This window comes from Asterias amurensis, chromosome 11, assembly GCF_032118995.1.
Source record: "Asterias amurensis chromosome 11, ASM3211899v1".
NCBI lineage: Eukaryota > Metazoa > Echinodermata > Asteroidea > Forcipulatida > Asteriidae > Asterias > Asterias amurensis.
In genome coordinates, this window is record NC_092658.1 from 4,849,405 (window position 1) to 4,978,099 (window position 128,695).

General features: G+C 38.3%; 4 protein-coding genes across 6 annotated transcripts; 1 reads left to right on the plus strand and 3 right to left on the minus strand.

Annotated features, from left to right (window-relative positions):
• The first annotated feature begins 7,576 nt into the window (after nucleotides 1-7,576).
• LOC139944136 (uncharacterized) lies at nucleotides 7,577-9,003 on the plus strand. Its single transcript, XM_071941099.1, has 2 exons — nucleotides 7,577-7,687; nucleotides 8,087-9,003. The coding sequence occupies exons 1-2, from the start codon at nucleotides 7,577-7,579 to the stop codon at nucleotides 8,636-8,638; spliced, it is 663 nt and encodes a 220-aa protein (XP_071797200.1). The 3' UTR covers nucleotides 8,639-9,003.
• Nucleotides 9,004-11,022: 2,019 nt separating this feature from the next.
• LOC139943773 (2-oxoglutarate and iron-dependent oxygenase domain-containing protein 3-like) lies at nucleotides 11,023-22,295 on the minus strand. Its single transcript, XM_071940565.1, has 9 exons — nucleotides 22,140-22,295; nucleotides 21,077-21,282; nucleotides 20,135-20,210; nucleotides 19,466-19,508; nucleotides 18,410-18,474; nucleotides 18,061-18,120; nucleotides 17,391-17,544; nucleotides 16,575-16,698; nucleotides 11,023-15,869 (listed from the first exon to the last, which is right to left on the minus strand). The coding sequence occupies exons 1-9, from the start codon at nucleotides 22,226-22,228 to the stop codon at nucleotides 15,727-15,729; spliced, it is 960 nt and encodes a 319-aa protein (XP_071796666.1). The 5' UTR covers nucleotides 22,229-22,295; the 3' UTR covers nucleotides 11,023-15,726.
• Nucleotides 22,296-23,899: 1,604 nt separating this feature from the next.
• Nucleotides 23,900-65,592, minus strand: LOC139943772 (rho GTPase-activating protein 17-like). 3 transcript variants are annotated; one of them, XM_071940564.1, is made up of 16 exons: nucleotides 65,154-65,592; nucleotides 59,387-59,426; nucleotides 57,649-57,750; nucleotides 50,457-50,533; nucleotides 49,214-49,325; nucleotides 48,396-48,472; nucleotides 47,671-47,776; nucleotides 44,753-44,821; nucleotides 43,708-43,965; nucleotides 42,566-42,626; nucleotides 40,336-40,417; nucleotides 38,122-38,319; nucleotides 37,125-37,204; nucleotides 35,125-35,380; nucleotides 33,400-33,508; nucleotides 28,688-28,856 (listed from the first exon to the last, which is right to left on the minus strand). In XM_071940564.1, the coding sequence occupies exons 1-16, from the start codon at nucleotides 65,207-65,209 to the stop codon at nucleotides 28,821-28,823; spliced, it is 1,719 nt and encodes a 572-aa protein (XP_071796665.1). In that variant the 5' UTR covers nucleotides 65,210-65,592; the 3' UTR covers nucleotides 28,688-28,820. The 3 variants fall into 3 exon arrangements, with proteins under 3 accessions (XP_071796663.1, XP_071796665.1, XP_071796664.1); XM_071940563.1 differs by having other exon boundaries at nucleotides 28,751-28,856; nucleotides 33,321-33,508; XM_071940562.1 differs by lacking the exon at nucleotides 33,400-33,508 and having other exon boundaries at nucleotides 23,900-28,856.
• Nucleotides 65,593-67,155: 1,563 nt separating this feature from the next.
• LOC139944409 (centrosomal protein of 112 kDa-like) lies at nucleotides 67,156-96,184 on the minus strand. Its single transcript, XM_071941422.1, has 26 exons — nucleotides 96,055-96,184; nucleotides 95,522-95,627; nucleotides 94,015-94,081; nucleotides 92,706-92,823; nucleotides 91,424-91,632; nucleotides 89,788-89,869; nucleotides 88,463-88,573; nucleotides 86,813-86,876; nucleotides 86,260-86,393; nucleotides 85,457-85,556; nucleotides 84,796-84,914; nucleotides 83,736-83,879; nucleotides 82,492-82,646; nucleotides 80,859-80,988; nucleotides 80,483-80,575; nucleotides 79,573-79,712; nucleotides 78,417-78,660; nucleotides 77,365-77,547; nucleotides 76,096-76,239; nucleotides 75,290-75,376; nucleotides 74,627-74,689; nucleotides 73,633-73,685; nucleotides 72,756-72,852; nucleotides 71,449-71,538; nucleotides 70,738-70,803; nucleotides 67,156-70,320 (listed from the first exon to the last, which is right to left on the minus strand). The coding sequence occupies exons 2-26, from the start codon at nucleotides 95,622-95,624 to the stop codon at nucleotides 70,189-70,191; spliced, it is 2,928 nt and encodes a 975-aa protein (XP_071797523.1). The 5' UTR covers nucleotides 95,625-95,627; nucleotides 96,055-96,184; the 3' UTR covers nucleotides 67,156-70,188.
• Between the last annotated feature and the right edge of the window lie 32,511 nt (nucleotides 96,185-128,695).

Below are 128,695 nucleotides of genomic sequence, written 5' to 3' on the forward strand. Positions count from 1 at the left end.
GCTGAAATCACATAAAATCACATAAAAGTCACTTCTTTTTTTTAATTTGGCTGAAATTTGATAAAAATCATAAGTGGTAAGCCTTGCATTTTGGCGAAATTTTGCTGAAATCGGATAAAATCACAAGGGGTACATGTACATGTACATGTATGCCCTGTATTTATGGTGAAATTTGGCTGAAATTTGTTAAAATTACAAGGGGTATTGGTTGGTAAAAGAAGTAATTTTACACCTTTTTATATAAGCCAGATGCCTAGTGCACATCACTATGGTGTTTGCCAATCAATAGTGTTTATGATACACATGCAGTGTTCTCCCTTAACAATGGTCCGCTGGCCAAATGCCAGTTCTAAACAGCCAAAGGACCAGTCAGAATTCTGTCCAGCGTAAGTCTTGTTTATTGCTGAAGCCCCATTACTATGTAAGCCACTTTTACCAGTTCAAACAACAAATCCCATGCCAATGGGAATGTTGAAAACCAGTAAATAAACCTGGCGGACCAGTCAAATGACAAGCTTACTGGTCCTACTGCTGGCTATACATGTAGTCACAGGAAAATTTAAGGGCAGCGCAAACCCTGACATGTGTGAATGTATTCAAATGTTTCATGCGAAGGCCTAATTTGCATCTTAGAAATAGGGGAAGGGCTCTTGTAAAAGCAAAACATTTTAAAATACCATTAGCAATTTCTCCTACAAAAGCCCTCTCTGCTACACACACCAATGAGATATTGACTACATATAGAATGCATTCTCGATATCTTAATATCTTCTTTTATTCAGTTACTATCAATATTACATACACATGTAAATTATTCGTCAACAATAATTGATAGCTAAAATAGTAATAAAAATCATAACACAGAATACGACAAAAATACAATCACCTGGGCCAAGTTACATGGCTCTGATTACAGCCGAATTTTGCACATACGATCACCATCATGACCATTCTCTGATTGTACAACATGTTGTAGGGCAAGCGCCAAATTTCTGCGCTGGATTCTGAACACGCACAAGCCAAATTTCCCAGCCAACAACTGAAATACACTTGCGTAAGTGCATAATTTCCTGCTTCGGAAAGTGATGATTCTTTGCTGACGGTAAGCAGAGCCATGAAATTGGGCACAGACCACAGCCAAATGTGAGCCAAATGACCTTGCCATGAAGGTTATGGCACTTTTGAAAAAGAAAAAAAAACTTGCCAAATCAAAGCTGTGGTGTAAATAATATAGCTACACACATTACAGTACATAGTGAGAAATCATCTTAAGTGTGAATAACTAAAATAGACAAAAATAGAAAATTGCCTGACATTCCAACCCTCAAAGAGTCTTTCTTTGCTAGGGTGAAATGTCAGACCAGTAACTACATGTATTTTGTTTTTATTTACACCATACATATAGGTCCTTTTGGTTGGTAAGCAGTTTGCAACAGCAAGTATTATTTTTGGAATAACACATGTATGGGTTTTAGTGTGAATAACAACGATAAACACTTATACATTTAGGGCTTGAACATTACATAGTAAGAAATAATCTAGTGAAGTTTGTGGTAAAACTCTGTATGAAACAAAGGGTGGTGAAACAAACTCAACGATCAGTATGTGGGCAGATTACTTTAAGGATCAACCATTTATAGGGTTCTTACGGCCAAAACAAAAATACCATAACGCTGCGCTAAGGACTTCAAGCTCAGACACACATAAGGATACCGTTGTACCTGTTATTCTCAAGACCCCCAAAAAAGAGACTTGCCAAAGACGTTAAATGTCTAAGGAAGCAAATCTCAATTCAACGATTTTCATATGCCACAATGAGAGAGCATAAAGATTATGAAAAACGTTTTACTGACCTTAACCCTATAGCCTTTACAGCTCTTCATGCTTTGTGTAAAAGATTTGAGATCACATATTCAAGGAAGCAAATCTCAATACAACGATTTTCATGTGCCACATTGAGAGAGCATAAAGATTATGAAAAACTTGTCAACCTTTTACTGGTCTCAATCCTGTTGCCTTTATGACTCTTCATGGTTTGTGTAAAAGATTTGAGATCACATATTCCTATGGTTGGAATGTTGTTGCCATCTCAAGAGAAGACCAGTTGTTTCTAACTTTAATGAAACTAAGGCTTCGATGGTTGATTTCGAGACCTCAATATCTAAACTTGAGGTCTCGAAATCAAATTCATGGAAAATTACTTCTTTCTCGAAAACTACGCTACTTCAGAGGGAGCCGTTTCTCACAATGTTTTATACCATCAACCTCTCCCCATTACTCGTCACCAAGAAAGGTTTTATGCCAATAATTATTTTAAGTAATTACCAATAGTATCCACTGCCTTTCAATAAAGGGTGGTGATACAACCAACTTGTACATGGAACCCAACCTAAACTACAACAAGTGTTTTTCCCAGATGGGAAAAAAGGAAAACAACGGCTAAAGCAACTTGACAGATCTCTTGCCAACTATGTTGGAGATCCAATAAAGTCCATCTTGACTTTACCGAAAGCGCCATGTAATTTCACAGTGGGTACTTACTGTGAGTACTGCAAAACCCGAAGGAAAAGAATTTACCTTTTGACAAAGGACATCATCAGTAAGTCCAGTGAGTATAAGATTTGAAATCATACAACACATGTCATCCACATTGTCAATTTTTTATCCACATTGAAACTTTGTTATCAACATTGTCACTTTGCTAACAGTTACAAAACACAATCTCTTTTAACTATTTTTTTTAAATGTCACTTCCACCTTTCTGCAGCCTTTGTTCATTATCAGTTGGTACAAACTTCACTTTATCCTGTACTATTTGTGCCCCGGTGATGTTTTCCAAATGTTTCCCAAGTTTATGCATTGTCTTATAAAAAATAATGGGTCGGCAAAACTCATTATCAGGAAATCAATTCAATTATTTAAGCATTGGCAAATTATACGGCAAGTGGAACTGAATAATATCACATACTTGTCAACCTTTTACTGGCCTTAACCTTGTTGCCTTTATGACTCTTCATGCTTGTTGTAAAAGATTTGAGATCACATATTCAAGGAAGCAAATATCAATGCAACGATTTTCAAATGCCACATTGAGAGAGCGAAAAGATTATGAAAAAAGTGTCAACCTTTTACTGGCCTTAATGACTCTTTTGCTTTGTGTAAAAAAGGTTTGATATCACACACTATTATGGTTGGAATAATGTTGCCATCTCAAGAACAGACCAGTTGTTTCTAACTTTAATGAAACTAAGGCTTCATCTTTCTCTAATTGATTTACGAATTAGATTTAATGTAAGTGAACACACCCTCTCTGACATTGTATACACCATGTACAATGAGGTCCTGAGGCATGGTACATGTAGGAATTTGCAAAGACCAATTCTGAACCAAACACCCGATTTTGAATCTTAGACGATGGCCGATTAATGTCAAGTTTGTGACGAGGCATGTGGAGAAGAGATGGCCAACTTCAACATTCTTGCTGGATGGGAGATGTATTAACTTTGTAAGATTTTATGAGTGTTTTGTGTCTGTATTTTTATATGTAGTTGCTGATTTTTGTATTTTTGTTTACCGCTCTGAGGCCCTCAATAAGGAGCTATATAAATGATTCTGTATTATTATTTTATATTAACAATGAATGGTAGCTGCGATTATTTTTTATTTTTTTAACTAACTCATCAGAAGGAGTGTACAAAAAATAATAAATTCTCCATGAGAAACGCTTTCAAGAGGTATTCCATTCCAGAGAATCAACAAGGAGCGTTCCTACTGGACTACCTTCGGGGAGTGCCAAAAGCAGAAGTAAAGCGTTGCTTTCCGAAGAGGAGAAAGCAACAATTAACATTCTGTCCCATCTGCTAAAATTGTACATGGGAAACCCTGGCGCTAGGAGAATTGAAGAGAATGTTTCTCGAGAGGTGACAGAAGCCAGGGGAGATGATAAGGGACTAGACGGGTGACCTGGAAAAGAGATATCTCCATCTGATCCAGATGAAAATGATGGACTGCAAGCTGTACGCCAAACCTTGCTCATCACTGGTGGAGCAAGTCATGAGTGTTCTTCATTAAATTTAACTTTATCAAAAGACCAATGCAAAGAAGAAGTAGAGACAAGCCGCCCCTTCACGTGCAGAAGTTTTAAGTTTTTTGAGAGTTCGCTGCTCGAGTTGTTTGAGAAGTGCCGGTGGTGTTACTCGGCCAGAGTTGGAGTTGTCAAAGAGAGCTGTAGGCTCTTTTCTGAAAAGTGAGCATCTATGCCCAAAAAGCCAACGGCACTACCATTGGGATGTTTAACACAATGCCAGCAGGTAATGCTCTGCTATCTGCTGCTATCCTGTTTGCTGGTGCAAGCCCAGCCTAAACACTGCAAGTAATGACCAGTATGGGCATTTCAACACATTCAATTCGCATTTGCCAAGAGGAAGAGCAAGGGTGAGAGTCATTACTAATGAAAAAGTCTGAAACTTGGATACAAATTTAAAGGTTTGTTGAAATGATGCCATTTCTACTGTTTGGTAACCCCTGGGGTTATAGATTGGGGTTATTAGGTTCCAAGGAGCCTTTTGAAACAGTATCCAAAGCACCAGCAAAGTAGACAAATGAGCAGGATTTCTTTATTTGTGGAAAAAAATATTGTCTGATTTTCTTCACCAGGCCGACATAAAAAGACTGAATTCAGCCAAAAGTCTGAACAATCTCATCCCTGGAAGAGAAGAAGTTCAAGGAAATTGATAGAACGCATGACACAGGTATTTGCTTGACGACCCATCCTTTTTTTTAAGCTGTTTGTATGAACACCGCTGTTTTACAAACAGCATATTTACAATATCGCCAACAATATCATGCTCCAGTTGGTGATTTGGCGAGGTAAAACACAATGTTCTTAATTTATTTCGGGCAACAAAGGCTAAGCCCTTACCCAATGATGCAGTAATCATAAGCCCACTCCCTGGTCATGATTACCCATTACTTGTGGATTACTTTTTTCTTAACAATCTACAGCCAATATCGTCATGATGTGTCCTATCGTCAAGTACATGTAGTTCGTTGGTGCTGGGGATACCTCAGCCCTCACAACCGGGTACCGCTACCATCATGTGTGATGCTAAAAATAAGATCCATCCATCCAGATGTTAACAACACTTACAAAAGTTTTAGATTTCCTCCCTTGGATGATTATTAGATAATAAAATATATTATGGCAGAATGTCGTAGTATAAATGTGCTTACTTTTTGTGAAACATTTTCACCGGGTCAGAAGCACAATTTGGAAGGTAAGTGTACACTTTCTCGGTATGATCAATACTTGAACCTTATTAGCGTTAGAAATTGTTAAATATTTTGCGTGTTGGGTTGTTGGGGTGTTTGTCTACTTGTTTGTTTGTTCGTTTTATTGTTGGGGTGTTAGTGTGTTTGTTACAATAGTGTGACGAGATTGTGTGGACCGACACAAGTCTAATCTGCCTTATTTGGTAAGGGTCATGAACTTGTGTTGTATAAGATGGTCGGAGAGGTCAGCAACGGGAGTGGCAGGTCTTGGTGACCACTCGGGTGGCAGCGGGCTTGTCGCTGGGCAGAGACACGCAGGCCGTGGCCAATCACGGGGTGGTTGGGCGGGGTCTGAGTGTCCATGCGGGGCGAGCGTGCACGCTCGGCGGCATGGTTTTCCCGGGCTGCTGCCTGGAAATCCATCAGAGTGTTTTTGGCAAGCGATCTAGCAACAAGTGTTTTGGGGGTTTAGCGTTGAAATAGTGTCTTTTGGAAACAGAATAAGAAAATTCGTCTTTTTGGCAGGTGAAATACGGGATTGGTTTTGGGCTGAGAATTTATTTGATCTTTGTGTTTGGACGCTATTTCCAGCCAGAATTTGGGTGAGTTACTTGCTATTTTTATCCAGCCAAACTCTCATTGCGTGCTGTCTCCGATCTTATGTCTGGGTTCCGTTATTAATTTATTGTGTAACTTCTTGAGTGCATTGTTCCGTTACGGTCCAGTATATCGTGTCGGTATTGATTTTACTGCTGCGTGAATTGTTTGCTTACGATTGTGTTGCTGAGATTGAGTATCCTTTTCAGAATAGTTGTGACGAAGTGGCAGCTGGTAGTTGAGTTCGCAGAGAACTTGGATGGCCCAGCGTCGATCACAGAGATTGACCGTGAGTTGACCCTCTGGGTTGACGAGTAGCCGTTCATTACGGGTTGAGTAGTCTTAGCTAATTTGGAGACTTGATTAGAGACTCAGCAAAATAGTCGGCGTGCTTGCGCGTGCATTTTTATTGCTGCATTTGCGATTGCATTTTGGATGGACTAGCGAGGAAGGCACTCGGGAAAACCTGATTTGTTTATAAGAGATAAAAGGCCTCGTTTATAAAGGTAGAACGAAAAGAACTGTATTTCCAATATTTAATTATGAGAAAGTGATTTGCCCAGGAGGCATTAAAGAAGATTGCCCAGAGGCAATGTAAGAGTTCAGAACTGTGTTATAGTCACATTATTATTATGTTCTCCCACCCCCAGTAGAAATATATCCAACCCTGTCCCAGTGCGACAGACAAACAGTAACCGATCGGGCGGTAGATTTCCACCCAAACGAGCCTGCATCCTTAGCCCGAGACTGCTCGAAGTATTCCCCGGGTCTTAGGTACAATTTGGATTCGGGATAAGGGGAATTTTCGGCCAAGAGGTTGGACTTCTCCCTGGACTCCTAAATTTAAATTAGTCTCGCGGGAAACCCGCCACAATAGCATCTAAGTCATCTTCGTATTATCAACACATCAACATTTGTCCAGTAGATACAGATGTACACATCCTAGCCATATGGGCTTTAACGCTGCTGTTGCCTTGCATCACGCTTCACATGACTGCAGGTGGGAATGCCAAGTTCATCAATACAATGGAGATTGGCCAACACCTAAGAGAGATGAAAGCTCAAGCACTGTTGGGCCTCCATGCACTTAATGGCTGTGACACCATCAGCTGCTTTAAATGAAAGGGCAATTCAGGCAAAACCACTGAAGATAATGATGAAGTCCCTTCTAGTACCAGACATGCCAGACAGCCTTCAGTGAATTAGGAGTATCATGGGCACTCGATGACAAACAATATAAAGAACTTGAAAAGTTAGGATGTGAACTGAATGGATGGAAAGAATCAGATCTCAATCCAGTCCAATACAACTGCTTCCGATTTGATCATTTGACAGACACTACTATGCCTCCTAACAAAGACAGCTTGAAACTTCATACAATGAGAGCGAACTACCACCGTGCTTGTGGAATGCGCTACTAACAAGTCTGAGAGAAGCTGCGTCATTGGCTGCGTTTAAACATGACATTTGCAACATTTCATACGGTCCGTCGACGTCAACACCCCTGTAAACATCACAACGAACCACCAAGTTGTTGCGTTGGGAACTTTGCAAAAAGGTTGCTGTCCAAAGTATTGTTTCTGGGCGTTGAGTGAACGAAACATTTCACAATGAATGGAAGAATTTTCATATAAAAAAACAGAAAGAGTCAGATATAAATCCAGTCCAATACAACTGCTTCCGGTTTGATCATTTGACTGACACTACCATGCCTCCTAACAAAGAAAGCTTGAAACTTCAGTGTGCGCAAACTACCAGGCAAGAATCTACAGATGTGCTTTGCAACAGCACATCGGTGCTCCTCTGTATTAAAGACAAAGTATGAAAAGGTCACAGGGACAGAGATAGACATGAAGTGGAATGCAATGTCAATTGCTACGGATGCTGTTCAGAAATATGTTCACTGCAAACTATAAGAAAACAACCTGCAACAGCAACCTGTGCTCTTGTAAGAAAATCTGGCATCAGTTGTACAGGTTTTTAATGTTGTAATCAATTTGAGGACAAAACTTTGTGCTTCAAATATTTTATTACCGCTAGACAGTCAGGCAGGCTTGTCGCGGGACCTGTGTGCTCAATCTGTCACCGGTCTGGCCCGGGCATTTGGTTTACTGCCTCGCCTTTCGTCCAATTGACCCCCTTGGACGGTGCCTTGCATTCCTTGATAGCCGGTCTGTGCTGGCTTGATCACTTTTGTCTGAGCAGCCTTTGAGTTGAGTTGACAAGTTATCGGTCATCAATTTTCGAAGCACAGCTCTTTAGAGCGGCATTTCTGTTCGCTTTCTTTGGGTTTTTACGTGTTGGCGAATTCACTGCCAAGTCTAAGCAGGTGGTTTCTGCCCTGAGGCATTCAGATGTTTCCTTGCAGGTTGCGCCCACTGGGCGGGTAGTGGTGCTGAATGTTAGGTTTTCAAAAACCGATCAGTGTGGTCGGGGTTGCTTCATTACGATTCCTGAGTGTTCACGGGGCGATTTTGCGCTTTGCCCTGTTCGAGCTGCGGCGCAGTTTTTGAGCGTTCTGCGTCCGCATTGCTCAAGCTTCTTTTCACACTTCAATGGAGACCCAGTCACACGCTCCCAATTCACTGCGGTTCTTCAGCGTTCTCTGGGTTTTGGTGACATGCGTTTTTCTTCATATTCATTTCGTATTGGGGCAGTCACCTCTGCAGCAATGTCAGGTATTCCCGAGGCGGATATTCAAGCTATGGGGCGTTGGAAGTCCAACGCCTATAGCCGCTACATTCGTATTGACCCCGGCTTTATTTTGTAAAAAGCCTGCCCCTGCTCAGTTTTTTTTTTATAATTTTGTTAATGCTTTTATGTGGATTTGATTATACAAACCCGTTTTAATTTGTTTTCTTTCATTCTGTTTCCTTTATGAGCAACCCCACACCACGGTGAGCCTGTGGTGTGGGTTATTGGTGACTCTTTTGTACATTGGGCATCGCGCATAGCTGTGAGGGATGCTTCACTCATACCCGGCTTGAAGGTGCATAGGTTCGGGAGGCGGGCTCCAAATTGTACAGTTTGGAGATTTTCTACAACACACGTGGTCTCGCGAAAACTCCAATCCAGACGCCATCATTCTTCATGTGGAATCAAAAGACCTCGGCAAGGTGCCAAAGAAATGCATGTTGCATGACATTCATCGGTTACTGTCGGGCACCAGAGAACTTTTGCCGCACGCCATAATTTTCTGGTCTGAAATTTTACCACGAGTTGCCTAAACTGGGACGGTCACACAAAACAAGGGTGAGCGGGCGAGACGGGCCATCAATCGTAATGTGGGTGGTCTGTTTAGGTCCTCGCCCGGTGGGTTGATTAACCACCCCCAAATAGTGTGGTAAAATCGTGAATTATTTATCCATGACGGCATCCACCTTTCTAACACAGCTTGTCATTTCTTGCTTTCTAATTTTAATGATGCACTTCGCACCCTATTTCCATAACAGTCATACCCAACTGAATTAATCTTCTAAGGAAGCGCCCAAAAACCCTGAGGGACAGACTCTTGTCTATTATGATAGTCAATGGCTGAAAGAGGTTTTCTACCATCCAATAACTGTAGACCATAACTGCTGCATTTTGAAAGCAGATTGTGTCCCTTCACACAGTGTGCGGACCATTCCCCACAAAGTGTGGGTTGCAGTGGAAAAGAAGACTGGAGAAATTCGTAGCGCCTACTGTACATGGTTTACTTATTGCATTTCAATCTCAAATCAACTTAACTCTGTCTAACATTACAAATCTTCTCGTACCTTACATCCCCTCTCGCACTCTTCGTTCTTCTGCTAAGTCCCTTTTAACTATTTAGCATTCCTAGAACTTCCTCATCGTATGGCGATCGTGCCTTTTCCACTTGTGCTCCTAAACTTTGGAACGCTTACCTAATAACATCATGCTGTAGTTCTCTTCCATTGTTTAAAAACTTGCTGAAAACTCATTTATATAAATCCTCATACACTTAGCTCGTTACATGTCTTGACAGTAGATAATTCATTGTATAATTTTTTATTGTATTCTATATTTCTTTTTATGTTGTTTCTGTTTTGGTTTTTTTTCTACGCCTCGGAATAGGGTCTTGTACACTAGATAGATGGCGCATTATAAATGCATTACTATTATTTCTATTTTATTATTATTACTATAAAAACAATCATGGCGTTTTGTTCATGCTTTGTTTGTACAACGAAAAAGAGCTAAAGATTTCACAAAATAGCGATGTATATTTCACTGTGTTTTTCAATCAAATATGATCGCAAAGATACTGAAGATAAACGATTGTATGCAACATGTGAGAAAACCTTCCACCACCGTGTTTCGTCGAAAGGTAAAGTAGGCTTTGAAGGGCACCGGAAAATCCAGGGGAAATGGCAACTTCATCACGTGATCCAGGACATTGAATTTGAGTACGAATGTGGGTTGTTCTTCAATAAACACTACAAAGCCACTCGCAGCTTCTTCAGGGTGACGGATGTTGCAGATGTTGTCCGACGTATGGCGACCGAAACCAGAGAGGTAGGGGAACTTCACCAACCGTCAAATATCGACCCAAGGTAGGCTATTACTTAGTATTAGTTTTATTATTTACAACAAATGATGTTATTCATTGAGCAAGTGCATTAATTCAGTTTGAAATTTTGGCTTTTAGTACAAATATCTTGTTTTACAAAGAATTCAAAAAGAGTGTCACCAGCAAGGCGAGGCTTTCATTGGCGCTATACTAGGAGAGTAACGAAGGCAAATCACAATATTTAAATTGTGTATAACCAGTAACCCAATAACTTGCGGGTAGGGTAACATTTTGGATTGTGTGAGCACAACACCACCTAACATAAGCTTAGGTTTGGGAAAACAAATAAAAGATATTGGGAAAAACAGGTAGCTGAGCTGGATGCACAAGTCAGGGATTCTGGGGTTGTCTTCTGTGACAAAGTGATCGATCTTTTTTCAAGGAAAGAGGCTCTGGGGTGGATTTCACAAAGGTAGTCCTAACTTAGGACTAGTCCTAGGCAATGCTAAGAGATAGGACTAGTCCTAAGTAAGGATGAGTTACTGGTCCTAACTTAGGACCAGTCCTATCTCTTAGCATTGCTTAGGACTAGTCCTAAGTTAGGACTACCTTTGTGAAATTGACCCCTGGACATGCTGGAAGAGGACAAAAATAGGTTGCACAAGCAAAAGCATGTTCAGTGGGAAGAAAAGCAGCCGCGAGACAATAGAAGCAGTCACAGAAGGTAACCTAGATCACTCAAAGCGAGTTAATGGTAGGTTTGTTTGTAAGACCCCCTGGGCAAGGGACTCGAGAAAACAAGTTGCCGAACTTCAGAAGAATATAAAGGAAATAGAGTTTAGACTTAAAAGTACTGGGAAGGAAGTTGCCGCTATCGATAAACTGCAACTTGAAATACAAGAAGCAACGACACATAAGGTGAAGGGACCATTCAAACAGCGGTTTGATGCAGTCATAGATGAACTGACGCACAAAAGAGTTGCATACTGCATCGGGCATTTGCGGGATCAGACATCAACAAGGTCTTTAAACTTTACCAGAAATTAAAAAAAAAAAATCGCATTTTCAAGCCACTAACTACTCTTGGTATATCTGTCAGCTCATGTAAGTTGAGGGTTATATGGCCATTTTGTATACCTCTTTTGTTAGTTCACTTAATATAATTGTCTATTTCATCCATGCACTTCTGTATTTTCGTCTTTCTGTGATATGGAACCAAATGTTGTATGAATTAATGAATTGTGATTGTGGGGTCGGAGTCTGTAACGAGCTATAGCTCACATACTTTGCATGAGAACCATGAGAACAATGATTCTGCACTGTGCGTGTGCAAGCAACACATCACAGTCAATCCACCAGAATGCAGATAATCCATTCCCATGAACTCGGCCATCGGCTTCAATCTTCGACTGTTCATGACTACGTGCCAATGCAACAACGATTACAACACAACTGCTGGAAGAATTACAAGTTGCAGTCATTGGAAATCAATAATCTGATTCCTCGGAGGTAAAAAGTATAACACATTAGTTGGAAGAGCTGCAAGTCTTAGTCCCTGCCTTAGTGGAATTCATCCATGAAAAGGTTAATTTGTTTACAGTGGAACAAACGGTTTTGAAGCAACAGCTGGGAGAATTGCAAACTGCAGTCTAGACAGCGCTGTAAGAATTGCAAATTGCAGTCTTTGCTGATAATCAAGAATCCGTTATCCTCTGAGGTAAAAAGTATAACACGACAGTTGGAAGAAAGTTCATAGTGATTGAATCTCAACTGATGAACTTGTTTGACAGATGTATTTCCTGTGGTGGTTGTTTAGTGACGATGAAGAGCTCCAGGAAAGGAGGGTTGTTAAGGGTTCAGCAAAGGAGAGAAACATCATAGTGTTTGAATCTCAACTGATAAAGTTGTTTGACAGATGTATTTCCTGTGGTGGTTGTTTAGTGACGATAAAGAGCTCCAGGAAAGGAGGGTTAATCAGGGTTCGGCAGTCCTGTGAGATGTGCGACGACACTACCACCTGGGATAGCCAGCCCTGGTTAAACAAGACACCGGCTGGGAACATCCTTCTCTCAGCATCCATCTTGTTTGCAGGTGGAACAGTAGCACAGACTTTTCGTGTGCTTCGACATATGGGGGTTGCTACCATGACGCAAAGAAACTTCTTCAAACATCAGAAGCAGTTCCTGCTTCCAGCTGTGAATGCAGTAATTGTCAGTAAGCAGACGAGACTGATTGTGGAAATCGCAGCATAGGGGGACAATAACATTATACTGAATCATTGTGCACAACATTACGTGACGTTTGCATCGGTTTCTTGGTAAAAAAGGTTAAAAAACGGCGATGTATGATCGCTGTCTGATGTACTAAAATTTACACACAACACATATACAATGCATGACGCCTTATCTCATGTTTATGTTACCATGGTTACAGTACACAGTCAGTACTGTCTAATACACTATATACAGCAACAATCGCGAACAATCGCTTAGACATGAGGATATCAAAACGTTTCCTTCCCAGCCGAGCTACCATCACTGCCGACAAAATAACAAAATTGTCCGATACAATGTATTCTGTGGAAAGCGAGAGTGATGATCAAGTGACCTATGATGTTGACCCCACACTGAATGTGTTCTTGCTTCATGGGTAAAACAGGAGAGCCATGCAAGCATCAGTTTGCAGTTGTCAAGCACTGTCACATAGATTCTTATAACTTTGTTCCCGTGCAATCTCCTGCACTTCGCCAAGAAATTTTTGAACTTGCAACAGGCTGTACACAAGTTCCAGGTGGATTCGATTGAAGAAAAAAAGTTAAGGGAAACCCCTGAACCACCTATTCACCAAGAGCAAACTGATGGAAATGTTGAGTTCTTACCACAACCGAAGAGAGGTTCATAAACATGGTTGCACCACAAACTTTCCAGACTTATAGCTACATGAATTACAATGTGCAATCCCAAAGGTTTGAAGAACCTTAACCTTAGTACAGTGGTCTTGTGATAAGTAAATGAGGTTCTAATGTTGACTTTGAGTCTAGTTAATGTCTGACAATTGTGAGAAAATACAAGTTGTTATTGCAAACTGCTTACAAACCACAAGGACATAAATAAGCCCTTGAGAAAGACTCTGCTAGGTTTGAAATGTCTGCGGCCGATTTCACGAAACACTGGGATTATAAATCCTAACTTGAGTTAGGACGAGCAACCCGTCCTATTTATGTCCTAACTTAGAATGGGTTCAATTCGTCCTACGTACTTGGATACGGAACAGAACCCGTCCTAATTCCTAAGATTAATCCTAAGTTAGGAAGAGTTTGGTGAAATCAACGGCTGGCCACTTACTTTCAATTGTGTTGAGTACTTGAAGCAAACATGTGCGTATCAAAGTACACCAAATGACCCCGCACTCACTATAGACCTTTATCATGGTGTGGTCATCATTATTTTACTCCATTCCAACTCATTGTAACCAAACTGAGGCTGGACGAAATAATAGTCTGGTGCCATGTTTGCGCAATGAATGTTAGCATTCATTACTGCTATGGAAACAGGGAACATGACCAAGATGGTGACAGGTGAAAGGTCTATAGCTATTATGGACAAGCTTAAAGGCACTGTACTTGTTTGGTAATTGTCAAAGACCAGTGTTCTCATTTGGTGTATCCCATCATAAGCATAAAATAACAAGCCTGTGGAAATTTGGGCTGAATCGGTAATCGTAGTTGCGAGAAAATTTTGAAAGAATAAACACCATTTTTAGAAGAATTTGTGTGCTTTCAGAAAAGAATAAAAGACTGCTAGCTAGAAGTCTTTTATTATTTTAGTGAGAAATTACCTCTTTCTACGTTACTTCAGAGGGAGTCGTTTCCCACAATGTTTTATACGATCAACCACTCTCCAATGCTCGTTACCAAGTCAGTTTTTAAGTTAACATTTGTTTTGAGTAATTACCAAACGTGTACTTTACCTTTAAATATACAAACAACAATGACCTCATTACAAAATATACCATTACTCTTTCTTCGAACAAGTGAATCGATACAAAGTCTGCTAAAAATAAACTATGAACTTTACCATATATACAAAAACAAATATCCTCGATTTCAGAGAATTTAAATCTTATGCCATCAACACAGTGATTAGATCAGTGCAATGAATTAACATATTGCACAAATAGTGTACATGAATATTCATAAGGTTTATCGCGTTTCAGAACCGCAATACATTGTGGGTAGGCAGAGGAGTCAATTTGACATGTTCGACGACCGCGATGTATGATGTGATGCTATATCTTTGTGTGGGTTCAACAGCGCCCTCTCTTGATTCTTTACTATACACGATAAACCTTATAAATCAAGATACACAATACCTCATTACTTCAGGCATGATTTTTTGTCCTTGACAAAAATTAGGAATATTTTATCAAGTGCAAGGGTTGACCTACATGAACACATGGTGTAGGCTTTATTGTATTTTTCAGGCTATTTTTCACAATTTTTCTGAAGTGAAAGGGCCAAAAATTTGAAAATCATAATCAAGTAGGAAGAATGTCAAGCCTGTTACTTTTTACAAAAACATATGAAGGTACATCATTAATCATCATGTATTTACAGCATTGGCTCCACGACTATCACCCAGGCTTCAAAATAACCCACAGCTATTGCTGTGGTGCTCTGTGCTTTTGCTGTGGTACCCTGTGTAACGTTCCAGTAGAAATTTACATTTTCCTCACAGAATCAGACATGTGAGACTTCCTTGTTTCAGCTGATTTCCTCTTTTTGGATTTTGATTTTCCTCTTTTTCCTTAAAGCCATTGGACACTTTCGGTAAACAGTATTGTCCAATGCCCACACTTAGTGTATCACAACTTATATATAAAATAACAAACCTGTGAAAATTTAGGCTCAATTGGTCATCGGAGTTGGGAGAAAATAACAGAAAAACCCACCCTTGTTTCCGCACGTTACGCTGTGTCATGACATGTGTTTAAAATAAATCTGTAATTCTCGATTACGAGAATTGATATTGTTTTAATGTTTTCTCAAAAAGTAAAGCATTGCATGGAATAATATTTCAAGAGAAGTCTCTCACCATTACCTTCTGTAAACCCTGTAAGTTATTTGTAAATATGTGAACTTTTAATTTTGTTTTCTGTTCCAAAAGTGTCCAATGGCTTTAACTTATTGTGTACAAAAGTATTAGGAAAATTGTCTTTTCCTCTTTTTTCATGGCTAGTTACTCACATGCCTGTAGAATAGAGATGCCCCTTACCGTAGGGGAAATTGCTGTGCCCCTTCAAGAGGGAAGTTCAAGGTCTAATCACCCATTGGGCCTCTCCATCCTTCATGATTTCTGTTGAGTAGGATCCTTAATTGCCTTGGTCTTGTCACATGTGAATGATACAGTAATAGCATACCTTGTTCCTTTGCTGATTTTCTCTACAAAGTGTGTATTCTCGGAACCTGAGGTGAAGAATGATAGTCTACCTGTAAAGAGAATAGATCAAACATTGAGTACAGACATTCAATTCAACAGCTTGTACTACACTGTAAGAGAAGAAACAGACCCACAGTGTAGGCCCCAGTTGCATTAGCCTTCATCCATGGCTGATGTCAAACAATGGAAACAAGCACGCGTGTATGCACTGCCCACAACTCTCAGCCAATCAAAGGTCCCCATTGACCTTTAAGTGAGGGCGCTGTTTTGGACTTCTCACACATACGTATGCAAGGGGTCTATTGTCAGATGTTGTCGTAAGTGTCATGCAATAAGTAAACAGTAACAATCCATTGTGAAAAAAAATGTATTTTTTTGATGTTTGAAGCTCTACATGATGTAGGCAGAGCTGACTTTTAAAAATCAGGGCAATTAAGTACAACAATCAGGGAGCTACAATGTACTTAGATCTACATTCAACATTATTGATAAAAAAGTCCGCAATTTGAACCAACGACATCCAGATTAGTATGACGCGCTTTACCGACTGAGCTATCTAGCCCTATGTTGTCGGTCTCCATCTTCTGCCAATATCTTTGTTCAGTGGAGCCAGTCACAAAGCCATACAACCCTGAACGCCATGAAGCCCAGGGATCACACGCAAGTTTATGACACGACCTGGGAAGCAGCCTCAGGGGATCACCCAACTGCAGCTTCCCAGGTTGTTTTGTATGACATTTGTTGATTGTACGTACCTAGCTTAGGTTCCACCGTCATGTTAGTACTCTTATCAGTGAAGATAAAGCGCCCTCCTTCAAAGTCCGTCCCATAGTCAGCCAGGTACAGTAGTGAAGTGTAGTCAAACGTCTCGTATGTTTCCTACGTTTATCAAGCAAAGAAATTTACATTTTGTAAGTATAGTTAAGTTACTTAAAGGCAGTGGACACTATTGGTAATTACTCAAAATAATTAAAACCTTACTTGGTAACGAGTAATGGGGAGCTGTTGATAGTATAAAACATTCTGAGAAACAGCTCCCTCTAAAGTCACATACTTTTCCAGAACAAAGTAATTTTCCACAAATTTGATTTCGAGAGACCTCAGAATTAGATTTTGAGGTCTCAAAATCAAGCATCTGAAAGCACACAACTTTGTGTGACAAGAATGTTATTATCTTGCAACTTTGTTGACCGATGAGCTCAAATTTTCACAGGTTTGTTATTTTATGCATATGTTGAGAAACACCAAGTGAGAAAACTGGTCTTTGACATTTACCAATAGTGTTATTCTTTTATTCTCATTTTATTAAAAACCTCTTTTTTATCATTATGAGGATTGAATAAAGAATAGAGCTTATATTTAATAGTAAGCCCCCTCCCCTAGCGTAGGGTGTGTGTGCTAGTGAACACGTTGAACCTACACTCACATAACATAAATTCAATTATTTTAATCATAGGTGTAGATTTTTCCCTTTTAGCCAAACCCCTATTCTTTGATCATTGACTTACCAAAGGTTTTACCAGAAATTTTGTTAAATTGAAAAAAGTGTAGATCATGGTAAAAACTGGTACCTTGTCAACATGTGCATGCCAATATTCATCGTGCACTGTCTTAGCTGGTTTACTGGTCATCCGTGAAAAGAATGTCGGATGGGTTAAATACAGCTTGCTTGGTTGGATGCTAAACTCTCTTGCGATGGCTTGCTTGATTTTTTTAGCTACTGAACTGTGGAAAGAAAATATAATCATTAGACACTAAACAAGATACACATCTGATGAGCAGTGTCTGTGACAAATATTTCAATTTGTACCGTCTATTAAAAATGTGGCCAGAAGTTTCAGCAGTTATATTTAAGCCCTTTTAACATGATTAATTTAACAGCCATTACTTTTTCAGCAATGATAGATTTAAACTATGATTGTTAGTCTGTATCATAAAACACCGAGGGTGACGTGGCCGAGCGGTCTAGTCCACCTGCTGGGTGATTAATGAAGCATGCTGATAACTTACTATTTAATTAATACACTATTTAATTAATACACAAAATACTTAATGTCTGATGTTTCGACCCTAGCAGAGTCTTACTTAAAGGCTCTGCTAGGATCGATACGTCAGACCATTAACTATTTTTTGCATTTATGCCATCGGTCCATTTGGTTGGTAAGTTGTTTGCAACAGCTAATACTATTTTCTTATGAAATTAAAGTCAACCAAAGATAAGTGCAAATTCAGTTGGTGTACCTGTAGAGTTTGAAGTCATTATCGTAGAAGATGCTGCCCAAACCCTCTGTTTCTAAATACCTGTTCAAGGAAGAAGCCAATGAGAATTTTGAATTATACAACACTCATTAGCATACCATTCTACCAGAAGTTATAAAAACAGTTTGGAAATACGTTAAACTGCAAATGAAAAAAAAAAGGAAAAAAATAGTTGACGTTAACAATGTAGGAAAGCTTACCTTAGAAAGTTAACAATCATTTTCAGTTTGAATTGTGATCAGAATGATAATTTAAATTACCAACAGACCAATTCTTTACCAAGCTTGTTTACACTAAAAAACCTTTAGTTATAAGTTACTATTTTACTCACTTATAAATATTGATGAAAGAGTCGCCTTTAGAAAGTGCACCCGAGTGCAGATCGAGAATAGACGCCTGAAAATAATCACAAGAAAATAGCATTAGCTGTTGGGAACTGCTCATACCAACCAAAATAGTTACTGCTCAGACATTTTTACCCTAGCAGAGTTGTTCTCCAAGGTTAAATGAGAGAAAAACTCTGCTAGGGTCTGTTAGCTCTTTTTCGCTCATTTAGCTTCATACTGCATACCACCAAACTCTGCGCTTAAGGTCACTGTCTCCGCTCACCATAATGGCCTCCATACTGTATTGGCCTCAAGGCCTTTCATCTTTTGCCAAAAAGAGACTTTTCAAATCTAGTCGGCATCAGACTTTACCACGTAAATTTTCAGTTGTTTACATAGATCTGGGCATGCGCACATAACCAAGAACAATTTTATATTGTCGGTAGATGTTGCCTTTCTTAATACTTCGCTGACCCGTCTTTGTTTGTCTTTGTTTGTCTTTGTTTGTTTTGTCCATTATTCGTTGTTACAGGTAACTACTTTCATTGTTAGCAGCTTGTGCATTGAGCCTTTTTGAGTACACCTGTCCTTTCCGGGACATGTTTCCTACCTGGAGGGGTATCTTCTTCCACAATACATCAATTTAAATAATTATCAGCTCAATGCACAAGCTTGCTCAGGGAACCATACCTTTACAAGCCTTGCTTCTGTATGGGTCCCCCACAGTTTCACGAATGTCAATGCTTATTATTCATTTAATTAATCTTATCAAACAACTATTTATTTCTTTATTTCCAACTAATACATTGCCTATGATTTGATACTGATTGTGATTTTGAAACTGTGGAAATAAACTAAACTAAACTAATAAACTAAACTAATGAATTTACCAGGTAGATCTGCTGCCACCAAGAGTCCCTTAAGACCCCCTCCCATCTGTTGGTCTGTGGGTGGATCGATGATCGGCCATTACATAGTGAACTTTGCATCGAAAAACATGACCAGTTTTAAGAAAACCATAGGCAATGATATGTACAGTGTACACTATGGCTACTACTTACCCCACCATTTGAGCCTCCTAATTTCAGTCCATTTATTGCAACTCTGAAAAGAAAAAGTAGATCAAAACAAATGCAATTTTAGTTCACTTTACTCCATAGCGTGATTTTCATGGGGTCCTCATGGTAACTAAAACTGTTGGACTCTGAATATGGTGGTAAGGCAAAAAAAAAGAATTTTGGTTCTGGTTACCCGACCAACCCTTATTTAATGCTGCAACACTGAGTTTTTTGTTTAGCTTAAATAACAAAACCAAACCAAAACGAGAACATCTCTAGTCCACAACAACACAGACATGGTGCATACTGTACATTCCTTGAGTTACTGCAAACCTTTCGTATTTAAAATTCTTGGGTGAAAAATGGACTCTTTCTCTTAAGCTAGTTCTTCACGAGGGGGTAATTTCTTACAGTGTTTGATAATATCAATTTTATTTCATAATACATCAACATGCCATGTGAGCTGGGGCTGATTTCACAAAGAGTTTAGATTGATCATAACTGCCATTTAATCATAGTTGCTTAGTAAAGTGTGATGTCACAATGTAAATCACTATGGTGATGTATTATGCTGGATTTTGTTGCTTTGTGAAATTGAATGACCCCTGTAGCCATTCTAACACACAAAGAATGGAAATATCTACACGATAGAGATGTTAGCTTTATACTTACTGTCTTAGTTGTCTTGCTTCAGTCTTTGATATAAGTCCATCCATGACAACTCTGCCACATTGCGTTGGTGCACAACCTGCAAATATTGATGGGAATAAAGAGAGGACCATTCTTGATTTGAGAGTAACTGTATCTGTGTTAAAGGCAGTGGACACTATTGGTAATTACTCAAAATAATTGTTAGCATTAAAACTTACTTGGTGACAAGCAATGGAGAGCTGTTGATAGTATAACACATTGTGAGTAACGGCTCCCTCTGTAGTATTAGTAACGTACTGTTCGAGAAAGTAATTTTCCACTATAATAGTTGATATTGATTTTGAGCCTCAGAATTAGAATTTGAGGTCCTGAAATCAAGCATCTGTAGGCACACAACTTCATGTGACGAGGGTTCAAATTGTCACCGGTTTGTTATTTAGAGCATGTTGAGATACACCAAATGAGAAGACTGGTCTTTGGCAATTACCAAAGGTGTCCAGTCTCTACTATTGAGTAAAACAACTGTGTGAGATCATGTAGGTGATATGGTGAGACTGAACTATAAAGTGTGTGCCCACACCACCACACACCAAGCAATGCAAGGTCATTTTAACTAAAAGAATGTGCATGTGGTGTACATGTGGTGTGAAAGTGGGACCTTGACATAATTGCAAACAGGAGACTTGCTGAGAGCATGGCTAGAAGGTGTTAGAAAACAGTTGCAAAAATAAAGATAAATTGTCCAATATAACGAATGCAAGAAACAACAGTAATTCAAGTAAATCAACAATTCATCACAACATGTGGATCAAACTTTCTTATAGTTTGTGATATTTTCCAAAGGAGATGCCCCTTGTGGCCAAATATGAAATTCTAGGCCTCAACAAAATAATAGACATTATTATGGTACATAAAACAAATATTGTTTTATTTTAAAAAGTTTAAAGAAAATTTAAAAATTACCTTTAAATTTCTTTAAGTCGTTTTTAAAATCTGAGGAGCAAGTGACATTGAAACGACGTAGAGGAATGGAATCTAACTGTTTAGCAAATTCCGTGAAATCTTCTTTCTTGGAATACCAACTGACGACACCCATGAAGAGGAAGATTGCGATCATACGAATGGCCAACGATTTGAAGGTTACTCTATGACTGGGCAGATTCTCACTCCTGTGATAAATATACAAGAGCAGGACAAGAAAGATACATTCAATCAGTAGCAGTGGAGAGCAGTAATATTTTGTTAAAGACAGTGGACACTATTGGTAATTTTCAAAGACTAGTCTTCACAGTTGGTGTATCTCAACAATGCATAAGATCAAACCTGTGAAAATTTGAGCTCAATTGGTCGTCGAATTTGTGAGATAATAAGGAAAGAAAAAAAACCCTTGTCGCACGAAGTTGTGTGCTTTTAGATGCTTAATTTAGAGACCTCAAATTTTAAATCTGAGGTCTCAAAATCAAATTCGTTGAAAATTACTTCTATCTCGAAAACTACGTCACTTCAGAGGGAGTTTTTTCGTACAATGTTTTATACTATCAACCTCTCCCCATTTCTCATAAATTTAAGAAAGGTTTTATGATAGTAATTATTTTGAGTAGTTACCAGTAGTGTCCACTGCCTTTAGTCTCTGGTAATTTGTTACATAAGTATTTTTCTGCAAAAGAATGTTCTTTCATTTTAGACGAACTAAAATAAGAGTGTAAATGGGGAAAGAATATAGGCCTAGCTAGTATTAGTAAATTAGTAGGCCTATTATTTATTAAGAATCTGAAAAATGTTATAATAAGATTTAATTAAATAATTATTAAACAAAATAAACCACAGAAAATTGTTCAGACCTTGCCACCAACAAAATCGAAAAGGAGGCTAGGTGAGGGAGACCAGCCATTGCTTGATTACTGGCACAGTCAGACAATAGTTATGATTAGTGCGGGTCTGTTCTGTGTAGACTTTTGAATAAATTGGAATCGGTCAACGAATTCCCCAACCAACAGCCATTACTTATTTAAAAAAATACACTTACAATTCTTGCTTCCCTTCCTTGTTACCGTTGCCAGACTCAGCAGTTTTACTTGCCTCCGAAGGAACAGGTTTTCTCTTACGAGGTGCCATTGCATTTAATGTAACTTTTGAACAATGCACACCATAGATTCTTGAATTTAGCCTTGAGAATTGGATCGGAGACACATCTAGTGAGGGTGGTGAGATGCCAAAATAACAGCTATCTACCACACGAATACCACAGCACTTTGCAAACACACACACGCCGCCCAAAGTTACCAGTAATAGCCCCCTCTGTTGGCTGCACTCGACCTCGGTGCATCGTCTTGGTTTTGCAGAAAAGAATCATGTAGGAAGACATTTTCTTCCTTCATGGTTGAATAGTCTGAAAAAGGGTAGAGCTTGTCATCAACCAGAAGCTGATTATAATAAATTCCTGGAACCATTTTCTTCATCTTCTTTTTTAGATATTTGTTCATCTGGAATGAGATTAAAGCAGCGCTATGATCTAGATGGAATGGTGCTATCCTGGATATTACTATTATTTTTTTTTATTAGGGTCAAAACTTTTGGAGGCACAAGTGGTGTCCAATTTTGTTTCTACATGGTGCACTTTATTGTTGCCTTTTTAAAAAAAACAGTGCCATTTGACTTCGGCCTTTCTTTCTCAGATACAATTTTTTTTAAGGTGTAAATAATTACCTCCGTCTCTAACAATGTTCAATAATTATTATCAACAAATAGCCCCCCCCCCCCCCCCCCCAGTGCTCTTCATCCAATCCAAGTGATTTTTATGGTCATTATCTTGTGGAGTACACTCTGCCTTTGAAATGAACAATTTGAACATTTGTTAGGAGTTGAAATCGGAGTTGAAATTCGAGTTGGAGTCAGAGTTTAAATCGGAGTTGGAGTTGAATTGAGGCAGAATGCCAGACCGGAGATTAATTTGATTAACTTTTGATTGACTTAATTTGGAGACATTTAATTGACTATGGAGTAGTGGTGTTAGTAAGACGCAAAAAGCAAAGAGTGCAAAAGTAAGAGACGGATAGTTGTTAAAGCGCCTTTTTCTTTGTATGAACAATATCGATAATAGTCTAGACTCACCCTTTAGTTTCTAGTGTTGTCATCCGAACTTGAATGGATTCATAAACACACATGTGACATTGTTGATTTGAAGATGAGCTTTATTTGACAAGATTGAGACGAAGTGTTTTGAGTTTATTATTATTAATTTCAGAAGAATTATTCAGTGTACAGATTCCAGAAATGGGGCAGTTTCCCCAGTTGTTGTAAATAAATGTAAAGTAATTTTAAGTCTTGTCGAAGAGACTTTCATTCTAGAGTTGGTAAATTGTCCTTCAAGTCACGATTTCACAGGGTTAACTGTGACAATAACTCAAAATAATTGTTACCATAAAAACTCACTTGGTAATGAGCGGCTGTTGATAGTATAAAACATTGTGAGAAACAGCTTCATCTGAAGTAACGTCGTTTTTGAGAAAGTGGTAATTTCTTACTCAAATAATAAAAGGCTTCAGGCTTGAATCTTTCATTATGTTTTTAGGCATCTGAAAGTACACAAATTTGTGCAACAATGGGTTTTTTTTTATTTGTTAGTCTCTTGCAACTTGGATGACCAGTTATTATTGGTCTTATGTACCAATTGAGAGTACTGATCATTGACAATATTATCAGAGGTGAATAGTGCTTTTTAAAATGACAACCCTAGCCTTTCCACACTTTCAATAAAGAGCTCGATTTCCATTCTGCCAGCCTTAGTGATATAAAAGTGAGCATAGCCATTTATTGTTGATAATTATCAGAATTTCAGTATCCATAGTTACTCATTAATAACTAAAAATCAGTTATTATTGATTGTCCCTCAGACAATTAATCATCTTCATTGGAGATATGCCAATATCATTAATCTTTAACATTTTACACAAACTTATAAGGCCGTTTGTGTACAATTTGCATTGTTTATACATACACATTTAGAGGAGGAACAAAATCACATAAATGTGGTCTGTTTTGTTGGGAATGCGAAACAGCAATTTAAGATTAAAGCCAGGAAATCATTATGCTGATCCAATCAAACAGCTGAACCAAATCTGATAATGGAATATAATATACTTATTAATATCATTAAAAACTCAAGTACAATTCAAACTGATGTTCATACTTTGTGTAACTATTAACAACAGATATTTTTTTAAAACAACTTTTGGCAGATACCTCCCAAAAATACAACAAATTTTATATTTTAAGCAATTTAGAACAACTACTTTCGGTGTTGTTTTAGGGGTGGGTTTCACAAAGGGTAAGGACTATAAGCCTAACTTAAGACTAGTCCTAAGAGATATTGAAAACTTAAGGGTACATGTAGTCCCGAGTTACATGTAGGACAAGTAACTTATCCTAACTCGAGATAAGACATAGTCTTAACTCTTTGTGAAATCCACCTCAGGTTCATATCTACTCCAGTCAACTAATTGTCTTTGTTTACCAAAAAATTGCATCGACTTTAACAAATCAGGTTTTCTTGCAGTTTATTGTACTTGAAATTTGTCATCATATACAACATCCATGTGCAAATGATTTTGCAGTTGGCCGACCAGTTAAATAATAATATATATAATTTAGTTACTAACTAACTACAAGCCAAGAGAGAAATATATATAACATAAAATGCCAAGATTGTGTTCCCTGCATAATAAGATAAAATACTGTTGAAACCATATCTAGAATTGAATACATTATTTTAAGCCTCTCATGTACATATAAATTGATCACATGAAACTGTGATATAAACTTGGTCATTGGGTTTACAAATGGCCATGTGAAGTTTATGTTGCATGTACAAACACACAAACCATAAATTGTTTTGGTGGAACTCAGTGGCATGTGTACCATTGATATAGGAATATTTTGTTATATGCCCGTTTCTAAATTAAACTTACTGTATTTTCTGTTAGAAGAAGTGCCACTTCATTTTCAATTCAACTTTCTTACTTGGTCTTTTTTGCTGATGACAAATTACAGTTTTATGTAACCCGTCACAACCAGCATGACAAGGGCGAAAGTTCTTACAAACTGTATAAGGCAATTTATAGGTTTTGTTTTTTAATCGTTTAGTTGTTTTAATCCCATGTAAATTCTCTGTGAAAATTTTGTTTTAAAAGGTTGTAGCATTTTAGAGATATCACCAAAAAATCTGGAAGAAAAACGCGATTTCTGGAAGAAAAAAACGTTTATCTCTAATTAAGTTTTGTTTAAATCCCTTTCTCTATAACCCAGTTTCTTTGCTTCTTACAAAGTTTTGATGGTCATTTGTTTTTAAGGTAATTGCAAAAGGTATACCCTCCCTTTAACCAAAGAACTAATCATTGTTCATATATGACCCCGAAAAAATTGCGCATGCAAAAGTGCGTTACTTTAATAAAAAATGAAGATTTGACAGTACGTGTGGGCGTCCACACTGGGTTTGCATGGCTGTATCAATCATCTGCTTACAAGTTAGCATGCCAAGATTAACTCTGTTAAGCAGATAATATCTGCTTACAGTTTTTGTGAAACTGGGCTCAGGGACCAGTTTCTTAGAGCTGCTTATATAAAGCACAGAAACTAGCTAAGCACATGATGCTTACTAGAATAAGGTTACCAGCCAAAATGCCATTTGACATGTACTATCTGTGACTGATATCCATGCTCATTTCTGCTTAGCAGACTCAGTGCTTAAAGATGCTATGTCAGATTTTTGGCCCCAAACATTCAAAAATAGATTTTTTTGAGTGAATGGTATTTCAAAGAGTATCACCCGCTCTAACGAAAAATAAATTTAACTTTCACTTTTAACGGTCAGGAACCATTACAAAAATTTCAAACGTTTCTTATAAAACACATAAGAATTGGTCACATGATATATTGTGGGGATCCCGACAAAAACTAATTTTGAGCACTTTATTTCACTGCTACTAATAATTGGCGGACTTTTTTCGAGCAATGGCTCAAAACAACAAAGCTTGTAAATTTTGGGGTCAAATCGGCCAAAAATCTGACATAGCATCTTTAAGTAGCTCTATGAAATTGGGCCTAGGTTATCAATATAAAACTTTATTCAATGTAACATTTGTACAATACATATATATCCTTATCATTCCAACAAAGAATTTACAGTTCCACTGAAAGTGAAACTTCAGAGGGACAAAAGCAAAAAAACCCAAATCAGAATGGAAACCAAACAGATCCATCAATCGCTTAGCAATATTTAACTTACAATGACCTGCTAAATGTCCCCATGTTGTTGACAGGAAACTATGTTTTGATGCAGACCGTTTAAAAACACGATTAGACTTGCAAAATGTTCATGCATTATTGAGATTTTAGGGTGTCATCTAGAGTGACAATTGTGTTGGCCTCAATTGATGTAAACATAAAAAAAACTATACAAGAAAACTTAATATAAATTTGAAAACAATCTCTTTTCAATATATCAGAATAAATTGGTTATAACTTAACTTTGAAATGATCGTGAAGCTGCATTCTCTACAGTGCAACAGTGAGGTTAAATATTGTGTACTTGTAAAAAGTAAAATTAACGTAATTCCATAAATGACTTACCCCCCTTTTTTTTTTATCAATCAGTCTTTTATTTACTTACACAAATTATATCGAAACATATGCAATCTTTAACATTTATCCATCCAAAAGAAATAAATCATCACAAAAAATATGTTGTATGCATGCATATTGCATAGGTTTACAAACATAAGCTTCCGAAGCTTCTTACACCGAAGCCGTTTTACACCGTTTACAATTGGTCAAATGAACCCAACAAAGACAACAAAATTCAAATTTTTGGCAAATTTCAACGGCAGATGCAGTGTCTTAATGGTTTGTAAACTTGTCTCATATTGATGGATTGTACATGCAAGAAACAGAGCTGGCATCCAGACGGAATGAGGCGGGTCGCAATACTACATTGGTTCTTGTTTTGATTACCCACATTAATTTTGTGAATAAAGTCATCGTTATCGCAACTTAGAGAGATGTCATGGCTGAGTGGTTTAGAGCATCAAATTGAAGTTCTGGTGGTAAAGTCATCAGAGTGTGGGTTCGAATCCCTGTCATGCCACCTGTGTCCCTGAGCAAGGTACTTTACTATAATTGGGGTATAAGTAGACACCTGCGAGGGTAGAGGTTGATATGTATATGAAGAAAAAAAAGCCACTGGAGCACAATGACAGCTCATCAGGGCTGTAGACTTCCAAGGGAGCTGAGAAAGATTAAAGGAATGTTATTGGCCCAATGACCCGGGCACTAATGTAAAGTACATTGATGAGAACGGCTGTAAAGTTACTCAAATGCTCCTATGATCAGCTTCAAACAAAGGAAGACATTTATCACAATTTAATACATACATGTACCAAGGTGTCACTTAAAACTCTTTGCTTATTTATCGCTAGTATGTTTTGTCCATAACCAAATCATTACTTTCAAAGCTAATACAAAAATATGCCAATAAAAGATTTACAAAGGGTGACTGATATAAAGCCACGATAAAAACATCGGCCTATGTACACAAATCTAGGGCATAATACAGTACAAATTACAAGTTAAAGCCATTGGACACTTTCGGAACAGAAACAAAAATAAAAGTTCACAGATTTACAAATAACTTACAGGGTTTACAGAAGGAAATGGTGAAAGACTTCTCTTGAAATATTATTCCATGAAATGCTTCACTTTTCGAAGAAAACATTAAAACAACTATCAATTCTCGTTGTCGAGAATTACGGATTTATTTTAAACACATGTCATGACACGGCGAAACGTGCGGAAACGAGTGGGTTTTCCCCGTTATTTTCTCCCGACTCTGATGACCAATTGAGCCTAAATTTTCACAGGTTTGTTATTTTTTGTATCAGTTGTGATACACAAAGTGTGGGCCTTTGGACAATACTATTTACCGAAAGTGTCCAATGGCTTTGAAGTCCCACAGCCAAATTAAGAATTCAACAAACATGTGACCTAAGTACATCAAAGGCTGATACTCAAAAAAACAGTTATTAATGATGGATTATTCTATACCTCTCCAACAAAAAAGATTTATTGCAAAAAATTTGTTGTTTCCATTTTTTAGTGAATCATATTTTCCTTTCATTGGCTTACTTTAACAATTTTGCCCTCTACAATAAATCTATATGTGCCAAATCAGCAAAGTAACACATTTTGTAGCATGTAACGGTTGTTTTAAAGTTGTGTATTTTCATCTGTTGTATCGTTACTATCTAAACTTAGTGATGGCTTTGGACTTTTTTGTGTTGGTGGGGGTGGTGGGGGTGAGATGGTTGGGCGGGACAGATTCGTGGATTTAGGTCTCAGAGTCGGCGACGGTGGGACATTCTCAACGGGAGTCACAGGAGGGGGAGGTGGTGAACTCGACTCTCTAGTTTGACTAGTCTTTTTGGCAGGCAATGGCGGGCGTGCTGGTTTCTCTAACACGGGTGGCTTCTCTCCTTTTGAGGATCTTGTCGGTTTCTCGACTTTGGCTGGTTTTTCTGGAGTGTTTTTCTCTGCTACGTTGGAAGGAGTGGTACCGTTGAGATTCGACGGTGATGGTATAGGAGTGTTTCTACTCAGAGACGAGTTTGGAGACGGAGTGGGCGACATTGCTGGTACCGGAGGAGCCGGATTCTTCTTAACTGATCGTTTCGGAAGAGAGGCTGACCTCATCCTACAACAAGACATTCAGGAATCTATTTATCAACAATTTCAAAACAAAGATTCAAGAGTTTCATAGATTTGCCAATTTGAGAGATTCATATTTGTGGCATGGTGACAAAGACTTTAATATCAAGTATCAACATTCTTAACAATTTTGTACAGAATCTTATGACCACTAGATATCTTGTTGAATTGATTATGAAAATGAACCCATCAATTTTCCACTGGTCTTTTCTCCAAAAGTTTGAAAGCGAAAGTGTTTTTTTGACAAGAATAATATTAAAGTTTGTTCTGATACTGAAACTGTGTATCTTCCCATGGTAATGTACATGGTGTACAATGAACATCATTAGAAAAACAGTCCACCTGCATTGGCTGCCATCCCTGATGAAACGTGCAAGAGTAAAAAGCTGTCACTGCAAGTCGTGTGCAGCGCGTACACGTTTCCACTGTTTTTCATCAAAGATGGCGGTCAATGATGTCATGTCTATATTTTAACAAGTAGAACTGATGAGGTTAGTTTCCACTGTCCCATGAACAAGCTACTGTGATGGTGTCTCAAAAATAACTATACGCTTTTGAAATGGCTGCCGAATAAAAAAATATGATTCTGGGGAAAAAGGTTTAGATGTATGGATAGCTTATGGGCTCAACTTTTATATGAAAAAAAAAAAAATCATTATTGAGTGAGCACTGCTTACTTTTGTAAAGGGTATGAAAATTAGGTCGCACAGAAATTAACCTTCCAATCTGTGAGAGTTAAGTACTTTGGAGCTTACAAAATTACTTCCAAGATGTCGGGTACTTATTCTTCAGTGCTCACCCAAGTATGAGTTATTTTGGTACCTTTGGTGTCATATGAAAGTTGAGTCCATAAGCTATCCTTATAAATCTTTTCCCCAAGAATCAAATATTTTTTACTCAGCAGACATTTCAAAAGTGTATAGTTTTGTTTTTTTGAGACAAACGGTATTTAGAAGGAACTTCCCACGTACAGGGTTAAAAGATTAGGTAATCCTAGTGTAATTGGTTGCTATGAAAGGACCAACACCAAACACAAATGAAAACCCACTACCAATAGATCCATTGCAAATGGTGTCACAAGCGCAACACAACACCATCACCAAGGTCAAAGGAAGACTTCTCATTGGCTGAGGGCTCCGCGCGGCACAAACATGCGTGAGCAATTCCATGGTTCAACCTCAGTGATAGCGGTCAACGCAAGGGGTCTATATACAATGTACTTGCATTGATAGTGTTACAACCACTATGTGTTTCTTTCGGATACCAAAACTCAAAAACAAAAAAAACAAAAAAAAAGGCGAATGAGGTCTCATAAGTCAGAATAGACATTATGCCCACCGGAGTGTTCCTCTGGAAATAAAGAGCGATCTAGTCGAGCAAATGCGTTTACTTAGTACATGTAGATCACCAGTGTGTACCCAAAGCAATCCTGTGGGAACATGCAAAGCATTCAATGTTTCCTACAGAAAATTCCTACAGGAATGTTCTCATTCAGTAATAGCACACAAACAAAACTAGGACTTTGTGTTGACTCCCAATACCTGAATAGTGCTGTGGGGTTGCGGTGTGTGTAGGTGCAAGGGTGTAAAGAGTCAGAGATACAGGTACAGGGTTTGTGGTAAGACGTAGACAATGTTAAAAATGGGGTTAAAGCCATTGGACACTTTCGGTACAGAAAACAAATTTAAAGTTCACAGATTTACAAATAACTTACAGGGTGTACAGAAGATAATGGTGAAAGACTTCTCTTGAAATATTATTCCATTAAATGCTTTACTTTTTGAGAAAACATTAAAACAATATCAATTCCGGATTTACGGATTTACATGTATATTAAACACATGTCATGACACGGCGAAACGTGCGGAAACAAGGGTGGGTTTTCCCGTTATTTTCTCCCGACTCCGATGACCGATTGAGCCTAAATTTTCAAAGGTTTGTTATTTTATAGAAGTTGTGATACACGAAGTGTGGGCCTTGGGCAATACTGTTTACCGAAAGGGTCCAATGGCTTTAAGGTGTACGTAAGAGGTTGCGGGAAAGGGTAAAGAATAAAGAGAAAAGGTAAGGGTTAGAAGATACAGGGGTTTTATTGGAAGGTCTATTTCTTCTTATTATTTTTTTTTGCAGGGCTCCGTTTCAGAGAGCTGCTCAAACAGAAGAAACTAACTATTTAGTGCTTAGAAGGAATGAGCAAAATACCAGTTTAAAAAAAAAACACACATCCGGTTTTAAGTCCTCACAGGTGATGGGTGACCGAGGATGTGTTGCTTAACACGCCATTAGTCATTATTATTAGTAAATGGAATTACTGTTAAGTGCAAAATCATGAAGTGTGGGAAAAACTGCAATTTACATCACTTTGAGTTAGCTCAGTTAATACCAATGAGTTTGTGAATTGACTAAACACACAACAAAAGAAAAGCATCATCAGCATGAGAGCCAGTAACAGTTTATACAGCTTTCTGCTAACTAGTTACGCACTAACACTAGTTAGGCACTACAAAATACCAGTTATGCACAAACACATGCACTGGCTCTACAGTGTAGTTATGCACTAATACTAGCATGTGTGTACTAACACTGCAAATGCCATAACACTGCATATGCACAAACATTAGTTATGCACTGACATTGCTGATGTACAGTGTACATGTATTAACACTAGTCATGCACTAACATTAGTTATGCACTAAACACTTCTAATGCTCTAACACTGTTAATGCACAAACACTAGTTATACACTAACACTAGTTATGAACTAACACTGCAATTGCATTAACACATCTGCACGACACTGCTAACTAAAGCCCAGTTCATACTTTTATACAAAGCAGGTTTTGGCGAATGTAACAATCATTACGCATTCACCTTCCAATAGACCTTATGCATTGACGTCATCCAGCGGCCATCTTAGTGGAAAAACGGTGACGAAACAATCGAAATGCACAGATTTGTATGCGCGGCGCACAGGATTGGCAAATGAACAACCTCCTTTTGACCTCTAGGTGAGGGCGCCCTACTGAAATGACGTCATGTGCATAAAGTCTATTGAGACGCTTTGCACGAAGCATTCGCAGGAAGTACTGTATGAACCAGGCTTTTTACCAGCTACAATGTATGTGTTTCTAATGCACTAACACTAGCAATGCTTCTAAGGCTGAGTCTGAACTATTGGCAGTCGTTGGCGCTTTATCAATATTTCAGGCATACATGTAGGATGCCGATAGCATCAGTCAAAGCTGTTGCCGAAGCCGCCCAATCATACATAAAGTGTATGGTGAAACACTGAAGACAAACTCTTCCTATATGTCGGATTACAACATGGCAGACCAGCAAGTGAGTTTTAACAATGCCATTTACAGGCAGTCAAAATAATTATTAGCATAAAACCTTACTTGGTAACGAGTGTGGGGAGATCTAGGTTGATAGTGTAAAACATTGTGAAAAACGGCTCCCTCTGAAGTGACATAGTTTTCGAGAAAGAAGTAATTTTCCATGAATTTGATTTCGAAACCTCCTATTTAGAATTTGAGGTCTCAAAATCAAGATCTGAAAGCACACAACTTCATGTAACAAGGGTGTTTTTTCTTTCATTGCTATCTTGCAACTCCAAAAACTAAAAGAGCTCAAATTTTGGTTTGTTATTTCATGTTGAGGAACACCAAGTGAGAAGACTGGAGTGTATCTCAAAATATGCATGAACTACACTTGTCATCAAAGTTGCAAGAGAATAATGAAAGAAAAAACACTCTTGTTGTAAAATTAATTTGTGTGCTTTCAGATGCCTAATAAAAGGCGTCAGGCCTGAGGTCTTTTATTATTTGCGTGAGAATTTACCTCTTTCTCAAAAACTATGTTACATTTACTTCAGAGGGAGCCATTTCTCACAATGTTTTATACTTTCAACAGCTGTCCATTACACGCTACCAAATAAGCTTTCAAGCTAACAGTTATTTTGAGTAACTACCAATAGTGTCCAGAGCCTTTAATGAGTTTTTAGTGTTTGACACATGCACACTACATGTACGTGTGTTAGTTCAATGTACACTGACATACACGATCATGGGGAAATGTAAAACGTTTAATGGTGTAATCCAATATGATTTCAATTGGTTGAAACTGCATAGGATATAATGATAGTGATACAACCAAGTCTTTTCATGTCACTAGGCTTTGCCTTATGATATGAATCAATGTCAATAATATTCAGGAAATCAATTTTTCAATTTCACTTTTTAGATATAAAGTGTTTGCTTACCATATGTAAATAAATTAGTGATTGATTTTTTTTTTAATTTCCTATGAACTTTTTTATCCATCAAAGTTAGGCATTGTTTTACAGTTAATCTTAGCAGTGAAGCACACCATTTCAGGCATTTGCAGCTCTCACCCAAGCAGGCAAAGCAAGGTATAAGAAAACTGGATCAAACATGGGCTGATAAACTACCTTGTCATGCATCATGCTTATGAACATAGTTACTATGCACCCTCCGAAGACTAGTTTTAGGGGGGAGTTTTGGAGGTACCTTAAGCCCCCTTTCCAGAGATCTGGACCTTTCTAGGCCCTCTACTGTCGAGCCTTGAGGCGGAGCAGGGGCTCTCCGTTTCGTATGCTTCTGGCCAGAGGGCGATTCACTACAGGAAATACCATAACATTAAACATTCACCCAAAATCTTCTTCAATGCAATGGGTCTCGATTAACCTAAAGTTTCTTTCATCGTAAAAATTGAAGTGCATCAATAGACACAATCTGTGAACGGAGTCACGTGGCTCGTAGTAGGTATACAATGAAACCAAACAAAGCAAGTGACGCGCAGTGGAAATGGAAAAAGATGGCAGCTTCTAAGTGAGTCTGCCTTGAAGGCGTTCCCCACTTAGGGAGAAAACAAAGAGCGTTGGTCTCAAATGTTCTATATTAGACAGATTTGAGTGCCCGATAAAAGGGGTGAAGTGTCAAACTATTGCCAAATTGTGACCTGGGGGTTGTTGACTTTCAACTTGGAGTATTTTGGATGACAGATGCCCTTTAAGAATTGTCCTATTTGCCCAGAGGTGTAGGGACATTTTTCAAGATTGATGCTTGGACATTCAAAAAAATACACTGGTGTAGGGATGTTTCGACTTGGAAGGGGAATAACTCGACAGGCCTTGTGACTCTCCATATCAAATTGAGCAGAGGATAAATATTCACGAGTCAATGGATATTTTTTCCTTTACTGCAAAAAGCTGTGAGCCTTTTAAGGATTTTTCTTATTTTTAGCATTTTGCGCTATGGGGGTTTATTTAGTGGGGTGCAACCAGTAAGGCGGGAAGCAGCCATGTTTTTCCCTGCGCACTGCAAATCACCTGTTGGTTTGTTAACATGTTAACATGTTATATCCGCCATAAGTCAAGTGATTCCGATCACTGATTGTGTTCTTTATACTGCTAAAACAAAAGTGGTTAAATGAAATAAACTTACTAAGTCATCATTTTATCATGTGAGAGCTATATCGTAATGGGTTTGTACAAGGGGTTAAAAACATTTGTATAATTTCGCTTTACCTGAACTGTTTTTTCTTAGGGAGGTGAATTTTATCAAATATTATTGCAGCTTTAACATTTGCTCATAACAGGGAAAAGTTTGGATTTTGTGCTCCAAAAAATTGGTGTATCTTTGTGACCATACTTCCTCATCAGACCACCTGAAACTAAAAACAAAAACTAAGAACCTATGAATAAAATCAACTTTGAAGTTTTGTGTTCCCCCAAAAGGTGAACATTCTGTAATTTTTATCCTCAGTTGATGTGAATTTCCGGGGGTCTGTTTTTTAAATCAATGACAAAGTAAATTTTGTCAACCATGTCAGGAGTTACAAGTACCAATTGCATAGATATGTTTAAGTGGCAGGCTCAAATGGCTGGGGTGGCATGTGAAAAGGCGTTTTTAATAATCAAATGCGTAAGCAGCAAAGCTGCATTTTGTTAATTACCAATTCAGGCACATTAATTCTTCAGCGAACTTCCTTAAAGAAATGTTAAACTCCATAAAACAAAGTTTCCCCATGCAAAAGTGGAACAAAACAATCATGCAAAAGTTAGTTAAAAAAAACAACAACAATAGTGTATACATGCTTCAAGATTCTACAAGTTTAAACCATAGTTTAGGGGTGGGTGTGGACGGTGAACAGAACAAAGCTTTTCCCAACCAACCAATGTGCTAAAGTTTTTTTTCTAACAGAAACTCTAAGCTAATAGTAAAATTACTAACTTGTCACTCAAAAGACTCTGCTGCAATGGTGAGATGCTGGTATCGAGCTGTGGTGAAGTTGCTGTTAGACCCGGGGGATGATGGGCTACTGGCGTAGAGTGAGCCGAGCTTACAGCCACAGCCGGACTGTGATGAGTGTCTCCGTGGGAAGCGGGACTTGACGTGACAGTTGGGGCTGCACTGTCCGTCCCATCTACACCTTGAGTTGTTTCCGAGAACGAGTTACACTTTGGTCTTGTGATTGAGAAATTTATTTCTAGAGACACAGAGAAACGAGAGTGTTGATACCTCATACCTGTGATGGTTAATACAGGAGTGCTGAAAACACTACGTGAACTAACGGTGATTCCAATTTAGGGGGGAAACCCTTTCCCTACAAATCTATATAAGTTTCCGAGAACGAGTTACCCTTTGGTCTTGTGATTGAGAAACTTATTTCTAGAGACACAGAGAAAAGAGAATGTTGATACCTCATACCTGGGAAGGTTATAAAGGAGTGCTGAAAACACTACGTGAAAAAGCGGTGATTCCAATTCATTTTTTGTATATATATTTTTTTATTTTCTTTTATTTTATACAAATCTATTTAAGCCAATCCAGAAATGTCAGTCAACAACATGCATCTCAAAATAACAATGACTGACTCTTCAGGGTAAACACACTTAGGTCTTCATAGACAAAGTAGAAAGAGAATTAATTACCATGTGTACCGAATGGGAGAAATGTAATTTAGAAAGGTATTTCCAAAGGCCCAAAACAATTCAAATTAAGCAATGAATGTAAAATTGCATGCTAAGAGGTCTTGTCAACATTTTGTCCACCACACCAGTGCCCAATCTCAAAATACTTTAGATAAAAAACTACTGCTTAGCAAATTTTCTCCTCTAAGCAAAAATGAATGGGGCACCAGTAGCAAGTGTAAATTTGATGGAATTTTGGCTCAAAAAGGCCAAAGTTTGAATGTGCTCAGCAAGTTTTATGCTTACAGGCTTCATGAAAGTGGGTCCTATATAATTTGCATAAATTGTGTGCAAAGTGCAATTATTTTGCAATATGAAATTCGCTGATTTGAAATGACAGATCAAGCTTGACTCATTACAAGTAAGATGGGAAGGGGGCTGATAATCTAGTGTAATATTTACATGCTTTGTGGCATTAAGAAAACAACTTTTGTTCATACTTGTTAACAATTTTATAGAAACACTTGACAGGGAATGTTTTAAACGATTGAAATGAAATTAACTTTTGGCGTTCCTCCTCAGATTTCTCCATTTTTAGTGTCCTCCCGTTATGAAATGCCTTTATGAATGTTACTTTCCTATGTATGCTAAGTGAAAGCTAATGGCCAATGGCTTAAAAATGACAATGCTGAAGTTTAAGCCTTCTCAACAACCAGGGCCCAATTTCATAGAGCTGTTTAAGCAAAAATAGCTGAACAATCCTCTGTTAAGCAGGATAGCAGTATACATGTAACAGTCACAAAAGCTACATATGACGTGGTATTTTGGCCCGAAACCTTATACTGGTTAGCAAATTTCTACTTTTTGCGCTTAAAGCCATTGGACCCTTTCGGTACAGAAAAAAAAAAAAAAGTTCACAGATTTACAAATAATTTACAGGGTTTACAGAAGGTAATGGTGAAAGACTTCTCTTGAAATATTAGTCCATGAAATGCTTTACTTTTTGAGAAAACGGTAAAACAATATAAATTCTCGTTAACGAGAATTACGGAGTTGTTATAAACACATGTCATGACACGGCGAAACGCGCGAAAACAGGAGTGGGTTTTCCCGTTACTTTCTCCCGACTCCAATGTCCGATTGAGCCTAAATTTCCACAGGATTGTTATTTTATATATAAGTTGTGATACACGAAGTGTGGGACTTGGACAATACTGTTTACCGAAAGTGTATAATGGCTTTAAGTAGTTCTATGAACATGGGCCCTGGCCAGAGCAAGTGGTGAGTCCATAGCCACCTCTCATTAATATTGACGCTTACCATCAGGAAAGAACCAATCTGCATATGAAATGAAAGACTCAATGACTGTGGCAGATACACCAGTACTTGTGACAGACATCCTGTTGGAGTAAACAATCATTTACATGTAAGGTAACCATCAATAAAGAAAATCATTAAATCCACAGGAGACATACAAGTATCATCATACTCCCTGAGAATGCAAATGTGGTGCGAATTTTAACCTCACAAATTGTTTACTCTAAGATTCGTTTAAAATTTGTTCCATTTGAACATGGAAATATGATACTGTTTTCTGTACTAAAGGCAGTGTGAAACATACAACTCTATGCAACAAGGGTGTTTTTTTGCAACTTCAATGACCACATTACAGATGGAAGCCAAGCCCAAACTGTGGTTTCAAACTGACTTATAACACTATTCATTAATACTTCAGACAATTTCGCTATTCCTATTGGTAGAGAGCGCGTCACGTGGGTGTGTATAAACCTTTGTTTATGACCGGTAAAAAGTGTTAATTCATGGGCGTGACACATGACCTTGCACCTGTTCTTATAAGACAGTTTCTTCATTCCTATTGGTCGAGAGCAACGGCTGAAACAAATGTGCCACATCACGCGATACGCGCGACGTGCACAGCATTCCTTTATAAGGAATCTTAAAGACACTGGACACTATTGGTAATTGTCAAAGACCAGTCTTCTCACTTGGTATATCTCAACATATGCAAAAAACAACACACGATTGGTCGTCGTGTTGCGATATAACTATGAAAGAAAGAAAAAAACCTTATCACACAAAGTTGTGTGAATTCAGATGCTTGATTTTGAGACCTCAAATTCTAAACTTGAGGTCTCCAAATCAAATTCGTGGAAAATTACTTCTTTCTCGGAAAACTACATCACTTCAGAGGGAGCCGTTTCTCACAAAGTTTTATACTATCAACCTCTCCCCATTACTCATTACCAAGTGAGATTTTATGCTAATAATCACTTTGCCTTTAAGTTTACTGACTTACCCTCCATCTCCCTCTGACCAGAGGCAATTAGGACCCACTACCAGAGACAAGTTAGATGCATTCATCTTATTCTGATCGCTCCTACCGGCAACTTTACTAAGGAACTTGATGAGGTACTTGAAGTTGGCGTAGTTTGCTTTAGGGAGATTGTTGACTATCGTCCAAAGTGCCTGTAACTTCTGGTCTTTGTCTTTCAATCTGAAGCGACGCACAATGGAATTATAATAAGACACAATCATGCTCAGTGTACATTAATAACAACAATAGTAATAACTTTTATAGTGCATTTCACAACCGAGCGGTTAAGAGCACCGGATTCAAGCTTTGGTGTTTGATCAGCAGAGTGTGGGTTTGAATACCACTCGTGACACTTGCTACGTCAAATTGGGGAGGTAGTGCTGTCTGCTCTACCGGCCAGAATTCGGACTGATGATACCCAAGCCTGCATCCGTATGGACTGTAAAAGGAGTAACCCTGTTTTAGCCCAAGGAGTAGGTGGTAACAGCCTCTGGAAAAAAATAATTGTAGCCCACACCTTGAAGTGGCCTTCAGGCCTTGTGTGTCTGGCGACTTGCATTAAAGCCATTGGACGATTTCGGTAAACAGTACTGTCCAAGGCCCACACTTTGTGTATCACAACTTACATATAAAATAACAAACCTGTGAAAATTTAGGCTCAATCAGTCATCGCAGTCGGGAGAAAATTATGGGAAAACCCACCCTTGTTTCCCCATGTTTCGCCGTGTCATGACACGTGTTTAAAATAAATCCGTAATTCTCGCTGTCAAGAATTAATTTTGTTTTAATGTTTTCTCAAAAAGTAAAGCATTCCATGGACCAATATTTCAAGAGAAGTCTTTCACCATTACCTTCTGTAAACCCCATAAATTATTTGTAAATCTGTGAACTTATAATTTTTTTTCTGTACCGAAAGTGTGTAATGGCTTTAAAAAAAATTGTTAAAGTGCCATTATTACAAAATTATTAAAAGCACTCATTATAAGAGTTTTTTTTATTTTATATTGTCTTGGGTATTGGGAAGTATAAACAATTTCATAAAAAAAATAATCTAGTAATGTTTGTGGTAAAACCGTGTACATGAATTTCTTTTATGAGTTGTGGTGGTTCTGCAAGTGAGTAGTGAATTAAATAATCTATAAAGAGTCAATAATAACAAGCTGAATATACATTTCCTGTATGTCTCAGGGTAATTTTGAAATAGCTGAACTGAAAATACAAGTGCACTTAAGTGGGTTTTCCTTCATAAGAGGCCATTCATAATGGTCAATGTAAAAAACATTCGGGTGTTCTTTTTTAAAGCCATTGGACCCTTTCGGTACAGAAAAAAAAAAAGTTCACAGATTTACAAATAATTTATAGGGTTTACAGAAAGGCAATGGTGAAAGACTTCTCTTAAAATATTAGTCCATGAAATGCTTTACTTTTTGAGAAAACGGTAAAACAATATAAATTCTTGTTAGCGAGAATAACGGATTTGTTACAAACACATGACATAACACGGCGAAACGCGCGAAAACAGGAGTGGGTTGTCCCGCTATTTTCTCCCAACTCCGATGTCCGATTGAGCCTAATTTTCCACAGGATTGTTGTTTTATATATAAGTTGTGATACACGAAATGTGGGACTTGGACAATACTGTTTACCGAAAGTGTATAATGGCTTTAAGTTGGATTGAAAAACCACCCCCCAAATTTTAATTTTTAAATTTTATAAGGCTTCATTACATATTATACACTGGAAAACAAAGCAATGCCTCAAATGAACCAGATACTTGAGATCAATAGTCGCCAACATCCGTAGTTTTCAATGGCTTTTCCCAGCTTAAATTGATGATGTTGGCCTGCTTGTTTTTTCTTCCTTTTCTGTTTGTATGTATATGGATTTGTTCTCAAATAAAAAACTGAATATTTTTGTTATGCTTCTGTCCCACCCACAATTTTTGAGGGGAACAAAATTTAAATTTGTTAACATCGACACCAGGGAACGATTTCTTCCACCAATTTTGCGTATCAAAATTTGACTGTGAAATTGTGTGAACATCGATTGCTAATATTGAGAAGCAATTTATGACATTTTTTTAGTTGCGACTGATTTTGTGTAGCATTTTGCTCCGCTAAACAAGATAAATCGTTTGCTTGGCTGTTGTTAATGTCGCCTTAGAAAAATAAAACATGGAGACAGACAGAAACTTACGCCAATGTCCCGATGAACTCTTGGTACAAGTTAAATGTGAGCAAAGGTTCTGGAAGCTCTCTCAGATACTGCTTCAAGACACCTGTGGAAATGTACAACAAAATGGCAGAGTTCAATTTGGATTAAATAGGTAAGGTTAAAATAAGCAAAAGAGATAGAAGAACGCTGGATACAATTTACCAGGCCCCGTCTGGTCATCAAGATATGCTCGCCAGCCAAATCCTCGTCTGAGACCCAGGCTTGGAATCACACAGAGGCAATGGCCCCCGTTGCCCCTGGTCTTGGCTAAATTCGTGGAAAATTACTTCTTTCTTGAAAACTATGTCACTTCAGAGGGAGCCGTTTCTCACAATGTTTTATACTATCAACCTCTCCCCATTACTCGTCACCAAGTAAGGTTTTATGCTAATAATTATTTTAAGTATCTTACCAATAGTGTCCACTGCCTTTAATTTAAAACTAAGTTTATTTAACTTCTTTTCTTATTTTGAGGTTTTTTATATCTTGTTAGTCAAGCTTTTATTGGGGCTAGTCTCCAAATATTTAGAATTACATAAACATATCAATAAATAAGTAAATAAATAAATAAAATCTGTCCCATGCTTATTCGAGATGATTTGAAGGAAACATCAAAGGGCGGTTTGAAACATCAGGTCACAACTGCCTTTGTTTCTAATCAAGTCATTATCTGTAAATGATAAATTCGAAACCAACTCTACAGGTAGTGCACATTGTAGTGGAACTGTTATCAGGTACTTGGCAATGGAGATATACATGTAGAGGATTATCTTATGTATTGGGATATTACACCTAATGATTACACAAGTGTTATCACTACAATCATTGGAATAGCTCGAGGGGTACAAAAGTGATGTATTCCCTGAGATTAGATCAGTTAATATTTGTTATTCCACTCATCATTAAGTGAATTGTACATACCGTTCACAACTACTGGGTTTCATTTACAGTCAAGAGCTAGTTGGCTTATCATCATTAAGCTATGTTCAGCAATTTTTTTTTTATATTCCCATTTGTATAGAAAACTATAAAGTCTCTCAGAATGTGTGAGGTTACGGCTGCTGAATGTAGGATTCAAATTTTCACAAAATTTTCCAAAACGACAACAAAAGCAAAACCAATAGACCGATCCATTACGCCCCGCCTCCTTACCAGTTGACTAATCACAGCCGCGAAACCCGATCACTATTAGTGCAAAGATCACCAAACGGTTCAAATGGTGATCGGATTGCGCGGTTGTGATTGGTCAATGATAATTGGGCCTGGCTTAATGGATCGGTGTATTGATGACCATTACAGCCATATTTTCTTTCTCTAAATCTGCACACTTTCAAAGGGGGCTATTTATAACAATGTTTTATAGCATCACCAGCTCTTCATTCCTATTTACAAAGTACATTGTTTTTTTGTAAGTTGTTACTGTCATTATTTTTTGAAGTAATTTCTAAAGGTACATCCTTTCTTTAAAGGCACTGGATACTACTGTAATTAGTCAAAATAATTGTTAGCATAAAAATTTAATTGGTAACGAACATTGTGAGAAACGGCGACCACTGAAGCATCGTTGTTGTTGAGAAAGAGGTAATTTCTCATTCAAACATTAAAAGACTTCAGGCCTGAAGCCTGTTTAGGCATCTGAAAGCACACAAATTGTGCAACAATGGTGTTTTTTCTTTCATTAAAGGAACACGTTGCCTTGGATCGGACGGGTTGGTCAAAACAAAAGCGTTTGTAACCGTTTTTTATATAATGCATATGGTTGGAAAGATGTTTTAAAAGTAGCATACAATGATCCACACAAGTTTGCCTCGAAATTGCGTGGTTTTCCTTCTACTGTGCGAACTATCACCGTCGGCCATTTATGAGAGTCAAAATTTTGACCCCCATAAATGGCCGACGTGTTAGTCGCTGAGGTAAAAGGAAAACCACGCAATTTCGAGGCATATTTGTGTGGATCATTGTATTCTACTTTTACAACATCTTTCTACCCATATGCATTTTATAAAAAACGGTTATAAACGTTTTTCAAAGACCAACTCGACCGATCCAAGGCAACGTGTTCTTTTAATCTCTTCGATGGCCAATTGAGTCCAAATTTTCACAGATTTGTTATGTGGGATACACCTAGTGAGCATACCAGTTTGTGACAATTACCAAACGTGTCTAGAGCCTACGAGCAATGAGAAGATAACTAACTAACTGGTTGACTTACCTGCTAATGCATGTTCCATTCCGAGGTCTACATCAATCTCTACATTGGCATCTAAAGCCGCCTGTCAATCAATAAACAAAATAATGACAAACATAGTTTACAACAAGTATTTCAACTCGTGGTGTGACAGTTGCTAAAAGTAAACGAATAACCTACTCTTTGTTTTCGGAACCATTCAGCCGATCTCATCCCATACAATGGACATATACAAACATGAATAGTACAGTTCAAAAGGTAGTAGTGTATTTGAGCTTTCAATGAAAATCTTGAACGATTATGTTTATACAGGAAGATTAATCTATAGTTGTGTACACAAACTGAAAAGAATTTCATGCAGAAATCTCTAACACCTCATTCCTCAGAAGGGAATCGTTTCTCAAAATGTTAAACATTATCAACAGCAGCAGCGCTTCTCACCAAGCGAGTTTTTATAGTCATTAATTTTTGGAGTATTTACCAAAGGTACATGTAACCCTCGCTTTAAAGGGAAGGTACCCGTTTGTTAATTACTCAAAACAATTATTAAATTAAAAACTGACTGGTAACGAGCATTGGAGAGCTGTTGATAGTGTAAAACATTGTGAGAAACGGCTCCCTCTGAAGTAGCATAGATAGAAAGAGGTCATTTCTCACTAAAATAACAAAAGACTTCTAGCTAGAAGTCTTTTATTCCTATCTGAAAGCTCACAAATTCGTCCAACAACAGAACAAGGGTGTTTCTTCTCTCATTATTTTCTCGCAACTTCGACGACCAATTGAGCTCAAACTTTCACAGGTTTGTTATTTTATGCATATGTTGAGATACACCAGGGGCCAATTTCATAGAGCTGCTTTTAAAAGCAAAAAATTTGCTTAAGAACGAAAATAGCTCGCTTATTTTACACATGTTACTGGCCAAAATTTCATGCCATATACATTGCTTATGACTAGTATTTAGCTGTTGTTTGCTTAGCATAACAATTGAGTGGAGTCTTGGCCGGTAATCTGATTTTACTAAGCAATGAATTTTTTGCTTGAGCAAAATTCTGTGCTTAAGCAGCTCTATGAAATTGGACCCAGGTGAGAAGACTGGTCTTTGACAATTACCACTAGTGTACAGTGTCTTCAACTTGCAAAAAAGACTGAATTGTGACATTACATACCCTAATCATTTTCATCCTTGACGCACTACCAGCAATTCTGAACAGTCCCTCTTCATCGATACCAAGCTCCATGATCCAGAAGATACAGGTCTCTAACGGTGATGCGATCTCTCTACCCTGTAGTCTTAGATGATCCTCCAAGGCGAGACCGAACACTCCTTGGGTCGGTGCTTCGGTCAGGTCCTCATTCAGCTGAGGGATCAGTTTCTCCAGCCGAGCTAAGACATTCCGGTGGTACTGTGCTTGAGACTTTACCATCTGTTATCCCCCCCAAAAAAATATCAAACCAAGCCAACAACAATTCAACAAACTTCAGATGACTTTTAAGGCACTGGAAATTATTGGTACATGTAATTACTCAAAATAATTGTTTGCATAAAAAACTTTCTCGGTAGTAATGGAGAGTTGTTGGTAGTATAAAACACTGTGAGAAACAACACCCTCTGAAATAAAGTAGTGTTGAGAAAGAGGTAACGTCTCACTCAAATATTAAATGACTTCAGGCCTGAAGCCTTTTATTTTGCATCTGAAAGCACACATAGGGGAACAAAGGCGTTTTTTTCTTCTTTTGATATTCTCTTGCAACTCCAATGTGCTTGAAGGAACACGTTGCCTTGGATTGGTCGAGTTGGTCTATAACAAGCGTTTTTAACCGTTTGTTATAAAATACATATGGTTAGAAAGATGTTTTAAAAGTAGAATACAATGATCCATACAAATTTGCCTCGAAATTGCATGGTTTTCCTTTTATCTTGCGAACTAACACGGTCGGCCATTTATGGAAGTAAAAAAATTTACCCCCATAAATGTCCGACCGCGTTAGTCGCCGAGGTAAAAGGGAAAAAGAGTAATACTTGTGTTGATCATTATACATGTATGCTACTTTTGAAATTTCTTTCTCATTATATATGCACTCATATACATATATAAAAAACAGTTACAAATGCTTTTCAAAGACCAACTCGTCCGATCCAAGGCAACGTATTCCTTAAGCAGCTCCCTGAAATCAGCCCCTGATTGATAAGAAATACAAAGAGAGACTTACATCAACCAAACATCTAGCAAGCATTCCATCCTTGGCCACTAGACTCATCATCTCGGTTGCCAGACTCTCCTAAACATAAGAAACAGACAGTCTTTAACAATGAACATTTCACCTTCAGCACAGTCCATTTTAACTTACTTAAGTACAAGTTGGTTTGGTATGAAGTTTGTTGGTCAAGTCTTTGGACTTTCTCTAAAGAAGAATCTCTCTAAAAAAATTAATGAAGTTTGACAAAATACTGAATGATCACTATTTTGTACAGGTCCTTTTTTATAGGTTCATGTGTGAATATTACATGAATATATTTGAATGTGTAATATCAAAAAGTAAAGTTCGACTGTCTCTAAAGTACATAAGTCAAAATGATATCAATGGACTTTTCCATTGTCCAACTCAAAACAAGGCACCACTTCATTACAACTTTCTGTTTCTATTGTCTGTTTCACAGGGCATTGGATCGTTTTCCGGTGATCAGTTTCAATAGTTTTGGTAACTATTTTATTGAGTTTTATTGCAAACTTAAATGATATAATTCAACGTATTTGGTTTTCAATTATATTGCTATGTTCTTTGTGGTGTACTGTGGCCAAGTTGTCTAGCGTACATCACACTCGGGCCAAGTCATTTTAAGTGTGCATTCAAATCCTTGTCATGACATTCGTGTTCTTGAGCAAGAAACTTAACCATAATTGTTTCTCTTAACCCAGGTCTAAGAGGGGAACCGGCGAAGGAACTAAGATGGTACTTGTAGAATGAACCCTTTTAGGGCTAACATAGGCAGCTTGAGGTTGTTTCAGGGAGTAGATGTAAATCAAGGAGTACATGCAGCTAAGCTTGGGCGATACCACGATATTATCGAATATCGCGATACTAATTTGGAAAAGATTTCAATATCGGACAGATTTGGTTTTAATTGAAATATCGATATATCGCGATAGTGATTAAGTATCGCGATTTTGATTAAGTATTGAGATATTGATTAAGTATCGCGATATCGATTAAGTATCGCAATATCGTGATGTATTTCCTAGCCGAGACATCTTGCACCCCATATGTTTTGAGTAAAACCAGAGAAGTAGGTCATTAGAACACCTCTCTTATGCTATGACTGTCTCTTCTACAATTTTCACTGGGAGTTTGAAAACTGTTGATGTCAAATTTAACTAACTGCGACTATATCGAATATCGCGATATGTTGTAAATGATATATCGTGAATAAAATAAATCGATATCGCCCAAGCATACATTACAGCAAATGCTGGATATACATGTACAGGTATACTAAAGTTTGCAAGCGCCTTGATCTTGCTGCTAGGATATATCCACTACATAAGCACTGCATCGTTTAATTATGCGCTGTCGAGCCTTAGCCAAAATAAGAGCAGATTAAAGGATAGATTTCTATGCCATACAGACTTATCTCATTTCCACAACAGAATATCTTACGGCCGTCCTGGTTTCTTTTTTTTCCCTTCCTATATTCATGCCAAATATGAATACAATGCTATCTTGTTTTGTGAAATGTATCAACTTGTCGTTGATAGAGATAGCGGAATATATAACTTAAATTTGGTCACTTTAAAATCATATGTTATCAACCCAGATTTTACTTTTTGTTTTCACTTCTGCCAAACATCCCTTTCCATGATTGTTAAGAAAATATCTACATGTATGCCTTTGAAACAGAATATCTTATGGCCGTCCAGGTTTTTTTTTTTTTTTCTTTCCTATAAGTTTCAATCCAAATACCACTACAATGCTATCTTGTTTTTTGTGAAATGTATGAACTCGCTATGGATGAGTGTATAAAGTTCATGAGTTTAAGATCATCCATTTCCTTATTGTGAAATTGCTGAACCATTTGAACTTTCTGATATTCATGAGATGCAGTGTGTACAACTAGTGTAGCTCTTGACAAGGGGTACTGGTTTATGGAAAAAACCTGCAAATCAAACCTCCCTAGGTAACACTGTCTCATGGTTTGTCTAGTATGAATTCACATCAACATTATTCTTCCTTTTTTTTTCAATTCAATTGAATTCAAGTCAAAGCAACATTTATTTCCACTGAAAAAAAGTATTTTTTATAAAATAAAATGTATCTTTGTGTTGCCTTGGAAGATTCTTAAGTCAATAGCACTTAGAAACTTATTTTTAGTATAAAGCGCTATATAAATGAGATAATTATTATTATAATAGCATTCCTTGAGCGATAATGCCCTCTTGTGATAACATGCATATTATGGATCGTATGTACAGTTGATGACACTTTATAAAAAAGTAAATAAAAAAGGCTGTACATGTACGACCATAATAATAATAATAATAATTGGGGGGGGGGGGTAATCATCCTTATCTCGCAGCTAAGAGCTGAATTGTGAAGAACGCGGCTACAACGTGTTCGAGAAGCAGGCATGCAAGGGCGCCTTTGGCTGCCAGCCACATCAACCCATTACGACCACGGAGCACAGCCAAGATCAAAAGTGTTTGATTTTTCCTGAGGGAGGAAAACCGGATAGTCTGGGAAACCCTCGTGGCACTGCAGAGAACCAACGCACAACTCAACTCACATATGGCCCTGGCCGGGAATCGAACCGGGGTCACCTTGGTGAGAGGCGAGCGCTTTACCCACACGCCAACCATGGCATTAAAAGAGTTAACATCCTATTAGAGAATACAATGTCTTAGCTAATGCGGAGGCATGTTTTGAAAAAGCAGGGTTTGACAAGGAACAGCCTTTCAACATTTTAAAAAACTAACACAAAAAAACTAGACAAAGGCGAGAAGATAATGTCCATGCATTTTGCACACACGTAATAGGTTAGAATACAAAGCATTAAAACTTGATATTCTTACTTGTCAGACGCTTAGGTTAAGACAGTTGAGAACTGAGAATTAACAATGGTGTATTTCGATTACCTTGCAAGCGTCTACCTTCCACTGGCATTGTTCCATTTCCTCTTTAATGGCGTCTAACTTGGCTAAATGTTCTTTGTCGATACCCTTGCTTGATGCTGTCTGATATCTGAATAATCAAAATGAATGTATACAATTACAAAAAGAAAGCCATTTCAAGTAAATTTCAGTGCTGGTAATGTGCATGCAAATGATAAATAGTTTATAAACCACAATAGGGTGTCTTGATCGAGCAGTTTAGAGTGCAAAATTCAAGTTTTGGTGGTTGAGTAAATCAGAGTGTGGGTTCGAATCCCAGTCATGACACTTGTGTCCTTTACTATAATTCCTACTCTTCACCCAGGGGTATAAATCGCTTCCTGCAAGGCTAGAGGTTGATATTGTGTTTGAAAAAGTCTTTAAAGCCCCATGACAGCCCAGGGCTGAGATCTGATACTTGTCGTTCTCGATACTTGTCTTAAAAAGAACTCATACACAGAAATTACTCAGCCAATCACCAGCAATTGGTACTCGGCTTAAAAGTACTATGACTACAACACCCCAGCTAGATGCCCTACAACATACTCAACTGTCATTCCGAAGGAACTCAGACTGCTACTCAGTTAAAAAGTACTCATACTCAAAGTTTGCAGTATATACTTGTCTCAAATAGGACTCATACTTGAGGACAAGTCGGCCTACTGTATGCCATTGACTTCAATGTGGTAATAGAAAATTAAAGTCCTTACCTTCCTTTAACGGAATCTAAATCCAATGTTAGCCGGTTTAGTTTCCTCTTCATCGACATTATACTTGGGATCTCATTCTAGAAAGAAATAGTACAACAAGTCCATGTACTTTAACAAAACGGGTTTTTGGAGTGGAATGGTGGTTTGTTAACAATTAAAAGTCTTCACACCATCCTCCGTTCGTCAACATGAGAGCAGTATGGGAAGTAGTAATTTGATGTACAGTATATTGGGTTTTTTTTTTATTGTAAACTTTGTAGCAAGTTAGCCCCTGGGCTACAATAATAAGGGAATCAATGTGTGGTGAAGAGGTTTTCAACTAGTGGTATAAACCCAACGAGGCCTGGTTCTTGATAATTTTTACCGAGACAAAGTCAAGGTAAATTATCAAGAACCAGGCCTCGACGGGTTCAAACCACTAGTTGAAAACTGATTCAACACACTTTGATTCCCATTTATAAATACTTTTTCGTTCAAAAAACATCAATGATAATTGTTCAATGATTTCTTTCAACACAACACCCCTCCAGCTATGAAATGGTAAGGCCCTCGGGTAAACAACTCCTTATAAGGAGATTGCTGTGCGCATCGCGCGTATCGCGTGATGTGGCACAACTGTTCCAGTCGTTGCTCTCGACCAATAGGAATGAAGAAACTGTCCCACTCACAATCGGTTATAAACACTGGTCATTATCAAAGGTTTAAACACCCCCACGTGACGCGCTCTCCACCAATAGGAATAGCGAAACTTTCTGAGGTATTTATGAATTCTTTTTAAATAAACCAGAAATAATATTATCTACAATGACTATACTTACATCCAGAAGGAGACTGAAAGGTGTAATAACAAGGTTTTCTAGTCCCATCTCGTGGCTAGTAAGCTCCTGGCCGATGTTGGTCCACACCTCGGCTGATTTACCAAGAGTCAACCTGTGTATCAAATAAGAAACAATAAGTTTTAATAGTAATAATGACCATTTGTAACGTGCCATACCTGTCAACTTGACACTCCTGGTGCAGGTTATGAGAAAATGATGTTGGTACGACCATGGAGGAATTACAGTCTTGACAAAAATTTAAAAAAACGATTGTATGTTAATAGTTTTGCATCGGAGATAAAAAATAATAATGATATAATAATAGTACAAGACGATTAAATGGTACATAATGCAGGAGCCTCTATGAGCAAAACAAAAGATGAAAACACCAATATACATGTACAACTGTATATTACAAGCAATTGTTTCAAACGAAAGATTCAAACTAATGAGTCTTTAAAAGTCCCTTGAAAATCTGAAGAGAGGCAGCTTGGCAAATATGAAGAGGTATGTTGTTCCATAACGAAGGTGCAACGAAGTGGAAAGCTCTTTTGACCATAGAATTTAGTGGAAAAGGTAGTTTGAGTAAGTAAAGAGTTTTTACCCATAAACTGTCAATGTGTATTGTAAAAGCACTGTATACTTTCCAAAGTTCTTAATTACAAAACTGCCTCTAGACGCCTGGCTAGCTCGGTGGACTAATGGTTAGAGATCAGGGCCCAATTTCATCGGCGCTTACAAAAGCAGCGAATTCTGTGCTTACGACAAGCATTTTTCACAGGTTTTGGCTTCTGCTCCTGTGTACTCTACGTTACTAGGCATTCTCTGCTAACAAGGCTAGCGCAGAAATTCGGAGCATGCAGGTAAGCAGGGAATCGTGATTGTAAGCACAGAATTCGGCGGTAAGCAGAGCCATTAAATTGGACCCTGCTCTAGACCTGCAAAGGTCATGGGTTCGAATCCCAACCAAGTGATTTGCCTACGTTTTTCACAGAACTTCGGAAAGTACTGAACTGAGTATACAGTGCTTTTAATAAACTTGGTGCAAGGGAAAAAAACACAATATAAAGAAATCAAATGTTTTAACAACACTCTATTGTCAAGTCTTCCTTATTCTTCTTGTTTTTTGTTTTGTTTTCATTTACGACTTCTCCATACCCAATCATTCGGTTTTATCTCACTCAGAAGAAGACATAGCTCAACGTTTGTTTTCAACAATGTCCCTGATCTAAATCTTGCTTACCCAAAGACGGAAGTTTCCCCCAACGCTTGGCTTGAATCCATCATACTCTGTCCCAACATGGTATGAGGAAGCTTCCTCTGTAACATGATCAAAAAAAAAGAACAATATTATTCTCCATTACTTTACAATGCTCAATAGACCCTTAACGCGAAACGCTAAACTGATGTGCATGTTTTCACGCACAAAGAATAGCTACAGTACCGTCCAATCATTTGCCTCCTTTGACCCCAGTGAGGGCGCTTTTTGACCCCAGTGAGGGCACTTTTAGACCCCAGTGAGGGCGCTTTTTGACCCCAGTGAGGGCGCTTTTAGACCCCAGTGAGGGCGCTTTTAGACCCCAGTGAGGGCACTTTTGGACCCCAGTGAGGGCGCTTTTTGACCCCAGTGAGGGCGCTTTTTGAGCGTGTGAATCACATGCATGGGGTCTACATCATAAAAATAACAACACACAGTTTGTAGCCCTTTCTGAACCTGAAGGACATCTGATCAATGTGCCCAATATTTGTTTTTACAGGTACATAAATGCAAAGCTATATTTTGAATAATAAGACCCATTTAATCATAGAGTACATGTAATTGTGACGCACTACATGTACGGAACAGCATAGAGCAAGCTATCCCACCTACTTATGGGGCTACATGTAAAAACAGTGTTTCACCTTAACCAGGTTAACAGTCCGTAAGGATGTACATGTAGGTATGGAAATCATCCACTAGGAATTAGCAGAATGCACCTTTCCAGCTTTTTAAGAAGCAATTATGGTAAAGTGGCTTGCTCAAGGCCAAATGACTGGGTATCGTACCCACACTCTGCTGGTGAGATCGCCAGATCTTGGATTCGTTGAATTAGACCGCTTAGCCACAACACACCAAAAATGTTTTATTTGTGCATTAATGAGTGTTCACATTCCCTCAATGGCTGCATGTACATTATAGAATTCTACATGATTTCTGCATCTGCATTTGTAATTATATTGACTGAGTGTACTTTGGTGTCAACCATAGAACTCAATTTCCTCAATTATTATATTTCCTTTAAAACTGCTGGCGGCAACTCAAAAAACAAGTGTTTCTGTAAATATTTTTGTGATTTCTCTTCTCAAAACAAGAAGTTACATGTACTTCTATGCTATCATCCTTGTTGGTTTCACACTTTTTTCTCTGTAAAGCGCCTTTTGAGCGTCTTTTTGTGTATTCCAACTATGAGTGATTCTTCCTACATTAGCGCTACCACCTTTCGAAATGAAATGTCCACATGTAAGTTAGAAATATTAAGGGAATAAAAGGGTAGCGACCAGTACTTTAATTAAGGGAATGACAGGGTAGCGACGAGTTCTTACACGGCCGTTTAGAGCCGGCAGGTTCGAATTGCCGTATGATAAAGGCCAGAGCCGAAGGTGAGGGCCTTTAGCGCACGGCAACGAACCTGCAAGGTTTTAAACAGACGTTTCAGAACGAGTCACTACTATTTTATTCCAATTCATAAAGGCCCTTTTGTTAAAAAACTTTTAAAAAATACAATTACAGACACTTTGACAATTGAAAATTTGAGCTTAGAAATAGAGTATACGCGCTCGCTTAAAAATAGATTACGCGCGCGCGCTTAAAAATAGATTATGCGCTGTTAATAAAAGCTATGAATTGCGTTCCGCGTTATAATCTTGCGCACCTGACACGTGGAAGCCGGTCAGTCATAAACACTGGTTTCAAAACTTTGTGAAGAATCTGTTTGATGCGCGTGGGTTGTGAGTACGCGCGTGCGCTTAGATTACGCGCTGTTACTAATAGCTATGAATTGCGTTCCGCATGATAATATTGGCATTTGCGCCCGACATGCGGAAGCCAGCCGGTTACAAACAGCTCCAGCTGGTCATTATTAACCATTTAAACACCCCGCGTTCTCCACCAATAGGAGTAGCAAAACTGTCTGGAGTATTTATGAATGTCGTTTAAAACTATCCAATTGTTCCAAAAAGCAAAGTATCCGTTCCCTTTAAATGCAGCAGGTTATTAAAGTTCAATTCTGACACACAGCCCCTGTGGATTTGTTCTCCGCTGCATACACACTAATCCCAAAGCAAGGAAAACACAATGCTGCTAACATAGTTAATCATTTTGAACTTTACTGTGTTCTTGTAAGTAATACATTGTACACATACCGCAAACCATAATACATGTAGACTGTGTAAACTGCAGAATCTCTCATTAATTTACAGAGAGCTATATACATGTACAAACAATGAGGTCAATTCAATTAGTCTACCCTTTTATCAAAGCATGTCAGGTTGCAATATTATGTTCTTTAAAATATTTCCTAAATTGTAATGTGTATCCAATATATGACAATGTGTGAACCATTTATTCTTGTGAGGTCAAGGCAGTTTTTCCTTTTTAAAGAGCACGTCTATGAGGAACATGTAAATAGTATTGGAATATTTCAAGGGTCGGAACAGGGGCATAGAAAAATTGCCTATGGTGCCCCTCTACAAGAATGTACAGAACCCTTGCATTGCCTCCTTTGGCGATGAATCATGCAAGGTGGAAGGCTATCATTGGCTGAGAGCCATACGCAATGCGCACACTTTTCCAGTGTTTGTTATCCAAGATGGTTGTCAATGACATGCAATAGTTTAAATGCATGCTACATGAGAACAACACATTCACTGTTTACGAGTGGCTATAATGTAAAATATAGCAGCATATATACAACCTACATGCTTAATAAGCTTTGCTTCTTAGTGAGCTCCCCCTACAGTATCATAAAAGTGTATTATTTCCTCCTTGCTTTACTGTTTTATTTGGAACATGTATATTATTGGCTATTTAACAACGTTACTTTGGAAAACAATAAACCCAAACCAAACCAAACACAAATAAACACTGAATGACCCAATACCACAGGGTATGAAAACACTGACATTGGATGAAACTTTCATTCATTGTTAATTGTATAGAAAATGTATAGAAATATGTGTAGCAGCCTACGACGCTATGTGTAGGCTATTAAACTGCAAAGCTCATCCAGCAAACTTGACTCTCAGATACAATAGACCTTTCTGTTGATGATAAACAAACCATACAGTTGGCAAGGACAGCCAAACATTTAACTATGTCATCAGGTTTTGTGAGGAAATTCAATATTTCTGCAAACTTTTTAGTAAAAAAATACATCTCATGATTTGTGGCTTTCTTTTTTAACAAATCGAACACTGTGATTGAATGTTTGTGTAAATTGTTACAAAACCTACAGTGATCTGTTTTGTTTGGTAAACAAACTTTTTGGCTTTGCCGTTGCAATAAAAAGGTTATTACTGATCTTAGAGCTACTGGGCCTGAAATTCATCTTTGAGAGGGCAAGGCCATTTTCATTTTGCACCAAGGAGCACCAAAGTTTTTGTTTAATTCTGCAAGACTTGCAGAATTAAATCAACATTTGAATAAAAAAAGTGTAAATTATAGTCAATATACGAAGTGAATTGCACCATAAACTACTCGAAACTTACAATCATACTTTTTAAGCATACATGCAAATAGTTCCTTGAACTCTCGATTTCTTTCAACCCAAACTTTCTGTACATAGAACTAAATGTACATGTAAATGTACGTGTATGTACGTATGTACAGCCCAGTGGTTGTTTATTTTAAAAAAATGATCTGTGTTATTTCCTTGTCATTATCTGGCAGTCCTTTTCCTTGTAACCTGAACTAAAATTCCAGACCGTTTTGGTTTCATAGTAGAACAGGAAGATATTCCAAGAGTACAAAATACATTTTTCGTCAATTAAAATACTAATGTGAACCCATGCATTGCCAGTCTGCCACGGGCTCTGTACACAGCTCTTTAGCAACTTCTTACATAATGTACCTTGATGGTTTAGTGCGCAAGATGTGTGCGACCTTGAACCAGACCTGCGTCACAACATCGCGCACGGGAAACAATTCCCAGAGCTGGCAATTGACTTACAATAGACCCTTCCCATGAAATATGTAAATTGCACACAGCGCGTGCGCACTAACATTTTGGTTGGCAAAATGAGGGAAAATCGCGCTGTTTTGTACATGGCTAATGGCTGCGTGACGCAGACGCGATTGCGCGTCTGCTTAGTGCACAACTCTACGGCGTTTGCCAACCAATAGGGTCTGTACGCATGCGTAAATGTAATTAGCATATTTCATGTGAAGGGTCCATTATGAAGTCTTACAGTTTTTTACTATATGTAGTTACAGCGCCCTCTCATGATGTGAACCGTGGACAGCAACTAAAAACCCGAATCCGGGGAAATTGAATGCGTTCCTTTTATTGTTGAAACGCTTTTGAATTGCCTTTGTGTTAATTGTTGAATTAAAACAGCTTATTACACCCCTAAAAAGTTTTCTTTTCTCATTTCTTATAATAGACAAAGATGCGTTATAAAACACATATGGACTGGCATAAACTCGGTCTCTAGTGCTGTGCAGGCACCTCCTCGAGTTTGTGAGTAACCAGGCTTTGGCCTTGGGAAATAGGTCCCTCTTTTGGTCACCCAAAGTCCCTTAGGGATGACGTGCACTTTTGACCTCATTGTCAGTCAATAATGTAATCATAATATGTCTAAGTAGCACTTCTTATCATTCAAATGTCTTTTGAAAATTAAGCTTAATTGATCTGTTCGAATTAAGCAATTATTTGTTTGTCCTTGTGTGAACGACTATCATTTTGTGTCTTTTTAATATTTGGGGGTTTTTTTTTATTAGGAAAAACAAAATTGAAATAGGAACAAACTGTAATATCTTGTCAATTGAAGAGTTGTTAGTTTAATAACGATATTTAAAAAATGTATAATAGTAAAAGAGTTAAAGGAACACGTTGCCTTGGATCGGACGAGTTGGTCAAAACAAAAGCGTTTGTAACCGTTTTTTATAAAATGCATATGGTTGGAAAGATGTTTTAAAAGTAGAATACAATGATCCACACAAGTTTGCCTCGAAATTGCGTGGTTTTCCTTCTACTGTGCGAACTAACATGGTCGGCCATTTATGGAGTCAATATTTTGACCCCCATAAATGGCCGACGTGTTAGTCGACGAGGTAAAAGGAAAACCACGCAATTTCGAGGCATGTTTGTGTGGATCATTGTATTCTACTTTTACAACATCTTTCTACCATATGCATTTTATAAAAAACGGTTACAAACGCTTTCAAAGACCAACTCGACCGATCCAAGGCAACGTGTTCCTTTAATATAGACAAAGTGTTGTGGTATTTTGTTTGTATACAGTACATCATATCGTACAGTACACATTACATCATGCTGTACACATTCAATTTTTACATTCCCTGTGGAGACATCTTTTGTTCTTTCTCTTTTTCATCATAGTTTGGAATCTCCCATAGACTTTGGTACACCAAGTTCCTTGTGGGGCACATTTGCCTTTAGAATTCACCTAGATGGAGACCATTTGTTTCCTTTTAGGTTTTGTTCTTGGTCACTATAAGGAAGTGAATTCATGAAGTCAAAGTAGGCCTCGCGGAGCAAATGCAGAATTTACCCATGTACATGTGTTAATCAGGAATGGAACTGACTGACTAAAGTTTAAAATGTCAACAAAAAAGAACGTTCCAGGCGAGACTCTGTAAGTTGTTTCTTAAACTTTCAACGGCACAGCTGAGCAACTGACAAGCAAATCGGCATAAATTGCATGCCTGATTGCCTGGTTAATCCTCAAAGAATAACTTGTAAAGTTCTGCATGAGTAAATCAGGATCTAGCGGCAGAAAACTACGTGTAGCTGTATGTAGTGCCCAATAGAGAATGAATGCATTCAATTAATTCAATTTTTTATTGGTCCTACCATGGAGGAAATTCATTTTGAACACATGCAATACAGACAAAAATTAATAATAAGGCACAATCATAAATAAACTACTGGAAATACATAATATGCGAAACCATAGATAAAAGGTTAAACCCACACATTTGACACAAATTAAGTACAGCGTCCATGAATATCTGTGTCTACTTTACAAACATGACAAAGAATAAACTTCAAATCGATGGAGCCTGACCTTACATGTACACTGTACAAGTAGGGGCAATGGAGGATGTGGGATTCTTCTTCTTCAAAAAATAAAAACAGCGCAACCGCAAAAACCCATCCTCTTTCCATTTGGGTGTACTATGCACGCAATGACTTCGGTTCTTTGAACCACTTTCAGTTTTACATTGTATGACCAGTGTAACAAAGTTGGTTCAAGTTACACAATACACAAGGTGTGACAGTGAGATAGTTTCTTGAGTTACAAAGTTAGGGTTTATTCTGGGTATTTACAGGGTTGTGTTAGATAGTGTCACACAAAATAAAATGACAGTCACATGGCTCTCTGCAATTTAAAACAAAGAACCAGTAATTGAATTCATTGAAATTACACTAGTAAGTATCTACACTAACATCCTACAATAAGTTCAAGTTGCCTTAAAGGCAGTGGACACTATTGGTAGTTACTCAAAATAATTATTGGCATAAAACCTTACTTGGTAACGAGTAATGGGGAGAGGTTGCTAGTATAAAACATTGTGAGAAACGGCTCCCCCTGAAGTGCCATGGTTTTCGAGAAAGAAGTAATTTTCCACGAATTTGGTTTCGAGACCTCAGATTTAGAACTTGAGGTTTCAAAATCAACCATCTAAAAGCACACAACTTCATGTGACCACGGTTATTTTTCTTTCATTAATATCTCGCAACTTCGCAACTTCAAAGACTAGTCTTCACAGTTGGTGTATCTCAACATATGCATATAAAATAACAAACCTGTGAAAATTTGAGCTCAATCGGTTGTCGAAGTTGTGAGATATTAATGAAAGAAAAAAAAACCCTTGTCGCACCATGGTCACACAAAGTTGTGTGCTTTCAGATGCTTGATTTCGAGACCTCAAATTCTAAAATCCGAGGTCTTGAAATCAAATTCATGGAAAATTACTTCTTTCTCAAAAACTACGTCACTTCAGAGGGAGCTGTTTCTCACAATGTTTTATACCATCAACCTCTCCCCATTACTCATTACCAAGTAAGGTTTTTATGATTATTTTCAGTAGTTACCAATAGTGTCCACTGTCTTTAAAGCATGTAGACAAGATTGAGCATCCATGGTAAAAATTTTTCACAAGCTTGAATTTGTAATTAATCCCAAGTCTGAAAGAAAGCATTAATTGTTACCGTTCTCTTCTCTACATCTTGACCTGCTCCTTGAAGACACTTTTTTAGCTCCTTCACTGTTTTCGTACAAGAGTCTTTGATAATGTCGACTTTTTTCTCACACTAACAACAAAAAAGACCAACAGAAAAGAATACAGTCAACTACAATGACCAAAACTTGTTAAAAATATATCTCTGCATACTATCAATTTGCTATAGAAAAAAGAGATAAATTACGGAAAAGTTAACACACCTACGTACTGTGTATAAAATATGCAACCCTACCATGATGTAATACTGTGGTTAAATCATTTTGCAAAAAATTATTTAATTTTTGTTGCTTTTAACCACCACAAATTGGTTTTGGACAGACTTAAGGCAGACTTTTTATTAAATGCCCAGAACAATTTAGGATTGTCCTCAGTGTTTCGCCAACAGCTGTTTGGCTGACAATTTTTTTTTTTCACCCAGACTTCCTATAGTGTGCAGTGTGTTGTAGCAAGCACCTCAACGTAATGCTTTGTTTCACCGACTACAAAGAGGCCCCGGAAAATATGCCTTGTACAATCTCTTCCCGGGGGTTATTGTGACGACAGACCTTTGTCCCATTGTCGTACAAATGTGGCAAACAAGAATGGACAGGCTGCCACCATTGTTAATCATTACACGTTCGACTCAATGGGAAGTAAGTCCGAGTTTCGAGATTCCAGCTGACCATGGCAGATTTTGGGATGTGGCTCACAAGCCGAGGTTCTGCGAATCATGCTAAGAGACTACTCAATTTTTTTATACATTTGACATCATCAGAACCAGAATTAATAACAGGCCTGTACACTTCCTTTTTTAAAAAGGGCAAGGGCACCAAGGCGTTTTTTTCTCTTTGGTGAAGGGCACATAAGGAAATTGTAAATTGATACTGGGCATGGAGGCAATCACCTTTGCCGCCTCCGTAAAGTATTCAGGTCCGTTTTATGAAAACCTTTATGGTCTTTTCTTTGTCGGGTCAGGGTTTCAATGTGGCAATGATATTTTCACAAGAAAACGATTCTTCAAGAAGCTCCAACTTGGGTGGCACTAAAATGTTTAACAAACATCAACGTGAAGGAGTTTAAAACAGTCAATGATGTCAAAAAAACACATGCACACTTGTCAATACACACTTAATGCACTAAATACTAATGACAATTGCTTTTTTTTGTTCTGACATTGGTTCAGTGTGTATGTATCCATATCTTATGTGTATACATCCCATAGTGTATCCAGTTAAGTGCATATTGTACAGTGTATCCATATACATGTATGTGCATACTGTACACAAATCTTAGATAAAATCATTGGATTTAAGCTTCCTGGTTACAAACCAGAAGTGTAACAGTCACTCTCATTGTTTATACACTGTAGACATGATAGCAGTAACAACAACAAACCTGGGCCCAATTCCATAGAGCTGCTAAGCACACAAATTTGCTTAGCATGAAATCTTTGTCTTCATAAATACAGGATTCCCAACCAAATTTCCATGTGGTTTTCAGGAAAAGCAAACAACAGCCGAGTACCAGTTACAGGCAATATACGCATCTCAAATGAATTTTGCTGGTAATCCTGGTACTATCAAGGAAGAAATTTCATGCTAAGCAAATTTTTGTGCTTAGCAGCTCTATAATATTGGGCCCAGTGCAAAGAGAGGATATGTACAATGTATAAATCACATTGTAAAAATCGCCAATTCACAAGTGTAACATGAATTTCATAAGCCTACCTGTTGCAGATCATCATTCAATACTTCAGTCTTTTCAGCTCTGTAAACAAAACACACAAAAAAACAAGATTTACACATCAGACTTTTGTCAGGTAGCATGAAAGCTATTTTTGTTTAGCACATGTTTATTCCCCCTTTTTTATTGAAGTTAATACCAACATCATTTAATCACGGGGGAAATTTGGGCAAGTTTAACAGACCTTTATCATGGTGCAGCCATCTTGAATTTTCCCCATTTATATCAATGTAACCAAACCGAGGCTGGAAGAAGAAAATAGTCTGGTTCCTTTTTGCAAAATGATTATTAGTATTCAAGATGGAGGCAGCATGATAAAGATCTATTCAATTCAGGGTTAATCAAGAAAACATTAGTAGAACGAGATTCCCGCCAGGGCTCCAGCATCTGAGTAACATGTCTAGCCAAACAATATCATCGCAGTGTGTAATTTGTCTTGTTCACCCATGAAAATATGTAATAACAATATTGAGATAAAATCCAAGCACTTCACATTGTAGGGCCTACCAAAGCGCTTGGGCCTTAGGCCTTATAATCATTCGTGAAATCATCTCATCTTAAGAGGAATATGCAGCACCAGTAGCCAAGTTGGCACACAGATTGCTAATCAACTTCACTCATTCATTCAAACTTATATTTATTTTTATAACATTCTGCCTTTTCATTGGTTAGCACGTCACATGATATGTCTTAGTTTTACTAAAAACGGCGACCGTGTGATACATATACATGTAGTGCATCGTTTGCCATGTGATAGTCCGACAACTATCACACGGTGTGCAGTACCCATGGGACGTCTTTTTACCCACCTCGACCCAATCAGTTGTTCAATCTGATATTATTAAAACAAATATTGACTGCTTTTACTCCGACTCCCTCAGTGAACCCCGGGAGTCTTAAACCATAGCACTCAAAACAGTCTATATTTGTATCCATTCTTTACAATCTTTACCCATGCAGGAACTCAATACTATTGGTGATGAAAAATCAATTAGTTAGTTTGTTTTATCTCGCTCAAAAATTGTCACAACCGGGATTCAAACCAACACTCAGATGACATACCCTATACATTGTAGCTAACAATACTTGAGTTTGATGCTCTAGACCACTTAACCACAATCACTGTTTTTGTAAGACCCTCAATTTAATTTTTTTTAATCACTTCTTAAAGCCATTGGACCCTTTCGGTAAACAGTGTTGTCCAAGGCCGACACTTTGTGTACCACATCTTCTATATCAAATCACAAACCTGTGAAAATTTAGGCTCAATCGGTCATCGGAGTCGGGAGAAAACAACGGAAAAACCCACCCTTGTTTCCGCGCTTTACCGTAGAATGACATGTGTTTAAAATAAATCCGTAATTCTCGTTAACGAGAATTTATATTGTTTTGCTGGTTTCTCAAAAAGCACAGCGTTTCATGGAATAGTATTTCAAGAGAAGTCTTTCACCATTGCCTTCTGTAAACCCTGTAAATTATTTGTAAATCTGTGAACTTTTATTTTTTTTCTGAACCGAAAGGGTCCAATGGCTTTAAAGGGAAGGTACATGTTTGGTAAATGCCAAAGACCAGTCTTCTCACTTGGTGTATCACATCACAACCATCAAATAACAAGCCTGTGAAAATTTGGGCTCAATTAGTCATCAAAGTTAAGAGAAGATGATGAAAGAAAAAACACCCGAATTGGACAAATTTGTGTGCTTTCAGATATTAAGAATAAAAGACTTCTAGCTAGAAGTCTTTTATTATTTTAGTGAGAAATTACCTCTTTCTCAAAAACTACGTCACTTCAGAGGGAATCGTTTCCCACAATGTTTTATACTATCAACAGCTCTCTAATGCTTGTTACCAAGTCAGTTTTTAAGTTAATATTTGTTTTGAGTAATTACCAAACGTGTATACCTTCCCTTTAACCCATTGGTAGAAATAAAGTGGCCTGCTAGATAAGATGTTAAAGTTTGCACTGTCGGTTCAGAAGTTAACCAAAACAAAAACTATAGGCTACATGTAAACCTATGACCATTACTCCAAAAAGAGAATTCACATTGGGCCTTATTCACATGGTATCATTGCAAACAAATTGTTCGTCCTTATTGCAACTAAAAGCATGTCATTGGGGGTTCTAGGCTGTGACCTCTACGTACTCTACGTGCTCTAGGTACACACTTGCCCAAGGACTACAACAACACATAATCAGACACAGTGTGACATCATCTATAATGTAGTTGGGGGGCATAGGCCCACCACATGGTTAAGTACACTTGGCTATTTTTGCTTTCTGAGAAAAAGTATTTAATAATTGACTTGGGATTTTTGTTACTTGTGAATTTGGGTAACGTACCCTACATGTATAGAAGTTTGTCATTCATGTGATTTCCAGTGCTTCTATAGAGAGTTCACTCAGGCATCAAAGGTATGCACTTTTTCCCTCCTGGGTGTGGGGTCTTTTATACAGGGTTGGCATTGACAAAGAAATATAAATTTTCCAATAGCCTAAGAATAGGGTCAGTCTCAAATAGGAGTATATAGGCCCTAAACCTGATTTTAAGCGCTCAACACTTTACACAATCCTGCTTAGCAGAAAGCCAAGGTCATAAGCCAAGAGGCCTAATGCCTTTGTTAACCTACACCCACTCATGTTTTGCTATTATGATGGGTCCATTGGAACAGTTACAGTGTAAAATCAAACTGATTTTCAGCAAAGAGCAGTACAGGCTGCCTGAAATCAACCCCCCTTTTAAAAAACAAAACAAACATAGGCCTATGGGCTGGTTTTAAAAAAACACCAAGTGACCTTAACATGAACTTTGTGAAAGTTCAAAACTGTCATCAAAACAAAGTTTAGGAAGTTAGCTTTGTGATCTTGTTATGCCTTTGACTTGACTTGACTGTCACAGTCATTGTTTCTAGAATTCCTTTTTTTGTGAAATTGTTTACTATATATTGTTACAGAATGCATGGAGTTACACAACAAAATCAGATAATGAAAATAGGCCTTTAGTGTACTGCTATACATTACAGACCTTTTCGCAAATACCCATTGCGCAAGCGCCAACCGTTGAATGAGGTGCATTGTGGTCTAGCTTTAAATAAAATTTGATCCCCAGCTAGACCACAATGCATCTAACGCGGCTTAAGTACTTGCGATATTATAAGGTTTATGGGCACTGCATATGAATTTAATAAGAAAATACCAGTTGCAATTATTGATATTTGACAACAATATAATACTTGAGTTTATATAGCGCTTTTTCACTCCCGAACGGGTGTCTCAAAGCGCTTCAATTATTATCCCTGGTCACTGGGCCTTAATTCACTCCTTAAACCATCTCAGCTCCCTGGGGAGTATACAGCCTCGTGCAACAAATGCGCTACTCGGCTAAATCAATCACAAGAACCATCTCTGCCCTCACAGGTCCCCATTTAACCCTGGGTGGAGAGAAGCAATAATAGCAAAGTTTCTCGCTCAGGGATCACGGCCAGGATTTGAACCCACACTCTGCTGAACAGAATCAGCAGAGCTTGAATTCGGTGCTCTTAACCGCTCGGCCACGACACCCCATGATATTTACATGGGGTTACCTGAGTCTATAAAGACTCAAGTTTCACTTCTGTAAACATTACACAATACAGTGGCCTGTACATGTACCTGGACTCGACAAACTTAGCCAACTTATCACAATATTATCACTGCCAAACATCATGCACATAAAGAACAAACACTGATATCAGGATTCAGTGTGATTTCAACAATTCCTAAAAGTCAAGGGTTCAAATCAAAAAAGGTCATACTTAGAGCAAATATTAAAGATTTCATACTTACAGTACATGTACTGTAAGTAATGAAATCTTTATTCATAAATACCTAAGACAGTTTATCCATTCTGATTGGTCGAGAGGGCATCACGTGGGGGTGTTATAACAGATGATATAAGTATAACACCAGTAAAAAGTGTTGAGACACGGGCATGACACGCGAGCTTGCACCTGTGCTTATAAGACAGTTTCTTCATTTCTATTGGTCGAGAGCAACGGCTGGAGCAGTTGTGCCACATCAAGCAATACGCGCGAGGCGTACAGAAATCTCCTTTTAATAAGGAGATGTTTACCCGAGGGCCTTACCATTTCATAGCTGGAGGGGTGTTGTGTTGAAAGAAATAATTTTTGACCAAAAAGTGTTGATGTTTTTGCACTGAAAAGGTTTTTATGAATGGGAATCAAAGTGTGTTGAATCGGTTTTCAACTAGTGGTTTAAACCCGCCAAGGCCTGGTTCTTGATAAATTACCGTCTCGGTAAAATTATCAAGAACCAGGACCAGGCCTCGGCGGGTTTAAACCACTAGTTGAAAACCTCTTTACCACACATTGACTCCCTTAATATTTGCTTTATGTAAGGTAGTTCAAACATTGAAAGTGCAACCACCACAGCAATGGTTGGAAAAGAAAGAATCTTTTTTTTTTATGAAACTGAAAGTTTAGATTCTGAATGTTCTCCTGTGTACAAATGAGCTGATTCTGTGAGAGTTGCTATGATCAACCAAATTCATGAAAACATCATTCATAGAAATAACACTCCGTTGGGACAACGTCAAAATAATAATAAAATACAGTATCATGGCCTCAAGAAGCCCAGGATTTGAGTGCGTTAGTTCCTCTTATACTTTTTTTTATTCCCCAAAGCCTAATTCGATTTAAAAGATTTTACATGTCAAAGATATAATGAACACTTAGAAATCTACCCTGAAAAATATGCATGGAAACTAAGGTATGAGTAAAAAAAAAAAAAAAAAACAGATGGTTTACATTCACTGCAGAACTTCATGCAGACCTTATAGGTAGCCAAGAATATTACTTTGCAACAACGACACATAAAAATAAACCTTGGAGTTGCAAGCACGACAATGAATGAATCTGCCATGGGTTGGGACTGTATGTAGAATACCTACAAGAAATTTCTAGACTTGATTTTAAAATCAACCTCTGCTGTTAATTGCAATAATCATTACCCTCAATCACCCCGACCATCGTTGACTTTCCTATGTACTTGTCTACTTGTGACCAAGAGCACTAGATTATTGAACTCCATTTTAGAGTGATAACATATATTTGGATCTCACTCTGTAAACAACATAATAATTGAGTAAAAAGAGGTGTATTTGGTACTGAAGTGTAGAAATGATGAAAAATAAGCAATTTCCTCAAAATAGCCCTAACAACTGAACAAGACCGGGTCTCAAAAAAGCGGAAGCCTAATTATTTTCCTCCATCAATCGTAAGGAAGTAAGTAAGATGTAAAAACAAATTATAATAATTTTAGTCAGTCAGAAAGATTGGTGTATGTAAGCAATGGTTTTTCTCCCACTGGAATCAAATAGTATATTACATGCAGGTTACCGATATTATCAGGGAAAATTACGTAGTATTTATGAGCATTATTAAGAGTGAAAAAAATTAGTCTGTGTTGGCCTTTTTTCACACTTTTAAGTCTACCAAATAAGATTGTATGGGGCCTGACTATCTTTGACCACAATCATTTTGCTTTCTCCAGAAGACGATCAGAGCATACTGATCGAAACGTCGAGTTGAAACCAATGGTTCTTTTCAGAACCACCCCAACTCATTAGAGATATAGTCAATACATGGAGTTACCCCAACCTTTCTATTTCGATTTTCACCATGCAAAGTTTCAAATCCTACTCACAATCATTTTCATATAGCATAGGCCCTCTTGTAAAATTCATGTTTACTTACCTGAGAATTTTTTGTTTACCAAGTTGTTTCATACGATTATACTGTTTGCCCATCATCTTGAAGTCTTGGTTGTTATGTCTAACATCAGTCACCAAATCTTTATATAATCACTGAATAAATGGCAGCAAAGGATGCTCCAAATTGAGCTTCAAAACAATGCAACTAGGCCAGCTATTGTCCTACACCTGGCTAGCTCATCAGCTGGCCAACACTTTTCCTGCAAATTGAAAAGTGCAGTTTTGGTTTAGTTGTTGCAGACCAACAACCACGCTGAAAATATCCTGGATCCTACTTTCTAGTGCACCATAAACATAATAACTACATTAGAATTAGCTGAACCCATCGAATGAAGGAAGTCCTTGTGGTTTTTAACCAAACACAGTCCAAAGAAAACGGAATCAAACGCCGATAAATTCGGTATGCGAGGCTACCTCCCACACTCGACAATCAACAAGGAAGTTAGCGCAGTTGGCCGGCTATAGTCTGACACCTATTCACTGTGTGGTAAGAATAACATGGGTTGCGAAAGGGATCGAGACAGCGTAAAGGGTCGATGATTTTGATCCGACAACGCCCCCTTGCGATAAAATTCTTCCTCTGTTTTAAAACTGTACGCGCGGCCGGCCCCGGGCCCCGTGTTTGAATTCTGCAAATAAAAATAAGCGCAAAGAGAGTATATCGTATTAGATCCCACCTCATCAATTATAAGCAATAACAAAAGTTATGGCCCATTTTGTCAATTTCTTTGACACATCGAGTTCATAGCAATTTTCATGAAAAACCAGCGGATTGAATTTGTTTGTCAATGTTGCTTCTGGCTTTTTAATATTTTGTGGTTATTTTTTTTCCGTTTTTGCAACCTTGTCAAAACAATTATTAAATTTTGGATGAACGCATTTTTTCATGTCCGGGAAAATTGAAATTGACGTCAATTAATAATAATTCGTTTAACTGTCTAGTAGAGTCTTCCTCAACTCAGTCTTCCTTAATAACGCCCGGGGAACGTGCAAAATCCCGCTCTGTACAATTTGTTGCGCCTGTCAAACTGGAATCCTGAGGTCTATTTTGATGACATGTCATTGGAAGTCGTTATAGCAAACATTTTTCTATACTTTTAATCTGTAATATTTAACTAACCGTTCAAAGATCTGTCTAGATCAGAATCTCAAACACAGTACCAGCTTAATACCTCGACCACAGAATCTTTAAAAACCGTGAACTTAGCATTTCGGTATAATAAGCAAAACTGCTGCATCACGTAACTTTTCCATAAGTTTTGTCTTTCATTTTGGCTAAAGGTAGGGGCCTACTGTGTGGTCGAATGATTTTAGGTTATTCGATCTTTTTGTGAAAGCCTAAAATTAATTCCTGGCCCAAGTAAAATCAAACAAAACGACAAACAAAAGACAGCATTTCATTAGAATCTGGCGGGAGATTATTAAACAGACGCGTGCCCCAGAGTGTGCCAAAAAGTAATCGACTTATTGAACGTGATCCGTGTTATCACTAACTTCCATTTTGTTAGAACAATGCCGTCAATAAACAGTACAGAAATACTATTCCGGGGTTTCGTTTTATGAACTTCTCACGGTTAATGTACTTTCTCCCGAGAGGGTCAGCGGCCGAGCGGGGGACTTTCTGTTTGAGGCCGAGTTGTTGAACTCAGCTCGAACAAAACCGACTACAACCAAAACTATGGAGGAAGAAAACTAACATAAACAAGTGACCTTTCTTTATCTGATTTAAGGACCAGAGCGAAAAACTAGACTGAAGGGCCCAAAGTTTCATGAAAATCTCTTTAACTGGCCGACACGATTGCAACAAACGGCACCCAACCTTGGGCTGGTAATCACGGCTTGCAAAGCTTGACTTAATACTCAATTGCAATCCTTACTTTCCATTGGTGATTTTTGCTAAAAACCATGTAAGACTTTGCAATAAACATCACTGAGACAACAAACTTAAAACAAACATCAATAAGATCTGAATGTACATTCTTCGCATAATTTATTATTAAAACAAATATACAATTCGAGCAAAAAGTCTTTGTTTTTATAACTAACCCGACTTCAAACAGGAAGAAATGTGTGAGCCTCAGAAAAAGGGACAGCATACACAGTGACTATGAATTTTCAGTTGCTATCCAAAAAGTAATTCCCACATTTTAAGCGTGTCTATGTGTGCACCCCCACTAAATAAACTCACATAGCATACAGTGCAGAAACAATACCTAGAAGTCTCACAGAAGTTTACAGCAAAGGGAAACTTATGGGAAGTTATTCTCCCTCCGAACAAAAACACCCCTACATCGGTGTAAGTTTCCAAACTTCCGAGAATTAATCTTGAAAAAAGGTCCCTGCACATCCGGGCAAACAGGACCCTTAATAAAGGACTCTGTCATCCAAATTACCTCAAGTTGGATGTGAACAACCCAGCACACACAACTGGGCATAATTTTACACTGTACCCTTTTATTGTGCTCTCAAATCTGTCTGTAGTAAGATTTTGAGGACCAACAAAAATATCACTGAGGAAGACACTCTGTTTCCTCCCTACTAAGTAGTCTAGTCCTTGCTTTATGGTTGGGTGTACCCATATAGCCCTTTTTCAAAAACCACATAATTATTAGGCGTTGGCTCTATATTGAAGTCCCAAGAGCTCAAGCCAGAGCCAATAATAATTTGGGGGCTTATCATCCTTACTCGCAGCTAAGAGCTGAATTGTGAAGGACGCGGCTACAACGTGTTCGGGAAGCAGGCATGCAAAGGCGCATTCAGCTGCCAGCCACATCAACCCATTATGACCACGGAGCACAGCCAAGATCGAAAGTGTTTGATTTTTTCCTGAGGGAGGAAAACCGGATAGTCTGGAAAACCCTCGTGGCACAGCAGAGAACCAACGCACAACTCAACTCACATATGGCCCCGACCGGGAATCGAACCGGGGTCACCTTGGTGAGAGGCGAGCGCTTTAAGCACAAGCCAACCGTGCCACCCCAATGATGAGCCTAAGTCGGAGCCTAAGCCATAGCCTAAGTAGAAGCCATTGTGCCTAAAAGGGAGTGTGTGGGTAGGTATCCACATTCAAACCAGGGACCTATAACAAAAGGGACAATAGGTCCACGGTTGCTATCACAAAGGAAATCATTGTGGTCCCTGGTTGCTATCACAAAGAGTTGAAAAAAGGAGGGTCCACGACTGTAGGTGTTTACACACGCAGCTGTGTTTATGGTGTAAACCGAGGACTTCTCTTTTTTCTCCCATTGTTTGGACATAGTTTATTTTTCAGACGTCCCCATTGGTTTTGTACACGAAATCGAATTGAGGACGTCCTCGGTGTGACTTTTCCCGGATCCCCTTTTGTTAAAGTCCTCGGTTTGAATGCGTAGACATGCCCAAGTGCGTGCGTGTGTGTGTATGTGAGTGATTGAGTAGGGACGTGAGAGTGTTGTAAACTGAATGCACTGAGAAATCCTAAATAAACAGTGGCGACCCCTTAATAAAGATATTGACAAAATAGGGAGACTTAATAAAAAAACGAAAACCACATAAAACAACTTAAGTTAATAGAAATTTCAGAAAATAAAATATATCTACAAATGGTATGTACATTTTAAAAAGAGAATATCAATATAAATTATGAACTTAATTAATCAATTGTGTCGGTCTTAGTTCATTGTGGATGCTTAAAAGACTGTGAAAGTCTAATGCACATTTTTACTATCCAGAAACATTTGTACATGAGTAAAAGGAAGAATTAATTTGACCCATATTTGGACCTCTACTGTTAACAAGAGGTAGCTCCAAAGAATTAATTTCAGAAGACAAGGGTCTTGTACCACAAATATTATTGAATGCATTTTGTTGATGCACTGACACAGAATACAGTTAACGGTACTGACCACCTTTGGTATTTTGACTCGGTGTATCCCATCCCAACATATACATAAAATAAAAAATCTGTGAACATTTTACTACATTAAATTATCACCGAAGTTACACTAGAGAAAAATAAAAGAAAAAACAACCTTTATTAAAAGGCTTCAGACCTGAAGTATTTCAATATTTGTGTGAGAAAATACATCTTTCTAAAAAAACTATGTTGCTTCAGAGGAAGTCGTTTCTCACAATGTTTTATATTATCAACAGCTCTTCATTGCTCGCTACCAAGTAATGTTGGTATTGTTATAAATGACTGTTACCAAGTAAGTTTTTATGCTAACAATTATCTTGAGTAATTACCAATAGTGTCTCATGCCTTTAACAACGAGGTGAAATCTGAATTTTCCATTTCACTTGGCTTTGTCTCATGAGTCAGAAAAGCCTAGATTTCACTTTAAGGTTGTACTCTGCGACAATCCACAACCGAAGTGCATTCAATAATCGTTATATATATCATAAACAGCCAATGTTTGTATAAATATTAACCTGCAAATAAAAGCTAATAGCCTGATGTTTTGACCCAAGCAGAGTGCCTTTGAAAAAGACTTTGCTAGGGTCAAAAACTCAGGCCTCTAACTATTTAGTTGCGTATACCATAGGTCATTTTGGTTAATGAGCAGGGCCCAATGTCAGGCCCTGCTAACTGTAAGCAAAGAATCTGCGCTTGCGGAAGCAGAGAATTATGCGCTTATATCAAGCGTATTTCACAGGTAAGCAGGGAATAGGCTTGAGTGCACCCCACATTTCAAGGCATTCTGAGCTTACGCAGCTACATGTGCAGCGCAGCAATTTGGTACTTGCACGTAAGCAGAGAATGGTGATCGTAAGCGCAGAATTCGACAGTAAGCAGAACCATGAAATTGGGTCCAGTTTGCAACAGCTAATTCTATTTTCTTATAGACATGAACCTGTAACCTGACACACGAGTTAGTTCCTAGATGGAGAGTGTATAGTAGATGTGAATTTTCTTCCCCATCTCTAAGTTAGTTCCTAGATGGAGAGCGTACAGTAGATGTGAATTTTCTTCCCCATCTCTAAGTTAGTTCCTAGATGGAGAGTGTACAGTAGATGTGAATTTTCATCCCATCTCTAAGTTAGTTCCTAGATGGAGAGCGTACAGTAGATGTGAATTTTCTTCCCATCTCTATTTCCTCTTGTAGTATGATGCTTTTCTGCTGGAGGGCGTTCACTTGGGTTTTCAATGACTCTATTGTCTCCTCTAATTCCTGGGGGGTTAATTGATGAAATGAACAAAGCTTGTTTAGTTGTATGCATAGCTAGACTCAAGAATACATTATTGTTTCATAAAAAAAAAACGAAAAAGAAAAACGAAAGATGTATATATTTTTATTATTTGTATTTGATAATTGGAATAAAAAGTGCAAAAATCTGTTTTTTAAATTTGTTTTCTCGGAAACCAGGCTAAAGCCAAGTCACACTGCAGCGATAACGAAAACGACAAGGATAACGACGCAAAGAGAAGGCATTCTATTGGTTGAATTGCTCCACGCAGAACACGCCCACGCTCATTCAACCAATTGAGGGCGTGCATTTTCATTGTTCTCATTTTCATTCTCGTTAGCGAGGCCTTACAGTAGGAAGAATTTCATGCCTGACATAAACTGCTGTAGTAGTTGTCTTACCTGTCTTACACTGATTGGCATCATTCCTTTGAATCTACTCTCAAATTCTTGCTTCAGATGAGTCATCTAATCACACACATTAAATATCAATCATTAATATGGTATAGATGTTAAATTGGCAAATTTTTTGACTCCACAAAATATCTGATCGTGTTAGTTTCGCAAAATAAACGGAAATCCAACAATTTTGAGGCTTGTGTGGAACATTATATTCTACTTTTAAACCATCTTTCTAACCACATGCAATTCATAATAAACGGTTTCATACACTTTTCATAGACCAACTTGCCTGATCAAAGCGACATGTCACTTTAAGGACACAAGTGTCACGACTGGGACTCAAACTCCACTCTGCTGATCAGATACAGCAGAGCTTGAGTTCGGTGTTGTTAACCGCTCAGCCACTTCCTACGTTACTTATCACTTGGCCACGTCACACCGCATACAAAGCATAGTGTTAGCCAGAGGGGTGTCTGGGTGTCTTTTGGACACCCTGTTTTTAATTTGGACACCCTGTTTCATCTGTCATTTACATGTAAATTTATTGTAAGTGAACAATTTGGACACCCAGTTTTAAAATTTCCAGCAAATTTGGACACCCTTTTACCAAATCCTGGCTAAAACCTTGATACAAAGTAAGTCTCATTATCTCCCCACGTTGATTTTCCCGTGAATGGTTGCAATCTGATTGGTAAATATGGAGTTACTTACTTGATCTTGATGCTGGAAGTCTATCTGTTGTAACTGTCGATCTAACTGCCTTGATTGATTCCTCTGCTTATCAAGATCTTCATGTAAAGTCTAAATAAAATCACACAATCACATACAGTCAACTCTTGCACATGTTATTTTCATATGTTGGGACATGTTAAAGTAATTTAGTTTTGTCCTCATATTAAAGGCAGTGGACACTATTGGTAATAACTCAAAATATTTATTAGCATAAAACCTTACTTGGTAACGAGTAATGGGGAGAGGTTGATAGTATAAAACATTTTGAGAAACGGTTCCCCCTGAAGTGATGTATTTTTCAAGAAAGAAGTAATTTTCCACGGATTTGACTTAGAGACCTCAGATTTAGAATTTGAGGTCTCGAAATCAAGCAACTGAAAGCACACAACTTCGTGTGACAACAGTGTTTTTTCCTTCCATTATTATCTCGCAACTTCGACGACCAATTGAGCTCAAATTTTCACAGGTTTGTTAATTTTATGCATGTTGAGATACACCAAATGAAAAGACTGGTCTTTAACAATAACTAATAGTGTCCAGTGTCTTTAAAGCAATATTGATTAAGTTTGGGTAATAATAATAATAATAATAATAGTAAAAATTTATATAGCGCCATATCCATCGAAAACAATGCTCCATGGCGGTAATTCACAATACAATGTCCTCTCCACATTATACTCAAATAAAAAAGGCAGTTTGGGGCATTGAAATTACTGAAACAAATGTGAAAAACGTTCACCCGTCTTACAAAAGAACTTTTTATGCTGTAAACATAGCTGCTTTACCTGTATGCAAATCCCACAAAATGCCAATAAACATAAAACACTTTTCAATTGTTTTCCTGTGATCCTCAAAACTACCTTCACCTACATATTGTTAAACTGGGAGAGATATTTAAATTATTCAATCAATGTAAGAAACTACTGTAACTATTGCAGATCAGTTTGTGTCTTAACGGAGTGTAGTGAAGAGCAGTGTTGTAAGCACGACTCCTGGAAGTCTGAGATCAAGAGCTTGATCTGAGACCATGACCGAGACCAACCCATCTAAGACTGTGACGAGCCCTTCCGAGACCCACACCTTTGCAGACCAAAACCAAGACCCCACTAAAAGGGCCCAAGACAGAACACTTACACAAGGTCTCAAGACCAACAACACTGGTGAAGAGCTTGCATTTCTTACACAAGTCTATACAAAGGTTCATGTACAGGTTGTACATGTGCATGTAATAGCACTTTGAAAATTAATACCACAAAACAAAGACTTTTCCAGAAGGTTCTTTTTACCTTGATATATGCATTATGCTGTTTCTTGAGGAGCTGTTTCTCATCTTCCAGTTTAGATATGACATCAGTCATCTCTTGCTGTAGTTGACTTTTACGACTAAAGATAAAAGAATCCAAGAATAATCAGTGGATATCATTAAAAATAGATATGTTAAAACACTACTACCTACTGTAGTTGACTTTTACGACTAAAGATAAAAGAATCCAAGAATAATCAGTGGATATCATTAAAAATAGATATGTTAAAACACTACTACCTACAGCACTCTGTAAACATCAGGGACCTAATTTGCATATTTATAAAAATTTTCAAAGGCACAACGCAAGTGCGGAGCGAGGCAGCCGAAACGCCACGGGACATGATACCCACAATGGTACCCTAGAAAATGTTGAGGTTTATTATGCTCTTAGGTGCATTGTTAGCATGTACTAGGCTTATTTTACATGTAGACTGTTGTTGCCGGGCATATATTAAGCTAAAAAAAATAAATCTGAAAAACAAAACAAAAACGCGGAATTCCGCGGAAACGCGGATGAGTTGCATGCCTGCTATAATGTGCCTAAGTTGAAACCTTTGCCTACACTGGTTGACCAATTTTATGTTTTTCGGTGGTGGAAGTCTGATTTGAAGGTCATATAATTCAATTTGTAAATACCCGGTCACATAGGCCCCAATAACAAGAACGAAAACGAAAACAATATAAATGCACGCCTTCAGATTGGTTGAAATGCTCCAAGCAGAATACAACCACGCTCATTCAACCAATCGAGGGAATGCATTTTTATCGTTCTCGTTTTCGATCTCGTTATCCCGGCCTGTGTGACCGGGCCTTAACACCAAAATAACACCATAATGAATAAGTAACGCCAAACAAACCTGCTTGAGTCAAGTTTTAGTGTCTCAATTGTATTCTGCAGTTCCTTTGTGTTCTGAAAAAGAGTAAAATAATACATTGACATTACCAACCAAAAGGACCAATGGTAATGCAAAAAATAGTTTAATGGCCTGACGTTTTGAAATAATATGTTGTGAAGATTGACATCGGTAGTTAGCAAAGAGAGGGCGCCATGTTCCAAAGTCTTTGTACACCTCTGCCTACACTGTCCGTGTGGCTTTGAAGTTTAATCCATAATGGAAATAAAAGTTGTACAGGAAACTTAAAAATATGGACCAGTGAAAAAGACTGAAGAGACTGTTGAAGTGACAAGCGAACTGGTATGCTGGCAGTCACACAACTACCAACATAGCAAAGTCAGAAAAAGGGACAAGGGGCTAGATCTGTGTCAAGGCTTCCACACCTATACAGTCTAAGGGTATGTGCAGAAAGACACAAATGGGCATGTAACAACGTATTTCAATAGATTCAGGCATTTGTAAGACAAATAAAATTAATATCACAGTCGTAAGTTACTATGAAGGACAGCTTCATTACCAAAATCATATCTTATTTTTCAGTTGAATTTAGTGTAACAACTCTTTCAGAATTAGGGACTTTCTTTATTTTTTATTGACATAGGGATTCTCCAAAGCAGGGACAGTACCTAGAAAATAGGGCCAATTGGAAGATGTGCAGTCACTACATGTAGGAAAGTTAAAGGGAAAACCCTGGGCCCAATTTCATAGAGCTGCTAAGCACAAAAATTTGCTTAGCATGAAATTTCTTCCTTGGTAAAAACAGGATTACCAACCAAATTTCCATGTTTTGCATATTGCTTGTTACTGGTATTCAGCTGTGGTTTGCTTATTCTGAAAATCATGTGAAAATTTGGTTGGTAATCCTGTTTTGATCAAGGCGAAAATTTCATGCTAAGCAAATTTTAGTGCTTAGCAGCTTTATATGAAATTGGGTCCTGGTGTTGTTTTCACTTACCTCAGCTGATGCAGCTAACCGATCGGTATAATCTCTCTCAATGTCTTTCAGTGTTTTGTTGGTCTGTAAAAAAAAAAAGGAAAACACAAGTGATTTAACATACACATGTTTTTGTAGATGTACGACCACATTACAAATGGAGAGGTCGCTCAAAGAAACAAGCTTGCCGCCATTGACCACCTTACCTAGGCTATCATCGCAGACAGGTTCTTTTCGGACCGATGCCTGCCTTAATAAAAATAATAATAGTTAGTTTTTATATCCCAAAGCATTATTCCCCCCCCCCTCCCCCGGTCACTGGACCTTAAATCAATCATAAGAACCAATGACAACACCCCAGCAAAGAAGGCATTAAAAATGGCCGTAAAGTACTGAGGCAGAATCCCAACAGAACCTGGTTGGTCAAAACCTAGAGGCCGCCCGAAGACATCTTGGATTGAGCAACTGGGCCCACCAAGTAAGGTTGACAGCGCGACGGACCCCAGCTGTCTTTGCAGTAGAGTGAGTGATGGAGTAGATGATGTACCTTTCAATATCAAACGCAGAACCTGCTTAGGCAGGAGATTCTTTCGCAATGCTTTGTACTCTTTCACTTTTCTAATTGCTGTCCATGGATGGCAACTGATACTCGTAGAACTGAGTGTTAACAGGTTAAAAACATACCTTTTCCAACATTTGTTCCAACTCTGCACTATGGTCCCTCTGTTGTCGTAATCGTTGCTGCTCCATTTCTGACTTCAGTTTAGAAACCTTATCAAGAAAAATTGTGTGAGCATTTTAATGCAAGTATTTAAGTATTTAAATAATATCACGTTTTTGTGTCAAAGCTTCAATAAAAGGCAAAGTATACCTTTGGTTTTTGGAGCGGTTTGATTGTTTTAAACCCATTATTTAGTAGATAAATACAAATGTAACCTGTGCACATAATTAACTTCGAAAAGTGGTAGTGTTGTTGAGATATATAATTAAGCCGAGGCTTGACATAACATAAACAGGAACAAGAACGTACGGACAGACAGGTAGAATAAAGACAGATATGATGAAGATAACAATGATGATAATAACAGTACCAATAATAATAATAAATAAGTTATGTAGGTAATGACAAAGCATTTGCTGACTACTAAGCAATTAAACAAACTATGCCAAATTCTCATGGATGTGATAGGCGCATGAGAACAAAACTCTGAGCCCAAAGCATGAGAACTCGAAAACTTGCGAGCATGAAGCCTGATATTAGAATTTATCTTAAAAGCCCTTCTCTGCAATCTAGGGCATTGAATATGTTTTTATCTTCATTTTTTTTATGAATTTGATCTAAAAAAAAACAAAAAAAAAACCACTCCCAAAAAACAAAACCCTGGAATTTCTTTTTTTTAAGGCAACCCCCCCCCCCGACAGATTTCCGGTTAAAAAACGAAGAAACCACATCCCTGAATACTGGGCGAGGGAGAGTAAAGATGACTTACTGTTGCTTCACATTCCCACATGACTTTCTGTTTCTCATCTTCTCTGAGTAGACCCAACTCAATGAGTTGTTGTTTCCGCAGTGAGTTACTTTCCATGTTAGCCTCTCTCAGTTCGCTCACTTGCTGCTCTAGCTCAGCTATCAACTAAAAACAAACAAGAAATCATTCTATTGAAGTTAGCCTCAAAATAACTCAAGGAACACACAGCAATGGACCCTTTTCATGAAATATGCTAATTACATTCACGCATGCGTACAGACCCTGTTGGTTGGCAAACGCCATAGAGTTGTGCACTAAGCAGACGCGCAATCACATCTGCATCACGCAGCCATTAGCCGTGTACAAAACAGCGCGATGTTCCCTCATTTTGCCAACCAAAATGTCAGTGCGCACGCGCTATGTGCAATTTACATATCACATGAAAAGGGCCCATTGCCGTGGTGCCCTGTGATTCTGCTGTGGTGCCCTTTGCAATGTTCCAATACAATTTTACATTTTCCCTCATATAAGTGCCCCTTACCAGAGGGAAATCCCTACGCCCTTTCAAGAGACAAGTTCAAGGCCTGTTATAGTAAGCCCTTAGTATTAATTCACACTTGTTCACTTTTTGTGTATATTATTTATCCAGTTTGCTTCCGGGATGACATCCATGCAGATTTCTTTAAATAGTCAAACGGCTGTCTTTTCTGGCCAATAATAAATTGTTACTTCATTGAAAGTTAGTTTGGTCCATAAGCAAGAAGTTTAACCATGATTGCTGCGTCCTTTTTGATGGGATGTAAATCTGTAGTTTTGGTGTATTGTGTAATGCACGCAAAAGACCCAGTGCACGTTTTTGAAAAGAGAAGGGGTTCGCCCCGGTGTTCCTGGTTTGGTTAGCTGCATATTGCACCACAGCACCTTGTAAACCATTACATGGTGCTATGTAAAGGAAGAGGTCTCATACTTCAAGCTTCACAATACCTTACAGGAAAATCCTGACTGTTAAAGCGCCATAACGTCACTCAACGGATAGGCCCCCTATGAGCGCTACATGTATATAAAAAGCCACGATTATTGTTATTTTTATTAGATAATAGATGGATTGCACATGACGTCCTTGACCCACATCTTTGATGGAATGTGCCATGCAAGGCTATCATTGGCTGAGATTTGTGCACAGCAAGTAACCTGCAGGCACTTTTCCATTGTGTATCTTCAAATATGGCGGTCAATGACGCTATGTCCAATCCATTTATAGACTCTACGCTGAACAACCCATAATATCACCTGTGAGTCTTTGTCCCTCTGGTTCATATTTTGTTTGTGTTCATCTTCCAGTCTAGTTTGCAGTCGCTGTGTAGTAACTGCTAACACATGTTCATGTTCTTGTTGCATAGCTTCATGGTCCGATTGATGCTGGTGTAGTAACTGGGTGTACTTTTGATTAAGAGCAGTCTCTTGATCTGTAAGCTAAAAAGGCAGTCAATGAAATACAAATTAACAACATGAAAGAGGGGCTCTGATGAGGTATGCACGATTTCTTTCAAACTAGAGGCCATATGAAAAAAGAAAAAGTCTAAAAAATCACAATAAAAAGGTAACATTATTTTGATACTCTCTAAAAATGCAAATTGAAACGTAATGACATGGTATTTTCAATTCAATTCAATTCAATAACACTTAATTCCAAACTCCTCAATCAATATAAATACAGTGTAAGAGAATTTTAAGAATTGGGGGCACAGCCAAGTAAGCAGAGCTTGCGTCGGTAGGGAGTACCCATACAAAACCAATCATCAATAAACTGGTTCTGAGCAATCTACACCAGAATGTTTAAAGGCAGTGGACACTATTGGTAATTGTCAAAGACTTGCCTTCACAGTTGGTGTATCTCAACATATGGATAAAATAACAACCCTGTGAAAATTTGAGCTCAATCGGTCGTCAAAGTTGCGAGATAATAATGAAAGAAAAAACAACCCTTGTCACTCGAAGTTGTGTGCTTTCAGATGCTAGATTTCGAGACCTCAAATTTTAAACCTGAGGTCTCGAAATCGAATTCGTGGAAAATTACTTCTTTTTTGAAAACTACTCCACTTCAGAGGGAGCCGTTTCTCACAATGTTTTATACTACCAACCTCTCCCCATTACTCGTTACCTAGTAAGGTTTTATGCTAATATTTTGAGTAATTACCAATAGTGTCCACTGTCTTTTCACTCTAAAAGTAAAATTCAAAAGGGTTTTGCTGTAACTGTCTACGACAGTGTTCCTAGAGCAAAATTCAGACTATTACAAAAAGTTGTTATGTAATGACTGATCATGGACATTATTCTTCTACCTGTTTATGGAAGTGTTTACGCTCTTGTTCCGTCTGTTTGGTGAATTCTTTACTTTGTTTTTGCCTGAGTTCCTTGGACTGTGCAAGATCTTCTTCTACTTTCTTCATTTGTTGTTTCATATCGTCAAACATCCGGCCCGAATTTCGCTCCACCTGTGACTTGAACTCTTCTAGTGCTTTCTCGGCACTCTGCGATTGCAACTTCTTGGAGTCTTGAAGCTTCTGTATTTGTTCATCTTTCTCTCTGTATCAAAATGTCACAAGATTTTAATTTCATTTAGGTTTGAACAAAGAAAACTTGATCAGAGCGAGATTTGAACCAATGACTTCTGGATTAATGTAAAAGCGCTCTACAAACTGAGCACTATCTAGCCCTATGTTGGCGGTCTCCCTCTATTGTTAACATCTTTGGTCCAGGGGTTCAACAAAGACAAATTGACTGGAGCAGGGTTTGAACAAACAACTTTTGGATCACCATGCCAGTGCTCTATCAACTGAGCTATCTAGCACTACATTGTATATGCCAGTCTCTATATTTTATTAATATCTTTGTTCGGGTGCCAGTCAGAAGCCATACATTCGTTAACTGTTGAGTACAGCCAGGGATCACACCCAGGTTTACGAAACAACCTTGGCAGCGGCAGCCTGGGGTTAACCTTAAGGGAATGTGAATTTTTTTTTTTTAAGATTTCAAATAACAATCCTTGAGGGAAACTGATTGGGTAAATTTGAAATGAGTTAGGGATGAACAGAGAAAATTGGCTACAGCGGGATATGAATCAAAAACCTCTGTGCTAATGTGCCAGCGCTCTTCCAGGTGAGCTTTCTAGCCCTATGTTGCCGATCTCACTATTTTATCAATATCTTTATTCAGGGGTGCCAGTCACAAGTCATACAACTGTTAGCTGCCGTGTAGCCGGGATCACAACCTAGGAAGCGGCAGTCATCAGGGGAAGTGACTTTTTTTTCAGATATCAAATAATAAACAAGGGAAACTGACTTAGTAAATTTTAAGTGATCTGGGGTCGAAAAAGGAAATTTGCTAGAGCGGGAAATGAACCAACAACCTCCGAATTATCATGCAAGCACTTTTCAACTGAGCTGTTTATTAGCCCTATGTGTCTGGTTGACTGGAGTAATGCTGAATGTACTGTACCTGATTGTCTGTTGTAGTTTGTGTAGATTTCTTTGGTTTTCTTGTCTAGTTTGTTCTAGTTCTGTCTTGATGCTAGTAATCTGCTTTGTATGTAGAGACTCTAAATGAACCTTCTCCTGTCTCTCCATAGACTCTGCATCCTGAATAAAAACATTATGTAACAAAATTATTATACAAAGTATAAAATATGTACTGAAGGCAAAGTATGACTTTTAGTTTCTGGAACCATTCGATTGTTTTAAACCTATAGACGATGTGACCTCTGACGTCACTTGAAAACCATATTATGATTCGCGTGCATACCGCCGGGCAATACCTTTGTTGTTTGGCAGCCAGCTAGAAAGTGTATGCACTCTTACCATGACTACGCGTCTTTTTGCCCGGCGAAACATGTTGTATACAGTATTTTGTCAACAAAGGGCGATTTGAATGTAAACATAGGTCACATCGTCTTTACAATTCAGGACATTTAACCTTTTTGGTTGGGTGAAAGTAGGTCAGATCTTGCAGCCAGTTGCAGCAGCTATGGTCTCTAAAGGGTTAAAGACACTGGACACTATTGCTAATTGTCAAAGTCCAGTATTCTCACCTGGGGTTCCAACATATGCATAAACTAACTAAATTTGATTTCAAAAGGTGGTAGCCTTTTTAAGAAACCCAACAAAATCACGAGCAGTTATGTCCACACAGAAAGAAAACTTCTTTTCTCAGATGGATTTGTTTAGAATCCATTTCTCTACAACCTCATCCCTTAGAAGGAAAATTTTTCTCAAATTGTTACACATTATCAACAGCTGCGGCGCTTCTTACAAAATAAGTTTTAAGGCCATTCATTTTTGGAAAAAAATTGCCTCAGGTAAAATAAAATAACGCTACATTTAGATACCCAAGTTATGTGTAGGATACTGACCCTTAATTCTCGTTGTCTTTGGTGATGACTGTCTTGCAATGACTGCTTTAAATCTTGTACATGCTGCTCCAACTCACGTATGTTCTCTGAAGACTAATTAAAAAAAACATATTCGTAAATACCTCAGACAGTTTCGCTATTCCTTTTGGTGGAGAGCGCGTGTCGTGGGTGTGTATAAACCTTTGTTTATGACCAGTAAAAAGTGTTGAAACATGGGCGTGACACGCGGGCTTGCACCTGTGCTAATAAGACAGTTTCAGGACTATGGGACTTTTTTGGTTGAGTGGAAGTGGGTAGGTCAGATCTTGCAGCCGTTTCCAGCCGCTATGGTCTCTAATGGGTTACCATGAGACTAAACAACAACGGTATACAATACCTTAGCAGCAGACAATGCATGTTCTTGCTTCATGAACTCAATAGTTGCATCAGTTTTATTTCTCATTGATCTGGTTTCCATGTCGTAATCATCTTTAGCTCGCTCATATTCCTTCTCAAGAGCTGCGAACCTGATAACAGTAAATCAAGGAAATATAAATAGGCATTTATCTGGCGCTTTTACAGCAATTGCACAACATCGGTAAACAGTATTGTCCAAAGGCCCACACTTCGTGTATCACAACTTATATATAAAATAACAAACCTGTGAAAATTTAGGCTCAATCGGTCATCGTAGTCGGGAGAAAATAACGGGGAAAACGACCCTTGTTTCCGCACGTTTCGCCGTGTCATGACATGTGTTTAAATAAATCTGTTATTCTCGGTATCGGGAATTGATAATTGTTTTAAGGTTTTCTCAAAAAGTAAAGCATTTCATGGAATAATATTTCAAGAGAAGTCTTTCACCACTACCTTCTGTAAACCCTGTAAGTTATTTGTAAATCTGTGAACTTTTAATTTTTGTTCCGTTCAGAAAGTGTCCAATGGCTTTAAAGGCAAAGTGTACCTTTGGTTTTCTTAACCATTCACTTGTTTTAATCCTATTTAGATATCTCAAATAGAATTAACCTGTGAAAATTCCATGTGTAAACCTCTCCTGAACACTCGTTCTCCTGAAGACAATCGGTGCATACTGATCGAAACGTTGAGTTGAAAACAACCAGTTCTTTTCAGAACCGACACTACTCAAAAGAGGTTCAAACCTATTGCTTAAAGACAGTACACACTATTGGTAACTGTCAAAGACTAGTCTTCACAGTTGGTATATCGCAACATATACATAAAATAAAAAATCTGTGAAAATTTGAGCTCAATCGGTCATCAAAGTTGTAAGATAATAATGAAAGAAAAAACACCCTTGTCTCACGAAGTTGTGTGCTTTCTGATGCTTGATTTCGAGACCTCAAATTCTAAATTTGAGGTCTCGAAATCAAATTCGTGGAAAATTACTGTGTAAACCTCTCCTGAACACTCATTCTCCTGAAGACAATCGGTGCATACTGATCGAAACGTTGAGTTGAAAACAACCAGTTCTTTTCAGAACCGACACTACTCAAAAGAGGTTCAAACCTATTGCTTAAAGACAGTACACACTATTGGTAACTGTCAAAGACTAGTCTTCACAGTTGGTATATCGCAACATATACATAAAATAAAAAATCTGTGAAAATTTGAGCTCAATCGGTCATCAAAGTTGTAAGATAATAATGAAAGAAAAAACACCCTTGTCACACGAAGTTGTGTGCGTTTAGATGGTTGATTTCGAGACCTCTAATTCTAAATCTGAGGTCTCGAAATCAAATTTGCGGAAAATTACTTCTTTCTCGAAAACTACCACACTTCAGAGGGAGCTGTTTCTCACAATGCTTTATACTATCAACCTCTCCCCATTACTCGTTACCAAGTAAGGTTTCATGCTAATAATTATTTTGAGTAATTACCAACAGTGTCCAGTGTCTTTAACCGCAAAACCTCATCTGATAGCCTCATACTCAACAATGTATATCCATCTCAAATACTTTATATGACACTTTGCAGTTATCATTGTAACTGATGTAGTCTTCCCTCGTTACCTTGCGTTGGTGTTTTCAAGCTCAGCACAAAGGAGTTCACTTTGTCTTTGTACTTCAGCCTTTTCTTGACTCAGTTGAGTTTGTAAGATCAAGTGGTTCTCAGAGTCTTGACTTAGTTGTGTAATCCTTGACTCTAGATCTCTGATGACTGCAGCCTACAGGACAAGGTTCAAATTGCTTTCTTATAATAGATGTTAAAATTTGCATCGGGGATAAAGAATATTTATTTTGGTCTTTACCCATACACCAATGTGTGTTAGCACTGTATACTCAGTACGTTCCTGAGTCCCTTAAAAAAATATCACAAGCATATTACTCGGGTGGGATTCGAACCCGCGACCCTTGCAATTCTAGAGCAGTGTCTTACCAACCAGACTACCGAAATTGCCCAGTAGCTAGAGGCAGTTCGAATCCTATGTTTTGGCAGCAGGTACCGCAAGGATATAATAGATGTTAAATTTGCTGTGGGGATAAAGAATATTAAATTTGGTTTTTACCCATACCCAATGAGTGTTAGCACTGTATACTCAGTATTTTCCCGAGTTCTTATAATCAGTTTGCATGTTGGATATAAAAATATATATAATTTGTTTTTTTTTACCCTTACACCGATGTGTATTAATTTTCCCTTAAATTCTATGAAGAACAAAAAATCCACAGGCAAACCGCTCAGGTGAGATTCGAACCCACAACCTTTGCATTGCTAGAGCAGATGCTAAAAAAGTTTGCCAGTCTGATGAAGCCACTAGTGTAGTGGTGAAGCGTCACTGAATTTTGTGAGTTTGTGCTCAATTTTCCCCCATAAAGTTGAAATTGGTAAAGTGAACATCCATCAATGGACAATCCTTATGAATCTATTTAAAGCCATTATACACTTTCGGAACAGAAAAAAAAAAATAAAAAAAAAATGGTTCACTGATTTACAAATAACTTACAGGGTTTACAGAAGGTAATGGTGAAAGACTTCTCTTGAAATATTTTTCCATGAAATGCTTTACTTTTTAAGAAAACATTAAAAAAAATTATCAATTCTCGTCGTCAAGAATTTCGGATTTATTTTGAACACATGTCATTACACGGTGAAACAAGCGTGGGTTTTCCCGTTATTTTCTCTCGACTCCGATGACCGATTGAGCCTAAATTTTCACAGGTTTGTTATTTTATCTATAAGTTGCAATACACAAAGTGTGGGCCTTGGACAATAATGTTTACCGAAAGTGTCCAATGGCTTTAAGAATACTCACATGATTGTCCACTTGTGTATTATATTCAAGTTCCATTTTGTGCAGCCTGGTGTTAGTGTCATCCAGGATTTCCTGAATTGCTTTAGTCTGTTGCTTCTGCATCTCAAACTTCTCCTGCTCAAAATCGGCCATGTTCTCATGAAGCTGAAAGACAAAAGCAGAACAATTACCATGATAAATATTTGAAGTCATCCATTGTGGGTGGTTTCCTCCTACCAAAAATAAGAAACATCAAAAACTTTGATTCTGCAAGAGCCAACAAAATAGTAACCTTTGTCTGTGTTTTCTTTCACTGAAAAATTTTGACCTATTCTAAGGGGTCAGTGGCTCTTCCAATAATTCTGCACTGTTATTGAGTGCTCTCGTTCCATTTGTTATTTTTTAGTGTCTATTGTATTTTATGCATTATGACACAATTTTTCAGTATGTTATGATTTGTACGTCTTTATCAAGTTGCTACTGTTTTATGCCTTGCCTTGTTTCTTTTTTTGGTAATGTTTGAAAGGTGAAAGATGGTTATGGACAGGGATTGACCTAGCCTCGAGGCCACTCTCTGGCGTAATTGATGAGCCTGGAAGTGTGACGTCAGATGTTCTCCCTAGCCACAGACTTGCTTTGATCATGCTGACAGAGCCCATTTAAAGGCACTGGACACTATTGGTAGTTACTCAAGTATGTTGATAGTATAAAACATTGTGAGAAACAGCTCCCTTTAAAGTAACGTAGTTTTCAAGAAAGAAGTAATTTTCCACGAATTTGATTTTGAGACCTCAGAATTAGATTTGGAGGTCTAAAAATCAAGCATCTGAAAGCACACAAATTCGTGTGACAAAGTTTTTTTTTTACTTCATTCATATCTCGCAACTTCGACGACAAATCAAGCTTAAATTTCCACAGGTCTGTTATTTTATGCAGATGTCGAGATACACCAAGTGAGAAGACTGGTCTTTGACAATTGACAATTACCAAAGGTGTCCAGTGCCTTTAAGTCAAGATAACAGATGCAACTATTGGGCAGTTTCTTTGATTAATGACCTTTCATGGTTTGAATGAAACTCACCTTCTTTTCAAATTCATTCAAGGTTGATTGGTCACTGTGTTCAACCATTTTTTTCAGCTCTGTGATTTGTTGATCTTTTGTCTCTCTTATCTGTGTTGACTCCTTCACCATAGATTGGACTAGGACAACAACATAAAGACAAATATTTTGTTTTTAAAGAATGAGACCATTTTCTTTACATAGCACCATGTAATGGTTTACAAGGTGCTGTAGCACAATATGCTGCCAATTAAACCATGACCACTTGGATAAACCCCTTCTCTTTACGACAAGTGCATTAAGTTATTTTATGTGCATTAAACAACACCACATGGAACCTACGGCTCTGTATCACATCTGAAGGACATAGCATTAAAATGGTTAAATTTCTTGCTTAAGGACCAAGTTTCACGACCGGTACTCGAACCCACACTCTGCTGATAAGAAACATCAGAGCCTGTGTCCGTTGCTCTTATCAGCTAGGCCACAACACACCATTAGAAAATGCATTGTGCTAGTTTGAGATTTATTTTAAAAGCTTTTATAAAAAAATAGAAACACATAACAAATGGTCTCAAAAGATTGAAATGAGTGATTTTAGTCAAACTACACACAATGTATGTTAGCACTGGAGCAGGAAGTAGCCAAGTCCTAGTGCATGCAGCAGATGTTTCTGCCTTACCTTTCCTCTCCAGTTTCCTGATGGATTCCTCCATTTCTTGGTTTTTACTTCGATAGTGAGACTTGATATCTTCCATCTCAGAGTTTTTACGATCCAGGATCTACAAGGGAAAAATAGACACTAAACAATAGATAAGAGATACAGAGCAAGCTGGTATAGTTTTTTCATACTAGATGGCAAAGTGCCTTTTGTTCTATTGGCCCCCACCTTTGGAACAATCTCCCTCCAACATCCACTCTTCAATCCATCTTACCCCTAAAGCCTTTAGCCATTTTATCACCATGATGGTAGACAAAGATTGACTGGTGAACCACTTTCCATGAAAACCCCTACCTGCTACAAATCTTTGATTGTAGTGCTTTCGTGTGTTTTTGGCCAGCCCCACCTTTGGGACAATCTCCTGTTCAACATCCCTTCTTCAATTCATCTTACCTCTACAGTCGTGTACCATTTCATCACCAAAAATTGGACCAAAATCAACTCATGATCCAATCATTTGGAATGCGGCAATGTGCCCTAAATCTTTTGATTGTAGTGCCTTTGGTTTTATTGGCCTTCCCCACCTTTGGGACAATCTTCTATACAACATACACTCTTCAATCCTTCTTACCTGCTCAGGGCAGGCGCGGATCAAAGACTTTTTTAACTGGGCACAGCGGAACCTCCCCCCCAGCATTATGTATTGGTATAGGAGGCTCAAAGACAACTTTTTTTTAAACAGGACACGTGCCCCTGCCCCTTCCCTGGGCCTGTAGGGTGTGTGAATAACCATTCAGAATTAAGTTTTCTGTGTCTGTGATTACCTTCTGTATAGCCTGGTCATGCTTCTGTTGAACCTGCAGCTTCTCCTCGTGGTATTTAGCTTCCACCATTTTAGTTCGTAATTCCAGCTCCTTTTCATATTGATGAACCGTCTCTTCTTGTAAACGTCTACTAGCTATGGGTGAGATAGTCAATAGCACAAATATTAACCTCACAGTAGTAGTATGAAAATATAACTTGATTAATTTCGGTCGGACATTCGATATTTTAGCTGCTTGAGGTAATGAAAGGTGACAACACCGAAGGAACTACAATCCCCGCCAAAATGCTTGGGCCACCCATTCCCAAAGTTACAATAAACATTCACTGTCCACTCTCCCCTGACATAAACATTCTGTCCCTCCGCTCAATGGTGACTGGAACGCAGAAGAAGACCACTATGCAATGAGAACCAACATTGAAAGGGGGCACGGGGGCCCAACGAGATATGGCCGGGATTGTAGCTTGTCAATTGACAAAACAGATACAGATGAGTGAAACTGACCTGCCAAAACAAACAAGAACTAATCAAAGCAAAGTTGTTTTCTACATTACCTGGTAATGATCCAAATCCTGATGTGTTGTTTTTTGAACTGGCATCGGAAGGTAGTCCCCAATCCTAAATAAATAATTTCATCTTACATTAATATCACTCTGAAATTAAACATTTTAAAGACAGTGGACACTATTGGTAATAGTCAAAGTCTAGTCTTCTCACTTGCTGTATCTCAACATATGCATAAAATAACAAACCTGTGAAAATTTGAGCCTGATTGGTCGTCGGAGTTGCGAGATAACTATGAAAAAAAAAACACCCTTGTCACACTAAGTTGTGTGCTTTCAGATGCTTGATTTCGACACCTCAAATTTTAAACTTGAGGTCTCGAAATCAAATTCGTGGAAAATTACTTCTTTCTCGAATACTACATTACTTCAGAGGGAGCCGTTTCTCACAATGTTTTATACTATCAACCTCTCCCCATTACTCGTTACCAAGTGAGGTTTTATACTAATATTTTGAGTAATTACCAAAATTGTCCACTGCCTTTAATGGTCTAATATTTTTGTTTTACCCTTACACAGATGTGTAGTAATCTGATAAGTACCACTCAAGTATTATGCAGGGGGAAAGCACTGGGTAACGACGCTATCACACATTTCATTTGGAAATTCTGGTTGTGAAGCTAAGGACTCTCAGAAAAGCGAGCTTAAAGGCTCGGTCACACAGGCCCAGATAACGAGAACGAAAACAAAAAACGACAAAATGCACGCCTTTGATTGGTTGAGTAAGCGTGGCCGTATTCTGCGTGGAGCAATTCAACCCATCGAGGGCGTGCATTTTTATTGTTTTGTATTCGCTCTCGTTATCGGGGCCTGTGTGAGTTATTATGTACTAGTCAAGTTAAGTACCCATTGCAGAGAAAACAAGGAAGGAAGTTCCAGTATTATATGGTGGAGTTATTCAATAGAAAACTCACGCAATCAGGTAGGGACACAATCCACATAGTGTCCCCGGCGGGATTCAGACCAGGGTCCTAAAGTTGTAAGGCAAGGAAAGATACCACTACGCCAACCCGAATGCCACACTGCTCGAGTAGCAAACAGTGTTTAAGCACGAAAGGGCAGCATACCAGTCACAGAGTGCACATATGACATAGTATTTTAGCAGGCTGGTTACCATATTCCAGTGAGCATAATTTTGATGTGATTGGCTACTTTTTGTGCTTAACCCCCATTTCATGCAATTTGTAAATTCAAAACATGGTAAGCTTCATTAAAGGAACACATTGCCTCGGATCAGACGAGTTGGTCTATAAAAAGCGTTTTTGTAACGGTTTGTTATAAAATGCATATGGTTGGAAAGATGTTTTAAAAGTAGAATACAATGATCCACACAAATTTGCCTCAAAATTGCATGGTTTTCCTTTTGCTTTGCGAATCAACACTGACGGCTATTTATGGGAGTCAAAAATTTGCCTATAAATGGTCGACTGTGTTGGTAGACGAGGTAAAAGGAAAGCTGCGCAATTTCGAGGCATGTTTGTGTGGATCATTGTATTCTACTTTTACAACATCTTTCTACCCATGCATTTTATAACAAACGGTTACAAACGCTTTTCAAAGACCAACTCGACCGATCCAAGGCAACGTGTTCCTTTAATGACAAACGCTGGATGTTACTTTCAGAACTAAAGGGTATACTACCTCTGTATTCCTGGGTGGTGACCTTGTCTTGCGGCTCCTTCTAGGCTTGTTCTCATCATCTTCATCTGATGAGAAGGAGAAAGACCTTCTTTGCCTCAATCGTACCTCCTCCTAACCATAAAAAAAAAAGGATTATTTTTAAAAACCTTGAAATAATCTGGTTCCCTCGATCTGAGATAAGGATACCTGGGCCCAATTTCATAGCGCTGCTTTACGGCAAGCAAATTTCTGTGCTTACTGTAGCAGCCAAATTTGCTAAGGTGGAAGCTTATTCCACAGGTTAGCAGAAAAATTAGGCGACCATATTGCACGTTCACCATGGATTTGCATTGTGACGTCATTTATTTTTGTGCAGAAAGCATCGGAAGGTTTTTGTGTGATAGCAGTTAGCAGCGCTATGAAATGGAAATCGCAGTCAGCATGAAATCGGCCGTTAAGCAGCTTCATTGGGCCATGGGCTGGAGTTCACATAACACTGAGATTCATCTTAAGATGGGTTGCTAATGACACCACAGTAATTTGTGGTTTTTTATTTGAAATCTTAAATAAAAAGTTGCAACCCTCTAAAGTGATCCCCTGACTGCCGCTTCCCAGGTTGTGTCCCAAACTTGGGTGTGATCCCTGGCTACATGGCAGCTAATGGTTGTATGGCTTCTGAGTGGCATCCGAACAAATATATTGACAATATGGGACAAATATATTGACAATATGGGAGACTGCCAACATAGGGCTAGATAGCTCAATTGGTAGAGTGTCGGCACTTTAATCCGTAGGTTATTGGTTCAAATCTTGCTGTAGCCATTTTTTTTATGTTCAACCCTAAATAGCCTATATTGTAACATCAACCTTTTCTTAGCAATTAAGATTGATTCATGGTTAGGATCAATCGTAGCTCTTTGTGACGTCAGCACACGTTCATGCAGTTCTGCTAATGAGATGCATGGGACACGTGTGAGCAGGTAGTCCAGCATGGTTAGTGATAACAACGTCAGTTATATGAGAACGCAGGCATCATCATGGAATTTCACTCTTTTTAGTGGCACAGCTAATTCCCTCTGGTCAAGGGGCACTTCTACGAGTAAAAGGTACATTTGTACTTGAACTTTGCAGAAAGTACCACAGCCAAAACACAGGGCACCACGGCAATCGCTGTGTGTGCTGTGGATTTCAAGGCATGAGAGCGGTCTATTACACTGAAACGAGACACGGGCTTGACCAGCGCTGAGGAACTACGCTCCTGCATGCTGGACCGAAACATCTGGAGAAAAATCACTGGGCAGGCTCGAGCTTCATTTAGTACAGGTTACTGCTAGAGTCTCACCTACCCTAGATTTCAGCATATGTCCAAGGTAATCACGATCACCAGTAGATTTAGATGATGGCAATCCACTCTCGGTTCTTGTTCTTCTGCAAACAATGATATAAACAGATGATGTAAATGACAAGAAATATTGCACATGGTACAGCAACCTTCAACTTGTTTAGAAATTGATGAGCTAGCAAGAGTCAGCTAGGGTGTGTTTTAGCTGTCGTAACCAATACCTGTTTCGGGAATTGGCCAGCGATTAACCAATGTCCAATTAAACTGAAACAATTTATGCTTAATACTGCAAAAAAACAAAACGCAACACAGGCTGTAAGTATTTGTTGATGCTTACTGCCGAAATCTGCGCTAGCTGTGTAAGCTAGAATGCCTAGTAACGTTGAGTATGCACGCGCACAAGCCGAAAATCCCTTCTAACCCGTGGGATACACTTGACGTAAGCACAGAATTCCCTGCTTCAGCAAGCGCCGATTCTTTGCTTACAGTAAGCAGAGCCATGAAATTGGGCGCTGTTTGACATTGAATGTCCTGCTGCTTAAAGGAAGTGGACACTTTTGGTAATTACTCAAAGTATTTAAAAGCACAAACCTTACTTGGTGACGAGTAATGGGGAGAGTTTGATATAGTATAAAACATTGTGAGAAACGGCTCCCTCTGAAGTAATGAAGTTTTCGAGAAAGAAGTAATTTTCCGTGAATTTAATTTCAAGACCTCAAGTTTAGAATTTGAGGTCCCAAAATCAAGCATCTGAAAGTACACAACTTAGTGTGACAAGGGTGTTTTTTCTTTCATAGTTATCTCGCAACCCCGACGACCAATTTAATTCAAATTTTCACAGGTTTGTTATTTTATGCATGTTGAAATACACCAAGTGAGAAGACTGGTCTTTGACAATTACCAATAGTGTCCAATGTCTTTAAATCTTAGATTAAGCAATGAAATTTGCTCTCTCTGCACAATCATCTGATAGCACTCTTGTTTGACTCAATTACCTCAGGCCATGTTTAACCCATTTATTTTAGTGATAAATTGATCATTTAAGAACACATTAATTGAAAATTTGCAACAAAGACTATTAATTTTGGTTTAACCCACATACACCAATGTGTGTTAGCACTATATGCTCAGTAATAGGATTCAAACTGCCTAGTCTAGTTGGTAAGACACTGCTCTAGAAATGCAAAGGTCGTGGGTTTGAATTCCACCCAAATAATGAATACCCAAGATTTTTTTTCACAGAGCTTGGGAAAGTACCGAATATACAGATTAAGCTTAATACAGATACAGTGCTAACTAACACACATCGGTGTAAGTGGGTAAAGCCAAAATTAGTCACAATTAAAACGACACATAAAATCAGGTTTTTCTTGAGAATGGCAACACCCCACTTCCCCATTCTGAAAAATGTGTGGCCGTACGAACTTTATTTTTTGTTAAAACATAAAACATAAATAAACATAAACACAACTATTTTTCTGAAGTGATTTGAACCAGTCACAAGTGATTGGTCGACGCATGAAAGAGTTCAACAATTCTCACCATGTCTATATCCCAGGTATAAACATGGTCACATGATCTCCTCTCGACCAATCAAAATGTATAAACTGTCCCAGGTACTTATGAATGAACAACAGTACCTGTGTTGGCTTTTAGTATATTGAGCTGTACTATATCTATCTGCTCTTAATGTTGAGGTTGCAGAAGGAGCATCAACTAGTTGGTGTGAATGGGCTGATGAACTGGAGTAATGATCGCTTAGTTCACCAGCCACCCAATCGGGTACTGGGCGTGTTATACCCTCACTCTTTGCAGCTGGGGTATGTCCGGGCTCGTCAAAGTAGATGGACTGATGATTGGATAAAAGGTACAACGTTAGCTCATTCCAAAATTAAGATTTTTTGGTAAAAGGGTGTCAAAGATTGAGTGAAATAAACAAAACGGGTGTCCAAACTGTTCACTTACAATACATTCACATGTGAATGACAGAAAAATAGGGTGTTCAAAATACACACATACACCCCTCTGTCTAACACATAATGTCAAAAACTGAAAAAAGAAAAGAAAAAAACCTTTATAAATAAGACATTTACTGAAATATTTTTGAAGTAGGTTTGCATCTTTGTCTTCAAAGGCTTGTAATCTTTAATTTGTTTGAAAAACAAAAAAAACAATTCCAGTGACAATTTTTCCTAAATATCATGTAAAATGCCTCCTGGCAAAATTACCCAGACCGACCAAAATAACGTTTAAAATTGCGGTATGGTGGACAAAATATTATGACACTATAAGGTTTTGGTAAATCTGGTCATATCCACCCAAACAAATCATTGCAATCCAAGAGTTTCCACCATTTTTCAAAAAGGCTAATGGGCCCAATGGGAAAACTGCAATTTGCAGTTGGGTACAGATAAACTACACACGAACAGCAATCTTCATTTTACATCTATTATATCGTTGCGGTACCTGCTGCCAAAACATAGGATTCGAACTGCCTCTAGCTGCCGGGCAACCTCGGTTTAGTTGGTAAGACACTGCTCTAGAGTTGCAAGGGTCGTGGGTTTGAATCCCACCCGAGTAAAATGCCTGTGATATTTTTAATTTTTTTTCACAGGACTCGGGAAAGTACTGGGTATACAATGCTAACACACATCGGTGTATGGGTAAAAAACAAAAATTAATATTCTTTATCCCCGATTCAAATTTAACATCTAATCTTCATATTAAATTTCTATAAGCCTTCTTGAGGTATGGCAGACGCATTGAGATATGGCGGACACAATGCTACAACACTATGTTTGGGTAAATTTGCGTGTATTCACCCAAACCAAACAGTACACTATCACATTCGTCATACCTTAAAAAGGCTTATGGGCTGTCTTACTTTAGTGACTTCAAACTGACTATACAATAGTTTCTTACCGCATATGCAGGCAATGTAGGCAAGAGTCCAGACTGAGGTCGTTGTTCGAAGGGGCCTTCAACCACACCTTTTTGTAGCATATGAAACAAAAGCTTGCAGTACATGTTCCGATTCTTCCTGTTTAGGAACAACAAAAGTAAGAAACTAATCACTGACTGTAAAATATCCTCATGAAGTTTTGAGCACAGATTATAAACTTAAATACAAACTTCTTATGGAGCACCCTTTCTTATCATGTTCTTATGAGCGCCTCAAACTACTAAATAGTCTTCCCCCCCCCCCCCCCCCCCTATCTCTGCTCTCTGATGATCCACTTCATATTTTCGAGAAGCACCTGGGCTCGATTTCACAAAGCAATAAAATCCATCAAATTGTTGGTATCACCATAGTGATTTGTATTGTGACATCAAACATTACTTAGCAACTACGATTGATTTGCAGTTTAGATCAATTTATACTCTTTGTAAAATCGGCCCCTGGAGTCACACCTATTCCACAATAACTGTTTGGTTGTTTTTAAAATTAATTTGCAGTTTTGTATTATCATCGTTAATATCATCGTTATATATGTTTCTTTTGCCGTGTGTTTTCACAAACCACTGTGGTCTTAAAGAAATTGGCAGTACATTGTATTTTTGTATGGGGTATTTCTGTGCCATGTGATGGCCGAACAGATAAAAAAGAACACCAGACTCAAGCTCTGGTATTTCTGACCAGCAAAGAGTGGGTTCCAGTTCAGGGCGCGACACTTAAGCAGCTTGCTGTGTCTTTCAGTTGGGGTGTAAAGCCTGAGTTGTGCAATGCAAATAAAAGAACCTAGTGAACTTATCATAAAGAGAAGGGGTTCGCCTCGGTGTTCCTGGTTTGATTGGCTGCATATTGCACCACAGCATCTTGTAAACCATTACATGTACATGGTGCTGTCTTAGGACTCATACAGCTCTGAATACCTTACAGGAAAGAATACTGAGTGAGCACTGTGAGATGCCCATCAAGGCCCAATTTTCCGAGAGCTGCTTTAAAGCACAAAAAACAAACAAGCGAAGCACAACAAAACTATGCTTACCAGAACAGGGTTACCAGCCAAAATACCATGTCACCAAGTGACAATAGATTACTAAATTGTCGACTGGTATCCTGCTTATTTCTGCTTGAAAAGCAAAAAATTGTTAAGCAATATTCTCTGCTTTTAAAAGCAGCTCAATGAAATTGGGCCCTAGTTTTGATACAAAGCGCAGAATAAATATTATCATTGTCATTATTTGTAGGATAAAATCAGAAAAATACACAAAACCAAGTAAGTTGTACCTTGCGGTTAGTGAAGATCCTGTGGGTTCGCATAGCTTCTTGATCCAACTCGCACATCTTTGTCTCTCTACAACAAAGTACCACAAACACCAGTTTATCATGTGAGACATTATTATTAGAATTACTCTCAATACTTTAGCATGCAATTTTACGAGAACAGTATAGCTCACTGGACTTAAGCAGCCAATAAAGGATGATCTCAAATAGATATTACAGCTTTCAAATAGCTGGAGTCCATAGGAAACATTAAAAAAATATAACGAGTCTCTTACCTCACTTTAAAACATGGTAAAAATGATTTTTCTACAGAACGCTCCTAGCCAAATTTCTGAAAAACGCAGTGTCAAACAAACCTGCGTGACAAAGGAATCGTGATGTCAGTGGCGGCTATTTGGTGTGGAAAAAAGCGCCCTCAGTTTGCCAAAGCTGGAGTACTGTGTTCAAACCCAAATAGGGGAACATCGTCACTGGCGTCAATAGATAAGCCGTTTTTGACTCTCTGCTGAAAAAGCAGCGCGGCCGGGTGCATTTTTTACTCGAGTTATTCATTACTAAATGCAAATTTTGAGAGTAAAATGGTAATTAACCGGTACGATGTCTATTTGGCCATAAAAAGGTATTAGTTGAAATATTGAGATCATCCTTTATTGGCTCTTTAATACTTAGCGTCAGTAATACTGATTTCATTGTGGTATAAAAACTTTGTTTGCAAGGTTTCGCTGTTGTAGTTTTTTGCTTTTGTTTGTTTGTTTGTTGTGTTTTTTAAAAGTTTTTTTCTCTAACAGACGGACCCATTGACCCACTTCCTGATTCGCAGCGCAAACAATCATGTACCTATCATGTCTAACATTGTAGAAGTTAAAATGTTTCAAGAGGATTTGACTCTACGGAAGTTATTAGGATTTGAAACATGGTGGAAATACGATATGGGGAGGTTTGCAGTAACACCATGTAATGACTATATCTAAATGAGTTGGGTTGAAGATTGGGGTGGCGTCTTCTGGCGATTCTATGGAGCTCTCAGTTCGATGCCTCATTAGATCCCAGAGATAATTTACTGAAGGACGATCACACCATAAAAATTAGATAACAACATACATCCCAAGATGATTTATCTTGAGATGACTATAAACATCAATAATCTTGGTTTCACTTTCCCTATACTAACACCTTTAAAGACGTCAGTATCATGATAGTAAGTTGTCAACGTCCCAAGATGTAGATTATCTCCAGATGCAGACATCATGAACGTTGGAATGTTGACTTTCCAAGATAATTCATCTTGGGATGAACAACACTCATTAATTTGTAGTACAGCGCTTAACATTTTACATACAAATATCATCAATGTTATTTTTGGAAAAGTTTCTGTATGGCGCCACCACTTTTTCATTCGATATGAAATAATGTTGTACATTCTAATTTACCTCACTCAATGAGATATCCCTTTTTGTAAAAACGAGTGAAAAAGTGGTGGCGCCATACAGAAAGTTATCCTTATTTTTACCTGATTTATGTGTGAGGCGTAGAACATGAGGCTTCATGTCAACAAGGTATCGGTCGAACTCATCATCAAATTCTTGATGTGATGGTCCACTCATTTCTAGCATCCCCTTGTTTGAACAAAATTAAAAATATTCATCAATTAATAGGGTCAATAATTGTTTAAAGTGACCTGGAAATAGAATTTTTATTTTTTCAACCATAACAGTAATACAGTATATGTTTAGTAACAATAAAACAATTTCCAAGACCGTGCCCACATCACATGCCAAACTTGATTTTCCTTGTGTGTTTACACTGCACTGGACTTGTATTATAACAATCCCACGTCTGAAAAATTGATAACGCAAATGACATCCCCATTTGTAGTTGCGATAACGTAACCCTCCTGCCGACGCCGTCGGCAGGAGGGTTACGTTATCGCAACTTCCCCATTTGCAGCGGAAAAAGATTGGCCGGTCCTAGAATTAGAAACAAAATGGGCATAATCGACCACTAACATTATTGTATAATGTCTGACCATCGCTCACAACTTACCTATAATAGCTAGCACTCAGCACAGTGGGGATCAGAACAAACTCACACTTTGTCTCCTTTGAGTTGATCTGAAGTCACTTAATATTCCTCGTCGAGTTGTTTTTGTTTTTCAAACAAGCCGGTGGAAATGTTTTCCTTGTTTATCAATGGTATCCTGAATGCTTGTATGCTTTGACATCAACGGTTGGCCTACCAGCGAAATAACGCTGGTTGTCACAAGAGGGCGCTCCGATCAGTTTGCCTCATTTTGATCAAAAGGGGGGGGGGGGGGGGGCGACAGCCAAGAGTACCCCTAGAACCACGGTTTGCTGGAGACGATAGCGGAATGAACCTATTTCTAGGAGTAGGCATTTCACGAAGATCCAACCCATCCAAACTTAGTTGGGTTAAAAAAAGGCCATAATCTGGGCACCTTTGAAGTTGATGACATTTGTATTATTATAGGCACACTCGACATTAAAGAGATGGCTGCAATGTTTTTTTAATCATTTAGGAGCAGACCTACCAAGTCTCACGCATTAGGCATGAGACTCACGCATTTGGGCTCTGTCTCACGCTCACACGCACAGCAACCATTTTCTCACGCATTGGGGCCAGACCGGGAAAAAACAAAAAAATTAACGTCATGCATTGCCAAATCGCGCTCGTGTGTACAAAAAACGCAATCTACAATGTTTTCACAAACTTCAGATGGCACGCAGTTTATCAGAATCATCATTTTTTGAGCTTTGAAAAATCTCACGCATAGCTGGCCTCTGGACTTGGCATCTCTGGAATTGTGTATGGTTGTGTATATTCCCATTGACATGTGTATGGTTGTGTAGTTTCCCATTGACTTGTGTATGGTTGTGTAGTTTCCCATTGATTTGTGTATGGTTGTGTATGAGTTTCCAATCGACTTTTTTTGTTTGGAAGGAAATAATCTGACACAATCGTACCTCCACATTAACCATCAACATATTCTGTGTACCTCATGTTAGTTTTAATTATCATGAAGAGGTTTTTGATGCATTTTGGAACACCTTTCGGTCCACAATTAAATTTCAGATTTTTTTTTATAAAAAAAAAAAAAAGTTGGGCGGCGATTTCGAAAGGCCTTCTATAACTGGCAATTTTTTATTTCGGGGGGGGGGGGGGAGGAATTGAGCTTTGAAAATTCTCACGCATAGCGGGCCTCTGGACTTGGCATCTCTGGAATTGTGTATGGTTGTGATATTCCCATCGACTGGTGTATGGTTGTGTAGTTTCCCATTGACTTGTGTATGGTTGTATAGTTTCCCATTGACTGGTGTATGGTTGTGTAGTTTCCCATTGACTTGTGTATGGTTGTTTAGTTTCCCATTGACTTGTGTATGGTTGTGTAGTTTCCCATTGACTTGTGTATGGTTGTGTAGTTTCCCATTGACTTGTACATGGTTGTGTAGTTTCCCATTGACTTGTGTAAGGTTGTGTAGTTTCCCATTGACTTGTACATGGTTGTGTAGTTTCCCATTGACTTGTGTATGGATGTGTAGTTTCCCATTGATTGTGTATGGTTGTGTAGTTTCCCATTGACTAGTGTATGGTTGTGTAGTTTCCCATTGACTTGTACATGGTTGTGTAGTTTCCCATTGATTTGTGTATGGTTGTGTAGTTTCCCAATGACTTGTGTATGGTTGTGTCAATTCCCATTGACTTGTGTATGGTTGTGAAGTGCCATTGACTTGTGTATGGTAGTGTAGTTTCCCATTGACTGGTGTATGGTTGTGTCGATTCCCATTGACTTGTGTGTGGTTGTGAAGTGTCCCATTGACTCGTAAATGGTTGTGTAGTTTCCCATTGACTTGTGTATGGTTATCTAGTTTCCCATTGACTTGTGTATGGTTGTGTAGCTTCCCATTGACTTGTGTATGGTTGTGTAGTTTCAAATTGACTTGTGTATAGTTGTGTAGTTTCCCATTGACTTGTGTATGGTTGTGTAGTTTCCCATTGACTTGTGTATGGTTTTGTAGTTTCCCATTGACTTGTGTATGGTTGTGTAGTTTCCCATATACTTGTGTATGGTTGTGTAGTTTCCAATCGACTTTTTTAGTTTGGAAGGAAATATTCTGACACAATCGTACCTCCACATTAACCATCAACATATTCTGTGTACCTCATGTTCGTTTTATCTATTACGAAGAGGTTTTTGATGCATTTTGGAACACCTTTTGGGCGGCGATTTCGAAAGGCCTACTGAAGGCCTTCCATTGACTGGTGTATGGTTGTGTCAATTCCCAATGACTTGTGTATATTCCCATTGACTGGTGTATGGTTGTGTGTTTTCCCATTGATTGTGTATGGTTGTGTAGTTTCATATTGACTTGTGTATGGTTGTGTAGTTTCCAATCAACTTTTTTAGTTTGGAAGGAAATAATCTGACACAATCGTACCTCCGCATTAACCATCAACATATTCTGTGTACCTCATGTTAGTTTTAATAGACTGTGCAAGTCTCGCACGTAGCGAAAACGAGAACTTAATTCGAAAAAAGTATATTTTTGTACAAAACCAAATTGTATTGAAATTGTTATTTGTTAAAAAATTCTTAAAGATTATTATTTTTAACGTACTTTTTGTATAATTATTATTTTAATTCGTGTACATAGAAATTGTTTTGTTTAAATTAACGTAAAAATTATACATTTATCGGGACGAGGATTGCTGTTCGACATTGACCTGGATGGTTTTTCTAATAAACCCCGTTTGTGAATCACGTCCAATTGGTGCGATCATCACATAGGTTCAGCAATAATGGGAACGTCAATTGGGTAATATTCTTAATTGTTTAGAGTAAACCGGAAACTGGAGGTCAAGTTTTTTTCTTTAGTTTTCTTCGTTAATTTGTTGAATTGACTTTACTTTTCTGTTTTTAATCACTTATTTTTTACATTCCCAAGAACATATTCACTTTTTAGAGTCATAACTTATGTTAAACTAAACTTATTGACAGAACAAAATCTCCCCAACGTAAAACTCCATTAGGTTGGTACCACAATGGTCCCGGAAGTTCAATTTCTCGCGAGACTTGCACAGTCTATTATCATGAAGAGGTTTTTGATGCATTTTGGAACACCTTTTGGTCCACAATTAAATTTCTGTTTTTTTTTTAATATAAAAAAAGTAAATAAATAAATAAAAACAGTTGGGCGGCGATTTTGAAAGGCCTTCTAAAACTGGCAATTTTTTCGGGGGGGGGGGTAAGCTTTTAAAAATCTCACGCATAGTGGGCCTCTGGGCTTGGCATCTCTGGAATTGTGTATGGTTGTGTATATTCCCATTGACTGGTGTATGGTTGTGTCAATTCCTATTGACTTGTGTATGGTTGTGAAGTGTCCCATTGACTTGTGTATGGTTGTGTAGTTTCCCATTGACTAGTGTATGGTTGTGTAGTTTCCCATTGACATGTGTATGGTTGTGTAGTTTCCCATTCACTTGTGTACGGTTGTGTTGTTTCCCATTGACTGGTGTATGGTTGTGTAGTTTCCCATTGACTTGTGTATGGTTGAGTAGTTTCCCATTGACATGTGTACGGTTGTGTAGTTTCCCGTTGACTTGTGTATGGTTGTGTAGTTTCCCATTGACTTGTGTATGGTTGTGTAGTTTCCCATTGACTTGTGTATGGTTGTGTATATTCCCATTGAGTGGTGTATGGTTGTGTAGTTTCCCACTGACTTGTGTATGGTTGTGTAGTTTCCCATTGACTTGTGTATGGTTGTGTAGTTTCCCATTGACTTGTGTATGGCTGTGTAGTTTCCCATTGACTTGTGTATGGTTGTGTAGTTTCCCATTGACTTGTGTATGGTTGTGTCAATTCCCATTGACTTGTGTATGGTTGTGAAGTGTCCATTGACTTGTGTATGGTAGTGTAGTTTCCCATTGACTTGTGTATGGTTGTGTAGTTTCCCATTGACTTGTGTATGGTTTTGTAGTTTCCCATTGACTTGTGTATGGTTGTGAAGTGTCCCGTTGACTTGTGTATGGTTGTGTAGTTTCCCATTGACTTGTGCATGGTTGTGTAGTTTCCCATTGACTTGTGTATGGTTGTGAAGTGTCCCATTGACTTGTGTATGGTTGTGTAGTTTACCATTGACTTGTGTATGGTTGTGTCAATTCCCATTGACTTGTGTATGGTTGTGAAGTGCCATTGACTTGTGTATGGTAGTGTAGTTTCCCATTGACTTGTGTATGGTTGTGTAGTTTCCCATTGACTTGTGTATGGTTGTGTAGTTTCCCATTGACTTGTGTATGGTTGTGTAGTTTCCCATTGACTTGTGTATGGTTGTGAAGTGTCCCATTGACTTGTGTATGGTTGTGTAGTTTCCCATTGACTTGTGTATGGTTGTGTAGTTTCCCATTGACTTGTGTATGGTTCGTAGCTTCCCATTGACTTGTGTATGGTTGTGTAGTTTCCCATTGACTTGTGTATGGTTGTGTAGTTTCCAATCGACTTTTTTAGTTTCGAAGGAAACAATCTGACACAATCGTACCTCAACATTAACCATCAACATATTCTGTGTACCTCTTGTTAGTTTTAATTATCATGAAGAGGTTTTTGATGCATTTTGGAACACCTTTTGGTCCACAATTAAATTTTAGATTTTTTTTTAGAAAAAAAACAAATAAAATAAAAAGTTGGGCGGCGATTTCGAAAGGCCTTCTAAAACTGGCAATTTTTATTTCGGGGGGGGGGGAGGTTGAGCTTTCAAAAATCTCACGCATAGCGGGCCTCTGGACTTGGCATCTCTGGAATTGTGTATGGTTGTGTCAATTCCCATCGACTGGTGTATGGTTGTGTAGTTTCCCATTGACTTGTGTATGGTTGTATAGTTTCCCATTGACTGGTGTATGGTTGTGTCAATTCCCATTGACTTGTGTATGGTTGTGAAGTGTCCCATTGACTTGTGTATGGTTGTTTAGTTTCCCGTTGACTTGTGTATGGTTGTGTAGTTTCCCATTGACTTGTGTATGGTTGTGAAGTGTCCATTGACTTGTGTATGGTTGTGTAGTTTCCATTGACTTGTGTATGGTTGTGTATATTCCCATTGAGTGGTGTATGGTTGTGTAGTTTCCCATTGACTTGTGTATGGTTGTGTAGTTTCCCATTGACTTGTGTATGGTTGTGTAGTTTCCCATTGACTTGTGTATGGTTGTGTAGTTTCCATTGACTTGTGTATGGCTGTGTAGTTTCCCATTGACTTTTGTATGGTTGTGTAGTTTACCATTGACTTGTGTATGGTTGTGTCAATTCCCATTGACTTGTGTATGGTTGTGAAGTGTCCCCTGACTTGTGTATGGTTGTGTAGTTTCCTATTGACTGGTGTATGGTTGTTTAGTTTCCCATTGACTTGTGTATGGTTGTATAGTTTCCCATTGACTGGTGTATGGTTGTGTCAATTCCCGTTGACTTGTGTATGGTTGTGAAGTGTCCCATTGACTTGTGTATGGTTGTGTAGTTTCCCATTGACTTGTGTATGGTTGTGTAGTTTCCCATTGACTTGTGTATGGTTGTGAAGTGTCCATTGACTTGTGTATGGTTGTGTAGTTTCCCATTGACTTGCGTATGGTTGTGTAGTTTCCCATTGACTTGTGTATGGTTGTGTAGTTTCCCATTGACTGGTGTATGGTTGTTTAGTTTTCCATTGACTTGTGTATGGTTGTATAGTTTCCCATTGACTGGTGTATGGCTGTGTCAATTCCCATTGACTTGTGTATGGTTGTGAAGTTTCCCATTGACTTGTGTATGGTTGTGTAGTTTCCCATTGACTTGTGTATGGTTGTGAAGTGTCCCCTGACTTGTGTATGGTTGTGTAGTTTCCCATTGACTTGTGTATGGTTGTGTAGTTTCGCATTGACTTGTGTATGGTTGTGAAGTGTCCCATTGACTTGTGTATGGTTGTGTAGTTTCCCATTGACTTGTGTATGGTTGTGAAGTGTCCCATTGACTTGTGTATGGTTGTGTAGTTTCCTTTTGACTTGTGTATGGTTCTGAAATTCCCATTGACTTGTGTATGGTTGTGTAGTTTCCTATTGACTTGTGTATGGTTCGTAGCTTCCCATTGACTTGTGTATGGTTGTGTAGTTTCCCGTTGACTTGTGTATGGTTGTGTAGTTTCAAATCGACTTTTTTAGTTTGGAAGGAAACAATCTGACACAATCGTACCTCCACATTAACAATCAACATATTCTGTGTACCTCTTGTTAGTTTTAATTATCATGAAGAGGTATTTGATGCATTTTCAAAACCTTTTGGTCCACAATTACATTTTAGATTTTTTATTATAAAAAAAATAAATAAAAAAAAGAAGTTAGGCGGCGATTTCGAAAGGCCTTCTAAAACTGGCAATTTTTTATTTCGGTGGGGGGGGGAGGTTGAGCTTTGAAAAATCTCACGCATAGCGGGCCTCTGGACTTGGCTTCTCTGGAATTGTGTATGGTTGTGTATATTCCCATTGACTTGTGTATGGTTGTGTAGTTTCCCATTGACTTGTGTATGGTTGTGTAGTTTCCCATTGACTGGTGTATGGTTGTTTAGTTTCCCATTGACTTGTGTATGGTTGTATAGTTTCCCATTGACTGGTGTATGGTTGTGTCAATTCCCGTTGACTTGTGTATGGTTGTGAAGTGTCCCATTGACTTGTGTATGGTTGTGTAGTTTCCCATTGACTTGTGTATGGTTGTGTAGTTTCCCATTGACTTGTGTATGGTTGTGAAGTGTCCATTGACTTGTGTATGGTTGTGTAGTTTCCCATTGACTTGTGTATGGTTGTGTAGTTTCCCATTGACTTGTGTATGGTTGTGTAGTTTCCCATTGACTGGTGTATGGTTGTTTAGTTTCCCATTGACTTGTGTATGGTTGTATAGTTTCCCATTGACTGGTGTATGGTTGTGTCAATTCCCATTGACTTGTGTATGGTTGTGAAGTTTCCCATTGACTTGTGTATGGTTGTGTAGTTTCCCATTGACTTGTGTATGGTTATGAAGTGTCCATTGACTTGTGTATGGTTGTGTAGTTTCCCATTGACTTGTGTATGGTTGTGTATATTCCCATTGAGTGGTGTATGGTTGTGTAGTTTCCCATCGACTTGTGTATGGTTGTGTAGTTTCCCATTGACTTGTGTATGGTTATGTAGTTTCCTGTTGACTTGTGTATGGTTGTGTAGTTTCCCATTGACTTGTGTATGGCTGTGTAGTTTCCCATTGACTTGTGTATGGTTGTGTAGTTTACCATTGACTTGTGTATGGTTGTGTCAATTCCCATTGACTTGTGTATGGTTGTGAAGTGTCCATTGACTTTAGCCTTGCCTAAGGCAGTCGAATTATTCACTCCGAAAAAAGACCGCCGCTGTTTAAAAACCCACCCGTATTCACTGTGCGTAAAACCCACCCAGATTCACTGTGCGTAACATCGCACGACACGATGCCCCTGTACACTATCCGCATGCGGAGGCCGTCAGGCCGACAGCCTTGTAGGATCTGTGTTGAAGCCACTGACCTCATTACTATAATAAGCGAAGAGTTCCCACGGTCAGCTCATTACCATAATGCCCGCAAAAGACGAGACATGTTTACCTCACACACCACCACCACGGACGCATGATAGGGTCCAAAGGTCGTGATAAGGGAAGTGCGTGATTGGACGTCAAAATGAATAATTCATTTGCCTCACATCCTGTGTTGTCTGATAGGTCTGACGAACGATATACATATTCATGAGCTGCATACTAGCATATCCTCGAGCCCCCCCAATTTCGTCCACTATTGGAATTTTTTCAATACAACACATTAAAACGGGAAGATACCGATCCGACAAGGCTGTCGGCCTGACGGCCTCCGCATGCTGTTAGTGGTGTACGAGTGCGATGACTTGTGTGAATAGTATTCGTGCGATGTGACAGTGTGTATACTGGTTGGTCATTCGGTGTGATCGCACGCACCATGCACAGGGTATACGGCGGGTGGGTTTACAGCTGCGTCTTTTCGGAGCGAATAATGCGACTGCCTTGAGCAAGGCTACATTGACTTGTGTATGGTAGTGTAGTTTCCCATTGACTTGTGTATGGTTGTGTAGTTTCCCATTGACTTGTGTATGGTTGTGTAGTTTCCCATTGACTTGTGTATGGTTGTGAAGTGTCCCATTGACTTGTGTATGGTTGTGTAGTTTCCTTTTGACTTGTGTATGGTTGTGTAAATTCCCATTGACTTGTGTATGGTTGTGTAGTTTCCTATTGACTTGTGTATGGTCCGTAGCTTCCCATTGACTTGTGTTTGGTTGTGTAGTTTCCCGTTGACTTGTGTATGGTTGTATAGTTTCCAATCGACTTTTTTAGTTTGGAAGGAAACAATCTGACACAATCGTACCTCCACATTAACAACCAACATATTCTGTGTACCTCTTGTTAGTTTTAATTATCATGAAGAGGTTTTTGATGCATTTTGAAAACCTTTTGGTCCACAATTACATTTTAGATTTTTTATTATAACAAAAATAAAAAAAATAAAAAAGTTGGGCGGCGATTTCGAAAGGCCTTCTAAAACTGGCAATTTTTTATTTCGGTGGGGGGGGGGGAGGTTGAGCTTTGAAAAATCTCACGCATAGCGGGCCTCTGGACTTGGCATCTCTGGAATTGTGTATGGTTGTGTATATTCCCATCGACTGGTGTATGGTTGTGAAGTGTCCCTTTGACTTGTGTATGGTTGTGTAGTTTCCCATTGACTTGTGTATGGTTGTGTAGTTTCCCATTGACTTGTGTATGGTTGTGAAGTGCCATTGACTTGTGTATGGTTGTGTAGTTTCCCATTGACTTGTGTATGGTTGTGTAGTTTCCCATTGACTTGTGTATGGTTGTGAAGTGTCCATTGACTTGTGTATGGTTGTGTAGTTTCCCATTGACTTGTGTATGGTTGTGTATATTCCCATTGAGTGGTGTATGGTTGTGTAGTTTCCCATCGACTTGTGTATGGTTGTGTAGTTTCCCATTGACTTGTGTATGGTTGTGTAGTTTCCCATTGACTTGTGTATGGTTGTGTAGTTTCCCATTGACTTGTGTATGGTTTTGTAGTTTCCCATTGACTTGTGTATGGTTGTGAAGTGTCCCATTGACTTGTGTATGGTTGTGTAGTTTCCCATTGACTTGTGTATGGTTGTGAAGTGTCCCATTGACTTGTGTATGGTTGTGTAGTTTCCTTTTGACTTGTGTATGGTTCTGAAATTCCCATTGACTTGTGTATGGTTGTGTAGTTTCCTATTGACTTGTGTATGGTTCGTAGCTTCCCATTGACTTGTGTATGGTTGTGTAGTTTCCCGTTGACTTGTGTATGGTTGTGTAGTTTCAAATCAACCTTTTTAGTTTGGAAGGAAACAATCTGACACAATCGTACCTCCACATTAACAATCAACATATTCTGTGTACCTCTTGTTAGTTTTAATTATCATGAAGAGGTTTTTGATGCATTTTGAAAACCTTTTGGTCCACAATTACATTTTAGATTTTTTATTATAAAAAAAATAAATAAAAAAAATAAGTTAGGCGGCGATTTCGAAAGGCCTTCTAAAACTGGCAATTTTTATTTCGGGGGGGGGGGGAGGTTGAGCTTTGAAAAATCTCACGCATAGCGGGCCTCTGGACTTGGCATCTCTGGAATTGTGTATGGTTGTGTATATTCCCATTGACTTGTGTATGGTTGTGTAGTTTCCCATTGACTTGTGTATGGTTGTGTAGTTTCCCATTGACTGGTGTATGGTTGTTTAGTTTCCCATTGACTTGTGTATGGTTGTATAGTTTCCCATTGACTGGTGTATGGTTGTGTCAATTCCCGTTGACTTGTGTATGGTTGTGAAGTGTCCCATTGACTTGTGTATGGTTGTGTAGTTTCCCATTGACTTGTGTATGGTTGTGTAGTTTCCCATTGACTTGTGTATGGTTGTGAAGTGTCCATTGACTTGTGTATGGTTGTGTATATTCCCATTGAGTGGTGTATGGTTGTGTAGTTTCCCATCGACTTGTGTATGGTTGTGTAGTTTCCCATTGACTTGTGTATGGTTATGTAGTTTCCTATTGACTTGTGTATGGTTGTGTAGTTTCCCATTGACTTGTGTATGGCTGTGTAGTTTCCCATTGACTTGTGTATGGTTGTGTAGTTTACCATTGACTTGTGTATGGTTGTGTCAATTCCCATTGACTTGTGTATGGTTGTGAAGTGTCCATTGACTTTAGCCTTGCCTAAGGCAGTCGAATTATTCACTCCGAAAAAAGACCGCCGCTGTTTAAAAACCCACCCGTATTCACTGTGCGTAAAACCCACCCAGATTCACTGTGCGTGACATCGCACGACACGATGCCCCTGTACACTATCCGCATGCGGAGGCCGTCAGGCCGACAGCCTTGTAGGATCTGTGTTGAAGCCACTGACCTCATTACTATAATAAGCGAAGAGTTCCCACGGTCAGCTCATTACCATAATGCCCGCAAAAGACGAGACATGTTTACCTCACACACCACCACCACGGACGCATGATAGGGTCCAAAGGTCGTGATAAGGGAAGTGCGTGATTGGACGTCAAAATGAATAATTCATTTGCCTCACATCCTGTGTTGTCTGATAGGTCTGACGAACTATATACATATTCATGAGCTGCATACTAGCATATCCTCGAGCCCCCCCAATTTCGTCCACTATTGGAATTTTTTCAATACAACACATTAAAACGGGAAGATACCGATCCGACAAGGCTGTCGGCCTGACGGCCTCCGCATGCTGTTAGTGGTGTACGAGTGCGATGACTTGTGTGAACAGTATTCGTGCGATGTGACAGTGTGTATACTGGTTGGTCATTCGGTGTGATCGCACGCACCATGCACAGGGTATACGGCGGGTGGGTTTACAGCTGCGTCTTTTCGGAGCGAATAATGTGACTGCCTTGAGCAAGGCTACATTGACTTGTGTATGGTAGTGTAGTTTCCCATTGACTTGTGTATGGTTGTGTAGTTTCCCATTGACTTGTGTATGGTTGTGTAGTTTCCCATTGACTTGTGTATGGTTGTGAAGTGTCCCATTGACTTGTGTATGGTTGTGTAGTTTCCTTTTGACTTGTGTATGGTTGTGTAAATTCCCATTGACTTGTGTATGGTTGTGTAGTTTCCTATTGACTTGTGTATGGTCCGTAGCTTCCCATTGACTTGTGTTTGGTTGTGTAGTTTCCCGTTGACTTGTGTATGGTTGTATAGTTTCCAATCGACTTTTTTAGTTTGGAAGGAAACAATCTGACACAATCGTACCTCCACATTAACAACCAACATATTCTGTGTACCTCTTGTTAGTTTTAATTATCATGAAGAGGTTTTTGATGCATTTTGAAAACCTTTTGGTCCACAATTACATTTTAGATTTTTTATTATAAAAAAAATAAAAAAAATAAAAAAGTTGGGCGGCGATTTCGAAAGGCCTTCTAAAACTGGCAATTTTTTATTTCGGTGGGGGGGGGGGGGAGGTTGAGCTTTGAAAAATCTCACGCATAGCGGGCCTCTGGACTTGGCATCTCTGGAATTGTGTATGGTTGTGTATATTCCCATCGACTGGTGTATGGTTGTGAAGTGTCCCTTTGACTTGTGTATGGTTGTGTAGTTTCCCATTGACTTGTGTATGGTTGTGTAGTTTCCCATTGACTTGTGTATGGTTGTGAAGTGCCATTGACTTGTGTATGGTTGTGTAGTTTCCCATTGACTTGTGTATGGTTGTGTATATTCCCATTGAGTGGTGTATGGTTGTGTAGTTTCCCATCGACTTGTGTATGGTTGTGTAGTTTCCCATTGACTTATGTATGGTTATGTAGTTTCCCATTGACTTGTGTATGGTTGTGTAGTTTCCCATTGACTTGTGTATGGTTGTGTAGTTTCCCGTTGACTTGTGTATGGTTGTGTAGTTTACCATTGACTTGTGTATGGTTGTGTCAATTCCCATTGACTTGTGTATGGTTGTGAAGTGTCCATTGACTTGTGTATGGTTGTGTAGTTTCCCATTGACTTGTGTATGGTTGTGAAGTGTCCCATTGACTTGTGTATGGTTGTGTAGTTTCCCATTGACTTGTGTATGGTTGTGTAGTTTCCCATTGACTTGTGTATGGTTCGTAGCTTCCCATTGACTTGTGTATGGTTGTGTAGTTTCCCATTGACTTGTGTATGGTTGTGTAGTTTCCAATCAACTTTTTTAGTTTGGAAGGAAACAATCTGACACAATCGTACCTCCACAATAACCATCAACATATTCTGTGTACCTCTTGTTAGTTTTAATTATCATGAAGAGGTTTTTGATGCATTTTGGAACACCTTTTGGTCCACAATTAAATTTTATATTTTTTTTTTTTAAAAAAAACACAAATAAAATAAAAAGTTGGGCGGCGATTTCGAAAGGCCTTCTAAAACTGGCAATTTTTATTTCGGGGGGGGGGGAGGTTGAGCTTTGTAAAATCTCACGCATAGCGGGCCTCTGGACTTGGCATCTCTGGAATTGTGTATGGTTGTGTATATTCCCATCGACTGGTGTATGGTTGTGTAGTTTCCCATTGACTTGTGTATGGTTGTATAGTTTCCCATTGACTGGTGTATGGTTGTGTCAATTCCCATTGACTTGTGTATGGTTGTGAAGTGTCCCATTGACTTGTGTATGGTTGTTTAGTTTCCCATTGACTTGTGTATGGTTGTGTAGTTTCCCATTGACTTGTGTATGGTTGTGAAGTGTCCATTGACTTGTGTATGGTTGTGTAGTGGCCCATTGACTTGTGTATGGTTGTGTATATTCCCATTGAGTGGTGTATGGTTGTGTAGTTTCCCATTGACTTGTGTATGGTTGTGTAGTTTCCCATTGACTTGTGTATGGCTGTGTAGTTTCCCATTGACTTGTGTATGGTTGTGTAGTTTCCCATTGACTGGTGTATGGTTGTGTAGTTTCCCATTGACTTGTGTATGGTTGTATAGTTTCCCATTGACTGGTGTATGGTTGTGTCAATTCCCATTGACATGGTATGGTTGTGAAGTGTCCCATTGACTTGTGTATGGTTGTGTAGTTTCCCATTGACTTGTGTATGGTTGTGTAGTTTCCCATTGACTTGTGTATGGTTGTGTAGTTTCCCATTGACTTGTGTATGGTTGTGAAGTGCCATTGACTTGTGTATGGTTGTGTAGTTTCCCATTGACTTGTGTATGGTTGTGTATATTCCCATTGAGTGGTGTATGGTTGTGTAGTTTCCCATCGACTTGTGTATGGTTGTGTAGTTTCCCATTGACTTATGTATGGTTATGTAGTTTCCCATTGACTTGTGTATGGTTGTGTAGTTTCCCATTGACTTGTGTATGGTTGTGTAGTTTCCCGTTGACTTGTGTATGGTTGTGTAGTTTACCATTGACTTGTGTATGGTTGTGTCAATTCCCATTGACTTGTGTATGGTTGTGAAGTGTCCATTGACTTGTGTATGGTTGTGTAGTTTCCCATTGACTTGTGTATGGTTGTGAAGTGTCCCATTGACTTGTGTATGGTTGTGTAGTTTCCCATTGACTTGTGTATGGTTGTGTAGTTTCCCATTGACTTGTGTATGGTTCGTAGCTTCCCATTGACTTGTGTATGGTTGTGTAGTTTCCCATTGACTTGTGTATGGTTGTGTAGTTTCCAATCAACTTTTTTAGTTTGGAAGGAAACAATCTGACACAATCGTACCTCCACAATAACCATCAACATATTCTGTGTACCTCTTGTTAGTTTTAATTATCATGAAGAGGTTTTTGATGCATTTTGGAACACCTTTTGGTCCACAATTAAATTTTATATTTTTTTTTTTGAAAAAAAACACAAATAAAATAAAAAGTTGGGCGGCGATTTCGAAAGGCCTTCTAAAACTGGCAATTTTTATTTCGGGGGGGGGGGGGGGAGGTTGAGCTTTGTAAAATCTCACGCATAGCGGGCCTCTGGACTTGGCATCTCTGGAATTGTGTATGGTTGTGTATATTCCCATCGACTGGTGTATGGTTGTGTAGTTTCCCATTGACTTGTGTATGGTTGTATAGTTTCCCATTGACTGGTGTATGGTTGTGTCAATTCCCATTGACTTGTGTATGGTTGTGAAGTGTCCCATTGACTTGTGTATGGTTGTTTAGTTTCCCATTGACTTGTGTATGGTTGTGTAGTTTCCCATTGACTTGTGTATGGTTGTGAAGTGTCCATTGACTTGTGTATGGTTGTGTAGTGGCCCATTGACTTGTGTATGGTTGTGTATATTCCCATTGAGTGGTGTATGGTTGTGTAGTTTCCCATTGACTTGTGTATGGTTGTGTAGTTTCCCATTGACTTGTGTATGGCTGTGTAGTTTCCCATTGACTTGTGTATGGTTGTGTAGTTTCCCATTGACTGGTGTATGGTTGTGTAGTTTCCCATTGACTTGTGTATGGTTGTATAGTTTCCCATTGACTGGTGTATGGTTGTGTCAATTCCCATTGACTTGTGTATGGTTGTGAAGTGTCCCATTGACTTGTGTATGGTTGTGTAGTTTCCCATTGACTTGTGTATGGTTGTGTAGTTTCCCATTGACTTGTGTATGGTTGTGAAGTCTCCATTGACTTGTGTATGGTTATGTAGTTTCCCATTGACTTGTGTATGGTTGTGTATATTCCCATTGAGTGGTGTATGGTTGTGTAGTTTCCCATTGACTTGTGTATGGTTGTATAGTTTCCCATTGACTGGTGTATGTTTGTGTTAATTCCCATTGACTTGTGTATGGTTGTGTAGTGTCCATTGACTTGTGTATGGTTGTGTAGTTTCCCATTGACTGGTGTATGGTTGTGTAGTTTCCCTTTCACTTGTGTATGGTTGTATAGTTTCCCATTGTCTGGTGTATGTTTGTGTTAATTCCCATTGACTTGTGTATGGTTGTGTAGTGTCCATTGACTTGTGTATGGTTGTGTAGTTTCCCATTTACTTGTGTATGGTTGTATAGTTTCCCATTGACTTGTGTATGGTTGTGTAGTTTCCCATTGACTTGTGTATGGTTGTGAAGTGTCCCATTGACTTGTGTATGGTTGTGTAGTTTCCTTTTGACTTGTGTATGGTTGTGTAAATTCCCATTGACTTGTGTATGGTTGTGTAGTTTCCTATTGACTTGTGTATGGTCCGTAGCTTCCCATTGACTTGTGTTTGGTTGTGTAGTTTCCCGTTGACTTGTGTATGGTTGTATAGTTTCCAATCGACTTTTTTAGTTTGGAAGGAAACAATCTGACACAATCGTACCTCCACATTAACAACCAACATATTCTGTGTACCTCTTGTTAGTTTTAATTATCATGAAGAGGTTTTTGATGCATTTTGAAAACCTTTTGGTCCACAATTACATTTTAGATTTTTTATTATAAAAAAAATAAAAAAAATAAAAAAGTTGGGCGGCGATTTCGAAAGGCCTTCTAAAACTGGCAATTTTTTATTTCGGTGGGGGGGGGGGAGGTTGAGCTTTGAAAAATCTCACGCATAGCGGGCCTCTGGACTTGGCATCTCTGGAATTGTGTATGGTTGTGTATATTCCCATCGACTGGTGTATGGTTGTGAAGTGTCCCTTTGACTTGTGTATGGTTGTGTAGTTTCCCATTGACTTGTGTATGGTTGTGTAGTTTCCCATTGACTTGTGTATGGTTGTGAAGTGCCATTGACTTGTGTATGGTTGTGTAGTTTCCCATTGACTTGTGTATGGTTGTGTATATTCCCATTGAGTGGTGTATGGTTGTGTAGTTTCCCATCGACTTGTGTATGGTTGTGTAGTTTCCCATTGACTTATGTATGGTTATGTAGTTTCCCATTGACTTGTGTATGGTTGTGTAGTTTCCCATTGACTTGTGTATGGTTGTGTAGTTTCCCGTTGACTTGTGTATGGTTGTGTAGTTTACCATTGACTTGTGTATGGTTGTGTCAATTCCCATTGACTTGTGTATGGTTGTGAAGTGTCCATTGACTTGTGTATGGTTGTGTAGTTTCCCATTGACTTGTGTATGGTTGTGAAGTGTCCCATTGACTTGTGTATGGTTGTGTAGTTTCCCATTGACTTGTGTATGGTTGTGTAGTTTCCCATTGACTTGTGTATGGTTCGTAGCTTCCCATTGACTTGTGTATGGTTGTGTAGTTTCCCATTGACTTGTGTATGGTTGTGTAGTTTCCAATCAACTTTTTTAGTTTGGAAGGAAACAATCTGACACAATCGTACCTCCACAATAACCATCAACATATTCTGTGTACCTCTTGTTAGTTTTAATTATCATGAAGAGGTTTTTGATGCATTTTGGAACACCTTTTGGTCCACAATTAAATTTTATATTTTTTTTTTTGAAAAAAAACACAAATAAAATAAAAAGTTGGGCGGCGATTTCGAAAGGCCTTCTAAAACTGGCAATTTTTATTTCGGGGGGGGGGGGAGGTTGAGCTTTGTAAAATCTCACGCATAGCGGGCCTCTGGACTTGGCATCTCTGGAATTGTGTATGGTTGTGTATATTCCCATCGACTGGTGTATGGTTGTGTAGTTTCCCATTGACTTGTGTATGGTTGTATAGTTTCCCATTGACTGGTGTATGGTTGTGTCAATTCCCATTGACTTGTGTATGGTTGTGAAGTGTCCCATTGACTTGTGTATGGTTGTTTAGTTTCCCATTGACTTGTGTATGGTTGTGTAGTTTCCCATTGACTTGTGTATGGTTGTGAAGTGTCCATTGACTTGTGTATGGTTGTGTAGTGGCCCATTGACTTGTGTATGGTTGTGTATATTCCCATTGAGTGGTGTATGGTTGTGTAGTTTCCCATTGACTTGTGTATGGTTGTGTAGTTTCCCATTGACTTGTGTATGGCTGTGTAGTTTCCCATTGACTTGTGTATGGTTGTGTAGTTTCCCATTGACTGGTGTATGGTTGTGTAGTTTCCCATTGACTTGTGTATGGTTGTATAGTTTCCCATTGACTGGTGTATGGTTGTGTCAATTCCCATTGACTTGTGTATGGTTGTGAAGTGTCCCATTGACTTGTGTATGGTTGTGTAGTTTCCCATTGACTTGTGTATGGTTGTGTAGTTTCCCATTGACTTGTGTATGGTTGTGAAGTCTCCATTGACTTGTGTATGGTTATGTAGTTTCCCATTGACTTGTGTATGGTTGTGTATATTCCCATTGAGTGGTGTATGGTTGTGTAGTTTCCCATTGACTTGTGTATGGTTGTATAGTTTCCCATTGACTGGTGTATGTTTGTGTTAATTCCCATTGACTTGTGTATGGTTGTGTAGTGTCCATTGACTAGTGTATGGTTGTGTAGTTTCCCATTGACTGGTGTATGGTTGTGTAGTTTCCCTTTCACTTGTGTATGGTTGTATAGTTTCCCATTGTCTGGTGTATGTTTGTGTTAATTTCCATTGACTTGTGTATGGTTGTGTAGTGTCCATTGACTTGTGTATGGTTGTGTAGTTTCCCATTTACTTGTGTATGGTTGTATAGTTTCCCATTGACTTGTGTATGGTTGTGAAGTGTCCCATTGACTTGTGTATGGTTGTGTAGTTTCCCTATATTGCTGCATGTTCTCCACCAAAAACTAAATTACGGGATTGATTGATCAAGTATATAGGGCATACTCTTAAAAGAAGAAAAAATGTTAATAACACGCCGCGTTGTCGTAAAGTTTATCACTTATTGCTTGTAGGCCTATATCATTTTTAGAAATAAATCATTGACTTGAATTGAAACAACAATCTTTACGTTAAAGACAGTGGACACTATTGGTAAATGTCAATGACTGGCCTTCGCAGTTTGTGGATCTCAACATATGCATAAAATATCAAACCTGTGAAAATTGTAGCTCAATCGGTCATCGAACTTGCTAGATAATAATGGGGGAAAAAACTCCTTTGTCACACGAAGTTGTGTGCAGATGGTTGATTTCGAAACCTCAAGTTCTAAACATGAGGTCTCGAAATCAAATTCATGTACTTCTTTCTCAAAAACTATGACACTTCACAGGGAGCCGTTTCTCACTGTGTTTTTTACCTTCAATCTCTCCCCATTACTCGTAATCAAGAAAGGTTTGATGATAATTATTTTTTAGTAATTACCATTAGTGTCCACTGCCTTAATAACGTACACGAGATAATAGCTACATATTGTAGGGAAAATGCCCTGTTTTCCGTACGTTGTCTGATTTTGTTCAACTATTTTCGTGGTCTTCAAAAACTGCCATTTTAAAGTGCATGTTTTTTTTTCAGTGCCTTTAATAAGAAAGATCAAAATAATTGAATGAGAAAACGCAGAACATTGTTTTTTAAATTTTTATCTCGTGTATTTTGACAAGTTTGTCGCGTCCCCAAAGCACACCTCATCCATACTCAGAGAGAAAACAATTATTCTTCAGTTTTGTTTTGACAGTAGGCCAATAATAATATTTGAAATGAATACCGATCCTGCTTGGATTGTGAGACCGGATATAAAGGAGATATAATGTTGTACTCACTTCCCGTTGTTCTCACAAAATACTTTTTTTTTAAGTTAAAAAATAAATTACAATATGCCGAGTAGGCCTATGCCATTCTTTTACTCTTATACAAAATAATATTCCTGGAAATTAGATACGAATTATAAAAATACTTACGGGAGCTGTAGACTTTGGTTTATTTGTATTATCAGGTAGAATGCTGTACTTGAGTCGACTTGAACTCAAAATGATATCCTAAATTTGTTAGCTATTACATCCTTCGCCTCCGCAGAAGGGTCCGATTACTAAAGAAACCTGTCTTTTGAAAAAATATTGATCTCAGCATGCGCACTTTAGGAATTTAGACTAACCCTCGTGGGAAGAATATTCTGGAAATATGACAGTTAAAGGTATGGACACTATTGGTAATTACTTAAACAAATTGTAAGCATTAAAACTTACTTGGTAAGCAATGGAGAGTTGTTGCTCAATCAGTGAATTTATTTAAGACAAAGTTAAAAACATATTTATTTCTGCAATAGCCTTCAGTACTTCTTTCTGTATCAACTAAATTTTGCTTTTGTATTTACTTAACATCTTTATTAACTTTTGCTTCTCTTGTGTGTTTTCATCTCTACTAAGCGCATAGGGACTTCTCTGTGATTGTGATAATATTATGCGCTCTATAAAAATGGTTCATTATTATTATAATATAAAACATTGTGACGGCTCCCTCTGAAGTGACGTTTTTGAGAAAGGCAGTTTCTCACTTTAATTAATAAAGGCCTGAAGTTTTTTAGTATGCATATAAAGCACACACATTTGTGCAACAAGAGTGCGGTTTCTTCGTTTTTATTTTTGCAACTTCGATGACCAATTTGAGTCCAAATGTTCAGATTTGTTATTTTGTGCATGTTGGGGGTACACTTAGTGAGGACACTGGTTTTTGACAACTACCAAATGCGTCTAGTGTCTTCAACCATTGTTATTTGGAAAAGTAAACCAATTACAGGAATGTCAAAAAGACGATGACTTTCTGAGATTGTTCACCCACTCACTCGAGATTGATTTAAAATATGAATTTGTAAAAACACTTCGAAACACATTGTTTGCATCCCTGTGGAGACATATAATTTTACTATCGTCATCCATGTAGTTAAAGACACCGGACTCACTGGCAGGGCCCGAAATTAACAACGGACCGTATGGTCCTGGGGCAAATTATTTTAGAACCGGGCCAATAAACTCGAAACTGGACAAGCCCGGTGGTCCTGTGTTTTTCGATTGAATAATAATAATACGCTATCTCATTGTGTATCGTTGTGGAAAAAGTTGACTGTATTTTATATAATTTCAATTATCTTGAGTATCAACGTAAAGGCTTTATACACAAGAGCTTTATAGTAAACACTTTAAACTACATGTACAAGTGCATTTCCCGTCCTAATTCGAACCCTGTCTTGGACAATAATAAATCTATCTAGTCTTTGTTCATACAGCCCAATACAATTCAGGGGGTCTACATATTATATTTATTAAAAAAGACTTTGAAGGGGGGGGGGGGTACAACAATCAAGGCCTGGGTCGCTTAGTCAAAAGCAGACGTCTGGCAATGCTGGCCATTAGTGTGGTTTTTGATGGTTTGGGGATAGCATAAAATTATGCGCCCGAAAAACATCCATGAAACATTAAAAACGTTATGAGTGACAATTTAACACAAGCATACACAAAATACAAGTATAGGTCTCAACACTGGGGAGTATACTTATCATGATTTGTATCTTATGGCAAACAATACTAGACTTGATATCATCTTTCCCACTTGCATTGTAAATTGTATAGTCTCGGAAGATTTCCAAGTTAATGTGCCTTTATTATTCTTAAGCTAAATCGCATGATTTCGCTTTGATTAATTTTTTTGGGTACAGCATTTATTGCATTGGTATAATGTATAATATTTATTCCGTTTAGCATAGGCCTTATATAAATTTATAATATTGTTGCCTTTAAAACATGAAACAGGAGCGCGACCCGAACATCAATTACTAAGAATGAATTAGATTGGATTGTGAATAACTTCTGTTCCATATTAGACGGATTATTGGTAGGAAAACTACGTGCTGTATTTCTTGAATGTCACTGTTTGCAAAGCGAACTTGACGCCGTTTTGATGTGGAAGTTCACATATCGGATGATATATCCGTATGCAGTAAAAACATGCTTTACAGGTAACTCGTACTAACCAATTATTCAGTCTAACTTAATCAGCGTGTTCGTTTATGGATGTTTTTTTTCTTCTTCATGAAATTGTAGGGCAGTTGGTAAGTTTCGAGCTCATTCACAACGGTCTATCCAGGATTGACGCTCGCCCGCCCTCTCGTGCCAGAGATTACACCCTAAAATAGAACTGTCTGTTCTGGGCCGTTCAGTGAGATTTCCTACGGGAGACGTTTATACAGACACAGAACCAAAGTCATTAGAGTCAGATGACCAACTTTTTTTCTCATGAGACACTGTCTCTGGACTCTAACTTTCCTCATGCAAGACTAGCAAATCAGGGCCTAATTTCATGGCTCTATTTACCGCAAAGATCTGCGCTTTACGACCACCATTCTCCGCTTTCATGCCAGGGGCAAGCGCAGAATTTCTCCGCTAGCTGTGTAAAGCGAAGAACGCACACAAGTCAAAATGTCCTGCTAACCCGTGAAATACGCTTGGCGTATGCGTAGAATCATTGGATCCGTAAGCACCGATTTTCTAGCAGAGCCACGACATTGGGCCGTGGTATAAACGACTTAAACCACCATCCACATCTATACCGTGTATTGCTTGCACTAGGATTCATTTGTATAATTAAGTCCGAGTGATGTATTTTATATGACTTGATGATCGATTGTTACACCTGATTAAAATTAATAATGTGGAGTTTATTTTTCCCACGTTCAATGAGCTGTAGAGTAAAATTAACATAAGGAGCTCAAAATTAATCACAGTTCTAATCCGTCGGCCTGATAGCGTTGTATGCCTGTGGCAGGTTATATTTTTTTGGTAATGTGGTGAAAGACCAGTCTCATCTCTTGGGGGTGTATTCCAACCAAAGCATGACATTAACAAAACTGGGAAAATTTTGACTCATGATTGGAGATAGAATTGTATGTTTCCGGTTTTGTCTGAAGCCTTTCTCTAATTCAAATGTGGTCAAACATTACCTCTTTCTCTATAAAACAACCTCCTTTTTAGCAATGTTGTCTCTTCAACAGCTCTCAATTGCTCTTTACCAGGTAAGTTTTGAATAATTTTTTTTAAGTAATTAAAAAGGTGAACATTTCCGTTAGGGAGTGGTCTTATGCAGCACACAATGGTGGTTCGGTTAAAGGCTTTGCCGTCGATTTCACAGAACTCTTCCTATCTTAAGACTAATCTTAGGACTTAGGACGAGTCCCAACCCTGCACTGTAGCATGCAGACCTTAAGATTGTTCCTAAGTTAGGTTAGGACTAGTTACTCGTCCTAACTCGAGATAAGACGAGTCCTCTTTGTTAAATCGACCCCTGGGCCGCCTTGGTCGAAGACCAGTATTCTGACCTAGTTTAGGCCCTGTCCCAAACTTATGAACAAATAACAAACAAATATGTGAACACTTTTGCTCAGTTGGTCATTACAGTTGTAAGAGAATAAATAACAGAAAAAACACCATTGTTTCACGAATTTGTGTGCAATCAGATGCCTAATAAAAGGCTTCAGGGCTAAATTCGTTTAACATTTGAGTGAGAAACTTTCTCTTTAAAAAGAAATGTAACTTCAGAGGGAGCCGTTTCTCACAATGTTTTTGTACTATCAACAGCTCTCCATTGCTCGTAAGTACGTTTTTATGTTTACAATTATTTTGAGTAATTACCAAACGTGTCCAGCATGCCTTTAAGGGACTAGTTTAAACAAAAATGCCGAGGATATCAGATCTCATTACAAAAAATTGCAGTTCAATGATACATTATTCCTGACACGTGCGCCTGGCATTGACAATGTCTCACGCTAAAAAATGTCAGATCAAATGAATACAACAGTAATTCCAAAACGAGTAACTAGATCTCATTAAGCGATTGGCCGTAAACCTTGCCGTTATTCCTCCAGCTATTAGAAGAATGAAGAAGACACGTGCCCTTAAAGAGGTATAGATATGCGTCTTCGATCTAAAACGGTACCAAGTTAGCATCAGGAAACTGCATCACTTTCAGTTGCTTTTTACCGTTCGATACACAACTAGGGCAGAGCAATGCTTCGTGTAGTTAGATACATTAAGTATGCAGCAAGTATTCAGTCAATTTACGAATCAACTATTTTTTCACTGACGCTCCGGACTATACTAAAGAATTTAATAAAAGATGAACTTAAGAACGGAAGCCAGGTAGCATTATACAAACGGATGTTATGAACAGTATTTTGACAGAGTCACCCTTTGGCCTTTCAGTGCCATTTCCCGCGTGGTTCGTATAATATGCGACTCTCTGAAACGAACCCACCTTATATCTGATAAAGTCTCCACTCTCTGATGATACAGTGAATTATTATGCCAAGGAGATACGACGACTTTTATTTAGCAATGAATGAAAACTAGAGTATCAAAATCCTATTAGATTTCATTCTATTTGTTGACATCGTGATGAAGGTTTTTTAAATTCAATGCACAGTTTGTCCGAAAGGTCAGAATTTGCATTCATACAGTTGTCCATGCAAAACACATTTGAGAAGATGATATTTTTCCAACAGCCCGTGACTTGAAGTAGAGTAAATCGAGTCCTATGAAAGATACATGCTCATCAATCCTGGTCGACTTCAACATGTTGGATAATATTTTAATGTGACAACTCTATCATCCATTACATAAATTTCAAGGTTTGGTCCCACGTATATCACTGTAAAAAAAAACATCCGTAAATTTTACGGCACTTTACCTTGCAGCAAGGGTGCCAGATAAAGTGCCGTAAATTTCACGGTGGAAGCTTTTGTAAATTGTGCCTTGAAGGGGTAGTTTACAAAACTTCCACCGTGAAAGTTACGGCACTTTACCTGGCACCCTAGCTGCCAGTTAAAGTGCCGTAAATTGTACGGATATTTTGTACATTATACGGTTACGCCTTAATACCGTAAAACACATCTGAATCGGTGTGCTATTTTGGAGGGGTGGACACTTGACTTTGTCCAGCTTTTTAAAATTTTATTTTGCAAGGTTTTCACCCTTGAGATTACTGCTTTAATGTAGGAGTGGGTTCCACTGTTTAGCTCCTTGACTGTCTTACCACTTCTATTTATAGTTTATGTTGCAAATGCGCACCAGTCCGGTTTATTGTATTGCACTGTCCACATGTGCTAGTGGCAGCAGGTCAGTGAACATGCAAAGCATGCGTTGAATGAAGACGTACTTTTTTGTGTCTTGTAAATACCCAAAACATCAAAAGTAAGGACATCAAGTTGATGCTTCAACCCAAGTGCAGGATAAAGGGAGAGATGCAGGAGCCCCCCTGCTCAGAACCCTTGCCCCCCCCCCTGTTTCTCCCTCCACATGAGAGCAACAAATATACACAATTGAATGGTTCGATGCATTAAATATCATCTTCCCTTCTTATGCCCCCTCCCGAAGTGAAACATTTTTCTGGTTACAAAATACACCATTCATCCCATAAAACATCACATGGATTCGTCCCATGTGCGATGCGCCACATGCTTGAATTATCGGCACAATTTTGTGTCGAACGTAATTAAATGTCTCGTGTGTGCTGGCTTCATCCCCATTACAAAACACAGCAAGATTTGGTTCTACGTGCTGTTTGTGCACATGGTTGCTTAAAGACACTTGACACTATTGGTAGTAACTCAACATAAATTGTGTTGGCATAAAAAAAAAACTTGCTTCACCTCACAAAGCACAACAAGATTTGGTCCTACGTGCTGTTAGGGCACATGGTTGCTTAAAGGCAATTGACACTAGTGGTAATTACTCAGTATAAATTGTGTTGGCATAAACAAAACTTACTTGGTGACAAGCAATGGGAGCAATGGAGAGCTGTTTGATAGTATACAACATTGCGAGAAACTGCTCCCTCTGAAGAAACGTAGTTTTTGAGAAAGAGGTAATTTCTCACTTAAATATTTCTATTGAGTAAAAAAACCTCAGCTGAGGTCTCGAAATTAAGGCATCTGAGAGCCCACATTCAACTTGTGCGAAAAGGGCGAAGTTTTCTTCAATTCTTCTCTCGCAACCTCGACGACCAATTAAATCCAAATGTTCACAGGTTTGTTATATATTTTATGCATATGTTGGTATAGATCAAGTGAGAAGACTGGTCTTTGACAATTACTAAAACACGGTTTGGATCTAGTGGCACGCATTTCTTCTGTCTGTCTGTCGAGCGTTTCCAGTTTCAAAGAATTGTGTCGGACGCTGGTCTGTAACACACCTCAAATATTGCACTTAAATGTGTGGACGGTCTTTACCCTTTCACACCAGATCAACAACACAAAATGTGGTAGAAAATAATTTAAATTTAACAAGCAATCGAACTGAAGGTCTATATCTCTCAGATAAGGGTTTAAAAACAAAGATGACTAATAAGACAGTGTTTGGTTCGATGAGCTTTTGTCACTTTAGGCAGTAATGGAAAATCACTCATGTGTTAGGCACATTTTAAATTAACAAATTTCCGGGCAATGTCGATTGACCATACTTTGGTTGTCAGTTTTGTATAATGGGGTAATATCGAGCTTTCATTAAAGGGTACGAATGAATGTTTTATTTTTGAGAAATTAAACGTTTTGCCGAAATCAATGAATACTGAGTGATAAATCGACATTCAGCCTCGGTGGTGAGCGGATGTATTATGGGATGGGGATGTATTATGGGCATAACTGATGTAATGCGAAAACTGGTCGCTGACTTTGATGTTCGTGCTAACCAAATTTTGAATAACCATCGTATCCAACTTTGAATCAAGACCAGGGCAAGATAAATGTTTTAAAAATAGAACACAATAATCCAAACAAACATGCCTCGAAATTGCGTGGTTTCCCTTTTACTTTGCTAAGAACACGGTCGGCTATTATTTTACGGGAAATTTGACTCGCATAAATGGCCGACCGTGTTAGTCGACGAGGTAAACGGAAAACCATGCAATTTAGAGGCATTTTTGTGCGGATCATGTATTCTACTTTTACAGTGTCTTTCTACCCATATGCATTTTATAACAAACGGTTAAAAACGCCTTTCAAAGACCAACTCGACCGATCCAAGGCAACATGTTCCTTTAAGGCACAATTGAGAGTGAATCCTCACACAGTTTAGACAGAGGAAAGGAGAAATACAGCTGCTTAAAGAAAGTGGGCAAACTGCTTAAACAAAATTCAGCTGTTAAAAAAGTAGGCAGGATACCAGCCACAGATAGTACATGTCCGATGGTATTTTGGTTGGTAACCTTATTCTGGTAGCGGAAAGCAATATTAATATTTTGGCTGAGTTATTTTTTGTGGTGAAAGGCACTGGGCACTATTGTAGGTAATTACTCATATAATTGTTAGCATTAAAACTTACTTGGTGACGAGCAATGAAGAGGCTTTGATGGTATAAAATCTTGTGAGAAACGGCTCCCTCTGAAGTAACGTAGACTTTTGAGAAAGAAGTAATTTCTCAATAAAATATCTGAATATTGAATTCGAGACCTCAGCTGAGGTCTCGAATTCAAGGCATCTGAAAGCACACAACTTATGCGACAAGGGTGTTTTTCTTCAATTATTCACTCGCAACTTCGACGACCAGTTGAGTCCAAATTTCCACAGGTTTGTTATTTTATGCATAATGTTGAGATACACAAAGTGAGAAGACTGATCTTTGACAATTACCAAACGCGTCCAGTGTCTTATGCAGCTCTATGAAATTGGGCCCTGGAACTATCCGCTGAAATCTATGTTACACAAACACTCTCACGCAACTCTCTACAAATATACTTCAATATAATTGCAGATTTGAAGTTGTACGAACAAGCGCTGTGACTTCATCGAAGCTCTGCGTACGCACATAAGCCACACAGAGAAACTTATGTTTACATATGCAAAGAAAACAATGTCAGAAACAGGTATGCCGGATGGAAACAATACTTGGAGAGTTGCAAAGGCATGAAAAGACGGATACGTGGCACAACAACTTGGCATTAAAAAGCTGGACTATTGTGGACCTACTTTCCCCCCGCCAATCTACAGTCCGACTGAGACGGAACCAATCTTCTTAGCTATTTGTTTTGGTGCCTGAAGTATGTCGCAGAAGCAATTCGGGCTAACATATTTGATGTTTAAATTTCCCCCAGGATGCCGAGGTGGCAGAATCTAGAGTGGTAATCAAAAAGTCATGAAGGAGATGAAAAAGAAGGCACTACAAATCATTGTATGTAGATATATATTGAGTAAATTGAACTATGCACTTACGTATATGACCCTACGCCAGAACTGACTGCACACCGTTCGAGCTATTTCATCGGCTGGTATCCGAATTGGTAAGCGCTTTTGTCGCCAGGAAAGTGATTTTACATTTTGAAGTTATAACAACGCAAAGGCCCAATGTGTTAAACTTGGTGCTCAGTATATCAAACGCCATAGAAAGCATGTACAAACTTTACAATGCTCTCATTACTTTTAAAAATAGTAAGATACACCCACACCCACAACCAAACAAATAACCACGGCCAATTTCTTACCTTCCGTCCAGGTAGTAGTCGTGGCATAGGACAGTTCTGAGAAGTAAGTAATCCCCTGAATTCATTGGAATAAATTGCAATACCCAATTCCCAAACTGAACCAAATCTGATGCAAGGTGTAACCGCAAACCTAATAGTATGCTGATACCCAGTTGCTTACATAACTTAGGTATGCAAACTCTTGCAAACTAAACAAAGGGATTTTTCTTGAACACAAAAAGAATTCCTACGTAATATATAACAATGTTAGTACAAAAGGGGTTACAAAATAGTACATGTTTTCTCAGGTAAGTTAAGCAAAAGCTCATTCAAATTTAAAACCCGACTCGTTACAATTCCATTTTGTAGATGAATGATCCGTCGTATCAGTATTCAAAATAAAAAGGATTAAATTCAATTTCAGTTTAGGCAGTTCACTGGTCAAATAAAGATCGTTCAAATTCAGCAGGTCGTAAAGAGATCAGTCAATAACGTTAATGCCAGCAAGAAGAAGCTGGTCAACCATTCAGTTTCATCAATTGTAATTAGGGCCCAGATTCATAGAGCTGCTAAGCACAAAAATTTGCTTAGCATGAAATTTCATCCTTGTTAAAAACAGGATTACAAACAAAATTTCCTGTTGTTTTATGTTGCTTGTTACTGGTATTCAGCTGTTGTTTGCTTATCCTAAAAATCACGTGGAAAATTGGTTGGTAATCCTGTTTTTTTCAAGGGAAAAATTTCATGCTAAGCAAATTTATTTGCTTAGCAGCGCTATGAAATTGGGCCCTGGTGTGAGAAATTCAACTGAAGAATAGGAACATTCTGGAATGTATGTAAATGAGAACAGAATGACTGACACGAACACCTGATGAGTAGTAAGCAAGCACGTGTGCACGAAAGCGAAATTTAATGCAGTGGAAAAGTATAGCTAAAAAAAGAAACATTACCCAAAATAGGGGGACATGCTTGAACTTGAGAATGAATCTTGATAAAATTGAATAAACATTTTGCTGAGATTCAGCGGGAAAACCTGAGCAAACTTCCATTGTTATTTGATTTCAGTAGATTTCAGTAGAGCTCAGTAAGTGATGAAGGGTTGATGTAGACTGCAAAACGATGAGTCCATGTTGTTGGCTGGTTTGACGTCTTGGTATCCAACCTCCCCTTCTTAATTCGCCCCTTGCTTTGTGTTTTCAGTTCCATGACTGCGTGCGTTTTCAATGGACCAATTCTCTGGGGTTTTCTTCCACATCTAAAACTAAAACTTCCTTCCTTGTCTTCTCTCCATTAGTTTCATGGCTAGTACACTGATTAAATGGTGTTTGAAGCTTTGCATGGTGTGGAGAATAAGAGTAACTATCAATATAAATATGAATAGTAAACTTGCGGATACAACCATGAGTACGATCTCTTTTGAAGGAGTGGTGGCTCTGACAAGAGCCGGTTTTGTCTCGACGTTTCGAACAGTATACTCTGCTCGTCTTCAGGAGAATGCTGGGCTATATTTATAGTTACTCATACACTGATTAAGTTCGCTTTTCTGTGAGTAATTGGCGTCATAACCAGATGTATACGCAAGTTTTTGAAGCATGTGACAAAAAATGTATAGCTATCAAACAACAGGTTCCATACGGTATGTGACCCAAATAACATGGAATAACAAACATGTGAATGTTCGGTCAATGCAGAGTGTAGGGAAAATAGTGAAAACCCTCACTTTTTTTATTTTAATTTTATTTTACCGTTTTCATAAATCAGATTTCTGACACGCGAGGTATAAAAACTAATTGTTTGACTTACTAACCAAGCAACAATATTTAAAGACATTGGACACTATTGGTCAAAGTCCAGTCTTCTCACTTGGTGTATTTCAACATAAGCATAAAATAACAAACCTGTGAAAATTTGAGCTCAAATTAGTCGTCGAATTTGCGAGATAATAATGCAAGAAAAAACACCCTTGTCACACAAAGTTGTGTGCTCTTAGATGGTTGATTTCGAGACCTCAAATTCAAAATCCGAGGTCTAGAAATCAAATTCGTGGAAAATTACTTCTTTCTCGAAAACTATGGCACTTCAGAGGGAGCCGTTTCTCACAATGTTTTATACTATCAAGCTCTCCCCATTACTCATTACCAAGTAAGGTTTTATGCTAAAAATTATTTTGAGTTATTACCAATAGTGTCCACTGCCTTAAAAGGGATGACTTCCGCCGTTACTACCTTTATGCAACTTGTGTTTCATATCTGTGAACATTTATAATTCACATTTTCTAATATCGGCAGAACCTTTCACATTCACATAATTATAAATCAAAATAAGTAAAACGAAATAATCAGTCTTTGAACCTGGGAATTATCTTGAAGCCCAGAATAGTTTATTTGAAACTGACAATCAACATGTTAATTGAAATTGACAACACAATTAAACTGACAATAACATTGTTATCATGTTGCTGCAAGTTGAAATACCTTCTCATTCAAATATTATACTACAATTTTAGAAGCAATGCTTCTAAGATTACTAGCATCAAATAACAAAGAAACAATGAAACAAACAAACATATCCTTTTTACGATTATAAAACAAGAACCAAGTGTACCCTTATTATTTGATTGGAGGATTGATGGTCACGTGACATTCATGAAACCAAACCATTATTTTTCCTACGCTAAACCGTGAAATATGTTTTGCTATTTTTAACATATTTTGTTTACCATTGCCACACGTGCATTTTTTATCGTCCCATTGAAGCACTTATTTCTATTTTAGATCGTACATCAAACTAACACCGAAGAGACTACTTCCATATGCTGACACTGCGTGTATATTTGCCTCGTTGAATGCAACACTCAATATTTCAACGAATGCATAGCTCTCTCAATTGAACGAATGCAAAACATTCCTTAAAATAATCAAGTCGGATCCATTTTGGAGGGAAAAAACTGTAAACGAAAATGTACAAGATTGTATTTTGGCAGCATCCGTACGAGTCCGTTTGTATTGCTGTGTTATCGCGTGTGCATGCACATGGTGTGGTCTAGCGTGCATAAGCTCCCCCCGAAAAAAAAAAAAAAAAAAAAAAAAAAAAAAAATAAAAACAAAAAAAATAAATAAATAAAAAATTGAACGAAAGAGCAATTGGGAATTTCGTGACGCTAGGTGGCAGCAGACTCCATTGTTTCTGGTTATGTGCGAATGCTTACAACACCACAAACAATTACCAAGTAAGTCTGCTGCCCACTTAAACTTCCAAAGCGTCCCATTAAATAGCCTACAGTACCAAAATCCATGGTGTTTGATGTAGTTATCAAATGGTTTGAATAATAAATGCCACATGACCAATAAACCTCTAATAACATAAAAGAATCTACCTATGCGTTATATACTGCACACAATGAACCCCACGGTTGGTGTCGGTCACACACGAGCACGTTCAATGCTTGTGGTTGGTAGTCTGTTAACTTCATCTTGTTTATGCTTACTGTTATTTTAAGTAATAATACACATATAATTTAATAATGGAATGTTTAGGTATTTTTACCACTTTGTATTAAACACATTGCTGTAACAACTCTTACAAATCGACACTTCACAGTTTACTCATTTTGGTCCCTTAGAAAGACGCACAATTATTTTTATGCTCGTTATAATCACACATCTGGATTGACTCAGGTTTCATTTATCATCTTTTCGCCATTAACATTAAGTTGTGTAACTGTCTTTATTGTTGAACCGAAACTGATCAAAATATCTACAAAAACGGAGACTTTATGTTCCAAATTGTACTAATAGCAATTCTGAAAGTGCGTTTCTCACAAGATCAGACATGCATACTGAAAAAAAATTGCCCATTACAGACCACTTTGCTACTTTTCTCGATCAAATAAATGGAAGATGAAAATTTGGGACTTTTGGGGCACTAGATGGCAGCACACTTTATACCAGGCAAATATTTGTTTCCTTTGTTAATGAGCGCATGCTCATCAGAACTACGTAAACAATGGGAGACTTTTCGGACGCTTGGTGGCAGCCATTGATCTCCATAGACCTTATCGCAAATACCAATGCGCAAGCGCAGACTGTTGAATGAGGTGCATTGTGGGATAGATATGGATCAAATTTTGCTACCAGCTAGACCACAATGCACCTAATTCCAAGCGTTACGCGCGCGCCCCGGTATTTGCGAAAAGGTCTATACTGACTGGATAGGACATCGCGTCTAAACGCAGGCCGCGCGCGTATTTTTTCAAACGGGTGAAGACCGTTCGTCACACGAAATGCGCTGTACACTTTTAAACGGAGTTGCTGCAAACAGAGAGAAGTTTTCGTCCTTTTAATTGTCATTTGGGGATAAATACAATTGGAATCGGATCAAACAAACTAAAAATGCTGATGGTGAAGTCGTGCGCGGCTGTCAATCACTGGAGGAGGGAAAACTGAGTCGGCAAAGGGATTGTCTTTCCATAAGTAGGTAGGCCTTTGCACTTTTTTAGCGATTCATATTATTATTATTATAACTAACGTTACAAATATAAGCCGGAAATTTAAACTATCTTTCATAAAATAATTATTATAGGCCAAGTATTTGTTATTTTTACCGAGCAATACTATTTTTGTTTTCGCTCCGTTACAGATGGTTGTCTGGAATCGACGAGGACGGGAAGCCCGGATTTCAACAGATGTCTGTCATAGCATCAATAATTAAAAGGTTCGGGAAAGCGACAAGTATATGCGAATTATGTACAGACGATACAAGTTCGTTGAGAGGATCAGTCATCTCGGAAATAGCCGACTTCGTTATTTGTGACCAAAATACAAATATTTATTTCTGGCGGAACAGTAAAACGGTTATGGAAGTTTTGCTGTTGGGATTGTTTTTCAATTAACATGCTGAATAGAAGCTTAACAATAAAAATACGAAAATTGTTAATGGAGTCAACTCTCAATTATCACATTGTATTTTGTTTTCATCTTTCTTGTTCTTTTCCCTCGATTTTAGCGAGTACGTAGTTCTCACTCTAGTGCCTACTCGAATTGTTTATTGTAGGAGCGACTCTTGTTTTGTCTTTATATGGTTTATTGCCATTTTCTCAATGAACTGAAAGAATAAAAAAAAAACATGTACCTGAATCCCAATACAGTTTCTCGGCCGAGTGTTTGTTTAGAAATTTAAATATCATTATCATAATACTAATAGGGCATTTGATAGAAACAAATGTAAAGTTAGTTTGCTTTATTGCATTTCAATCAGAAACTTTTTCATACTTCAAACTATCGATCGTCATGTTTTCCCCACATTTCTATTCTCAATTTACAACTTCAACTGACAGACTCAAACCCGACCAAGTGCACATTAATTTACCTGTTTGAAGGAATTGCGCCGCCATTGTTGGGCCGCGTGTTTATGCACGCAGCATAGACCTTTCTTTTG

Coding starts and splice junctions, on each gene's coding strand:
- LOC139943773 (XM_071940565.1), bottom strand. CDS start 22,228: ATGGCACCTCGTAAGAGAAAACCTGTTCCTTCGGAGGCAAGTAAAACT. Junction 17,545..18,060: donor AATGACTTCAAACTCTACAG/GTACACCAACTG, acceptor TTCTTTCCACAG/TTCAGTAGCTAAAAAAATCA. Junction 15,870..16,574: donor GACGGTGGAACCTAAGCTAG/GTACGTACAATC, acceptor TTCTCTTTACAG/GTAGACTATCATTCTTCACC.
- LOC139943772 (XM_071940562.1), bottom strand. CDS start 65,209: ATGATGGGCAAACAGTATAATCGTATGAAACAACTTGGTAAACAAAAA. Junction 48,473..49,213: donor CTTTCAGTCTCCTTCTGGAT/GTAAGTATAGTC, acceptor ATTTCTTTCTAG/AATGAGATCCCAAGTATAAT. Junction 38,320..40,335: donor GAGTTCATCGGGACATTGGC/GTAAGTTTCTGT, acceptor GCGTCGCTTCAG/ATTGAAAGACAAAGACCAGA.
- LOC139944136 (XM_071941099.1), top strand. CDS start 7,577: ATGCCTCCTAACAAAGAAAGCTTGAAACTTCAGTGTGCGCAAACTACC. Junction 7,688..8,086: donor TCCTCTGTATTAAAGACAAA/GTATGAAAAGGT, acceptor CTTTGAGTTGAG/TTGACAAGTTATCGGTCATC.
- LOC139944409 (XM_071941422.1), bottom strand. CDS start 95,624: ATGCTAGAAATGAGTGGACCATCACATCAAGAATTTGATGATGAGTTC. Junction 92,824..94,014: donor GGATCTTCACTAACCGCAAG/GTACAACTTACT, acceptor GTTCCTAAACAG/GAAGAATCGGAACATGTACT. Junction 91,633..92,705: donor CTACATTGCCTGCATATGCG/GTAAGAAACTAT, acceptor TCCAATCATCAG/TCCATCTACTTTGACGAGCC.